At 42.8% G+C, this 141585-nt stretch overlaps 4 protein-coding genes and 1 pseudogene across 14 annotated transcripts in view; 2 read left to right on the top strand and 3 right to left on the bottom strand.

Annotated features, from left to right (window-relative positions):
* CRACD (capping protein inhibiting regulator of actin dynamics) overlaps nt 1-33880 on the top strand; it is a 227879-nt gene extending 193999 nt beyond the window's left edge. For 2 of the 5 annotated variants that reach the window (XM_080640023.1, XM_080640024.1), the window contains exons 4-10: nt 9528-9692; nt 12482-12550; nt 15628-15816; nt 16811-19643; nt 27706-27896; nt 28683-28845; nt 30812-33880. In XM_080640023.1, the coding sequence (XP_080496149.1) occupies nt 9582-9692; nt 12482-12550; nt 15628-15816; nt 16811-19643; nt 27706-27896; nt 28683-28845; nt 30812-30972 (3717 nt within the window). In that variant the 5' untranslated portion in view covers nt 9528-9581 and the 3' untranslated portion in view covers nt 30973-33880. Of the gene's footprint in view, nt 1-2057; nt 2194-4530; nt 4553-9527; nt 9693-12481; nt 12551-15627; nt 15817-16810; nt 19644-27705; nt 27897-28682; nt 28846-30811 lie in introns of all 5 variants that reach the window. The other 3 variants (XM_080640020.1, XM_080640022.1, XM_080640021.1) reach the window with 3 other exon arrangements.
* Nucleotides 33881-34501: 621 nt separating this feature from the next.
* On the bottom strand, nt 34502-69421 carry AASDH (aminoadipate-semialdehyde dehydrogenase). 4 transcript variants are annotated; one of them, XM_080640080.1, is made up of 15 exons: nt 69154-69421; nt 66497-66783; nt 65210-65330; nt 60666-60985; nt 58056-58248; nt 56058-56299; nt 55596-55702; nt 54924-55096; nt 54084-54276; nt 53191-53306; nt 51152-51947; nt 41814-41977; nt 39415-39537; nt 38787-38918; nt 34502-35921 (listed from the first exon to the last, which is right to left on the bottom strand). In XM_080640080.1, the coding sequence occupies exons 2-15, from the start codon at nt 66724-66726 to the stop codon at nt 35535-35537; spliced, it is 3297 nt and encodes a 1098-aa protein (XP_080496206.1). In that variant the 5' UTR covers nt 66727-66783; nt 69154-69421; the 3' UTR covers nt 34502-35534. The 4 variants fall into 4 exon arrangements, 3 of the variants coding, with proteins under 3 accessions (XP_080496206.1, XP_080496205.1, XP_080496204.1); XM_080640079.1 differs by having other exon boundaries at nt 68893-69401; XR_013958983.1 differs by having other exon boundaries at nt 35432-35921; nt 51156-51947; nt 68893-69401.
* A 3950-nt stretch (nt 69422-73371) lies between these two features.
* PPAT (phosphoribosyl pyrophosphate amidotransferase) lies at nt 73372-111953 on the bottom strand. 3 transcript variants are annotated; one of them, XM_080688709.1, is made up of 11 exons: nt 111670-111953; nt 91964-92030; nt 91158-91364; nt 88337-88449; nt 88061-88206; nt 87201-87273; nt 86499-86650; nt 85153-85280; nt 83577-83798; nt 80995-81115; nt 73372-73854 (listed from the first exon to the last, which is right to left on the bottom strand). In XM_080688709.1, exons 1-11 carry the CDS (start codon nt 111795-111797, stop codon nt 73808-73810), a joined length of 1404 nt encoding a protein of 467 aa, XP_080544835.1. In that variant the 5' UTR covers nt 111798-111953; the 3' UTR covers nt 73372-73807. The 3 variants fall into 3 exon arrangements, with proteins under 3 accessions (XP_080544835.1, XP_080544834.1, XP_080544836.1); XM_080688708.1 differs by lacking the exon at nt 73372-73854 and adding an exon at nt 77289-79632; XM_080688710.1 differs by lacking the exon at nt 73372-73854 and adding an exon at nt 77289-79632 and having other exon boundaries at nt 91158-91390; nt 111670-111947.
* Nucleotides 101078-103166, bottom strand: LOC308233177 (beta-1,4-galactosyltransferase 2-like; annotated as a pseudogene). The gene has a single exon. The product of its transcript is annotated as a beta-1,4-galactosyltransferase 2-like (transcript).
* Nucleotides 111954-112224: 271 nt separating the features above from the next.
* On the top strand, nt 112225-141348 carry PAICS (phosphoribosylaminoimidazole carboxylase and phosphoribosylaminoimidazolesuccinocarboxamide synthase). Its single transcript, XM_080639994.1, has 9 exons — nt 112225-112708; nt 118154-118351; nt 124820-124998; nt 126632-126811; nt 126914-127027; nt 128271-128354; nt 129888-130068; nt 131751-131909; nt 138749-141348. The coding sequence occupies exons 1-9, from the start codon at nt 112693-112695 to the stop codon at nt 138913-138915; spliced, it is 1278 nt and encodes a 425-aa protein (XP_080496120.1). The 5' UTR covers nt 112225-112692; the 3' UTR covers nt 138916-141348.
* Nucleotides 141349-141585: the final 237 nt, after the last annotated feature.

Raw genomic sequence — 141585 nt, 5'->3', positions numbered from 1 at the left:
AGGATATGGAAGTGATGTCAAATCTTTGGTGTGAAATGAGGACTTATGGAACACCTACCTATGCTTTCAGCCATATCTACACATAGTTATGCGTCATAATGCTACATTCATACATTTTTTTAAAATCTTGATTAATACATCAGTGTTCATAGCAGCATTATTCACAATAGCCAAAAGGTAGAAACAACTCAAATGTACATGCATAAACAAAATGTGATCTATATATATATATATATACATATATATATATATATATATATATATATATATATATATCCCAGAATTATTCAGCCTTAAAAAGGAATGAAATTCTGACACATGCTACAACATGGATGAACCTTGAGGGTATTATGCTAAGTGAAATAAGCCAGACAAAAGCACAAGTATTAAAATTCCACTTATATGAGGTTCATGGGAGAGTCAGATTTCATAGAGATAGAAAGGAGAATAATGGTTATCAGGCACTGGAGGAAGGGAGAATGAAGAGTTATTGTTGAATGCGTATGGGCATTTCAGTTTAGGATGATGGACGGTGGTGATAGTTGAATAACAATATGAATGTACTTAATGGTACTAAACTGTATACTTAAAAATAATTAAAATGATAAATTTTATGATTATATATATTTTATTTTACCACAGTAAAAAAAAGTCCCTGTCAGTATTATGTAAATATGAAAAAATTCATGGATGCTGGCATCCTATTTGGTATTAACAGATTTGTTGTTTAAGCAATAAAATCGGTTTACCTTTTTTTGTATAAGATTTACAGTTGTGGGTGAACTGGGACTCTCTTAACATTACTCTCTTGTCATGGTCCAGCAGCTGCTGTTCACATAGCATCTTTGCTCCCAAAGAAACCCAAACATCTATGAGCACTGTGTTCAAATGGAAGACCCTGTCAGCTGTGAGGGAGGAGCCTGAGTTGTTTCAGCTCTATCCTGATCAAGTCTCTCTTCACCTTTCTGGACCTCATCTTTGTTACATAGCCAGGAGGCTCGCATCCCTGTCTTTTGTTTCTTAGCCTCATATGCTTTCTCACCGTGCTGCCTGTGGTTTTGGCAAATAGATTTGGTGCTCAGTCTGCCCAACTAGGTCTACCCTTGGTTGGGACCCTGCCCACTGCATTTGGCACTTGGTCACTGACACCACCTCCAATGGGCCCTGTTCTGAGGAGGGGGTGGTGGGAGGGGGGGTGGCACTCTGTCACCCTGGGGGAGCTGCCCACATGCCTGGCAGCTGGAAGAGTGCCTGCCTTGCCTCATGAAGGGTATGCGATTCTGCCTGCCCTGTGAACAGCCTGGATGTGGATTCCTCAGAAATAAGTTTGTTTCCCAGATCAAGGAATAGCAGTTGGCTTTTGCTGCTTCCCGTTCCTGCAGCTCGCCCTGCCTCTACCTCCCTGTCAGGTACAAGTCCAGACTTCTTGAAGCCCAAGCCTTCACCTGAAGTGTTTATTGTTGGCTACCTGCCACCTGTAAGCTGATCAATGCAGGAGGCCCATCAGGGTTGCCCTGATCCACATTCTCTCCCTTTTCTCTGAATGTCTCTAGGCAGTTGCGAGAGAGATTTTTTTATTCCTGTAGCCCCTATCAGCAATTCTAGTCCTTGGTTTAGATGTATAGAGCTGTCTTCTAATTTTATTGTAATCTGAAAGAAAGAAACTCGTGTCTCTTACTTCTTCTAGATCTGAATGTTACTTAAAAAGTGCTGGTTGACAGGACCTGCTGGGGTAGAACCGATAGTGATGGCTCCTCGGGGGAAGGCCCCTCCAGTTAAGGTTTCTGCAGTGCCTTCTGCCGGGGCCTCTACAAATAAAGAGCTGCCTGAGTTCTCCGTGAGCGGCTCTGGAACACTGCTGTGTTGGAGGCATGCTCCCTTATTCCTGTGGGACCCTTCCGTCTGCCCAGCTACTTGGCTGACCCATAGCAGCAAAGGACACAGTGCTGGGCGAGACAGGGATGTGGGTGGAGTCCCCAGATCAGGAGGAACAGGACACTGTTGCCAAAAGAAATTTTATCATCCTAATAAAACGAAGCACATGATTTGCATTCCAGGTCCTTCAACTATTCTATGGGAGCCCGGGCGTTTTCCCATGACAGTATTTTTATCCCTGATGGGGGAGCAGAAAGTGAGCAGACAGTTCAAGCAATGTCACAGGACAACATCCTGGGCAAAGTCAAAACTCTTCAGGTAAGACAGCTTGAGATCGGAAGGTTAGAGCTGCAGGAGGGCCTGGCTGTGGAGGGAGCGGGGAGATTCCCAGCTTAGTCCTGAGTGATGGATGGGGAGGTCCAGAGGGAGCTCCTGGGGAGAATTTTTGCCTTTTTTTTTTTTTTTTTTAACTTGAGTCAGTTCTCTAAGCCTTCTGTCCCCTGTGAGGGGTACCTTGTCACCGTTGTACCCACCTTCATAACACCCCCCTCTCCTGTTCTCTCAAACTGTTCCCTCAGTGTTAAGTGGACATTACGAGGACAGGTACCCGAGAGAAGCTGCACGACTCGATGAGAGGAGTTATTAACCATGAAGTGTTGGCCATAATCCCCAAGTTAGGGCTGACTGTCTGTGGACCGTTTGCACAGCAAGTGTTCACTCCCCAAGCCTCCCTGCTTGGACAGTGAGTGCTGAGCCTCTTACTCTGTTGTGCGCATAAATCTGGCTCCCCCTGAGCCACCTGGCCTCAGAGAAATACCATGAAGCTCTTAGACCACCCCAGGCCACCCTGTTCAGCTGCAAAGCTGGGCAGTTTTCCTACATAAAATTAACTCAGGTGGTAACTCCTCAATCCTGGAGATACAGTTGACCCTTTAACAGGAAGGGTTTGAACCGTGTGGGTCCACTTATGCGCAGAGTGGACTTTTTTTTTTCAATAAATACTGTAAATGTATTTCTCTTATGATTTTCTTAATAATCTCTTTTCTCTAGATTACTTTATTGTAACAATACAGTATGTAATACATAAAACATACAAATGTGTGTTAATAATCAGTTTATGTGGCTGATAAGGCTTCTGATCAAGAGGAGGCTATAAAGTAGCTACGTTCTGGGCAAGAAGTTATGTGTGGATGTTCAGTTGCATGGGGGTTGGCACCCCTAACCTCTGTGTTGTTCACGAGTCAACTGTATAATGAAATAATTCTTCACCAAAAGTGGTTCAGCTCATGGGGACTCCGGAAAAGCAAGGGAGTGAAGACACCTGGGATCTGACTGTGTAGGTTTGCCTGATGGCTTAGAAGAATTCACTCACCTGACAGACGTGCCTAAGCAGGCACTTCTCTGAGACAGGGTGCCTGGAGGCGATCCAGATCATGAACAGGGGACTCTGGTGTGCTGGTTTCCCTCTGTCTGTAAGTCTGCAAGCGTGAGTGAGTGAGTGAGTGAGTGAGTGAGTGAGTGAGTGCGTGAGTAAAAAAAAAGAAGGGTGCAGAAACAGCTGGCTTGAGTAGCTGCTGACAGGATGAAGCATTGTACTCAAATTTTCTGTTTTCTTGAAATGTTCTTGTTTCTACTGAACGTTAGCTACGTATTTTGTGATCAGAGTTTGGTCACACATTCCCCACACACTCTCAGCAGAACACAGCATATGGCAAGCAGGGAAATAGCCCACACCCTGGCACCACGCCCAACTCGCCCAGGTCCTTATTCCTACTGCCAGAGGCCATCGTCCTGCCCAGTGCTAACCTGGGCCCTGCCTTCAGGTCCTGCCCCTTCCTAACCAGGCTACGTTCTTGGCTCTTGGTGGCTGCGCTCTCACACACGTTACAGACTCAGAAGAAAAGCAGTCTGCCCGTTCTCATCGAGGGAAGAGGGAAGGGTGATGATGGCTAAAGAAAACCTTGACACCATCCCCTCCCCCCTCTCCTTTTTACCTTTCCTTCTTGAAATATTGTGATTCCTGGAATATTATTCCTTAGAAGTTCTGAACCCCTGGCTTATCATATCTGCTTTCCAAGAGGAGTGACTTACAGATTCCAGCCCACAAAACAGCTGTGTTTTATGAGTTCTTTAAAACTTAGATAGTAGTTCATTTAGTGTCTTAAGTGATACCTGCTCTGTAACATCACAGCACATGCCACTGCCCCGCCAGGAAGTGGACTTGGAGTTGTAAATGGTATGGGAGTCTACGGTATTGAAAATGTAGAAACTCAGTAAAATATGTGACCGCCTAGTCATCCTATTAGGCACAATTTTAAAGAATCTGATCTCACAATTAATAAAATGTAAAACAACGACTGCCCCGAAGCTACAATTCTATTAACACAGGAAGAGAAAATGTAAGTAAAGTAAAATAACTAATTTGCGTGCTCTCTCTTAATGATAGCTATTCATACCAGGTTTTCCTAATTTTGCTTATGTTGTATGGAATCCTGAGCTTCCTTACAGCTCTATAGTTACATTTTTTAAAAATAAAATAAAGGGCTTTGCTCTTCGAGGAGGGAAATGGGGGACCATTGTCATAGAAAATGTAATTTTTGGAGTGACATAAGATGTAACTGTATCACCCGCAAAAGACTGTGCTTTATTTTTCAGTCGACTAAGCAGTATGTTCCTGGTAAGTCATAGAAATAGTAGTTAACTGTATTAAATTGCATGAATGCTTTGCATTTTTTCATGACAATGTTATGCTGGCATTGATGCTTAGTAAGCAGCATAAAAGACCACCCTTCATAGGCTCTAGCATGGAATGAGGGTGTTTAGTTATGTCAGAGGCATGTATGTTTTTTTTTAATGTCTGAAATTGTCTTTGTGTATCTGCGTATGTTTATTTTAAAAAGAGAGAGACGAGTAATGGATAAACCTATTTGACAGTAAATGTCTTGGCAAGCTAATTAGCCTCCATTATTAAGACATTCTTTTGAAATTAGATTTTTCCTGGAATGCCATTAAAACAAAAGAAAACACATTTTTCTCTGGCTTAAGAAACTTCCCAGCGCTTGGAAACCCCCAGAACAGTGCCTGTAATGAATGCATTTGGAAAGGTTGCCCTCTAGTGGCCACATGTAGTCATCTCAGCTAAAACTGTCCTATGTTGCACTGAATACAGCATAAACCAGCCTACACTTTTCTGAATAAAGTAAATCGGCCACCTGCAAAAACTTATGCGGTGAACGATTGAGTCACTGTTCGCCTGGTGTAGCACGGAGTGGCTTTGTAAGCTCTGCCCGTCCTTGCATTTGGACTACAATGGCCTTGTTTCCTTCCTGCCACTGCCAGAGCACAGATCAGAGAGGTACCTGCATATCTTAGATCAGACAAGGCTGTGAAGTATCTACCAACAAATGATAAAACTTCGGAACACCACAGTCGAAGCCTGCAGATAGTTTGTAGAATTATACCACCACTTTGTCAGAAATGCTTAGGCCCATTGGTCCACAAACTATTTAGCTCGGGAGGGAAAACCTCCATCCTCGGTAGCTACTATCTCCTGCTGAGCTGGATTCCATGTAAAAATGCCGAAGTGTCATACGCATGAGGATTTTGACACCCATCGAGGACGCAAGGAATAAACACCTGCCCTTAACCACTTCTTCATAGAGCAGGCGTCTTTAAATCCGTATGCTTTCTCTTTTTTTCCTTTTTTGCTTGTTTTAACTGTGGGAGTATCCGTAGTTTGCTCAAGAAGACAGCAACTTCATTTTTCCTCCGCTTTATTCTTGCAGACATGGTCTGAAGAATGAAAAATCTGGGGGACTCTAAACACTGGCAGTGTGCGATCTGCAGGATATGACATGCTTGGAATTCCCACACCATGAGAAAAGCCTCATCCATATGGATGTGCATTCCTATAGCATCATTCTCTAGCATTCCATATTACAACAAAATGGCCCAATTTGAGTGAATAAAATATAGTCCCTTTTTGCTCACATTCCAGGCTCAACAGTAACACTATTCATAGCCACAAGCAGCATGGACCCACAGGATAGGCACAGCTTTCCACTCTCCCCTCTGGCTATGATTGCAGTGTGTATAAGGGTCCATGGGTATTGGGGAGGCGGGACAGCGGGGAGAGGAGGAGGGAGTGGTAGTAGTTTGTTGCCTGTAACTTAAGGGCAGGCTCATCTTAGCAGTCCATTTTTCAGTGATTGCGGATATCAGTTTCTCTGTAACAATGCCTGAAGAGTGGGCAGAAATGGTCACCAAAAAAAGCCACACTTATCCCTCTATTCAAGTCACACCACACCTAAGATTGCCAAGTAGGTTTTAACAATCACGGTTTCAGTGTCAATAAGTCACAGAGTGTGGTGACAGCCCCGTCTCCGTCCAGTCAGCTGAAGGAAGCATTTGGAGCAGGACCGCAGAGAAGGGAGAGTGTGCAGGTGCAGGAGCCTTGATCTTGAGAGCCTGAGGATCAGCCACCACGGCCTTGGACCCCGAGTCCTGCCTGGCCTTGGTCCCTAAGTCCTGCCTGGCCGTAGGTCTCATTTCTGACAGCTGCAGGGGGTGTCTGTGAAGACACAGCCCTTGGTCTGGGCAGAGAGGTTTGCCCTATCCCTAAATGGTGGCCATTATTTCTTTGCTGACCTGCGTCCCCCTCTCCTCCAATCCCACTGCCTCCTCCTAGGCCCCCTAGCCACCGGCCTGCACTCATTTTCTCTGGAGGGAATTTGAATCAGCTGCTTTACGGAGATGCACATTGCCATTGACAAAGGCAACAGTATGTGTTTCTTCTGGCAGGATGAACATGTCGGTGACACATCAACCCTCTGATATCCGCATCTCCTCTCCCCCCTTCACCCCCCGCCTCAGCTGTGGTACCTGCAGTCAGGTGTGCAGCTCTTCCTGGGCCCTCGTCACTCCTCCTCTCCATGCATTTCCTCTGACCCTGCACCCTCCTCTCGGCTGGCCTCTTCTCTCTAACCTTCCACTGCATCTCTTAACACTGCTCTGCCCCTTGCCCAGCTGTGTCCTGTGGTCCTTGTTTCTCTGTCCTGTTCTTACTCAGTTCTGGTTTTATTTCCATTTTCTCTTTCCTTTCCCATTGGTAGCCATGATAGCCATCCCATCTTTGGGAGACTGTGATTACATTTTGCCATGTTCTTTTTTGTCTTCTAAGGATCAGGTGGACCAGCACCAGTGTTCTAAAAGGGGCCCCAAGGTAGTAAAATATCGGCACATTCCTTCCTTTTTGTGATGGTGGCAAAAATGCCTACTAAATGGCATTATACTGGTAGTGTTAGGCCAGGTTCTCCTTGCGAGCTGGTTACAGAATTATTCTTTCCATTGTAAGTAGAAGAAATCCCCTCATGTTCTCCTCCAGGAGCCCTAGTGGACGGCAGAGCCTGACAACTGGAGGTGTGTGTCTCGGGGTTTAGAACCGTTTTCAGTCTTGGCCAACACTCCTGGAGGAGGGATGACGGGTGAACCCGAGGCTGGGCCAGGAGCCCCGCACATAGGAACCATTCCCTCCTCTTCTGCCCGGGTTCCCAGCCCTTTCCCACCGGCAGCAGAGTGAGACGGCCGTGACTGTTAACTGTGTCTCTTTGTCTAACTCCATCGGCTGTTCGAATGTGCCTGCTTATTGATCTGCTCAGGGTAGATACTAACTGCCGCTTCCTGCTAAACTTGTTTTTGGAAGACACCCTTTTCAGCCTTCTCCTCCCCGAAACCCTTTCAGGCTGCTCAGGCTGCTCTTCATTGGCTGGCCTCAGGCTTTGATATGTGCGCCTTCCCTGTGGGGTCTGGGGAGCCAGGCTCAGGTCAAGTACACGTCCTGTCTTCTGTGCGCCTGACTTGGCATGCTGGGGTGTGGGGAGGGGTGCGGAGGTGAGGGAGTCTTGGGCTCATCTCGTTCATGTCTCACCACCCATCGTGCAAGACTGAGGGGGAGCTGGGCAGCGGCGGGTGGGTTTGGTACCCTGAGTTCAGAGGGAGAAGGGGCATTCCCTTTGAGGGGTTCTCAGCCAGGATACTTCAGTAAGGTATAAAAATGCTGCATCGTGTTTTTATTCTTGCCCCTGTAAGAAGGAAGCGCGATGTCAAATTTATAAGAACCAGTGGCGTGCAATGAAAATAACACCGAAAGCGGTTTTTGAAAACCTAGATTCAAATTCCTTTGGGGCCACTCATTCTTTCCATAAGCTGGGGCCAGTCACCTCTCCCTGCTGGACCTCTGATTTGTTTGCAAAGTGAGGGGTTGGACTGTATGATTGCTAAGGTTCTTTGAAGCTCTGTGGGATTAAATATTAACCCAATTAAAGATAAAAATCGGATCACATACTCTTTCTCTCTTTTTTTGAGGCCTAAAAGGACTATGAAACCCAAGTACCTAGATCTAGAGCAGCAGTTCTCAGCCAGAGGCGATTTTACCCACCAGGGGACATAGGACAGCATCTGGAGACAATGTTGGTTGTCTCTGCTGGGGAAAGAGGGGTTGCTACTGGTATCTAGTGTCCAGAGGCCATGGTGCTGCTAAACATCCCATCATGCACAGGACAGCTCCCCACAACCAAGAATTACTGGCCCAGAAGGTCAGTAGTGCCGAGGTTGAAACCCTGCTCTAGATGAAGGCAGTAAGTGGTCTGCACAGTACACTCGATTCCGTGGTCTCCCAGACTGCCATGCTTACGGCTTTTTCTTCCCGAACGTTGTTCATTTTCTCTGCCACGGCCCCTTAAATATGTTGCCCTTTCTTTAGCTATTGTGTTTATCTATTTTTCTTCAGGGAATATATTTCCCTTTCTCATCTGGCTTTTCTCTAATTCCACATGCTTACTATTTTTCTTCCTAATTTCTACCCCCCGTTTTTCCACCCCTTCTCCTTACCCTGTGAGCCACCACCCACTGGAATGCAGCCCCTCCTCCGTGCTTTCTCCTGCTGACTTCTCTGTCTCTTCCCCACGTGGTGTCTTCTGGCCCCTGGTTCACAGGGGGCAGCTACAGCGAGGGCAAAGCAGAGGTCCTGGTGGCAGGACAGGATTCTGTCCCTCCCAGGGTTTCAGCATTGGCCGTAGAAAGATGCGATGGCCCTGACGTCTCCGTCACCTTGGCAGTGGTACCCGCTGTGGCCAGAACATGGCGTTCACGCTGGTGAGGGAGGTGGCCCAAGTGTAGCTATTCAGGGGGAATGTGTCCAAAGAGGGCTGGCGGTTCCCTCACTGCAGTCACTAGGGTCTGGATTTCCCCCAGGGGTTCCTGCATTTCATGGAACCATTTTCTATACAATTTTTATATTTTTGACAAACCTTTCCTATAAATTGATTTTGAGGTCAATCAAAAAATTTTTGTCCTAACACGTGTCCCAACTTTTGGTTCAGAAATTGGGCTTTCTGCCCCCTGGAAAATTGGCATCTCCATGAAAGAGGGTGGCTGGATGCAAAAAGCTCATGGCTGGAAGGTGGGAAGGAAAAGGAACCGAGGCTGGGAACGCGCTCGCTTACTGTAGGGCTGCCTCGCGGTCCCTGGCGCCGCGTTTGGGGAGCAGCCGTGTGCAGCACGTGCCTCAGGCCACCCAGGCGCGCAGGGAACCCGGCTGCGGCTCCTGCGAGCTGTTCACTGCCTCAGCACGTCTTTCTTGTGTTTCTCTCCAGCGACAGTTGGGCAAGAACATCAAGTTTGGGCAGCCGCCCCCCAGTGCCACTCCCATGAAGAGGGCAGACAGTGGAGAGGCCAGCCTCGAAGAGGACGCGTTCCTGGCCAGTCCCATGGAACCTGGGACTCCGCAGGACATCATCCTCTCGGACGCCGAGAACAAAGTGAGGCTCCGCCGGGCAGTGACGCGACTGCTGATAACCCGGGAGGCCGTTGGGCAGTGGACAGGGGCAGCCAGTGACCCTGGGGTCTGCAGGGCAGGCGAAGGGGGAGAGGCTTTTCTGTTGAGTGGCCCAGGGAGGGGACTTGGTGGGCAGGTGCTTTCCTCCGCAGCGGGACCATCCTGGAGCAGGGTTGGGGGGGGGCGGGAGGAAGCGTGGACATGCCCTTGGCACATGCTCTTCCCAGTGTCTTCCACGTGCTCCTCGAGGCTCAGGTCTGCTCCATGCCTTCGCTGTGCACCCTTAGCACTTCCTGCACAGCCGGGGCCCTTCTGTGTCTACCTCCGCCTAACAGCTTTCTCTCCGTCTCTGAACTTGGAGTTCCTTGAGGACAAAACTGCTCTTACACACCTCTGTCTCCCCAGTAATCATTTGTTAAATTGGACTAATTTAAAGGGAAGTAAGACAAGAAAGACGTAGGTCAACAAGACAGTACATCTCAGCCAGACCAGCCTGACGTCTCCTGAGTGTGGAAAGGAAGTCCCACGGGTCCAGCACGGCCCTCTCTGAGTTTGATGGGGTTTTTGTTGTTGTTAATCCTCATCTAAGGATATTTTTTTCATCGATTTTTTTAGAGAGAGTGGAAGGAAGGGAGAGAGAGAGAGAGAAACATCGATGTGAGAGAGACACAATGATTGGTTGCCTCCCACACACGCCTCAACTGGGCTGGGGATGGAGCCTGCAACCAAGGTACAAGCTCTTAACCAGCATCGAACCCTTGACCCTTCAGTCCTCGGGCTGACACTCTAACCTGAGCCAAACCAGTGAGGGCTAAATTTGGTCTTTTGACACTGAAAAAACCACAGTGAGCATATCCCGAAATGCGAGTCCTTCCAGCAGCAGAAGGGACACCCTCAGGCCTCTTTTGGGAGAAGGAGAGAGTAAGGAGTTCTCCAGGCAAAGCTCCGAGTCTTCCTGCCTTGAAGCATCCTCGCACTCTGCCTCCAGGGTGCTGCAGTGATGTTGAGTGTTATTAAAATGGGCATCCCCCCCCCCCCGCCCCCGCCACCAAGCAGTCTTGCTTGCTGTCAGCTAATGGCCTAAGGATAGGAAGAAAGATGAGCAGTTTGCAAAGTACGGAAGGAAAGAAAAGGACTGCGCCTGCCTGTTGCTCATCTCTGCCTGGGCCTGCCCTGATGGCTCCTGGCACTCACACCTGTAGGTGGTGGTGACGCAGGATGGGCCCATTCCTCCCCCTATGGCCAGACATGCCCTCTGCAGCCTCCAGTGCAGCAGCCGTCAGCCTCCAGGCAGGGGTTTCCCCAAGACACCAAGGGTCTCACTGTCACTGACAACCTGAGACATGCAGGGTGTGGAGCCTGGGGGAGAGGGAAAGTCATTTGTTCAGCCATCTTCTGTCCCGCTGTGGTATCACAGAGGTGAACAAGATTAGACAGGGGGCTGTCCCAGGTAGTTTACGTTGTAATGAGGGTCAGATAACATACAAATTAATAAAGATAAATATAATAATTTCAGCCCTAGTTGGTTCGGCTCAGTGGATAGAGCGTTGGCCTGCAGACCGAAGTTGTCCCAGGTTCGATTCTGGTCAAGGGCATGTACCTCAGTGGCAGGCTCCTCCCTGGCCCAGGCCCTGGTCGAGGTGCGTGCAGGAGGCAACCAATGGATGTTTCTCTCACATCGATATTTCTTTCCATCTTTCCCTCTCTTCCATTCTCTCTAAAAATCAATGGAAAAATATCCTCAGGTGAGGATTTAAAAAAAACAACTTATCAATGAAATCGTTAAGCCATGTATATATATATAAAAGCCATATATATATATATATATATATATATATATATATGAATTTCAGATCAAGAAAAATGGAAATAAAACACGTGATGGAAAAGGAGTGACTTGTTGAAAGACGAGGTCAGCGCTGCCCAGAGCAAACCAGGACGTGCTCTAGGCAGAGGGAGCAGCAAGGCTGAGGCCCAGAGAAGGGGCTGAGCTTGTCCTGAGGAGGAGGCCAGGGTGGCCGCTGGGCTCTGGGGGGCGATGGCGGGGAGCGCGTGGTCCAGGGGCCGGATCCTGCAGACCGTGGGAAATGGGTGAATTATAAAATAGGAAGTCTCTGAGTAATTTGGAGCAGAGAAGTGATGTAATCTGATTTGTGTTTTCTAAATATTGACGATACCAGATAGAAGGTGTGGTGGGCCACCAGGAGGGTGCAGGTGCCGGACCTGAGGGTGTTCCCAGGGCAGGCCCACGCCACAGGTGGGAACCTCCAGCCATTTTCGCTTCCTTCCTTCTTTCCTGAGTTGTTTCTCCTCCTCTGGTCATTCACCTTCCAGGCTCAGCCCTTGGGGTGTGGCATTGGTAGGGCCTCTTTCCTTCTCATAGAGAAGGGGAGGGGGGCTTAGCAGGTGAACGGGGTGGGAGGCCAGCAAAGCCAAAGCTCTGGGGTTGGAGCCCTGCCTCCCAGGTACCATGGCTGTGGGGCAGCCCCCGGGTCCACCCAGCTGCGGGAAACACCAGGGACTGAGGTTGGAGACAGCCCAGCTGGTATCATGTTGGACTCGGAAGAGAGGAGGGCACACTGTGGGCCTCAGGAGTCCTGTGGAGTCTGGACATTAGCAAAGTGCCCACCGTGACCCCTGCCAGCTCTTTGAAGGTAGCTGCGCCCCTCTGTGGAGGAGGGGACGGCCCTTCCAAGCACAGACAGTGTCTGATTAGCTGCCCAAAACTTCCTGTTCTGGCATGTGACTTAGGCGCTCTCTTTGCCGTTTCAGTCTAGTGACACGCCAAGTTCTCCGAGTCCTCCGAATCCGCCTGGAGCCAGAAGTGAGATGGAAGAGAAGGTAATACGATTTGAACTTACATAGTTAATTTCCCCCCTTTCCCCCCACAAATCTTCTGTCTCATTTTCCCATTCATCAATGATGCCTTCATCCATTACTTTAAATTTGCAACTGCAATCAGTGGTAGATACTGGAGCGTCCTTGTTTCCATGGCAATGCACTTGCTGGAGCTGAAACCTGCTCTGAAAAACAGCCACCTGCCCAGCATGCCTGCGTTTGGATCCCTAGACGTTGGTAGTTTTCTAAATGTATGATGTACCTTAAGACTCTGCTAAGTTGTTGAAAAAGACTCCTGAAGGTACCCAAGTCTATAAGGAAAAAAGTCTCCTATTTAGAGATGTTTTTTAACTTTTCTGTGTGCCATTGAAAGCAGCATCTCCACCTGCAGGAGTCCAGGGAGCCCTGGGGAGCCTCTTCTGTAGAGGCCCGTCCACGCTCACGAGGACTGTTCACCCATGCAGGGTGCGGGTGCCCTCCCGGGCCTGGCAGCACAGTGAGAAGAGTATGTCCCGGGTTTTCTGAAGGAGACAGCCCAAGACCTCGCCACCACCCAGACGGTGAAGAGGCCCAGCTGGAATAACTACAAACAAAACTTTGCATTTAAGTCTCAGCCTCTAGCTCTAGCCAGTTTGGCTCAGTGGACAGAGTGTCAACCTGTGGACCAAAGGGTCCCGGGTTTGATTCCGGTCAAGAGCACGTACCCTGGTTGCATGCTGCTCCCCAGCCTGGGCCCTGGTTGGGGCGTGTGCAGGAGGCAGCAGGTCTATGTGTTTCTCTCACATCGGTGTTTCTGTCTTTCCCTCTCTCTAAAAGATCATTGGGAAAATATCTTTGGTGAGGATTAACAAACAAAAAACAAAACAAAAAAAATCTCAGCCTCTAGGGCTAACCTATGTCTTCAATCTGTCACATTTTATTTGAACTCCTTGCACTCATGCACCTATTAGGTTATGGAAATAAATGTTTAATTCATCTCTTTTTTAAAAAATATTTTTTTTATTGATTTCAGAGAGGAAGGGAGAGGGAGAGAGAAATAGAAACATCAGTGAGAGAGAATCACTGATTGGCTGCCTCCTGCACACCCCCCACTGGATCAAGCCCGCGGCCAGGGCATGTGCCTTGACTAGAATTGAACCATGACCTCCTGGTTTATAGTTCGATGCTCAAACACTCAGCCATGCCAGTTGGGCTAATTCATCTCTTTTCAACAGTAGTTCAGGATATGATATGTATTATAAAGATAACTATCGTATCAATAAAAGCCTATGTGGTCCTCACGCCCTCACGCCACAACAAGCAATCACCAGGAGGCTGTGTGCGCAGCGGGCGCGCATGGGTGGGCGGGGGCTTGACGCTGCATGCACAGCGCAGAGGCGGGGCCCGTGGCTCCGCGCAGCAAGGCCTGGGTGTCCCGCAGCTCCATGCGGCACAGAGGCAGGACCCCCAGCTCCAGCCTACCTCTTTGGGGCAATCCGTCGAGAAGCCTGGATGGATGGGCGGGGCCTACCTCTTTGGGGCGATTGATCACGGGGCTCCCGCACTGTGAGAGGGCACAGGCCAGGGGAAACCACCCACCCTGAGTGCACAAATTTTGTGCACCGGGCCTCTAGTAAATAAATAAAAGCTAGGGGACCCAAGGCTGGAATTATTTTTCCTTACGTCTGTGATCCTTATCATAAATTATTTACTGAGCATCCCTTTTGCTCTTGGAGCTAGCTTGGTGCTTTAGCTTTCATGTGTAAATATGGGAGGTGACTGCAAGAAGCAAAACCCTTGGCTAAACCCCACTGACATTGCACTTAAGAGCTGGGTCACAGTCAGGGGCACTGTGGCCTCCTCTTTTGCTCTGTGCCTGAGAGCTGCAGGCTCAGACAGTGGCTGTGAGCGCCCTCTGCTGCACGTTGGGGTGGTGTGTGGTGTGGCCAGGAGCCCTTCCTTGGCTGCCTACTGTGGCCTCTGGGTTCAGGCTGAGCCACAGTCTCTCTGACTAAGTCTGTGCAGTTCACCTGTGGTACTTAAGGGATGGCGTCTGCATTACAGACTGCAAGCAAGCGATGCCACAGCTCACCCTTTGAAGAATTGCCCTCTCCCTGGCGTGTTCCGAGTTTCTGCTCCTCCCTTTAGCTTCTCAGGGCCCTCAGTGCTCTGTGACTTTGGAGTGATGGTGCTAACACATTTTTGTGGGTTAGAAATTTCATGCCCTAGTCAGAGATGTTATTGTTCCTTCATTCCTTCAATTAATATTCATTGAGCCCTTGCCAAATGAGATTTGCTACTTGGGCATAAAGTGGGCTGATCCGAAGATGAAAAAGACACCTTCCCTGCTAAGGTAGGAGAGCAGGTGTGTTCATACAGGGTCAGAGGTAGTGGGGATGCTCTGAGGGTAACAGTTCTTCGTCTAGAGATGAGCTTGTCCAGGGCTCAGCAAACTACTTATTTTAGATTTTGTGGCCAGAAGGTCCAACTATGAGACTCTCCATTCTGTTCGGACAATGCTGATGGGCATGGCTGTGTGCCAGCAAGACTTTACCAAAACAGGCTGCGGGCCGGATTCAGGTTTTGTCAACCCCTCATCTAATCGACGTATTATTCAGAGTAGGAAACTTAGCCCCTGAAAGGTTAAATAACCATTACAAACTTATGCAGATAGCACTGGCAGAGCCAGTAGTTAACATCCTGTCTTTATTCCAAGAGCATTGCTCCTTTCACGGTCCCGGTGAGCCCCCTTTGCTCGCCAGCATTCCCTAGGCCAGGCTGGGCGGGGCGCAGGCACCAAAAAGTGCTTCTCTCCCCGGATTCTCTGCAGGTTGCTTTCTGATCTGGACTGAATATATATATTTTTTTAATATATATTTTTTATTGATTTCAGAGAGGGAGAGAGAGATAGAAACATCAATGATGAGAGAGAATCATTGATCGGCTGCCTCCTGCACGCCCCTCACTGGGGATCGAACCCACAACCCGGGCATGTGCCCTTGACTGGAACCGAACCCGGGACCCCTCAGTCTGCAGGCCGACGCTCTGTCCATTGAGCCGAACCAGCCAGGGCTGATTATATATTTTAATCTCCACCACAGGCAGCTCCAGCTAAACCATCTCGGCCAAAAAGGCACTTCTCTTCTGCTGGCACCATCGAAAGTGTCAACCTGGATGCCATCCCCTTGGCCATCGCTCGCTTGGACAACAGTGCCGCCAAGCACAAACTGTCCATTAAGCCAAAAAACCAGAGGGTGTCAAAGAAGCACAGGCGACTTGGACTTCCCGGGGTATGTAGAGCCCATCCTGGCTGACCAGGCAGCTGCCCTTGCTTGCTGGGCACTAATTCTGCCAACGGGGTGGTGGGTGGTGGACCTGTAGGAGGGACTGGGTCTCTCCCCAGCAGGGACAGAGTGTGGGGCAGTGCACGGCGGGAGCAGGCCCGGTTACCTTCTACCGCCCTGTCTGACATGTTGCCCCACAGAAAGGGCCCCGCTTTCCTCTGCCATGGTTTAGCCAAAGGTCCTTCGGTTTGATTAGGGTGGACTTCCAAGGCACAAGCTTCAGGGGACATAGACGAAGCATAAATCTAATTTTTTTCTCTTCTTTCTAATGCTGGACTACTGGTTTTCCTACGATTATTCACATTAAGAACAAGGAATTTGAGAATGACAAATAAAGGGAGTAAACATGAAGTTCTTCCCGCCATCCCCACCATCTACTCTTGGCCCGGCAGCCTGAGTTTACCTATCTCTATACTTAGAACTGCCCCTTCTTTTTTTCTCTTTTACTCATCAAACACATTTTTATTGAGCACCTATTGTGGACACCGACTTGGGCCCTGCCTGGTGATAATACAGCAGGATACAAAACAGACAAAAATCCCTTCCCTTACAGAGGTCCTGGAGCTTACATTCTAGTGAACTCAAGGGTAACCCCTGGAGAAATGACCAAGTTTGGAGCCCAAAAACAACCCCTCTGAGCAGTAGCAAAAGGGACTTGCTACTGTTTACGTGAGAACGAAGCAAGGAAGACCCTCAAGAGTCACCTAGAAAGGCAGGGCCCTGCTGCGTTCCCAGACCCCATGTCCGGAAAAGCAAAGGCTCCCTTTTGCCACAGTCCTAGGGTAGGAGGTCAAGGGACAGGGCTCCCAGGGGCCACGCCAGGACATTTAACAGTCCCCAAACCAGGGGAGTAAGAGGGCCACCCGCACGGTGACTAGGATGAGGAATGGTTACCTGTGTACGAGGAGAAAGCTAATTCTGTTTCCCTTGCCAACGTTAGGCTCGACCAAATGAACCAGGTGGCCTTCCGAGCCAGCTGTCCCTGGACCAGAATGGACACCCTGGAGAAGACAAGCTGATGTGGCAGGAGGAGGAGCCCGAGCCTCTGGACGCCGAGGAGGAGAAGAGGCGCCAGGAAGAATACTGGCGAGAACTGGAGGCCAAGTGCAAGCGGCAGAAGGCGGAGGCAGCCGAGAGGAGACGCCTGGAGGAGCAGAGGCTCCGGGCCCTGGAGCGGCGGCTTTGGGAAGAGAACCGCAGGCAGGAGCTCCTGGAGGAGGAAGGGGAGGAAGAGGAGGGAGAGGAGGGAGAACCACCGCCAGAGGCAGGGAGGAGGCAGTGCACAGAGGAAAGGCGGAGGCTGGACGGGCAAGGTGGCGCAGCCCCAGAGTGCTGGGAGCCGGAGGGAGGCAGGCACCAGGAAGCCGGGCAGCAGGAATGCCTGGAGGAAGAGGCTGAGCGGCTGCAGAGCCTCGAGCACCAGGAGCTGGAGGCGCGGAGCAGACAGGAGGCCGAGAAGCGGCGGCAGGAAGAAGAGGAGAGAGAGTTGAAGGAACTCCGGAGACTGGAGGAGCTGGAGACGCAGAGGCGGCAGGAAGCGGAGAAGCAGCGGTTGGAGGAAGAGGAGAGAAGGAGGCAGCTGGAGGAAGAGGAGAGAAGGAGGCGGCTGGAGGACGAGGAGAGAAGGAGGCGGGAGGAGGAGGAGCAGAGGCTGCGGGAGGAAGAGGAGAGGAAGAAGCGGGAAGTGGAGGAACAGAGGCTGCGGGAGGAAGAGGAGAGGAAGAGGCGGGAAGTGGAGGAACAGAGGCAGCAGGAGGAAGAAGAGAACCGGATGAAGGAGCTCAGAAGGCGGGAAGAGGAGGAGGCCAAGAGAAGGGAAGAGCTGAGGAAAAGGCAGGAGGAAGTGGAGGCGCAGCGGCGGCGGGAAGCGGAAAAGGAGCCTCGGGGAGCACGCAGAGTGGAGGAGAGTGGGTTGGAGACTGACTGTGCAGAGGAACCAGAGCCCCTGAAACCTGAGAAGCAAAGAGAAAACGCCGAGGAACCAAGAGTCTGCGAGAAGCAGAGTCCCGAGGCTGAGCCCTCCGGAGAGCCGCAGGGGAAGCGGGGGGATGTTCGTGGGCAGGATGGCTGTGCAGGCCCGGAAAAGAGAGACGAAACCGGCACACCCCCACCCCAGAAACAAGAGGGGTGCGTGGGAGAGAGGCCGGCCCTGGAAAGAGACCGCAGGGTGGAGGAGCTGAGGTGGCAGGAAGTGGAGGAGCGGCAGACCATGCCCAGGCCCTACACTTTCCAGGTGTCCTCCGGAGGGAAACAGATTCTCTTCCCCAAAGTCAACCTGAGCCCAATGACGCCCACGAAAGACGCAGGACTTGCCTCTGCTCCCCACCAGCCAAAGGCCCCCCGAGCCAGCCCTGCCCCCCACGCTCTGCCCTCGTCCCTGAGCATCCCGCACACGGCCATCCTGGTCACCGGAGCCCAGCTGTGCGGCCCAGCCGTCAACCTGAGCCAGATCAAGGACACGGCGTGCAAGTCTCTCCTGGGCTTGTCGGAGGAAAAGAAGCACGGGGATGCCCCCACCCTGGAGAACCCGCCCCGAGCCCCGGCCGACCCCCGGGCCGGCAGCGGGAAGGCCCGGCCCCCCCAGGAGTCTGCGAGCAGCGTGGCTGCCCTGGCCGAGTGGGCTTCCATTCGGTCCCGCATCCTGAAGAGCGCAGAGGGCGACCAGCGCAGCAAGAGGGACCAGCCTCCACCTGGGGACGAATCCGCGCCCAGGGGCCGATGTGATTCCCGGGGGAACCTCCGGAAGACCCCGCCAGTAAATGCGAAGTTCTCTATCATGCCTGCCTGGCAGAAATTCTCTGATGGGGGCACAGAGACCTCCAAACAGAACGCGGGAGCTGAAAGTATGAGAAAAAGACCCGTGCTGGGAGCCAGCGACCACACAGCGCCCCCGCCCCTGGCTACTAATAGCGAGGAGCCTCAGAAGGGCCCAGAGAATCTGGGGGTGCACCAGGAGCCAACAGACACCACCGAGGGCTGCAAATTTGCCAAAGACCTTCCATCTTTCCTTGTTCCGAGCCCCCCTTACCCTCCACAGAAAGCAGTGGCCCATGCGGAGCCCGTGACCACGTCCGGCAGTGAGACCGCCAGTGGCTCAGGAAAGCCCGACCCGGTGATGCCAGGTGGGGAGGAAAAAGCCTCCCCTTTTGGAATAAAGTTGAGAAGGACCAACTACTCCTTGCGCTTCCACTGCGACCAGCAGGCAGAACAGAAGAAGAAGAAGAGGAACAGCAGCACTGGGGACAGTGCTGAGGGGGCGCCACCGGCACCAGAGTGCAGAGATGGAGAGAAGGAGGCAGAGGGTGTGGCCCTTAAGCATGGCCCATCCCTCTCCACAGAGAGCAAGCAAGGCCCGGGCACCCGGAAGGACTCCGCTGTAAGCCCTTCCAGCCCCCCTCCCACAGCCCAGCCTGGACCCCCACCCGTCAGCAGCCAGACCCCGGCTCCAGAGCACAGCAAGGCAGCAAACAGAATGCCCATGGCGCAGAAGCCAGCCCTGGCGCCCAAGCCCTCCGGGCAGACGCCCCCGACCTCCCCACTCTGCAAACTGAGCAGGCCCTACCTGGTAGAGCTGCTGGCTTGGCGGCCGGGGAAGCCTGACCCGGAGCCCAGTGAGCTGGGCCAGGAGGGCCGTGAGCCTGGGCCCCCCTCACCACCACCTCCCAGGCGGGAAGAGAAGGAAGAGGCGGAAACCGAGAGGAAAGCTGCTTCTCCTGCTCTGTCTGCAGCCCCACAAGAGAAGCCTTCCCAAACGCCCGAGGCTGGGAGGAAAGGTACGTAGCCGTAGCCGGAACGCTGCCTCTGTCCAGCTCCTTGTCCACGGCACAGCTAAAGCCAGGCTGCCCGAGGCTGGAAGTAGCTAGTGGAGCCCAAGTGGCAGCAGTTCCCTTCATCAGAAGCCCATTTGCCATTCCTGGAGGGAGGGAATCCTAGTGAGGCTCTTTACTTCTGCGGAAAGGAAACGTTTGTGGCCCAAAGCTTTTTTGAAAGAAAGCTTACTGAGCCACATGCTGGCTGGAAAAGGGACCGGGGCCTGGGGCAAGCAGTCTGAACCACCAGCAGTGAAATATCCTAATGAATGAAGGTGCCCCGTCACTGGGAGGGGCAGTGAGGGTAAAGACGGGGCTTGCCTAGACCAGCGACTGCTCTGTCTCTGGGCAGAGCAATACCACAGGGCTAGGTGGAGAAGACAAGCATGTCCTGGAGCGTTTCATGTCATGGGTGTGGGGGAGAACAAGGTGAGTGGTTCTGGAAGGCTTTCCCTTGGCTATAGAGAAGGTGGGAAGGTGAAGCGGAGACGGTTCCGGGACAGGTGCAGGGTTCCTAAGGAAGGATTGCAGTCACACCTCATTTCTCGAACATCTCCCATCTTGAACAATTCGATTCCCAACCAAGCTATTCACAGAAAAAAATGTCGGTTGTCGTACCAAACTTCGGTTTTTGACCTGACAACCCTTTCGTGCTGATACTTCAGCATGACAAAAAGCATCTCTCAGGCAACAAACAAAGGAGAGAGTGCTTTTGTAGCTGGTGAAATCAATGATTAGCACAATCTTAAAAGATAAAGAGACCCTCAAAGGTGCAGATGTTGCTAGGGGTGTGAAAGAAGCAAGGATCACAGGCAATTGAAGAGGTAGAAAAACTGTTGATTTGGATAAAGGAAAAGCAATTAGCCTGTGACAGCATTTCCGAGGCAGTGATATATGCACAAGCAAAGATACGTTGCCTTCTGACCTGAAAGACATCCCTGGAATGAGTGCTGAAAGCAATTTCTTTAAGGCCAGTAGCAGGTGGTTCAATAAATTTAAGAAAAGAAGTGTTTGCTTATAGGTTAAACAGTACATTAGACATGTACTGTGTGTGTATATATATATATATATATATATATATATATATATATATATATATATATAAAAAACAGGGAATCATTTGGGGCAGTGGTCGGCAAACTCATTAGTCAACAGAGCCAAATATCAACAGTACAATGATTGCAATTTCTTTTGAGAGCCGAAAACCGACTTCTGCGCATGGGCCACGAAGTTTCAATAGCACTGTACATGTGCACCCGCTCGTGGTATTTTGTGGAAGAGCCACACTCAAGGGGCCAAAGAGCTGCATGTGGCTCGCGAGCCACGGTTTGCTGGCCACTGATTTGGAGGGTCTGGAATGGATTAATTCAATTTACATTACTTCTTTTTAAATGGAGGGGGGGGGGATGATTTAGTTTTTGAACAAATCGCTTCTCGAACAGCCTTCCGGAACTAGTTAAGTTTGAGAACTGAGGTTCCACTGCATTTGCTACTCTTGGATCGTCTGTGGGACACAGTCCAAAAGCTCGTGCGTAAGCGAGCTGTGCTGGCGTCTGGGCTGTGGGCCAACTCCCTCAGATAAACGCTGAAATAGCCATCTGGAAGCTGATGCGAAGTTTCAGTGTCCATTCAGGCATGGAGGCAGTCTTTTGTTTCTGCCAACAGTCATTAACTGGTGGACCGCCCTTACATCTCTCCCCCCTTTTCTGGCCCACTGTAATTTAATTTAGGACACTCCCAAATTCTTCTCATCACTTTTCCTCTCTTCTCTACCATTTTGGAAATCCGAACTGATTCTGCTATGTGTCTGGGGCTCACGCCCACTCATATTGACTTAACACAAGTTAAAGGTGCCCACGGCAATGAAATACCCTAATGAATGAAGGTGCCCCATCACTGGGAGGGGCAGTGAGGGTAAAGACGGGGCTTGCCTAGACCAGCGACAGTTCTGTCTCTGGGCAGTAGCAATACCACAGTAGGCGAGTAGGGGGCTTCCCGCTCCACCGGCCTAGGGGGCCTCTGTGTGAATAACTGGCTGGGTGTCAGGCTTATGCAAAATGCTCTACAAAGGCACCCCCACGCCACCAGCTTGCCACTGGGAAGCCCTCCAATAAAGAAATTGTACCTGTGGACGAGGACAGTGCGGGATCGCGGGGGCCTGGGGTGTGGTGGCAGCCAGGTGGAGGGGAGCTATGGGGGGAAAAAAGAGGAACATCTGTAATAATCTGAACAATGAAGATTTAAAAAAAGAAATTGTAGAGCCACCCTCACTCCTGGCTGCCCCTCCTGGCTCTTCATACCGGATGTTTGGGACCGCTCCCTGGCCACTTGCATTGGCTTTGGGACCCCTGAGAGCCTTTACCTGGTCCTTCTCACTTCTGTTTTGCAGAGCAGGCCAAGTGTGGCCATAGCCCAGCAGTCTCTCACAGCTCAGAGAAATTCTCCCTGAGGTGTGTAGGGAGGGATTGATTTTATTTCTTCTGTTCAGTTGCTGAGGGTTGGGTGGCTCTGGCAGATAAAAGAGCCTGTGTCCTGAGGGGTGTTGGTTTGGTGGCTCACCCTGCCATCCCATTTAACCTACACTGGCCCCGTTTCCTGGACCAGCAGCCTCCAGACCGTTTCTCCCTAATGGTTTCTGTCTGTTGTCTGTCCTGACTGTGAGGAGCCCAATTTCAGCCTTTGGTTTTCCTTTTAGCCTCTGCACTGGGCCCTGGGAGACAGCCACCGTGAGTCCCTGTGAGCCCATGAAGAAAGGTCCCTTAGCTGGACGCAAGCCCCCTTGGCATTCAGAGCTAGGTATTCTGGGGGCCTTGTCTCTCAGGCAGAAGTCTTAGAATTTGGGGCACCAAATGTAGGGTCCACCACCCACCCCCCACCAAATTGTGAGCTGCAATGCCTGGGGTGGGATTATTTATGGTGAGATTGTGTCTCAGCCTCTCCTATTCATTTGCCCAATGTGTAGGCGTCACTCAACTAGTTTCTGGATTTCAGTCAGAGGCAGTTGTTCTGTATGTGGCTGCAGACTCGGTATGTCTGTGGGAGGAGGGGGTTCGGGAACCTATGTCACCATCCTGAACCAGAACACCCATTTTTAGTGAGTGTTTTTTAAAATACGTTTTATTTATTTTTAGAGAAAGAGAGAAGGAGAGGGAGAGAGAGAGAAAGGTCGATGAGAGAGAATCATCCATCTGCTGCCTCCTACACACCCGCTACTGGGGACAGAGCCCCCAACCCGGGCATGTTCCCTGACCCGGCATGGAGCCTCCAGCCTCTGGGTGCCTGGGTCCACGCTCAACCACTGAGCCATACCGTCCAGGCCCCCATTTTTAGTTTTGACATTAGCTTGTGCACCGGTAACTTTTGTAGTCATCAAAGCTCCTCTCACAGCCTGGCCTCCTCCAGCACACTGTTATCTTCTCCCCCAAAAATAATGCTCCAACGCTGCATCTTTCCCTTACACTTTTCCCTTTGGTGTTAATTTTCTACCAAAAGCTATTCCTGCCCCCGTTTTCTTTATCAGATTCCAGATTCTAGGTTGTCAGACTCCACTAATTGACTTTTTCTTTACTTGGTAGAAAAGAAGCATGAAAACAAGGACCGTATGCCTTGTGAATGGTTGCTGCCTAAAGACTTCCCTGTATGACTCTAGACCAGGGCTGACCAAATTTGTTTGACTAAACCGCCCCCCTGGAATACAATGCCTGGACCTCCAATTTATTTGTTAACTGTGTCCATGCTAAAACCCCTGGAGCACCATATATACACTTAGGGTGCAGTTCACTGAAGCAGTAGCGGATGTAAATCCATATTGCTAATCGTGGCATTACCTTTTATTTCTTTGGCCAACTTCTTGTCAGATCTGATTTCTTCATAAAGTGGCAGGCAAAGAGCTTGTCAGCTCTACTGTAGCCTTATGCTTGTATTTATTGGAAGTATAGTAAATCTGTGGTCTGTTTGCAGGAATTGTCCATTTCATAAAGGATCATTTAGATCAAAGGAGATAACGACATTCATAAACTTACCTAACCGCAAACCCTCACAGTATGCTAAAAGCAAAGCCAGCGAGGACCGGATTGCTGGTTCTCATCTGAGCACTCCCAGCTTCCCTCGGAGTCTCTACACATGCCATTTGCTGTACCTGGCCTTCCAATCTGTGGGCTGAGTGAGAATGTCAGTGCCAGTCTAAGCATCAAATATTAGCAAAGCTCAATTTCGCTTTTATTTTTAGATTTTTAAATAGAAATTCTAAGCTTTTCTTCCTTTACCCCCAGTGAATGGCCTTGCACATCCCCTAGGGCACACACACCCTTTTTGTTTGAGACCACTGGTTTAGAAAGAGGTTTCTATTCCTGGGACCAAGGCCAGCGAGGACCAATACCAAGGTGAAGTCACAGGGGGGCGGCGGGGGGTCGGGCAGTGACTCTGAACCCATCCTGATGGGAATTAAAATAACAATGATCACCCCCCCCCCCCTCATGTTTCTCCTCTAACACTTTGATTACAGATAACATCTTATTCGGAAACTCCCAGCCCCTGACAGCAGGTAGAACAGATAGTAACTGGCGTTTTCTCCAAGCACTGACCCTGGGGAGCAGTGATTAGAACCCCGTAAATGCCAGGAGGTACCTGTGTGTCTCCCCGGGACCTGAAGGAGGGAACTTAAATGGACTGTGGTTCTGCTTGTCCACTGAGTTTAGAATGAGAGAAAATAGGTTTAAACATTGCAACAAAATAAAATTTTAATTAGATATTCTGAACCCAGCACCCCCCCCCCCGACCAAAAAGGTTATGTGATTAACAAAGAACATCTCTGTCTTTCAAATCCTTGAATGAAATAAGTGATTTTACTGTTTCAGAAAAATTTCAGCGGTCATCCTTTGTGCTTATCATTTACAAAGTGTTTTTATTTATACCGCCTAGCAGTCTCACGGCACATGTAGAGGTAGACAGTCTTAGCTCGATTTTGCAGATGACGACACCACATCTGAGAAGTCCGATGACTTGCCTGCTCCCCTCAGTGGAAAAGCCAGGATGGGGAGGAGTTCTCTCCCAGGCAAAATGATCTCCCCGTAACCCAGGACCGCCTCTAGAACTCTCACCTGGCATTTGTAAAATGCTCTTAGCCTTTAAAAACATTTCTCATTACGTCCTCATGTTACTTCTTGGACCTTACTCATATATTTGTTCAAAACAACATTGTTTAAAAATGCCGTAGGGCCCTATCTGGTTTGGCTCAGTGGATGGAGCGTTGGCCTGCGGACTGAAGGGTCCCAGGTTCGATTCCGGCCAGGGGCATGTGCCTTGGTTGCGGGCACATCCTCAGTGGGGAGAGTGCAGGAGGCAGCTGATCAATGTTTCTCTCTCATTGATGTTTCTAACTCTCTATCGCTCTCCCCTCCTCTCTGTAAAAAAAAAAATCAATAAAATACATTTTTTTTAAAATGCCATAGGATTTAGCAAAGCCTTCTTGTCTTGTTCCTCTTCTTGCAGTTCTTTTAAACCTGATCTATGATTCTCATTTTTCCCTGCATCTCTTGGATAATATTTTGGGCACAGTTCTTTCAGTCACTTTAGAAAACAATTTTTATTGTGGTCAAAGTGCGTAACATAAAATTGACTCTTAGTGTGCAGTTCAGGAGTCTTAAGCATATTCACATGGTGTACAGCCAATTTTTCATCTTGCAAAACTGAAACCCTATAAGCATTAAACACCTGCCCTCTGCCAGCACATCATTCAACTTCCTGTTTCTATGACTCTGACTACTCTAGATGCATCACATAAGTGGAATGATATAGTCTTGTCTTTTTTTGGTGACTGGCTTATTTCACTTACTACAGTGTCTTCAAGGTTCATCCATGTGGCACATGACAGGATTTCCTTCCTTTTTAAGGCTGAATGACTTGCCTCGGTGTGTATGTGCCACACTTGGTTTATCCGTTCATCTGTCCATGGACACTTAGGTTGCTTGCTCCTCTTGGCTTTTGACGAGTGCTGCCAGGACTGTGGGTGTGCAGATATCCCCTTGAGATCTTGCTTTCAGTACTTTGGATAAATGCCCAGAAATGGAATTGCCGGATTCTATGGTAGTTCTATTTTTAATTTTTTAAAGAACCACCTACTGTTTTCCACACCAACTGTACCATTTCACATTCCCACCAACAGGGCACAGAATTCTAATTTTCCACATCCTCGCCAACAGTTGTTATTTCCTGTTGTTTTTTACGGTAGCCATCCTAATGGGTGCGAGGTGATATGCTCATTGCTCATTGTGGTTTTGATTTGCATTTCCCTAGTAATTAGTGATGTTGAACATCTTTTCATATGCTTGTTGGTCATTTGTATGTCTTCTTAAGAGAAATGTCTATTCAAGTGCTTTGTTCACTTTCAATTGGGTATTTTGGTTTTTTGTTGTTAAGCGGTTGGAGTTCTTCCTATAGTTTCTGTCACTTTTTGAAAAGAAAAAGTCCCCTAGGCACTTTCAGTAACAACAGTGTCACGTTAGTAATTAATACGTCCCCTCCAGTGTCATAATCAAAACTCCAAACACTATTTCAAATTAAAGTGTCTCCCTTCTTAGAGGAGTTAAGTAGCTTTCCTAAAATCACAAAAGGTCAAACCCAGGTCTGCTCAGTTCCAGAGCCCAACCTCAGCTACCACCATCTGTGAAGTGTGTTTACCCCCAGTTGCACAGGCAAGACAGTCAATGTAAGAGAAGCCAGAAGCCCTCGGTTTGCAATTCAGCCTGTACACTAACTGCTGGGTGACCTTGGACATGGGACTTGGTCACTATGGACCCCATTACTCATGTCTATCAAAGGAGGGCACTGGGCCAAAATTATGGTTCCCAATGGGTTCCTCAGAGCCCTGCTGCCCTCAGCAGCCCCCAGGGCAGAGCAGTGCCCCATTTTCCTCTTTCATACTTTGGGGTTCTACATAAGATATTGTTTGTAAGGGGAAAAGGTTTTTGCAAAAATTTTGAAAAGCAATAAATAAAAAAAGAACACTGAATCAAATAACTCCCTAGGTCCCTTGTAGGTCTGAGGTTTTATGACACTGGAGATTTTTTTTTCTATTTAGAGGGAAGAGAAAGGCTCTTGTTTCTGTTGATCAAAGATATTACCTTCCTACCCAGTGGAGTCACTCAGGCATGAGCACGGAGTTTGTGTTAGGAAGGGACAGTTGAATGTTCAGTGGGCTGATTAATATGCCGCAAGTTTTAGGGGGTGAGGTACTGAGATACGAGAACAGTTCATTCACTGAAAGCTGGCTTTTGTCTTTACTAATTCTGATCACAGTTCAAAGGTGTGTGTGGCAGGGGAGGGATTCCCACACCACCAAGCAATTCTCAGGCACCAGCTGGTGTGTTACAATTCAACTCAAGATGGTGTCCTGTTCTACAGGTTAAGGGCTTAGTCCCATAAGGCTGTATCTTCAGATCCAGGTGTGTCTGACTGGTTAAAATCAGAGGTTCCCAGGAACCCCCTCCTTGGGTTTGATTAATATTCTAGAGTGGCTCATGGAACTCAGAGAAACATTTGACTTACTAGATCACTGGTTTGTTATGAAAGGATATAACTCAGGAACAGCCAGGTGGAAGAGATGCATACAAGGATACAAGGTATGGGGAAAGGGTGGGGAGGGCCCATGCTCTCTGGGTGGCCAACCTCCCAGCACTTCCACCTAGTCACCAACCCAGAAGCTCTCTAAACCCTGACCTTTGGGGTTTTATGGAGACTTCATTACACAGGCATGATTGGTTATATTCTTGGCCATTGATTCAACCTCCAGGCTTCCCCCCTCCCAGGAGGTTGGGGGGTGAGATTGCATTTCCAATCCTCTGATCACTCAGTTGGTTCACCCAGCAACCAGCCCCCCATCCTTAAGTGTGGTCCCAGAGTAGCCTCATTCACAGAACGTGAGACACCTTTACGCTCTCATCACTTAGGAGCTCTGTGCCAGAAACAGGACGAAGACCAAACGTGTATTTATTATAAATCACAATACCAGTCTTTTTTCCCCCCACAGAAAAGCCGGTGCTTCAGAGCAGACACTCTTTAGATGGCTCCAAACTTGTGGAGAAAGTTGAAACCGCGCAGCCACTGTGGATAACGTTAGCCCTGCAAAAGCAGAAGGGGTTTCGGGAGCAGCAAGCTACTCGAGAGGAGCGGAAGCAAGCGAGGGAGGCCAAACAGGCAGAAAAGCTCTCCAAAGACAACGTGAGTAGCCTGGTCTTCAGTTTGAACCTTGCCTTTCTGAGCTTGGCTCTCTTTCATGGTTGCAAGGATTTTAAAAAGGAAAAGAAAGCCCAGCCAGTGTGGCTCAGTGGTTGAATGTCCACCTATGAGCCAGGAGGTCACGGTTCGATTCCCAGTCGGGACACATGCCAGGGTTGCAGGCTCGATCCCCAGTAAGGGGCAGCTGATTCTCATCATTGATGTTTCTCTCTCTCTCTCTCCCTCTCAATTCCTCTCTGAAATCAATTTTAAAACAATTTTTTTTTTTTTTTAAAAAGGCTAACTGGGAGTGGTGTAGAATATCCAGAAAGAGTAGAGCAATAAACAGATAACCACCATTAGACAGGAAAGCATTTTCAGTCAGAAATTTTATTCAGTTCCCTTACGCTATTAAGGTAACTTGATTTGGCAGAATTCACAATGTAATTAGTAGCAACAATCCATGCACACGACAGTTACATGAGAAACATGAAAATGATTGTATTGGAGCAGGGCTTTGGGAGGAAATCAGTCTTTCTCTTGACCCTGCTTTTATAGTTAACTCGACGGGGCAGCTTTCGAGGAGAGTTGCGTTCCCTCTTTGGGACGTTTGCACTAAGCTGCTTCATGACCGGGGGCCAGGGTTGAAGACACATTGCTCCCAAGTGCACTCCAGCTGCTCCTTTGGGGATGGTGCTGACCAGCAGAAGCCCCCAGGCCCTGTGCTGTGAGTCTGTGCATGTGCTTAGGTTGAAAACATACTTTTCCTGACTTTCTCCTCCCACCCAGGTCAGTGTCAGTCCACAGCCAGGAAGCAGCAGTGTCAGCAGAGCTGGATCCCTGCTCAAGTCCACGGCTCAGCCAGAAGAGAAGAAGCCGGAGACAGCGGGGTCCAGGCTTGAGCGCAGAGAGCAGCTGAAAAAGGCCAACACCCTTCCCACGTCTGTGACAGGTAGCGAGAGCAGGACCATTTCTGTTTAACCTCAGTTACAGGTTTTTCTTCTTAGAGCATGCTTTATTTCCTCAGGTGTAGTAACAGCACAGGCTGCTTCACCACCACTCTCATAAACTTTGACGCTGATCATCAGCTCACCTGATAAAGATCACCAGAAACTCACCCACTGTCAGTGGTGTGACGTCAGTGTTTTAGCAATCAGTTAAGTTAGGGAGCAGGAATCCTCTGATTCGTAGTATTTGCCATTTACTGTGGTGAAAATATTCCCACCATGGCCAGTTTCAACCTATCAATGTGGTCTGATAAATTTCTGAAGTTAACAAGGTTTGATATGAGCCATCTCCAATGCCCCACTGCCTGTAGTCCAACAAAATTAGGTTTATTAACTTGCTGTAGTAAGGGAGACTCCATAGCATAAGGACCTCTAAACAAAGGAAGAGATACATTCTAGTAGGATTTGGGGAAAAGGGTGAAGTTCAGGTAAAATTTAAGTGGAGCACAGTTTTGAAAGGCTTAAAGCAAAGTGAGGGTGTGGGTGTACATGAAGGGGTTGATATCAAGCCTGAGATGAAAAGTGGACTCAGGGCCCTGTCTTCCTGGCACTACAGCGTTAAAATAAATGTGTGAAAGTTGTACCTGAAAACCCCCATCTGGAGCTCTGTACCTGGGATGGAAACAGAAGCTGTGTTGGAGTCAGTGGCCCAGGTGGCTGAGATGCTCCAAAGTGGGACGGTCCCTTTCATCAATGTGATTTCAAAGGGCAAGTGTTTGACCAGCTGTGACTTCAGAGAGCAAGGTTGTTTGGCTCAAAGTCCTGGATGTTAATTAACAACAGCAGTGTTCATACGTTCATGACACATAAAAGATACCTACACCTTTTTTTAAAATCCTTTATTCTAATAAAAGGTAAAATGATCCATAATGTTTCCAACTATGTGCTTATTACAAATCGCCTGGAGGAGGGATGAATCTAAACCAGTTTCCTCCAGGATTAATAGGGCATGTTGTGCACCCTGGGCAGCCCTGTTCCCAGGAGGGCATCCGACCTCCGGACCCAGGATTTTTGTACACCTTGGTTACCTGCGAGCTGAGTTCTGGAAATGTAAAGAGGTCTCATCATTAAAGCTGTATTTACTATTTGGTGAGGCGAAAACAATTTTTTTGAAAACCGCTTTGGAGCACTGTACAATTTCTCAAGAACCTCTCCATGGGTATTATTAGGCTTTTATGCCCAGGAATTAAGGGCTCTGTACGTTATATGGGTGTGTCAGAGAGAATTAGTTCAAAATAAAGTGAGAGCTCCAAAGTCAGAGATTACACCTTTCTCTGCCCTGATTTCTTGGAAGCTCCAAAGGGTTAGTGCAGTTCAGGTGGCTCCAGTTAAGATAGCTAGCCTTTGTTCTGAAGTACGGTATTTGTCTTTTCCACCAGTAGTTCCTGAGTTCTGCTATGGGTGGGACCCCTCACCTTAAGAAGCATTTATGATGTGGTAAGAAAGCAGTATGAGGCAAATGAATTGCTAGAGAAGACTGAGTCCTAAGAGCTGGCAGGATCTGTGGGCCTGAGGGGGCAGGAACCCCAGGCGTGCCTGGTGGAGGCAGGCACTTTTGACCTCACCAGCTTGATAAATTCAAACTGCTCGTGTGATCGTTTTCTTCATGACATTGATTGGCTATATGATTAGAATCATAAAATTTACCTTTTATTTTTTATTATCATGCAGGCCTAGCTTCTGTGCACAGAAAAAAAAATGCTTCTAGAAATTATCTGAAATTAGAACTGACTGCACTGTGATCACTATAATGTTGCACGTTAACAGTTACAATCACATAGTTAGCTTTCTCTAATTCTCAACGAAGATGCCCAATGTCACTGAGTTTTCCTTTCTGAATCCCATTGTATGATACATCAAAGTGTGGCTCTGACTCATACCTTTCTCCTTTTCCTTCAAAATGCACCCCAGTGGAGATCTCTGATTCGTCTCCCCCAGCGCCACTGGTGAAAGAAGTCACAAAGAGGTTTTCCACCCCAGATGCTGCTCCCGTCTCAACAGAACCAGCCTGGCTGGCTTTGGCCAAAAGGAAAGCCAAGGCCTGGAGCGACTGCCCACAGATTATTAAGTAAAGAGTGACTCTTCTCCATTCCTATTCCCAGTTATTGGCTCCTCTCTTGTCCTTTTTATTTATTTATTTTTTATATGAGGTAAAGAAACCAAGCTAGGGAAAAGAAGCATGTTTTATAGGCTCTAAAGTAACGGTTAGAAACTGAACTGGTGGTGTTCCTTGTAAGAGTGTATTTGCACAACCCTAGGTCCTGGTGCCTTGAGCTCCTCCTAGTTCTAAAGAGAAAGTTCTGTCTGAGGGACCACAGGAAGCAAGATCTCCTGACTAAGAACTCCTCAGGAGAGCCTGCCACCCCATTCCACAGCCCTTCCACACATGGACACCCACACACCACTGAACACGTACTTTTGCCAATCTTTATAATGGTTTTTTGACTCTGTGCTCCAGTTTCTTTTATCCAAAACTTTTACCCTGCCATACTTAAGGATTTCTACCTTTTTCTACAGCCATGGTGGAAGGACCATAGGGAGAGAGGTAAGAACCCTCATTCTCCCAAGTGCAGCCAGTAACTGAATTGCAAGTCTCAGTCTGGCTCCCAAGTCTATGCCCATGTCTGGTTTCATGAATTTTCCCATCATGAACTAACACAGAAAGGGAATCCATCCACGCCTCTTCCACACTGATCCACAGGCCCCATTACACCAGGACTCTCCTTCAGGACATGTTCAACATTTGGCCCATTTGGCTCCTAAGGAACATTTTTATTTAATATGGTAAGAAAAGGAAACTACAAATGCTCTTTCTGTCTGAGACTCCCCATCTAGTGCAGTTGTTCTTAAGATGTCCAGGCTCCATCAGGCCTACTGTGAGGACAGGCTAGAAACGTATATTCTGGCAAAACTCTTCAGATGAATTCTGATGTATCCAAGGTTGAGAACCTTGGAATACACTGCTTCTAATCTAGATTTTAAAACTGTGAGAGGGAGACTCATTGCACCCAAAGAAGCAAAAGTGAGATGGGGAAAATAATAAAACCACCCCTCCCTCCCCCAGCTGCTTAGTTAGCAGGAAGAAAAGATGTGGCGCCTTTGTACTAAGGGTCTCCTGCGGGAAGTTTCCTTCTTTACCATAACTAATTCATATTCAGAGTCAAATATTCAACAGCATTTGTCATGCAGAGCATTCACCTTGCTACCTTTAAAAAACATCTCAGAGTTTTAAGTGGCCTTGTTATTATACACATGTGATACAACGAAGGGACCTGGCTATTTAAAAGCCACATAGATTCACTATTTCTCTAAATTTGCTTTACATGAAACATAGACATACAGCAAACCCACAGATTGCTGCTGCTAATTTTACATTTCGTGGTGTTGGCACATTCCCATTTTCTTAGCTCCCGACTCCCAAGTATAAGTACACACTTTTTGCCCAGTGCAAGAAAAATTACATCATTTTTTCCTCTCCTACTAAAAACCGCATTTTATTATTATGCATCATTATTTTCCTTTATGCTCACTCAACAGGCATTGTGCTATTATTCTGTGCTGTTATTCTACCATTTACCTTAAAGAAAGTATGACTGGCAGTTATTTACCATATAGAAGGCATTTTCTTTCTGGAGACCATGGCTCGGCCTTATGGTAGCAGCTGGCATGTGTGGTCATAAGGATAGCTGTACTCTTGCAAGTAGGATTTAATATTATATATATACTAGTATACTGGACCTTCAGACTGTTGAGAATCAATGGAACTTTAATTTTTGTATTGCTATGGGAAGCAATATTTCACTGCACGTTTTCCAGCTGATGTTCATTTCTAAGTCAAATATGTAGACATTTGTTAGTTTCAATGACTTCCTCATTAATACAACACTTTTTAATAGTTTTTTCACCTGAGTCCTGGAATTTTAGGGCTACAGTAATTCTTCTGAATTGACCTTTTCTATCATCTTATCAGTTTTGGATGTCACAGTAATGGCAGAGAGCAAGTGAAGAAATCAGATTAACAAAGAATGGTAGATGAGTGCACTCTGTACTGGCTCACTTACCATAAAGCCCATACGAAATAGGAGAAATACCTCAATTAAAAAGTTTCCTTCAAAATCTTTAAAAGAAGAGTAGACTGAGGAAAGCACAGTCACAGCATTTACTTCCAACAACTTCTAAAGGCTATATGTTTAATATTTCATGTAAAAATTACTCCAAATTTGCACTAAATACCAATGAAGTGTTATTTTGTTTTAATTGTGTTGCAGTCTTTCAACAAACTATGGGGGAAATTCTGTAAAAACAAAAAATTCAAGACTTTTAAAAAAATCCTATTGCTATGTTAAATACGCAGGTGGTTTTTTGTTTATTTGTTTTTAATTAAAACAAACACACTTCTCTTGGCAAGGTTATAGATTAACCTCTGTTCATAGAAATATATATATAACTAGAGTTTTTTGTTTACTTTTTAAATTTTTCAAGTGCAATTGTTTCTTATACATTAATTACTATTAAATTATCATTTTAGCCAGTTATCAGCAAATTGTAGTATGTATTGTCTCTTCTTGTGACATTTAGTTTAATTGCTTATTTTAAAGCAGAAATATTAGTTACAAGTGTCTTGCAATATTTTTACCAACAATAAAATTAAGTAGAGGCTTAACCATGAAAATACCTTAGTGTGATTTTAATATTATTTTTAGATTTTGGTTGTATAAAGGTTTAATGTAAAATGTCCATTATTGAAGGAAAATGATCTTTCAATAAAAAATATCCACAAGATCTTTAGCACCAACAGAATTTCCTTTTCAAGTTCATGTTTTTACTAATTTCAAGCAAGCTCATATTTACATAACTTTTGTTGCAAAAGAAATACTTCAAGGCATTTTATATGGTACCTTATTATATTTTTTACTAGGTGTTTTTGGAGAAAACTAATGAATAGGGTCAAATAAAATGTTTATCTTAATCCTCAGTTGGAATCAAATGGTCTGTGTCTCAGACAATGTGATCCTACAACCTCCTTGTGCTCAGAGTGTGGGTGATGGAACAGCAGCATGTTTCAAAGCTGAATGCACGTGAAAAACACAGCATAGGGCCCCGGGCGAGAGCTACTGACCCACATGGCTGGACTAGGTCGAAGTGAGGGGTGTGAGTGAGGTATATGCCTTGGTGCAAAAAAACTCGCTTTGGAGGCGAGTCCAAGATGGTAGAAGAGGTTGGAGAATTGGTGAGCACCATTGTTTACATTTCCCCTGCACTTGGATGGCAGGCAGGAGTCTTATCCAGGTTCTCTGTCTGACCAGCAGGGCTGTGTTCACATGTCCCCAGCACCCTTCCAGCAGGATCAGGAGGGTGCCATAACCCGCACACATGAGGCCCCTGCACCTGCAGATTGATACTTAAACTCTAAAAAAGAACCACATAGGCACTCTCTCTCTCTCCCCCCAGAGCGGGTGCTCAAATCTTACCACGTGTACTTTCCTAAGCTCCAAGGGCCCTTCTCTTGCCTCTGTAACTTGTTTCCTTAGCCCATTTCTTCTACAGCTCACTTTTACTACCTCTATAACTTTCTAAATAAATTTCTTATAATTTTTTTTTAAAATGTGATACATATATACAATGGACTACTACTCAGCCATAAAAACGATGAAATACTGCCATTTGACCTAACGTGGATGAATCTTGAGAGAATCATGCTAAGTGAAATAAATCAGATGGAAAAAGACAAGAACCATATGATTTCACTTGTATGGGGGATATAAAACCAAAAGCAATAAATAAACTCACAGATACAGACAACAGAATGGTGGTTACCAAAGTGGAAGGGAGTGGGGGAAAGATGAAGAGGGTAAAGATGGTCAAATATATGGTGACAGAAAGAGACTAGACTTCAGGTGGTGAGCACACAACAGAGTATGCAGATGTCATAAAGTTGTACACCTGAAATTTATATAAGATTATTAACCAATGCTATCCCAATACATTTTATTTAAAAAATTTAAATTACTTGCCGAAACCGGTTTGGCTCAGTGGATAGAGCATCGGCCTGCGGACTGAAGGGTCCCGGGTTTGATTCCGGTCAAGGGCATGTACATTGGTTGCGGGCACATCCCCAGTGGGGGGTGTGCAGGAGGCAGCTGATCGATGCTTCTCTCTCATCGATGTTTCTAGCTCTCTATCCCTCTCCCTTCCTCTCTGTAAAATATCAATAAAATATATTTTTAAAAAAATTTAATAAGGAACCTAATTTGACGAATAGCTCCTACCTTTAAAAATCATGTTATGAATCTCAGTATAAATGAGTGAATGGTGTATTACCTCACAGATTAAGTCTTTAAGCCACTAAGTATATTCTGATCTTGTTTTCCAGAGGTCTTCTATAAAAAAAATAAAATACCTGTAGCCTAATTTAGAAAGTGCTACTAAATCTATTGATGTTTTGTTTTATAACTCCCTTCAAAGTATTGTTGCTCCTACAGGACATAAAATATGGTTGTTCTCCAATAAAGTGTAATAGACAAGTTTCTTAAACAAAATATAATCTTTATCATAAAATAAGACCATCCACCTGCTTTATAATGGTAAATATTTTCAAACATCTCAGATATATTCTAATAAAGACTGTACTTGATTATTTTTTATTGCTACCCAATAAGTCTAGACAATAAACATAATTATTTCTACATCCAATAATAAGCATTGATTCCCAAATCACAGGAGAAGAGAATACCTCTCCAGGAAGTTCATATATACTTTTCAATTGTCCACTCTTAGATTCCAAGATCCATAGTTTCCCATCAGTAGATGCTGCTGCCAGCAACATTTCATTGCTATACTTGTTATGGAAAGCAAATGGTGTTGAATATACCCTTGAGGTAGTTTCAAATTTCCATTGGAGATGACCTTTCATAGTACAACAGTAGATAAAGCAATCATGGGAACCAAAAAATATTTCTTGCTCTGATGTGGAAGGACATGGGGATGAAAAGATGGGTTCACTGGTAGAGAACTGCCAAACCTGAAGGGTTATAACAGAAATAATTAATTCATCTCATTTCAACAATTCTGTATATTAAATCTTTATGAAATTCTCAATTAAAATGTAAGAGATGTAGGCTATTGAATGATAACTACACACAGAAAAAAAAAATGGCTTTTTGTGAAAAGTGGAACCCTCAGAATTGACCTCTGTCCCAGTGGTAAAATCTAGCACAAAATATCAAAGTATCCTTATTACATGAGTCATTGCTATGCATAATATGAAATAAAATTAATTTGAACCCCACTCAAAAGCTATTACTAGTATGTTCTGAGACACTGAGTTCAAAAATAAAACTGCAATGAGTTTTCAATATATCTTATCAAAAACTGTATCATATTGTTAGTCTCCTAATGTAGGGAGAAGGAAGGAAGTGGAATGAAAAGAAGAGTTCATGTTCAATAATTAAAGCTTTAAACAAGAAGCTATGAGACATGTGTCTGACCTGCAGATATCTACTATTTACTTATTTCAAAGCTACTAAAACCTGTTGGCCAATATCTATATATATAAAAGCCCAAGAGACCGAATGACCGAACAACCAGAATGACCGGTTGACTGGTCGCTCTGACATGCACTGACCACCAGGGGGAAGATGCTCAATGCAGGAGCTACTCCCTGGTGGTCAGTGCACTCCCACAGCCAACCTCCCGTGCCAGCCAACCTCCCGCAGCCCCTCCCCCCAGCCGGCCAACCTCCCCCATCCCTCCCTGTGGTCGGCCAACCTCCCACAGTCCCTCCCCTTGGTTGGCCACCCGATGACCCCGATGGGGGCCAGCCGGCCAACCTCCTGCAGTCCCTCCACCTGGCCAGCTAACCTCCTGCGGTCCCTCCCCACTGCGGTCCAGCCCCGATGATCCTGATGGGGGCTGGCCGGCCAACCTCCTGCAGCTCCTCCCCCCAGCTGGCCAACCTCCCATAGCCCCTCCCTCCCTCCGCTGGCCAACCTCCAGCAGCCACCTCCCCTACCACCTCCAGCCAACCTCCCGCAGCCCCTCCCCCTAGCAGGCCAACTTCCCACAGCCCCGATCGGTCTGATCACTGGCCGGGCTGAGGGACTGCACCCGCACGAATTTGTGCACTGGGCCTCTAGTTTTGAAGAAAAGGCATGAGTCTAAGATAGTGTTTACAAATGCACAGTTAACAGCAGCATAATAATAAAAAAAGAATGGGCATATTAATGAAATCCTATATAATAAAAGCCCAGCGAACGAAACGGCAGAACGACCAGAGACTAGAACTACTGGCCCCTCGCCCCGGCTGGTCCCGCCCCAGCAGAGACCCCACCCTGATTGGGGGCATGGCCAGCCTGCAAACCCCTGGTGGCCCCTCATCCCAGCCGGCCCCACCCTCCAGTAGGGACCCCTCCCACCCCGATCGGGGTGTGGCTGGCCTTCAAACCACCCCGCAGCCCCTTGCCCCCAGCTGGCTCTGCCCCCCAGCAGGGACTCCCACCCCGATCTGGGGCCCCCATCAGGGCAAGTCAGCTGGCCCCCACCTGTGCACCAGGCCTCTATCCTATATAATAAAAGGGTAATATGCAAATTGATACTAATGGCAGAACGACCAGAACGACCACTGAACCAGTTACTATGAGGCATACTGACCACCTCTTGGTCCCTTTCCCCAGCTGGCAGGCTCTGATCACCTGATGGCAAATGGGAAACCGGGGTTGGGTGGTGGGGGACACAGGCAGCACCAGGCCAAGGCCCCCACCCCGCCGATTGCCCCACATACTGAGAGCGACCCGCGGCAGGGGCAGGGCCTGCGAGCAGGCAAGAACAGCCCATCTCTCAGTCCCTTCCCCCGGCAGCTGGGGAAGATGGCCCTGATCACAGGTCAGGCCTAGGCGCCAGGCCTCTAGTATGATTTATAATCTCAGTTCTGTGCCTGACTTGGACAAAGTCACTTTAACCTCCTAAGGTTCATCCAAACAAACGGGAATAATAGCATTTGCCTCTTCTCACTTCTTAGGAATATATTCAAACTACTTTGTAAATAAAAACATTATGTAAACAAAATAAAAGACTTTAAAAAGTGACTGTCACACAGAGCAAAAGAATCTGCTAGGCAATGAGGGGTGAGTGAAGAGCACACAGAATCAACTCTAGCCATCAATGGCCTCACTCATGCTGGAGCTAGTGCACTCTCAAACCCACAAAGCAATCCCCCAAATTAAAACCACAGCTGCAGTTTTGCCAAAATGATAGTCACTTGCAGGTACTTAAAGGAGTGGAGATACTGCTCCCAACCAAAGACCTAATATAACCCAGAAGGAGCCTACCCTGCTAGTCATGAAGTTGAATATGGGATCCCCATACAAGGCAAAGTGGGTTATACAAGAGATTTTGGTTTTCATAGAAAAAGCAGGGACTTCTTAAATTTTCGTAACCTCAATAGAAGTTATAATAAAACTGGTTTCAAGCTGCAAATTTTTAAAAACTGGGAGGAGGGGAATAGCTCAAGTATAACAACGTTTGGATAGAATCTTTGAAATCTATTGCACCAATTCACAAATTAAGAAACGTATGACCTGGCCAGAATGGCTCAGTTGGTTGAGCATCGTCCTGCGCACATACCTGGGTGTGGGTTTGATCCCCAGTCTGGCACATATGGTAAGGCAACCAATTAATGTTTCCCCTCTCACATGGATCTCTCTCTGTTTCTCTAGCATGTCCTCAGGCGAGGATTCAAAAAAATAAAGAAAGAAAGAAACCCATGCCCTCACAAAACAGAAATAGTTTTTAACATGAATTGAATAATGACATTTAAAATTTTACTTCAGTTGTCACCAACTACTTTTCCTTTGAGAAAGATACATAAAATAGAACCAGAAAAATTTACCTGTTCTCCAAAGTGAGTAAAGCAAAGTAAATTCCCATCTACACAGCCAATACAAACATACTGCAGGCAACACCTTGGAGAAGAGAAGAGTGGTTTTCCACAGCAATGTCTCCAAACTGTATTTCCAGTGGCCTGTCATGGGCAAAAAGCAATTCATAGCATTTCAATCTTCCTAATCAATTACCATGTATAAAACAAACTCATAAATCTCTAGGAGGCAAAGCTATAAAACATCAGAAAATGCTATGACATGCTGATATAAATGAGGCTAGTACACATTTACACAGCTATAAAATCTATCAGTGCTATCTATGAGAGCTAAGATAAAAACTTGCACTAAAGCCAGGAAAGAAATAGCTAGCACGTATCTATCCTTAGGCATCCTAACTTCTAATGTGAATGAGAAAATTCTGTCAATTTAAAAAATAGATAAAAGATATGCACAGATCTTAGTTGATTTCTGTCAGCTTTCTAGATTTCATGTCAGTCATTCTTAATGAGTTCTGGTTTAGTGATATCTGGGCTTTGGCTAACCAAAACTACCTCCAATTTTCATAATTCAAAATAAAAATAAAGAATATTAAATAAAAATAGGTAATAAAACCAATATAAATTATTTTATGCCTACAGGATTTACAGCCAGTAAAAGTCCTCCCAGTGTAGCAAAATACAAGTGATATGGAATCAAGTTCAAACAAGGCGAAGAAAAGATAGTTCCTCCACATTTTAACTTCCAAACACACTTCTTTTCCTGCAAATAAGAAAGCAAATTAATTGGTTTCTGCTGGTGGTTAACAAATTCACATATCCTATCTATTATATGCTATTATCTATTTAACTAAGTTTTTATTTTTATTATTTTTTAATCCTTACCGAGGATATTTTTTCCATTGATTTTTAGAGAGAGTGGAAGGGAGAGTGGGAGGCAGGGATAAAGAAACATCGATGTGAGAGAGACACATCAATTGGTGGCCCATGGGCCAGAGATCGAACCTGAAACCCAGATATGTGTCCTTGACTGGGAATTGAACCTGCAACCCTTTGGTTTGTGGGCCAAAGTTCTAATCACTCAGCAACACCATCCAGGGCAAGTTTTTATTTTTAATATAAATGTAATACATGCTTACTGTGGCAAATCAAGTTAGTATCAAGACCAAGACCACCAACTGTTAACAGTTCAGCATATTCCCTTTGATTTTTTTGACACACACACACAGTTTAAGATAGTTGAGATAATTCTGAATATACACTTGGTATCTAATTTTTTCTCTTTAAATTTACTTTCATGCACAATATTCCATATAAAAATAAAATGATTTGCCAAAACTGGTTTGGCTCAGTGGATAGAGCGTCAGCCTGCAGACTGAAGGGTCCCTGGTTCGATTCCGGTCAAGGGCACGTAACTTGGTTGCGGGCACATCCCCAGTAGGAGGCGTGCAAGAGGCAGCTGATTGATGTTTCTCTCTCATCGATGTTTCTAACTCTCTATTCCTCTTCCTTCCTCTCTGTAAAAAATCAATAAAATATATTTTTAAAAATGATTAAAAAAATAATAAAAATAAAATAAAATGATTTATCTCATTACCTTACCATTAAAAAGTGTTTGGAATTAATTTCTTGTCATTATAAATAACCTGGAAATAGACATCATGATGCACATATTTCTCCATGTTTCTGATTTTTTTTTTTTTTTTGTCTGAAGTTTTACATATGTCTCCTATTTCCCCAATTGACCTCCTCCCTCCCCCACCGCAGCCATTTCCATCCCGGGCAAGCCCCCACCGCCCCAGTGTCTGTGTCCATTGGTTATGCTAATATGCATGCATACAAGTCCTTTAGTTGCTCTCTAACACCCCCACCCCTACCATTTGTCTCTAGATTGATCTATTCTTGATCTATCAAATTATGTTGATCTTTATATACCACATGAGTGAGATCATGTGATATTTATCTTTCTCCGACTGGCTTATTTTGCTTAGCATAATGCTCTCCAGTTCCATCCATGTTGTCGCAAATGATAAAAGTTCCTTCTTTTTTATAGTGGCGTAGTATTCCATTGTGTAGATGTACCACAGTTTTTTAATCCACTCATCTGCTGATGGGCACTTAGGCTGTTTCCAGATCTTAGCTATGGTGAATTGTGCTGCTATGAACATAGGGGTCACGTTTCTGATTATTTTGCCAGGATAGATTCCCAGAAGAGTTTTACTGAATCAAAGGATATGAGATTGTTACCTATGGCCAAATTGTTTTCCTCAGAGGCTTTCACTAGTCACAACCTCAGCATTAATGCTATCATTCTAATCTAATACCACTTATTTCTCTCATCGTTTTTAATTTTCATTCCTTTGATCATTAAAGGATTTAAATATTTAAATACATTTACTAGCCATTTCTTCTTTGGAGTCCCCTATTTTCCTACCCGGATCTTTTCTTATAAACTTGTATTTGCTCTTTATTTTCATGCATACTTATAAATATAAATTACTTTTATCTGTCACATTTGTTTCCATCCCCCCCAACTTACTACTTCTAAATTGTGTAATTCTAAATTTTTAAAAATTTTTATGTAATCAGGTCTTATTGATATTTTCCTTTGTAACTCTTTTCTATTGTCAAGATGATGATTCCAAGTTCTTCATACTTCAAAACTCTTTGAGTAGCGAATGGATTTGTGAAAATTAGGTAAGAGAGTTTTAAGGTATGACTGTTATTAACTCTTACAGGGGGTCCTCAAACTTTTTAAACAGGGGGCCAGTTCACTGTCCCTCAGACCGTTGGAGGGCCAGACTATAGTTTAAAAAAAAAACTATGAACAAATTCCTATGTGCACTGCGGACCCGGGACGAGTCGGCTGCTAAGCAGGACAGGCAGCAGCACCCGGCGGGCCGGATCAATGTTTGAGGACCCCTATATCTAAGACCACAATGCTAAACTTGGAAAATAGTTAACACCTGCTCCCTTAGTCAAGAGCACCTGACAGTTTGACACTCTTCCTCATATGAAACTGATGAGGCAAATCCTTACATAAATATCCAAAGCATATGCATGCTGGTCATGAGAGCCAAAGTAAAAGAATCCTGTGGTTGGATCCATGGTTGCCGAGCTTTTGACAGCATCCTCAGTAGTAAACATCCAGTGTTTTTCTCCATTATTACTTTTCAGGACATAAACTAACCCATTATAACAGCCTGTTGGGAAACAAAATGTAAAAGATGAGATTTAGACATCCCACTGGAAAATAATTCTTTAGCCTAAATCATGGCAATTTATATTAGATACTCTTCATGTGTACTTGGGCTCTATCTGCAGCTCAGATTTAAATTTCAGCAATGTAAGGCGGAAACACCTAACAGTAATCACTTGTGTAAAATAGCATTTAGTAAGTACACCTTTTAAAAATATATATATACATTTTTATTTTAGAGAGGATAGAAGAGGGAGAGGAAGAGAAACACTGATTGGTTGCCTTTGTGCCCTCACCTGGGACTGAACCAGCAACCCAGGTATGTGCTGTGACTGGGAACCGAACTGGCAACTTTTCAGTACATGTGATGACTCTCAACTAACTGAAGCACACTGGCAGAGTGGCACCTTATTATAAAGTGCTTCACCACTAATGAAAAAATGAAGCATGCTGCAGTGGAGAGAGGCTTGACGGACCAACTCAAGTCCTGTCATGGGCATCCTTGAGCAAATTACCCAGTATTGCTGAGCCTCAGATTATTTTTCTGCTGAATGTGTATACATCTACTCCCAGGGTTATTGTGACAATTAATATAATGTGAATAAACACCCAGTGCAAAGGTGTTAAAAAAATGCTAACATTAACAATAGCCAGAGGAGAAAGCAAGATGGCGGCATAGGTAAACACCTAAACTGCTGCCTCGCACAACAATTTCTAAACTACAACTAAAAGACAAAACGGACACCATCCAGAACCACAGGAAGGCTGGCTGAGTGGAAATTCTACAACTAGAAGGAAAGAGAAAAGCACACTGAGACTCAAGAGAAACTGCAGGAGGCAGAGGTACTGAGACGCGTGTGCGGAGAGGACTGCCAAGTGCGTACGTGGCTAGCTTTCTCAAGTGGGAGGGAGACAAAAGCTCCCAACTGCACTGAACTCCAGTTGGGGGCAAGACTCTGGAGACCCAGACTCATATGGGGTGAAACTGGACTGTCAGGAAAGAGAAAAGCACACTGAGACTCAGAGGAACTGCGGAAGGCAGAGGTACCGCGGAAGGCAGAGGTAACAAGACGCACGTGCGAAGAGGGCGGGCAACTGAGTACACGGCTGGCTTTCTCAAGCAGGAGGAGACAAAAGCTCCCAACTGCACTGAACTCCAGTTCCAGGTGAGACTCTGGGGACCCAGACTCATTCGGGGAGAAACTGGACTGTCTGGCAGTGGGCGGAACTCAAGGGCGGCTTTCTCTCAGAGGTGCTTGCAAGCGATTACCACGGGACACTGAGACACAGGGGCCTCATAGGGCAGGGCTGACGGAAAACCAATGCTGTCTGCTCCGCCCTGAGACTCTGCCCCATCCAAGCTGAGCACAGAGGCTTTTGCAAGTCTTGTCTCATAAGGGTGTCTCCAGCACAGAAGTTCTGCCAGCGTAGACACAGCTGATCCTCACAGCCAATTGGCGTGGAGGTCAATTCCTCCCAGTGATACCAACAACAATCAAGGCTTAACTACAACAAGACTGCACACAGCCCACAAAGGGGTGCACCAAGAGTGTCCATCTCAGGTAACTGGGGAGGCTGAGCCACTGGGCCCTATAGGACACCTAGCACACAAAGCCACTCTATCAACTCAGGGAAGCAGCCAAAATGCGGAGACAAAGAAACAGATCACAAATGAAAGAAATGGAGGAAAGCAAACGACTGGATATAGAGTTCAAAACCACGGTTAAAAGGTTTTTCAAGAATTTTCTAGAAAAGGCCGATAAATTTAGCGAGACCCTCGAGGATATGAAAAAGGACCAGCTAGAAATTAAGCATACACTGACTGAAATAAAAAATAATATACAGAGATCCAACAGCAGACTAGAGGATCGCAAGAATCAAGTCAAAGATTTGAAATACAAAGAAGCAAAAAACACTCAACCGGAAAAGCAAAAAGAATCCAAAAATATGAAGATAGTGTAAGGAGCCTCTGGGACAACTTCAAAGTGCACCAACATCAGAATTATGGGGGTGCCAGAAGAAGAGAGAGAGCAAGATACTGAAAACCTATTTGAAGAAATACTGATGGAAAACTTCCCCCACCTGGTGAAAGAAATAGATTTACAAGTCCAGGAAGCGCAGAGAACCCCAAACAAAAGGAATCCAAAGAGGACCACACCAAGACACAACATAATTAAAATGCCAAGAGCAAAAGACAGAGAATATTAAAAGCAGCAAGAGAAAAACAGTTAGTTATCTACAAGGGAGCACCCATACGACTGTCAGCGGATTTCTCAACAGAAACTATGCAGGCCAGATGGGAGTGGCAAGAAATTTTCAAAGTGATGAATAGCAAGAACCTACAACCAAGATCACTCTACCCAGCAAAGCTACCATTCAGAATTGAAGGGCAGATAAAGAGCTTCACAGATAAGAAAAAGCTAAAGGAGTTCATCACCACCAAACCAGGATTACATGAAATGCTGAAAGGTATTCTTTAAGAAGAAGAATAAGTAGAAAAAGGTAAAGATAAAAATTATGAACAACAAATACATATCTATCAACAAGTGAATCTAAAAATCAAGTAGATAAAAAAAATCTGATGAACAGAATAAACTGGCGAATATAATAGAATCAGGGGCATACAAAAGGAGTGGACTGACAATTCTCGGGGGGAAAGGGGTGTGGGGGGTGCGGGAAGAGACTGGACAAAAATCGTACATCTATGGATGAGGACAGTGGGGGGGGGCGGTAAGGGCAGAGGGTGGGGTGGGAACTGGGTGGAGGGGAGCTATGGGGGGAAAAAGGAACAATTGTAATAATCTGAATAAATATTTATTAAATTAATATATAATTTATATACAGTAAAACTCACCCTTTTTAGTATACAGTTGTGTTTTGACAAATGTATACCTTCATGTAATCATTACCACTGTCAAGAGTTCATTACTCCAAAAAATTTGGTGTCACTTGGTAGTCCTCTTTCCTGCTACACCTAAGCCCCAGGTAACTACTGATTTATTTTCTGTCCCTCTGGTTTTGCTTTTTCCAGAAAGTTATATAAATGAAATCATACATATGTAACTTCTGAGTCTGACTTCTCTTACTGAGCACAATGTGTTGGAGATTCATCCATGTTATCTATAATAATAAAAGCATAATATGTTAATTAGACTGGACGACCTTCTGGATGAAGCCATGGTGGTGGGGGCCAAGGCAGAGGCAGCCATCACGGCTGTGGGGGCTGAGCCCCTTGCACGAATTTCGTGCATCGGGCCTCTAGTTGTATGTATAAATAGTTTCTTTTTTGTTGACTATTTCATTGTATGGATGTACCAGTTTGTGTATCCATTCACATTTGGGTTATTTCCAGTTTTTAGTAATTATGAATAATTACTATAAGCATTTGTGAACAGGATTTTGTGTGAATATAAGTTTTTGTTTCACTTGGGTCAGTACCTAGGAGGGGGAGGTTGTATGGTAAATGTAGGTTTTAATTTATAAGAAACGACCAAATTATTTTCCAAAGTGGTTGAACCACTTTGCCTTCCTACCATCAGTGTATGAGAAGTCCAGTTGCTCCACATCCTTGTCAGCACTTGGTATTGTCAGTTTAATAATATTTTTTTAAAAACATTATAGCCACCCTGATAGGTATGCGGTGATATCTCATTGTGGTTTTATTTTCATTTCTCTGATGATAGTGATGTGACCAACTTTTCATATACCTGTTAGGCATTTCTATGTCTTCTTTTGTGAAGTCTGTTCAGGTTCTTAGCCCATTTTTTATTTGGGTTATTTGCTTATTGTTCATGTATTGATTTCCTAATTTCATTGAATTATCTGTATTCTTTTGTAGCTCTCTGAGCTTTTTAAAAGCAATCGCTTTGAATTCTTTGTCAAAGATCTCACAGATTTCCATTTCTCTTGCGTCAATCACTATAAATTTATTATGTTCCTTTGGTGGTATCATGTTTCCTTGATATTTCATGTTCCTTGTAGTCTTGCATTGATGTCTTCACACTTGAAGTAGCCACGTCTTCCAGACTTTATGGACTGCCTTCTTTAGGGAAAGATCTTAACTTGTGTGTCGGTAAGAGGGCACTGGCTCAGTGAGGTGCACTGTTGTGTCGAGTCTGGTGTTGGGTCCAGGGTCATATGGGATGCCAGTCCCAGGGACACCAGCTTCAAGGATGTGCCTGTGCAGCAGTTCCAGTGCTGGAGGGAGGGCTTGATGGCGCTGGCTCCAGAGGGGTGCAGTGGCATGGCCTCTGGAAAGCTCCAGCAGCTGTAGTCCACATTGATGAAGTTTTTAAAAGTTTTTTCATTCAGATATTTATGGGGTGGTATTTTATTGTGCTTTAAATTTGCATTTCCCTTGTGACTAATAATGCTGCCACTCTTTTTAGAACTTATTTGCCATCTATATATCTTATTAAGTGCCTGTCCAGATCTTTTACCCATTTTTAAGTTGTTATATTTATTTACTTAGTAGGTTTTGAGAATTCTTTATGTATTCTGGATACATATTTATCAGATGTTTTGCATATTTTTTCCCAGTCTGTGGCTTCTTTTTCATTCTCTTAACATAGTGTCTTTTGAAGTGAAATTCTTAACTTTAATAAAGTTCAGTTTATCACTTTTTCCTTTTATGGCTCATGCTTTTGATGTCATATCTAAGAAATCTTCACCTAACCCAAGGTCATAAAATTTTCTTCTGGAATTGAACTGAACTGAAAGACATTTTTATTACCTTGCTGAGTCCTTAGGTGTCCTACTATATATTGGACATTTCTCTTCACCATCACTAAGCAGACCACTCTCTTGAGCAAGCAGTAATTGCCAGAAAAACAACAACAACAAAACCAGCACAGCAAGTGTTCTGGAAATTGGGCCTCAAGTAAGCAGCAGTCGTTAAACCCATAGGCAGAACTATCTAGAGCAGGGGTGGGCAAACTTTTTGACTCGAGGGCCACAATGGGTTCTTAAACTGGACCGGAGGGCCAGAACAAAAGCATGGATGGAGTGTTTGTGTGAACTAATATAAATTCAAAGTAAAGGAGCGGAGGGGAGAGCAAGAGAACCGGATAGAACAGCCGGATCCGGCCCGCAGGCCGTAGTTTGCCCAAGGCTGATCTAGAGAATGATGGGCCAGTGCCCAATGGAAACCTGAGTGATCTTTGCTTTGTAGATTTTGACTACCCACACTTCCACCTGGGTTATTTTGGCTACACCCATGATCAGCAAACTGCGGCTCGTGAGCCACATGCAGCTCTTTAGCCCATTGAGTGTGGCTCTTCCACAAGATACCACGGCCTGGGCAAGTCTATTTTGAAGAAGTGGCGTTAGAAGAAGTTGAAAAATTTGGCTCCCAAAAGAAATTTCAATCGTTGTACTGTTGATATTTGGCTCTGTTGACTAATGAGTTTGCCAACCACTGGGCTACACCAAGTCAGGGACACCTGCCCTATATTCTCATCCATATCAGCAGTTTGGGAAAAGCAGTCTGGTGTTGCTGTTAGGAGCACAGGCTCGGGAGATTGATTTCTTAGGTTCAAAATCTCTCCCATATATTAGCTGAGTAGTTCTACCCTGGTAACTTAATTTCTGTGCTTCAATTTTGTCATCTATAAAATGTAGATATAATAGCCCTTGCTTTATTCTGAGAATTACATGAGTTAATAGATGTAAAATTTTTAGAATAGCACCCTTCACAAGGTAAAAGCTCAGTAACCTTTGGCTATTGTCTTTTTTTTTTTTTTTTGCTTTTTTTTTAATTTAATAAATTTTTATTGTTCAGATTATTACAATTGTTCCTTTTTTCCCCCATAGCTCCCCTCCACCCAGTTCCCACCCCACCCTCTGCCCTTACCGCCCCCCCACCCCCCGTTACTGTCATCATCCATAGGTGTGCAATTTTTGTCCAGTCTCTTCCCAAAACCCCCACACCCCTTTCCCCCCGAGAATTGTCAGTTCACCCTTTCTATGCCCCTGATTCTATTATATTCGCCAGTTTATTCTGTTCATCAGATTTTTTTTATCTACTTGATTTTTAGATTCACTTGTTGATAGATATGTATTTGTTGTTCATAATTTTTATCTTTACCTTTTTCTACTTATTCTTCTTCTTAAAGAATACCTTTCAGCATTTCATGTAATCCTGGTTTGGTGGTGATGAACTCCTTTAGCTTTTTCTTATCTGTGAAGCTCTTTATCTGCCCTTCAATTCTGAATGGTAGCTTTGCTGGGTAGAGTGATCTTGGTTGTAGGTTCTTGCTATTCATCACTTTGAAAATTTCTTGCCACTCCCATCTGGCCTGCATAGTTTCTGTTGAGAAATCCGCTGACAGTCGTATGGGTGCTCCCTTGTAGATAACTGTTTTTCTCTTGCTGCTTTTAATATTCTCTGTCTTTTGCTCTTGGCATTTTAATTATGTTGTGTCTTGGTGTGGTCCTCTTTGGATTCCTTTTGTTTGGGGTTCTCTGCGCTTCCTGGACTTGTAAATCTATTTCTTTCACCAGGTGGGGGAAGTTTTCCATCAGTATTCTTCAAATAGGTTTTCAGTATCTTGCTCTCTCTCTTCTTCTGGCACCCCCATAATTCTGATGTTGGTGCACTTTGAAGTTGTCCCAGAGGCTCCTTACACTATCTTCATATTTTTGGATTCTTTTTGCTTTTCCGGTTGAGTGTTTTTTGCTTCTTTGTATTTCAAATCTTTGACTTGATTCTTGCGATCCTCTAGTCTGCTGTTGGATCTCTGTATATTATTTTTTATTTCAGTCAGTGTATGCTTAATTTCTAGCTGGTCCTTTTTCATATCCTCGAGGGTCTCGCTAAATTTATCGGCCTTTTCTAGAAAATTCTTGAAAAACCTTTTAACCGTGGTTTTGAACTCTATATCCAGTCGTTTGCTTTCCTCCATTTCTTTCATTTGTGATCTGTTTCTTTGTCTCCGCATTTTGGCTGCTTCCCTGAGTTGATAGAGTGGCTTTGTGTGCTAGGTGTCCTATAGGGCCCAGTGGCTCAGCCTCCCCAGTTACCTGAGATGGACACTCTTGGTGCACCCCTTTGTGGGCTGTGTGCAGTCTTGTTGTAGTTAAGCCTTGATTGTTGTTGGTATCACTGGGAGGAATTGACCTCCACGCCAATTGGCTGTGAGGATCAGCTGTGTCTACGCTGGCAGAACTTCTGTGCTGGAGACACCCTTATGAGACAAGACTTGCAAAAGCCTCTGTGCTCAGCTTGGATGGGGCAGAGTCTCAGGGCGGAGCAGACAGCATTGGTTTTCCGTCAGCCCTGCCCTATGAGGCCCCTGGGTCTCAATGTCCTGTGGTAATCGCTGCAAGCACCTCTGAGAGAAAGCCGCCCTTGAGTTCCGCCCACTGCCAGACAGTCCAGTTTCTCCCCGAATGAGTCTGGGTCCCCAGAGTCTCACCTGGAACTGGAGTTCAGTGCAGTTAGGAGCTTTTGTCTCCTCCTGCTTGAGAAAGCCAGCCGTGTACTCAGTTGCCCGCCCTCTTCGCACGTGCGTCTTGTTACCTCTGCCTTCCGCGGTACCTCTGCCTTCCGCAGTTCCTCTGAGTCTCAGTGTGCTTTTCTCTTTCCTGACAGTCCAGTTTCACCCCATATGAGTCTGGGTCTCCAGAGTCTTGCCCCCAACTGGAGTTCAGTGCAGTTGGGAGCTTTTGTCTCCCTCCCACTTGAGAAAGCTAGCCACATACGCACTTGGCAGTCCTCTCCGCACATGCGTCTCAGTACCTCTGCCTCCTGCAGTTTCTCTTGAGTCTCAGTGTGCTTTTCTCTTTCCTTCTAGTTGTAGAATTTCCACTCAGCCAGCCTTCCTGTGGTTCTGGATGGTGTCCGTTTTGTCTTTTAGTTGTAGTTTTGAAATTGTTGTGCGAAGCAGCAGTTTAGGTGTTTACCTATGCCGCCATTTTGGTTTCCCCTCTATATATTAATTTTAAAAATGTTTAAAGTATTAAGTGACCACCATGTGCCATAAGCTCTGAATCTATACACTTGGGATGCAAACAGTAACTTCAATGAGCTGACTTACATGCATGGGGATTACTCATGATCATTCACGTGTGTAATTCAATGTTTCCTGTAGCATAATTTTCAAAAAGTAGATGTTCAAAAGGGAAGGATGAAATGCAGATTCAAGTAGATCCCAGCTAGGAGAGCACAAGTAGGGGAGATATATTTCTAAGCACTTTGTCTGAACAGATTCCAAAACTACATAAAGTGAAACCTAATGTGGTTTGGGGAATAAAAAGGAGAGGCATTACACTTAGACCCTCATATTTCTAGTAGAGTAAAAGTCACTCATACTTTAACGAAACTGGGTAGCAGTAAACACTTAATGAGCACTTTGTCTGTGCCTACCCATGTACCCATTCATAAGCAATTATGTCATTTACTCTTATCAAAAGCTCCATAATGATGTGTTAGTTTTAAAATTTGTCCACAAATTATTTGATACTCTTCCTTTAAGAGCTTAATCTCCCACACTCTCCCACACCCCTGAGGGTAGATCAGACTTAATGATGCACTTCTAACGAACAGAATAAAGCAAAAATGATGATATGCAACTTGGATCACTCACTCTGAGGGAAGTTAGCTGCCATGTTATGGGGTATTCAAGCAGCCTATGGAAAGGACCATGTGTCAAGAAACTGAAAGCTTTCTGCCAAAATCCAACAAAGAACTAACGCCTCCTGCTAGCAGCAATGTGAGTGAGCAGATTTTCCAGCCCAAGTCAAGCCTTCAGATGGCTGCAGCCGTATGAGACCCTGAGCTGGAATTTCCAGCTAAGCCCCTCCTACACTCCTGACCCACAAAAACTGTGAGATTCAATAAATATTTGTTACTCTAAACCATTAAGTTTTGAGATAACTTGTGATACAGCAACATGTTTTATTTATTACGCCCATAAACTCAAGAGAAAACTGAAGTTCAGCAACTTATCAAAGGGCACAGAGCTGGTAACAGCTTTACAACTAGGTTCAAATCCAGGGACTCTGATCCCATGGCCCACTCTGTGAGAATCAGCACATGGTGAACTATTCTTCTTTGACAACAACTAAATCCACCATACACAAGTTTTTTTTTAATTATTTGTTAGTCCTAACTAGTAGTATCATATGGTAATTAAATTTAACTCTATAAACCTCAAATTCAGAAACTTACCCAACTTACCTACCACAATAAAGTTTCCACACTTAGATACACATGCTGAGGATTCAATTCGATCTCCCAAAAGCTGTTCCCATTTCACCTTCCCAGAGTAAAGGTCAACTGCCATCATTCTGTGAGAATGGGAGCCAATGTACACAGTTGCAGATGACTTATCAACAGCTGGTATTACGATGAGAGGCGAAGCATCTACACATTTGCCTGTGTCTGCCCTCCACCTAACACGTAATTCCATTGTCTCAGCCCTTATCACAGATGTTCCATCTTCATAAACTTTTTCAACACAGGTTGAATCTTTTGACTTCCCAAGAAGAGCTGGAGGATTTAAGCTTTTCACTTTTTTAATAGCAGTCTGTGAAATTAAATCAGAAGAACAGGCTGAAGTGCAATGTTTTAACTTAGTTAAAAACCTAGTAGCATTCATAGACAAAATCTGACTCCCTCTGCTCAGTGCAATAAAAGCATTTATCCCATTGTCTAAATTTAAAGGCATGTCTGATTTCTGATGTAAAGATTTTCCACTGGTTTCCTCTTGATTAACGTTGCTGAATTTTCTTTTAGTGGCATAATTCTCACAAAATGTCAGATCTTCATCTGGAAACACTGTTTGAAGGATGTGATTGTAAATCTCTAAAATGGATTTGCTAAGGATAATTTCCAGGAGCCCAGGTACTGATGTGCCAACAAGTTTTTCAATCTCATTGAGGAGCCGTATGGACTTCAAGGAATCTCCACCACTATTTAAGAAGAGTGACTCATCAGGAATCGTCAAAGGATCTTCTGAAAGACTCAGAATAGACTACAAATGAGAGAAGGGAGAAATATGGTGAAATAAAGGACAAAAACCAAAAGAATTCAACATTCACAGGTATATATAGATAGTATCTACATTAATGAAATGAACGTAAGACACACAAAATATTTTTAATAATTAAAATAAAATTTAAAATTTTCTTTATAGCAAAGAAGACCATCTTTATGCTACCAATTTTGTCACAAACTCACTCTAAAACTTCAAATTACACTTCCCTTTGAGCAGTTTTCCTAACCATAAAATAGGGAGTAGAATTATAAAAACATCTGATTCACTAGTCATAAAGTTACTAATATCTGATATTTCTTTTTTTTTAATTTTTTTATTGTTTAAAATACTACATATATTAGTACATATATCTCCTTTTTTCCCCATTGACCTTCCCCCAGCCTCCCCTACCCCTTGTCGCATGCCCTCATCCCACCCCTAATATCTGATATTTCTATGAGAATGTTTATCTTCATTTGCTTCATATAAATCAAAATTATTTTCTAAAATTTAAAAATAAAGTGGATTAATAATCTTATCTAGATATCCTTTATTTTCAGACAACACCATACATATAATTACACCCTCTTTTCAGAACCCCTTAGAAAAACTCCACATTTTATCTAAGAAAAATTGTATTGACTTATTATGGTTGTAATAAAAAATACATATATATTTCAAAAATTATCATAAATATGAACATTAGTCATGAAATTAAATCAAAATTTATATATATTTATATATAAATATGTAAACTTTTATATTTATATATAAATTCCTTTTAGCAGAAACACACATGTTGCAGCTGAAACATGTTACCTAAGCAGCAACACACATGTTACCTATTCCAGGTACTTCTGGAATAATGATGTAATAAGCCCTTATACAATAGATTATGGTATAGCAAAATTTAGCTATTTTCTAAACTCTTGACAAAAGTGTTACTACACTCCACTGGCCCTTTTAGGGGAAAGTTATGTCAAGATAGCTTTTGTCTACTTATGCCTTTTATGATTACCTCACTTCCAGTAAATTTCTTTATAGGGAGCTTACTCTAATCTTACGGTAGAGAACCTAACCCTTATTTTAATACAAATTGAATAAATGAAGCTATACTTCTTACCACCTGGGCAGCAATAACATTCTTAGAAATTTTTTTTCAGACTTATTACAATGTTCATTCCCTAAAGATATTAAATGAGCTCTTTACAACAGCAAGTTTGTATCTTAAAAAGTGTACCTTCCACAAATGCTGTAATTTTCCCCAAAGTTCCTCTTTTCCTTTGAGCTTATGCTCAGACTTCAAGTTTGTGTAGTTTAAATAGATCTTGTTTAACTCAGACACATCAATTTTGCCTTAATGTGAAAGAGAAATACTTTTAAGATTTATACTGAAATCTTCGTTAGTCACAAGAATACATACATTTTTCAGTGTAAAGGTTAGAAATCCTATAGAACAGTTTCTTATAGATAATCAGTTCTAAAGAAAGTAGTACCATGCTAACAAGAATGTAATGGGTAATAAATACACAGATAAGAAATAAAATTAATGTCCCTCATTTCAAGAGTTAAAGAAATGGCACTATTAACCAAACAATTATTACATTTTGAAGTAAATATTAAATAAAGATGAAATTGGGAAGGCAATATAATATGGTAATCAAGAGCAAATGTTTTGAAGTTAAGCAATGCTAAACACAACTTCAACTCTACCACTAACCAGCAATGTGATTTGGGGAAAATTACTTGTTCTCTTTAAGCCTTACTTTCCACATCTGCAAATAATACCGCCTCACAAGATTTTCTGGAAATAAAATGAGTTAATTATACAAAGCATTTAACTGAGGGTTTACCACATTATATTCTATTACTTATAAAAAGGATTTACATGGCCGAAGCCGGTTTGGCTCAATGGATAGAGCGTCAGCCTGCGGACTGAAAGGTCCCAGGTTCGATTCCGGTCAAGGGCATGTACCTTGGTTGCAGGCACATCCCCAGGAGCGGGTGTGCAGGAGGCAGCTGATCGATAAAATACATTTTTTTAAAAAAAAGGATTTGCATGGCCTTTAAACTACTTATGAATACAATTAGTATCTTTTGGCACTAAACCATATCTGCTTTAAATTATTTTACCATGAGATGTGAATGGTAGAGAATCAATCAGCACAAGGTCATCTGGGATTGCGTGGCTTGGAAGATGTGTCTCTAGTTCTTTAAAGATGTAATTCTTTACTAACTCATTTTTTGACACCATGAACAGAATTAATTTTTCCTGATTATACCATATAACTGCACATGACTCCACTTGTTGAAGTCCTTCAGCAACCTATGAGAGAGATTATCCCAATTTACCAATGAGTATTTTATTTTATTTCATTTATTAAATTGATTGGGGAACATTGGTCAACATATAGGTTGGCTTCATGTGTGGGTTTCTATATTACAAGATCTGTATACTGCACCGTGTGCCCACCACCCAAAGTCAAATCTTCTCCCTGTCACCTTATATTAGGACCCCCATCTCCCCTTTCCCCATTCCCTCTGGCATCCACCACTCAGCTATTTGTGTTCTTAAGTCCCAATGAGGACATTTAAAAACAAACTTCCTATATGCTCAAACTTATCATGTCTGAAATCAACACAGTCAAATTAAATTGTGAAATACACTAGAGATTTTTTTTTATTTTGCTATTACTATTATCAGAACACAGGGTTCTTAACATTCTTTCAAAAATAATAGCTTTTACAGCAAAATAAGCCAATTAATATTCAGTTAACAAAATCCAATTTGTCACTTCATGCTGGAAATAAAGGACATGCTGAATTATCCATACCTATTATTGTAATTCATCACTTTTACAAAAATCTTAGGCTTAAATGATACTGATAGAAAATCCTGGCATAGATAATTATTGGTGGCTGCCCCTAATATCTGCATATATTAGTAGATACTTAATATTTAAATAATTCTACCTGTTGCACAAGTTCAATGTTAAGACGTTTGCCATGACGTTTGATCTGACTGTCCTTTCGTCCCAAGAAGAATAACTCTCCGTCTTTCACAGTCACAAAGTCACCTGTGGCTCGCATTGTGCCAAGTGGTACTGTCACTTCGCCATCAAGAAAACATACTCTGTTTCTGCCACCTCCACAGATATAAACATCCATGTAATAATTTAAAAAATGCATGGAAAATATATTAAAACCATCAACTCAATAATATCCCCAAAAGTTCAGTTACTCAGTTTCAAATTTTTAATATTTATAAGAAAAGGGGGCTCACTTTTAAATATTATAAAATTAGAGATAATAACCGCAAGTAAAATTATAAAAAATTTTGTTTCTGAAATCATAGATGTAACTTAAAAAGTCTAACAACTCTGATTAAATAGAATTTTAGCTACAAATATAAAGGTCCAAGTAACAGTTTCTAAATTACTCTTATATCTTCCCTTAGACACTGTTATCTGAAATAATTATGGTAACTTATTAAATGTTTCACCACTATGAAGTGAGACTGAGATTTAAAATTATCATCACTGAAAAGAATACTAAACATAAGAAAAACTGGGGGAAATAAAAGTAACACAGATTTTTTTTTTCTTGAAAAAGAAAATCATTCCCTATCAATAAATATAAAACCACCTAAAAATACTTGGCCATTGCCTTCTTCAATTCTGAAACCACTATTATCTCTGACTTCAACCACTGTTCCAAGCAGTGGAAATCCCAGTTGTACAGGCATTTCACATCTGTGAAAACACAACCCAAACCAGATTTAAAAGTTTTCATTTAAATAGAATATTTTCTAATGTATTTAAATCACATAGTATAAAATAAAGAAACAAAAAGTTTTTATTATGCTCTAATTCAAAGACTGCCAAGAGGAAAAGGTTAGATCTGTTATTTCTTGCTGTTTAGTCATAAAAAGTTCTAGCAGGATCTATAGCACCAGTTATAATAAGAAAGGTTCTGGACTTCCAGCTTAAAATTTTAGATAACATAGTGTTCTAAAATTATTATCCCAGTGCCTATCAAAACACTATTAGCATTAAGATACTGGAAAAAGAGGTTCTTTCTACCCTGTTTAGTAATTAAAACCCTTACTTCAAAGTAGAGTTAAGAATCTCCTCTGGAATCCTGTAAAAAGTCGCCCAACTTGATACCTCTGTGATACCATAAACATTAAATATTTGTGTTCTATTGCCTACTTCTCTCCAGCCTTTGAGAATAGTCAGTGACGGAAAAGCTTCACCACCAAGGGCTAATACTCGAAGAGAAGTACTGGCTGATAAAACAGTCGACTTGATAAGCTGAGATCCAAATCTTCTAAGTAATGTCGGTGTTGCCTGTAGATACATAAAAATAATTATTTCTTCCCTTCACTTCTTTAAAAAAGTAAATAATGCAATGATCAGTTCAAAGCTTAACACTGGAAGCCCACATGGAAATTAATCCTATGTTTATTACATGGCAAATCATAGCTGGAAAACTCCTGAGGAAGCATTATCTTTTTAAAGTGGATATAAATTTTGCTTTAGCCAAACACTTAAGAAAAATACTAGTTACATTTCATTATATAGTTTGGACAAAAAGGTTTATAGATAAAAATGACAAAAATCTATAAAATCAATTTACATTCCCTTTTCCATTTTCTCTATGCAAAAAGTATATAAAATGGGTAAAAAAAATGCCTAAGAAAAACAACATGAACTTTTTAAAAACAGTTTTATTGAGGTATAACTGACATACGATAAATTGTACATATTTAAGATATACAATATAAATTTTGAGATATATAGATATATCTGTGAAACCATCACAATCCAATTAATAAACATACACCTATATGTTTATCTTAGCATATATCCTAAAATTACCTATGTACCATTATAATTCTTCCCTTCAACTAGACACCTTCCCCAGATAACTGCTGATCTATTTTCTGTCACTAATGATCAGTTAGAATTTTGTAGAATTGTATAAAAATGTAATCATACAACATGTATTCTGATTTGACCTGGCTTCTTTCACGCAACATAAATACTTTGTGATTATCCTATGTTGTGTGTATCAATAGTTCATTCCTTTCTGTTTTACTGAGTCTGTTCAGGCTGCTGTAACGAAATGCCACACACACAGAGATACATAAATGAAACTAGAGGCCAGATGCACGAAATTCGTGCAAGAGCAGGCCTTCCTTCCCCCGGCTGCTGGCACTGGCTTCCCTCTGGCACCCGGGATCCCGGCTTCCCTCGCAGCCCCGGCTTCGTCCGGAAGGACATCCGCTCTAATTAGCATATTACGCTTTTATTATTATAGATGAGTACAGCAATATATCAACGGATATAAATTCTCATCTGTTGGTGAGTCATTCTGTGAATGAATATAAATACATACATATATATATATATATATATATATATATATATATACACACACATATATATATATATATATATATGTTTTTGGTTTTATTTTTTTAGGATGAAAAACACATTGCCAAAAAAAAAGTCAATATCAAATTTTGTGTTTTGGGCAGAAATTTAACATCCTCTTGGGCAGAAATTTAACATCCTCTTGAGTCTCATTATACTAGATATAAAACTGGTAATTTTAGTTTATCTTGTTATTCATATAATTTTGTTATTTCTCTCCAGTACCTAACTACTTGCAATTACTATCTGAAGGCTTGTGTAGCAGTAACATACTTTCAGGTATATATTTTTTAAATCTTTAAAAATGTCTAACTCAATTATAATTTAACATACTTAAATTAGGTTTTAGTGAGAAATACAATAAACTTAAACTTTAAGACAGGAAAGACAGCATATCCCCACAGATCTGAGTAAAAGCCAAGTTCCTCTAGTTATAACAGCATGTATAAAATATACAATAAAATAATTTTCTAGCCAGAATTAACTGATTTGTTTTTTTTACATTCTCAAACAAAAAAAGTGAAATCATCAGGAGATAGCCTTTGATAATCTAACTAGATTATCATTAATCCATTGTAAAGAATTGCAGGAATGCAAAATATTCTCTAAAACACTTGAAATACTGAATCATGAAGGACTAAACATTTCATTTGCTCCTAAAATGTACCTGCAAAATAGTCACTCTGTGACGGGAAAAGAGAACAGCAGCTAATTTCGATGGAAGCACTTTGACAGAAGTTGGTACAATAAGCAGAGAGGCACCACTTGATAGAGCAACAAATATTTCCACAACTGAAGGATCAAAGGTCAGAGGTGAAGCTAGAAATAAAACATCTTCTTGTGTGATCTCGAAAAGTACCCTAAGGCAAAACAGAATATAACTATGAGAAATGTCTAATATTTATTTGGTAAACACATATCCTAACAAAGTATTTATGACCGTTAAGTTTTTGGGTGATGGCCAGATTTTTATTCTTTAATTTACATTAACCAATATGGTGCTATTAATTCTAGAGCTCTTCTTAAAAAATAAAATATATTTTTATTGATTTCAGAAAGGAAGAGAGAGAGAGAAACATCAATGATGATAAGCACTAATCAGCTGCCTCCTGCACACCTTCTACTGGGGATCAAGCCTGTAAACAGGGCGTGTGCCTTGACCAGGAATCAAAGTGTGACCTCCTGGTTCATAGGTGAATGCTCAACCACTGAGCAACACCGGCTGGGCTATAACTCTTCTTTATAAATGTAAGGATTAAAAGCCATTTAAAGCCATATACGCTTTTTACCATGACATATTTAATCATCTGTGATAGCTTTCTGATGTGTTAACTTGGCTGGATTGAACTACAGTCCCCAGAATTCTCTTTCTAGTATGTTTCCCATTAAGGAGAAGACAAAGGATATTTTCTCTTGGGAGTTAGAAGACAGAGGGCAGCAACTGCATTCGGTAGCACACACACGTTTGCCCAATTATTCAACATACACTATCTAGGTGCTGCTGTGAAGGGCTTTTTGTAGATATGATTAAAGTCCCTAATCAGTTGACTTCAATCAAAAGAGAGCTTATCCTGGGTTGGCTGGATTTAGTCTGGGGGAGACCATTAAAATAACGTTTAGGTCTTTTCTGAAGAAGAGACTCCAAAATAGCAGCTGAGTCTGCAATTCCTCTTCCTACCCCTGATCTTCTTTTCTGACTTGCTTGTGGACACACATATTCCCATGAGGTTCCAGCCTGCTCAAGATCACCCCTTTCTGATGGCCTATGCTATATACTTTAGTATTGCTTAACCAGCCCCAACTGCTAACCAATTCCTTGTAATAAATCTCTGATACATTCTCCTGGTTCTTTTCTGGTAGGAATCTGGACTTATTCTATCCTACTTACTCAATGATGCTTAATAGAGACCTCTGACTCCCTTTTCCCACTACAGTACTTGGAATTTTCTCTCAGTAGCTGATCAAAGAGCAGAATAGAATATACTAGTATGTGGTTAGGATATTATAGAGCATGGACAGTCTGTGTAGAGCCTATGGCACTACAGTACTTCAATTTGAACACACAAAACCCACTATCTAAAAGCAGGAATTACCTTAACTTCAAAATATCTTCAAATATGGTATTGTGGAGATCCACTCAGAACCCGAGTTGGTATAAATATTATTTTAAGCTGAAGACATCTTGGATTCAACAGATGCAAAAAAAAAAAAGCGCCTTCTTAGAGTATCCCTTATCAGACTAACAGCAGCTTCTGGGAAATGAGGCTGCCACAAACTTCTTCAGGGTGGCTTTTACTTCCAGCAAGGACAAAAGAGTAAACCTACCATATTCTCTCTGCAGGGGAATTTCATGGTCCTGAAGCAGCAAAGACTGTTCTCACCAGCACAAACTAACATTATCATAAAATTTCTTATCTCTTTCTCTTTCATAAAGAAACTTATTTGTTCTTCCCACAGAAGCCTCCCCCCCACCTTTTCCCTACCAAATTAGGTACATAAGCCTTCTAATTTTAACTTTTAATGATGGAGTTCAGAACACGACACCCCAAAATATGCTGCTCTGGCATATTGACTGGTTTGAGTTAAAGGCACTTGAAAAACAGTATATACAAACACTCTGATCTTCCTTCCCCGCCCCCATAAAAACAGGAGCTCAAATTCCCAAATGAAAGATATCCTCCCTATAGAAGGAAAGTAACATTCTTATCATTAAGAACAAGATGAGACTCAGAGAATTCTTTACAAACAGACCTTGTTAAAATAATTCTTGCCCTAGCTGGTTTGGCTCAGTGGATAGAGCGTCAGCCTGCGGACTGAAGGGTCCCAGGTTCGATTCTGGTCAAGGGCACATGCCTAGATTGTGGCCTTGATCCTCAGTGGGGGACATGCACGAGGCAGCCAATCAATGATTCTCTCTCATCATTGATGTTTCTATCTTTCCCTCTCCCTTCCTCTCTGAAATCAACAAAGATATTTTTTTTTAAAAAAAGTGTCTGTCATTTAAAAAAATATATAATTCTTATCTTCCCTTAGCCTCCCCATAGCCCTGCTGCGAGGGCTTAGGGCTGGCACCGCGTGGGAGAGGCCGGCACTTTTAGTCACTTTTCCACAATTGACTCCTGTTCAACCTAATATACTAAAAGCAAGCAGGTTTTGCCATCTCTTTGGGTCTTCATTCCTTATGAAGGGTCCTGTGTCACATAAAACTTGCATAGTTGACCCTTGAATAATGTGGGGGTTGCAAGTTCTGAAAAAGGACTCCAAGCACAGAACTTACCGAAAGTGTTGGATGTTCGGCACTATACATGCATGAGGGACTCTGACAATCTTAGGTATCCCCGTGGTGCCTGATGTATGGAGAACATAGGCTAGACAATGCTTTAGCCTCACATCCATATGCTCTTCTGGCTTTTCTTCATTGCTTTTCTCAGAACTGGTGTTGTTTACCACTTTCTCTTTTTCGTATTTCTCTTTTCTGTCATTTAGCATCAAGCTCACCTCAACATTTTTCCAATGAAGTCTGAAGAGTACTAAGTCATTATGTTCTACTGTAAGTGTATCATAGTTCAATAATACTTCATAGGAAGATTTGAATTTCTGTTAAATGGAGAAAATTTCCAATGTTAAAAAGACATTCTTTTTTGCATAGAAGTAATATAAAGTATTCATTTACTCATTCATTACAGCGTTTTATTTATTTATTTTTAAAACTAGAGGCCCAGTGCATGAAAATTGCCCCCTCTCACAGTCCAGTTCTCAGGGGATGTCCTCCTCTGAGGAAGGCAACCGAGATGAACAGCGGAAGGCACTGTCCCCATCACCCCGCTGCTGCTGCCACTGCCGGCCACCGCAGCTGCCAGCCCTCGGCCCTTGCTTATTAGCACTGGCCCCACTCCCCGCCCACTGATGGGTGGGGGGGCGATCTAGGGCCAGGCCAGCTGGGGGAGGGGCTGTGAGAGGTTGAGGCACAGCAGGTTGCACCCAGTCCAGCCTCTGCAGAGACGCGGTGCCTGGACCGGGCCCACGCTGCTGCCTCTATGGAAGGGGGTGCGGGCACTGCTCGCCACCTCTGCAAAAGGGGCCGCAGCACTGGACCGGCGGCACCGGACTGGCCCGCCTCTCCTTCATGGTGCTGGACCCGCCCACCTCTCCCACGCGGTGCCAGCCCTAAGCCCTCACAGCAGCTGTGGCTTTGTCCAGATGCATGTCCAGATGGACATACGGAAGACGTCCACCCCAATTAGTATATTACCCTTTTATTAGTATAGATACTTTTTATTGATTTTAGAGAGGAAAGGAGAGGGAGAAACATCAATGATGAGAATCACTGATGGGCTGCCTCCTGCAGGCTCCTACCGGGGATCAAGCCTGAAAGCCAGGCATGAGCCCTGACCCAGAATCGAACTGTGACTTCCTGGTTCATAGGTTGAGGCTCAACTACTGAGCCACACCAGCTGGGCTCATTATGGCTTGTAATTGTAATTGTTGTGTGTGTGTTTTTGCTTTTTTTTTTTTTGAGAACTTGCTATATATCCAGGGATAAAAATAAATTAATTAATTAAAAACTTCCAAGAGTAAAGTGCTGTCCTTACTTTCAAACTCACCTTTAAAATAAACAGACATATAAAATCACACAATTGCATGCCCTAACTGGTTTGGCTCAGTGGTTGCAGCACTGGCCCTGGGACTGAAGGGTCCTGGGTTTGATTCCAGTCAAGGGCACCTACCTTGATTGCAGGCTCGATCCCTGCCCAGTTGGGGCACACGTGGGAGACAACCAATCGATGTGTCTCTCTCACGTCAATGTTTCTCTCTCTCCGTCTCTCCCCCTTACACTCTAAAAAAAAAAAATCAATGGAAAAAATATCCTCGGGTGAGGATTAATAACAAAAAAACAAAACAAAAAACACACAACTGCAGTACAATATGGTAAGTGTGATAATCAAATATAGGAACGGAGGAGGCTAAGCATAACTGACTAGAAGGTCAGAGATTGCTTCATCATATGTAGTATTCTATACTAATAAAAGCCTAGGTGGCATCTTGCCCTCGCGTCATCACAAAATGGCCGCCCTCAAGTTGTCACAAGATGGCCGCCCTCACGTTGTCACAAGATGGCCACCCCATGTCATCACAAGATGGCCGGAAGGGGAGGACAGTTGGGGTGACCGGGCCGGCAGGAGAGGGCAGTTGGGGGCAACCGGGCCGGCAGGGGAGGGCAGTTGGGGTGACTGGGCTGGCAGGGGAGGGCCGTTGGGGGCTATTGGGCCTGCACGGGAGGGCAGTTGGGGGCGATCGAGCCGGTAGGGGAGCAGTTAGGCGTCAATCAGGCCAGCAGGGGAGCAGTTAGGGGGTGATCAGGCTGGCAGGCAGAGGCGGTTAGAGGCGATAAGGCAGGCAGGCAAGCGATTAGGAGCCAGCAGTCCCGGATTGTGAGAGGGATGTCCGACTGCCGGTTTAGTGGGATCGGGCCTAAACTGGCAGTCGGACATTCCCCAAGGGGTCCCAGATTGGAGAGGGTGCAGGCTGGGCTGAGGGACACCCCCCCCAGTGCACGAATTTCATGTACCTGGCCTCTAGTTTGTTTATAAGCAGCTATTCTCCAAATAAAGTATATGGGTACTTCAGGCAAACAGCCAATACAGAGTATAAGACCCAAGAAAACTGGCGTTGTGGAGAGCATTAAGCATTTCAACAAGCTGCAGAACTGGAGAAAAGGAAGAAGGTGGGTAGTGTTGTTAACAGGAGATGAGATGCTAATCCTTAATAACTTTGCATAACTTTTAAACTCAACCCTGAGTTTAAACCTTAACCTGTAAGCGATGGGATCCAAATGAAGGTGGCAATAGCACAGACTAGATGTTACTCTGTCAAGACTCTGTCTGATAAGTGAGAGCCATTTAATGAACCTATTGCAACAATTTATATATGCTATATGGTACCTTAATTAATATGCTGCAACCAAAGTGGACAGAAAGGGTCTTTGAGCAAAGAATCAACAGGGCTTGGTAATCTTCTGGATATAGAGTGAGCCCAAGAAGACTGAGATTCTGGGTCAGGTATTTGGTAGATAAAGATAGATTAATACAGAGCTAAGTTCAGATAAAAAGATGCTATATTCAGTTTGGCCATGACAAAAGTGACAGCAGCTTAATGAAATATAACTTGTTTCACATTAAAGAAATCAATATAAATGAGAGGAAAAAGGTCAAAACCCAGAAGCCTGTAGTGTTTTCTGTTTGTTCGGTGTGTGTATATTAGAGGTAAGGTGGGATGTGCCTATAATATTCAATTTAGGACCTACATTTTCTAAAGACTTACCTCAAAACCATCTTCTGGCCTGGCTAGTGTGGCCTGTTGGTTGAGTGCTGACCCATGAACCAGGAGGTCAGGGCTTGATCCCTAGCAGGGGTCGTGCAGGAGGCAGCCAATCAATGATTCTCTCTCATCATTGATGTTTCTCTCTCTCCTTCTCCCTTCCTCTCTCTGGAATCAATAAAAATATATTTAAACACACACACACACACACACACACACACACACACACACACACAAAACCATCTGCCATTAAAATTTTCCTATCTCTACTGGGTTATATTTACTTTACTTACAACACTATCACACTATGTAAATTTATAGGTTTAGGAGTATTAACCTTTTCTCTCCAACTAAATTATAAGCATTTGGAGGGCAAGAATCATGTATTGGGCTTCTTTCACATACCAATGCCCTCCCAGACAACCTGACTCTAGTGCAGGGTTTCTGGATCTCAACACTGACATTTTGGACCAGATAAATCTGAGGGGAGCTGTCTTGTTCCTTCTAAGATTTTTAACATCATCCCACTGTGGGCGCGCCACTCATCCCGGTCAGTCGAGCGGCTGTGGACCTGCCTTCTGAGTGGCTGCTCCCGCTATGAGAGCGCTGCCCATCCCGGTCAGCCGAGCAGCGCTTCTACTGTGGGAGCACACTGATCACCAGGGGCAGCTCCTGCATTGAGCATCTGCCCCCTGGTGGTCAGTGCGCGTGATAGCAACTGGCCAACCAGTCGTTCTGGTCATTCTGCCGTTCGTTCGCTAGGCTTTTATTATATAGGATAATAAAAGCGTAATATGCAAATTGACCAAACAGCTGAACAACAGAACGACCATCCAGGACCACGCTATGACACCCACTGGCGCCAGGCCAGCCAAGGCAGATGTGATGCAATTGGTCAGGGGCCCAGCCATTGCCCCATGAATCACAACTGCAGAGGGAGGCCCAGGCCACCGACCAGTGGGCTGTGGCAGGTGGGTGGGGCCTTCCTCTGCAAGGGAAGCCTGGGTGCCAGAGGGAAGCCGGTGCTGGCAGCTGGGGGAAGGAAGGCCTACTCCTGCATCAATTTCATGCATCAGGCCTCTTGTAGAAAATGTTTCGAGTATTATAAAATTTTCTCTTTGGAAAGAGAAAGGAAATTCAAATACATGATTATAAAGCCAGAAGATATGTTCATGCCATAGAGCAGTGTTTTTCAACAGAGTGTGGGGGGTAGAGGGCACTGCCAGCAGACATTTGGCAATATCAGGAGACAATTTTGGTTGTCAGAACTGGGAGGTTCTACTGTCATCTGGTGGCTGGAGACCAGGGATGTTGGTAAACATCCTATAATGTACAGGACACTCCTCACAGAAAAACAATTACCCAACTCAAAATGTCAACAATGCTGAAACATCCTACAGAGTTAGCAAATTTAGAAATCAAGAGGGGATAAAGGAAAGGCCTTTATCAACTGAAAGATAAATGTAACACATAAATAAAAAACATTTAACAATATACACTTACATTAATTTGCTGTTTTTCAACAAGAATGTACTTTAGATTACATTTTTTCATAAAATGAGTTGATAATGCTGGTGTTGAATCTGGATCAATGGGAGCATAAGCAGCAGGGACTTGGATAATTCTAAAGAAACAAAGTATACATTCAGCATACAATATGTTGAAAATAATCTTTAAGCATTTCTATTTCTCTGTATACTTTACTATTGACTTTATCAGAAATTCTCATATTAAATTCTCATTATCTAATTCAGAGAAGTCTAAGATTTTTTTTAAAGCTGATGTATTACAATAAAATACACTCGGTTAACAGGCTACTACTATGATACCAAACAGGTAGCAGACTCTTATTTCTTCATCTATGTAGAGTAACATAAAACAAGGTAAATATCCACATGCAACTTATTAGTATGCAGAGTCTATTAATCTGCATACTAAAAAGACGTATTTCATCAAAACCAGTATAAATTAAAAGGGGAAAGAAAACTTTAAAATAGATTTGTAAGTGGCAATACTTACATAAATAAAATCAAATATAAGTTAGTTGTATTACCTAAAAGCACGTTGGAGTACACTTTGGGGACACTAGATCTTTGCACATACTACATTCTCAATAAATTTATGTCAATGATTGAATAAAAAATTTTAAAACTTTTTTTTGTTTTGCGTTTATATAATTAATCTATTAACATACACACTATGGGATGAATATCAACATCTCTAATTCTTTACAGCTTTTATGTACTGCAGAACCCTAATAAAGAAATCATCACTATGTGAAAATAATATTCTAGAACTTAAATAATTGAACATTTTAAAATATTAGTTTGAATTAGTATCTTCTTCAATTCATGTATCAATTTTTATGGAGTATTACCCAAAACTCTCAATTATGTATTCATTCACTTACTGAATGAATACTTGAATACCTAAAGCTTGTCTTAGAGGAAAAAATATATTCACATTCACATTATTTTTAAAATACTTGTTTTCTTTTATCTAACAACAGAATTTATGATTTTTCCTTTGGCAGACAAATGAAGGCCTTATATTTTGGAGACATTTAAATGTTCTGTTACTAATGAAAACTTCTAATCACTTCTAAGTAGCTCTGGTGAATTAATTAAAAATAATCCTAGAGGAAATAGGAATTCCTTGACCCTCTAAAATTGAGCAAGCAATACAGAAAAATCCAATGGTAAACAGAATAATCTGTAATATATTCTGTGTATTAAAGAATTACAAATTAGGTTAGAGTGATATCAAATTTTTAGTTCTAAAACATATTACCCTAAAATCCAAGAGGGTACATTTATCCCAGGATGGCAGTAGAGACCAATTTCCCGAATTCCTTGGAAGTCGCAGTGTAATTGCAGAAAATTTGATAATTCTGAAGCAGCATTGACCAGATTCTTGTAGGTGTAATAAACTGGAGGCTGGTCGTTACATTCATCAAAACATACAGCTATTTTATTGGAGTAAATGGAGGCAGCCTGATGCACCAGTTCCTGAAGAGTCATTTCACTGAAGTTTATCTAAACATTACTAGTAGCAGAAGTGTTATAGGGACAGAGAGCCTGGTAGAGGGAGGAGAGAGAAACGTCTATAAATCACTCCTCACAAAAAATAACTATATCAAATACAATTAATGAATTTCTAAAGTTATGAATTGTTTATGGTAACTTCACTGAGAACAATGATATTGAAAACTAATCTGATGCAATCATCTTAATGCTGGGTCAGAGCTGAAAGAAAATTTGGGAGGTGAGTGGTATACACTGATGAGGATGAAACAGGTAGAAATGCAGAATTATCTCTTAAATGACTACAATGTAAATGTATGTGTATATGTATATGTATATATATTAAACTAACCAGTAAGACCAAATTTAAAGCACCACGTTTAATTTTTTCTTCAGTATTGTTAAAAATTGATTAAAGTGCTAAAACCTGTACAGGGACTTTGAAAAGACTAATGCAAATAAAGTCTGTGTTTAGGGACTGGACTTAAGAGGAAGCACAATCAACCTTTGATAGAAAAAAAGAAAATCCACAATCTATTCAGTTTTTGTCCACTATATATAAACTGTGCTAATTACTATTTAGTGTAATACTTTACTCAGGTCACATCAAGTCATTTTATAATTGTTAAGAAGTAAGCTCTTCATATTCTATTTGACACTTAAATTGCCAATAAATTCATTTAAATTTAGACTCTAAATGTCATTTTACAACTCAATAAAACATTGTATCAATTCAATGTTCTGAGGGCTTCTCAATGCAGAATAAAAAGATTTGAAACTATTTCATCAAAGAAATGTTAGGGATCACCATTTTTTTTTAAAAAAAAAACAAAATTGCTAGTATTTTCTTGAAGATAAAGGTGTTTTTTTTGAACTCTACATTTCAGATTTCAAAGCAAACATTAATCATTCAAGCTTTAAAAATTTGTCCACCCTTATTTGAACTGATTTCCCTGATTCAAAATACATTTTCATCCATGTCATTTAGTTAATATTAGAGAACATTGATAAAACATTCCTACAGAGAGCAAAATGAACCTATAACCTATAACCTAGACCAGTGGTCGGCAAACCGCGGCTCGCGAGCCACATGCGGCTCTTTGGCCCCTTGAGTGTGGCTTTTCCAAAAATACCATGTGCGGGCGTGCACATACAGTGCGACTGAAACTTTGTGGCCCATGCGCAGAAGTCGGTTTTCGGCTCTCAAAAGAAATTTCAATCGTTGTACTGTTGATATTTGGCTCTGTTGACTAATGAGTTTGCCGACCACTAACTTAGACCCATAAGGTTAGGAAATGCTATGATTGCTAAATACAAAGTTTAAAAATATAAGATAACGTTAGTACTTACAGTATTTCTTTTTATTAAGCATTTCTACAAATACTAGCTATTTGTGATGCACAATATAAAAATTTTAAACTTTCCTTATACATACATTGTGTAAATATAAGGAAGACTTTCCATAACATGCACTAAAATTATAAGGACCCCTTTACAAGAAAGGATTTCTTCTGCTACGCTCTGTAGAATATAAATAACAAACTGCCTACACTATAGAATGTACTATACTAAAGCATTTTTACAAAAATTTGTGGCCTATGTACAAAAAAATGCATTTTTAAAATACATACAGCAGTTAATTTTTCGCTTGAGGACAATCTACTCAACATATAATACTCCAAAATTACCTGACCTCAAAGTAAGGAGTAAGATTATAAAATGAACTAAATTCTTTTTTTAATGCCATTTTTATGACATATTGCAACCCTCACCACATGGAGATACACAATTAAGATGTTTTTCTACCTCTGAGTTTCCCAGTGGTTGCTACAGAGAATTAAGGCAAAATCTATTCTTGTTTAAGGTTTTCATTTTCGTTAACTAAACCAAATGCATTCTCCCCAACAAAGAATACTATATTTATTGGATGCCCAAACACTTCTTGAATCTTGCAAGGGAGGAAAGAAAAGCAAAATCTGGTAAGCAGATTTCATAAGTTACGGGATCATTAAGCTTAAGATACTTGTTATTTTACAACTGCAGAAGCTGCTATTTAGTCATAGCAGGAATGTCAACAAATTCTCTTGCATACTGGCTATTTTAAAAACAGGTGAGTAGTCTAGAAACTTTATTTTCCCCGTACTCACCGGCTTCTTAACTTACATTGCTAACTACGTTTAATAACGATGCACTTTTTAGCTTCCAAAACACTTTTTCATTTGCTCTTTGAAACCAAGATAGCAGGTAGGCGGGGCAGGCTTATTTCAGTGAAGGGGCCGAGGGTCCAAGGCTGGGTGACTCAGGGGAGATCACACCGGGCACGACACCAGCCCACCAGACACCACTGACTCAAATCGGAGGCCAGGCTCGCCCCGAAGTTGAGCCGACCTGTGCACAGCCAGCCCCTGAGGTCGTGGTACCTGCCTCCTGCACACAAGCCCCGCCGACACCACCGCCACTCCGAAGGCCTTGGGGGCTGGGCGGAAGGTCCGAGCCCGTCCGAGCCTTCTCCTGGCAGCCCACTCAAGACACCTAGCCACCCATAGCGAAAAAGCAGTCACCACAAAGCCTTAAAGACAGCCCATTGCGTCGCCCGCGGAGACCTAAAAGGACCCTGCCCTCGGGGAAATCTCCGGAGTCGCTGCGTTGACGTCAGCGCGAGCGACCCGAGCAGGCGGCGTCGCCCCGCCCCGCCCCTTCCGGAAACTTCGGAGCCAATCACGTGGGAGAGCTTGCGGTGGTCCTGCTGGGTTTTGGACTGTCTGCGAGGGCTTTGGAGGTGAGCGGCTTGGGAGATTTAAAAGCTGATTGGGCCGAAACCGGTTTGGCTCAGTGGATGGAGCGTCGGCCTGCGGACTGAAGGGTCCCGGGTTCGATTCCGGTCAAGGGCATGTACCTTGGTTGCCGGCACATCCCCAGTGGGAGGTGTGCAGGAGGCAGCTGATCGATGTTTCTCTCTCATGGATGTTTCTAACTCTCTATCCCTCTCCCTTCCTCTCTGTAAGAAATCAATAAAATATATTTTAAAAATAAATAAATAAAAGCTGATTGGAAGCTCCCATGAGACAAGTTTGAATATCAAATGAGAGAAAAGGACTGGAGGTGGAGAGACTCTCAGAATTAAGTATAAAAATGTTCACTAAATTCCCCTATTGTGCTCATTGTCCTCTAATACAAAGGCTCCCTGTTTTACTCTCTCTTGAACAACAAAATGGCCTTCAGAATTAGGCTGCGAGGGTGATGGGTAGTGCTATAAGGATATATCCTTTTAGTTACCCTCCTTCAACCCTCCTTCCAGAGGCCAGTTTCTGAGGTTTTTTTTAGGGGTCCTGTGATGTAAATAGGGTTGCTTATTGGCTTTGGTCACTGCTGGTCTAGAATTTAGCTTTTCCAAATTAATTGGGCCCTTTGCTTTTGATTCAAGAATTTTTCTGTTATCTTTCCCTCTATCCTTGAGGTTTTATGACTAAAAATATCTATACTGCCTTTGCTGGTTTGGCTCAGTGGATAGAGCATCAGCCTGCAGACTGAAGGGTCCGGGGTTTGATTCCAGTCAAGGGCACATGCCGGGATTGTGGGCTTGATCCCCTGTAGGGGGCGTGCAGGAGGCAGCTGATCGATGGTTCGCTCTCATCATTGATGTTTCTGTCTCTCCTCCCTTCCTCTCTGACATCAATAAAAATATTTTTTTAAAAGTATCTTTACTATCATTTTTTCAGGGGTTCTGAAAATGTAGAAGACTATGTTCAAGACACTACCCGGTAACCTAGGGTGATTATTCTAAAACATACACCAAATCAGTCACAGTATTCTCTGCTTAAGAAGATTCAGTGGTCCCTCATTGTCTGCATGACATTCAGGCTCTTTAGCAAGGTAAACAAAAGGATTCATTATCTTTCTAGCTTGTTCTCTCAGTGGACCACAGCTCTTCAACCCCCATCTTCCACATTAGCCACACCAGCTACAGCTGTAATGAGACTCTAGGAAGTCTTCTGGGCATACCAACTCCCTATCAAGTTTCCACACCTGTGCTTTGATTGGATCTCAGACTGAAATACCCTTTCTTTCCCCAGGCCTGCATGATGAACATTTACTTCTCAGAAAACACAGCTTAAACATCACCTCCTCAATGTCTTTCTTCAAGTCTTGCATGATAATTTACCCATCCTCCTCCAACCTCCATCCCATGAACCTAGCAAACTGTTGGGAGGGTCAGTCTGCCCTGGGCCAGGAGTGTCTCTGCAAATACTTGCTGGGTATGCCAAGAATGCAAGGTACTGACTGCTTTTTTTTTCCCCCCGCTCTCCCTCCCCCCCCCCCCTTTTTTTAAATGTGTTTTTATTGATTTCAGAGAGAGGAAAGGAGAGAGGGATAGAAACATCAATGATGAGAATCATTGATTGGCTGCCTCCTGCACGCCCCCTTCTGGGGATTATGCCCTGATGGGTTGATGCTCAACCATTGAGCCAGACCAGCCGGGCCTGACTTCTCTTTATCTGAGTAATTTTTCAGGGTTGTTTGGGGTGATCAACCATCAGAGCTGAAATAATGTCTTTCCCAAGGAGCAGGCGTATTTGCTTCCCCTTACTATAAAAGTAGTGAATTTCCAAAAAGTATTATTTTCCTGTAATGCAACTCACTGTGTGTACAGACATCTGTCACCCCAGTGGGACTTGGGAGGCATAGGGAACTGATATAAACATGAACTTCTGGCTACTTCTCTTGCCATGAGTAATAAAAGTTTTATTACTTTGATCCAGGAATTTCATGAAATAGCTACATTATTTTCAAGTTTGACTTCTCATACTAAATAGTAAGTATCTTGAAAGCAGGAATTCAGATTTTATGCACCTGTTTCCCTAACTCTTTTACTCTTCTCCAGTACATTTTTCCATTTCCTGGGAAGTATCATATGTCTACCTCAGTACCTTGCTGATCATTTGCATATTTATGGGTACATTCTAATTTTGCTGCTCCTCTTCACCTTTTTAATTCCCTACTCATCTCAGTTATCCATGATGCTGTTTCTTTAAAAATTATTTCAAAAATAATTTTGAGAATCCTGCTCTTGCCTTCAGTGAATGGATTTTTTCTCTCCATACCACCAAACAATTAACTCAGGAACAACCAGGTGGAAAAGATGTATAAAGCAAGGTATGCAGGAAGGGGGCATGGAGTTTCCATGCTCTGCATGCCATTCTCCAGGAGTCTCCTTGTCACCAGCCCGGAAGTTCTCTAATCCTATCCTGGGTTTTTATGGAGGCTTTATTACATAAGCAAAATTAATTAAATCCCTGGCCATTAGCTCCAGCCCTCTCCCCTCCTGGAACTTAAAGCACTGGGACTGAAAGTTCCAACCCTCTAATCACATGGTTCCCCTGGCGACCAGCCCCCATCCTTAGGTGTTTCCCACAAGTCCTCATTGACATAAACTCGGTGCAGTTAAAAGAGGTTTGTTGTGGTTTAGGAAATCCCAAGTGTTTTAGGATCTCTGTGTCAGAAATGGGACAAAGACTTAATATATATTTCTTATTATGAATCACAATATCACACTACCCCAAAGACAAGATTAGGTCTATTGTATGCTTTGTAGCACATAGCACAATTGGGATAATGGTGTGTTGTGTGATTTACTCTAACAATACTCTGTTGCCCAGTTGAAGGCAGAGAGAAAATTAGTGGATGGAAAGAATGGAGAGAGGAGGGAGGTCATGCTGTTTGCAAGCCTAGTGTGTGTGTGTGTGTGTGTGTGTGTGTGTGTGTGTGTGTGTGTACAGAGAGAGAGAGAGAGAATGAATGAATTGATTTTAAGAATTTGGCTCACGCCAAAACCGGTTTGGCTCAGTGGATAGAGCGTCGGCCTGCGGACTGAAGGGTCCCGGGTTCGATTCCGGTCAAGGGCATGTACCTTGGTTGCGGGCACATCTCCAGTAGGAGGTGTGCAGGAGGCAGCTGATCGATGTTTCTCTCTCATTGATGTTTCTAACTCTCTATCCCTCTCCCTTCCTCTCTGTAAAATATCAATAAAATATATTTAAAAAAAAAAAAAAAAAAAAAGAATTTGGCTCACGCCCTAACTGGTTTGGCTCAGTGGATGGAGCGTTGGCCTGCAGACTGAAGGGTCCCAGGTTCGATTCTGGTCAAGGGCATGTACCTTGGTTGCGGTCACATCCCCAGTGGGGAGTGTGCAGGAGGCAGCTGAATCGATGTTTCTCTCTCATTGAAGTTTCTGACTCTCTATCATTCTTCCTTCATCTCTGTAAAAAATCAATAAAATATATTTAAAAAATAAAAAAGAATTTGGCTCACAATTGTGGTGGCTGTCAAGTCTGAAATCTGTAGGGCAGGCGGGCAGGTTGGAAACTCAGGGTTTCTATGTTGCAGTTTGGAGAATTCTGTCATCTTCTTCAGGAAACCTCCATCTTTGTCCTTAAGGCCTTCAACTGACTAGATGAGGCCCAACCACTTTGTGAAGAATAATCTGTTTTACTCAAAATCTAATTTAAACCTTAATCACATCCAGAAAGTACCTTTGCAATATTTAGACTGGTGTTCGCACAAACAACTGGGCACCATAAACTAGCCAAGTTGACACATAAAATTAACCATCACATCTAACATATCCATTAGTATGTCAATAGTGAAGCAAAACAAATAATTTTTAATGAAGTAAATCCAGCGACTGAGAGAGAATACAAGGGCCCATGTGGGTCTCCTCTGTACAATTATTTTCCATTTTGTCACACTGCAGGGAGTTCAGTATTACGGTAAATCCTGTGAGTACTTTCCAAAAGGTTAAAAGCATTGGCTCCGGCCATCCAACAACTTTTCAGCTACTTAAGAGAATTTCTGCCCACAAAAACTCAAATTTACATTGCTTACTGCAGCTTACAGCTTTTTCATTTTGAACTCTTCAAGAAACATGAAGAAAATTTTCCTTAGAGTTGACAAGATTCTACAGGTATACCTCATTTTATTGTGCTTTGTTTTATTCCACCTCAGAGGTGTTGGGGTTTTTTTGCAAATTGAAGGCAAGATCCAACGATTATGTATGATTCACTTTATTGTGATGCTCGCTTTATGTGGTGGTCTGAAACCAAACCTGCAATAATCTCTGAGGTATGCCTGTGTTTAAAATCCAAAGAAAAAAGGGATTAGAGAGTCACGTGATGCTCTAGTCTAGAGCAAGATTTTCAGAGGCAATAACATTGAAATGATTGAATGCTTTAAGCCTACCTGTTAAAGCAGACTTTGCTAAATTCTAAGGCAAGAGAAAGAGATGTCTAAAATTGGTACAGTTAGAAATAGTATGAGTTAATTATTTAAAATACCTAGTATACAGGTTAAAACAAAAATATTTCAAGGTGGATGCACTAAAGAGGACTGGAGAGGCAAGTGACACCTTTGTTTTCTAACTTATAATGTATATGCATGTATTATTTTTATTACTTTGTTTTTTTAGAGGTGGGACCCTGGTATCTTTATTTTTAAATACTGGTGTGTGTTTTTCAGAGTATTTTTAGGTTCACAGAAAAATTGAATGGAAGGTACTGAGTTCCTGTGTACCCTTGCCCCCTCATATGAAGATCTTTTCCCATTATCAACATCCCCCACTATAGTGGTACATTGTTGAACCTACATGGTACATCATTATCGCCCAAAGTCTAGTTTACATTAGGGTTCACTCTTGGTGTTGTAGAGTCTATGGATTTGGACAAAAGTATAATGACATACACTCACCGTTTTAATGCTATACAAAGTACTAGAGGCCCGGTGCACGAAATTGTGCACAGAGAAGGGGGAGGGTCCCTCAGCCCAGCCTTCACCCTCTCGCAATCTAGGACCCCTTGGGGGATATCCAACTCCCAGTTTAGTCCCGACCCTGTGGGATCAGGCCTAAACTGGCAGTCGGACATCCCTCTCACAATCTGGGATTGCTGGCTCCTAACCACTCACCTGCCTGCCTGCCAGATCGCCCCTAACCACTCTGTACACCTGCCTGAATGCCCCTAACTGCTCACCTGCCTGCCTGATCACCCCTAACTGCCTCTGCCTCAGCCCCCACCATTGTGGCTTCATCCAGAATGTCCAGAAGGTTGTTCAGCTGTCCAGTCTAACTAGCATATTATGCTTTTATTATAGAGGCCCAGTGCACGAAATTCGTGCATGGGGGAGTGTCCCTCAGCACAGCCTGCACCCTCTCACAATCAAGGACCCCTCGGGGGATGTCTGACTGCCAGTTTAGGCCCAACCTTGTGGGATCAGGCCTAAACTGGCAGTTGGACATCCCTCTCACGATCTGGGACTGCTGGCTCCTAACCACTCACCTGCCTGCCTGCCTGATTGCCCCTAACTGCTTCTGCTTGCTGGCCAGATCACCCCCTAACCACTCCCCTGCTGGCCTGATCAATGCCTAACTGCTCCCCTGCTGGCCCAATCGCCCCCAACTGTCTTCCCCTGCCAGCCGGTCGCCCCCAACTGCCCTCCCCTGCCAGCCTGATTGCCCCTAATGGCCTCTGCCTCGGGCCCCACCACCATGGCTTTGTCCAGAAGGAAGTCAGACATCCAGAAGATGGCCGGTTGACCTGGTCTAATTAGCATATTATCCTTTTAGTAGTATAGATTGATTATATAGGATAGGATTGCTTAAATGGGGGGGGGGATCCTTTTTCATCAGAAGGAGATGCTCTTGGCAGACAAAAATACATAATCCCTACATCTGGATTGATAGCCAGCCATATGCACTATACTGCCAAACCAGTCATTAAAAAATTGAACTGCTTTCTTACACCTTATACCAAACAGCTGTTGCCCTTAAAACGCCTCCTCAGCCCCCACCTTAGGTTCTGCCCTCGCAGTTCACCCAGATTAGGTTCTGATTGGTTGGTTTCTATGCCAGTCAGCGTCAAAAGCTCCACCTCCAGGCAGCCATTGGCTTCTCACACTTCACCCAGATTAGCTTCTGACTGGCCTGTTTCTATGCCAGTCAGCGTCTCTGGGCCTATCAACGGGCCTGATCAGAGAGGTGGGGCTGATCAGCAGCCCCAGTGGAGGCCTGAGAGAAAGAGAGGTGCAACTGCTGACCAGGCCTGGAGCAAAAGAGAAAGGCAAGTGCTGATGAACAGCTGCCACAGAGGCTACAGATCAGACCCTGCTTCTCTCTCCAGGCCTGATCTGCAGCCTCCTCGGCAGTTAGTGCTGGGTCAGGGCAGGGCACCCACAGTGGCGGGAGTCAGTGCTGGGTCGCCACGGCAACCCAGCACTGATTTCCAGTCGGTTGAGCCTTCGGTTGTTTTGGATGTTACAGACCCTAGGTTTTTATATTTTAGGACTAGAGGCCTGGTACACAAATTCGTGCACAGGTGGAGTCCGGCCAGCCACCCCAATGGGGGCCTATTGGGGGCGGTGCTGGCTAGGGGGAGGCGGGCTGATCGGGGCCCGGATCAGGCTGGTTAGCCACTGCAGTGTGCCTCATCGCAACCGGTCATTCCAGTGGTTCCATCGTTCAGTCACTGGCTTTCTATGTATATAGATATAGATAAGCTGGAGAGAAAAAGTTGTGAAAATACTTTTACTGTATTTGTTGGGGGAAAAACTGAGTGGACCTGTGCAATTCAAACCCATGTTGCTTAAGGGCAAACTGTAGTTTCATTATCCTGACAATTTTGTGCTCCACCTGTTCATCTCTCTCTCTCCCCTAGCTCCTGACAATCACTGGTCTTTTTATTGTTTCCATCATTTTGCCTTTTCCAGAATATCATATTGTAAATGTAAGCCTCTTCTGTGAAACTCTCCCCGTTTCCACTAGTGCTTCCATAGAACCTGCCACTATAGTGCTTACTTAGCATTGCATTTCTAATTATTTGTCCCTCCACCTCAGCCGGCAGTTTCCCCTAATTCCTAAGAGATGGCCTGGATCAGAGAAATGAGATCTGACTAGCTGGTGCCAAGTACGGAACCTGGATGTGACACATCTGTCATTGTGCTATTCACTATAATACACTGAAGTCACTTTTCTTTTTTTCCAATCCTCACCTGAGGACATGTTTATTGATTTTGGAGAGACAAGAAGAGGGGTAGAGAGGAGAGAGAAACATTGATGTGATAGAGAAACATTAATCGTTAGCCTCCTTCACGGGCCCCAACCAGATAGAACCCACAACTAAGGTATGTCTCCTGATCAGGAATTCAACCTGCAACCTTTTTGTTGAACAGGATGATGCTCCAACCACCTGAACCACCCGGCCAGGGCTAAAAGTCACTATTTAAAAAAAAAAAAAAAAAGCACACACACAGCCCTAACTGGGTTGGTTCAGTGGATAGCATGTCGGCCTGTGGTCCACAGGATCCCGGGTTGGATTCTGGTCAAGGCTGCAGGCTCCTCCCCAGTGCCCAAGCCCTGGTTGGGGCTCATGCAAGAGGCAACCAATCGATGTGTTCCTCTCACATCTATGTTTCTCTCTGTCTTTCCCTCTCTAATCCGCTCTCTCTAAAAATCAATGGAAAAATATCCTCGTGTGAGGATTAACAATAAATAAATAAATAATAAAAAAGCACACACACATTTAAACATATTTAATTACATATATTTTTCACCACATCACAATGAAGTCACAAAAAAGTAGACTTAGTTCAATTCACAACAATATAGATATGTGAAAACACATTTTTCATCTTCTCTGAAGTTTACAATACTCTACTTGTATAACTTTAAAGCAGTTAAACATTTCAGATTAAATTGGTAAAAAAATGTAATTCAGACGTCAGAAACTTGTGAAATAAAAGGCCATGATGGAGAAACATTAAGAAATTGGAAGAATTACCAAACTGTCACAGTACATTATTTCTTTATAAAAGCATTTCAATAAAACAAAAACTATGGAAAACACAAAAGTCAAATAAGAGATTTTGGTTTAGCACTTTCCCTGAGACTCATTTTTAAAAACCAAATGTAAGTAAGGCTGTTCAAAACTGAACCATAAGTCTTGCCTCCTTCATACTGCTATGAGAAATACATTTAAGACAAGAGGCTATACACTCAAATGGTCCCAGGGTTTTATTTAAATGCAGCTTGCTTGTGTCACTGCCACAGGGTTACCTGACCCATTGCTGCCTGGATGCTCTTCGTCTTAAAGAGCTGTCAGGATTTTTTCTTGGCCTACCATAATACAACACATGAGACTATATACCAAATGAAGACAAAAAGATTTGTTACTAATAAATATTAAATTTCCAAATGGATTTGGAAACAATATATATCAAATTATGGTAACAATAACACAGAACACTTTTCTGTTTTAAAAATCTTACAAAAATAGGAATTGGAGGCAAGTTGTCTTAAAATTTTAAATCTCAGATGTTACAAGAAAAAAAACTTCAAAACAATCAAATTCGTTAGTCCCAATAAAACTAAGTACAAAAAGTGGTAAGTTGATGTTTGGAATTACATGAGCATGCTAATTCCAAAAAAGTAGTTGGCTTCTTGTTCCTTTAATAAAAGTGGTCCCTACAGTTCTTCTACTTGATCATTTAATTGCAATGACATGAATGTGTATATACATATAGGTATATATATGCTTGCAAGTGATCAAGTAAGAATTAAAGGTTTATTAGAACCTAAAATTTTATTTTTTACTTCAAATGCACGAGGTTCCTTGCTGGGCTTTATACTATTAGGACACTAAGTAGTATGGATCACAATTTCTAGTCAAACTTTTCCACATATTTTTACAATCATTCTTAGGGCATCTCAAAGGCAGGCGGCAAAGTACAACTAAACTGTGTACCTCCCTTCATCATAATGAAATCTCAATTGCAATCTAACAGCCAACATTTCAAAAAATAATAATCACGCAATATCTTAAATACAGGTGTGAAATGATGGCTCTACCCACCAAGAATATGACACATTCACATTCCTATTAATTATTTAATTTAGTAATGCCAGTACCCCATTGCACAGGTTGGGAAAAGTGAGGCACAAAAAAGCATTAAAAAATTGTCTAAAGTTAGACAAGGAAGCCAAGGTCATAACTATAATCAGAACTCTAGAGGCTTGACACCGTTGGGCTATAACAGATGAAAAGTTTGCATGAAATACTATATTTAACTTACTTGTCCGGTTTGTATCACACCATCTTAGTCTAACTGCTTGCAAACTCTTTGAAGCATGGATCTGGCAAATGCCTCTTACCACCTGCCCTCTCTGACCAGGTGAAAATGGCTAGCTGATGCTTGTGTTAAAAAAGAATACCAATATTGTTGTATTATCTGCAACTAGCAAGGTTCAATTATGAAAATATTTCATAATGAACTTTAGTAACTCTCAAGAAACATTCCACAAAACTCTATAAGAATTTGTGGAAAGGTATAGTACCTGGAAATCCCCTCTAAAACAAAAATTTACCCATCCTTTACATTACTGTTGACGATGTCATAACTGATAGCCTCAAAGTACTAAATAACTAAGTAAAACTGAAAGGATTATCCAAGTTCCTAGATAACACCAAAATATTTATCTAGGCTTATTAAAGAAAGCATAGCACTTTGGTACCCTTTTCAGGAAAAATAAAACAACTCAAACACTTATACGTAACCATGTGGCATTTACATTGTACCAACTGAGGAACACTAAATGGATAAGGTGTAACCACTATAACTTCTTAACCAACTTTATATCTTGAAACATTGTATCTACCCCTACAAGCTACCAATCCAGTTCCACAGGGTATTTTCCAGTGAGACAAGCTGTACAATGACCGGTCTTTTCAAAGCATTCCAGACCATTCCCATTTTCTTGAATCATAATATCTTGCTTTTCTGCTTTCTGTTTTTTAAATGTTAACCCTTCTTGTACTGATGAAACCAGTCCTTCTACTGACAGATATACAACACTGTTTGCCCCTATAGGGGGAAAGAGGGAAAAAGAAAAAGGAATGAGACTTCTTTTGGAAAGTAAGAACTGGCCCTGACTGGGTATGTCAAGTGGTTAGAGCATGGTCTTCATACACCAAGGTTGCCAGTTCAATATGTGGTCAGGGCATAAAGGAACACCAACTATAAACAAGTGTGGAGGCATGTACCAAGGCACACAGGCTGAACATCTATTAGCTGTTTAAATAGTTTATACCTCACCTGAATTAAAAAAGCAAATGTCTTATCCAGGGTAACATAGATCTCTAAGTCTCCTGACCTCATTATTAAAGACTAGTGACCCGGTGCACGAGATTCGTGCACATTAAAAGGGAATTAATTAGAGGAAATATTTTAATATTGCTATTTGCCCTTTCTCTATAATAGAAGTGTCAGAGATGAAAGGAAATTAGTAAAATGTATATGAAAATCTTCCTCTTGTCAGAGTCTGGGTGCGCCACAGGAACCAGAGTCAAGTCCCTGCTCACCCATGTGGGCCTAGAAATCGTGCAAGATTCAGATCTGGCCAGCTCCACCATTGGGCTAGATCCAGACCCAGCCGGCCCCACCCCCGTCAAACCCCGCCAGGTGGGGGGCGTGGCCTCAGGTCGTCTGGCCCAGCGCTGGGGTGGAGGGTGCCACCTGAGGTCCCTCAGCCCTGGCAGGGGCAGGGGGCGTGGCCTGAGGTCCCCCTGTCAAGCCCTGCCAGGCGGGGGGGGGGGGGGGGGGTGTGCAGCCTGAAGTCCCCTGTCAGGCCCTACCAGGCAGGGGTGCAGCCTCAGGTCCCCTGCCCCGGCCCAGCACCACACAGTCTCAGGTCCCTGCTGATTGCTCGTTAAGGCTTGTTATGGGAACCTGGCCTCTGCTGTGGGCACAGCCATATTGTGTTACAGAATCCCTGCCTCCGCTATGGGCGTAGCCATCTTGTTATGGCATGACGTTCAATTTGCATCGTCCCTCTTTATTAGATAGGATAAACCTACATAAGCTGTTCATTCTGTTTATATCCACATTCAAATTTTTCTGCTAGAATCTGTGGTGAAATCGTGTGTTTTTTCTTGGGATCTGACTTTGGGAGGCTTAACTGATATGCATGCAGTTTCCTCTACCTTGGAAGCCTTTCATCCTTTTTTTTCTCATCTCACCTTGATCTAACTCTCCTACACAGCACTCACTATGGTGTATATACACACCCAGCACCCTCACTATTCAGAATAGTGTTCAATATCTGCTCAACATACACAACCTCTACTTTTAACAAATATTTAATACTCTTTTAGTAAGATGGATAAGCTTTGGATTTTCTGTTAATAAATGAATAAATATAAAGTTTATAGAAACTTTAATACCTACCTAGATATTCAGCAAGATGTTCAAATTCTGGTTTATTAGCAATAAGCTCTTCTTTTGTTGGTATGTTTATTCCCATGAAGCATGGATATTTAATTGGTGGTGAAGCTACTCGAATGTGTACCTTGGAAAGAAATCATTTCATACATTCATTATTTTAACATTAATTGTAAAACAATATGCAAAATTCTTTCACTGACCAATGCAACATAAAATTGTTTCATAGAATATTTAATAACAACATACATGAAATGAAGCAAAATGTAAAAATTTTAATTTGTTTATTGATTTGAGAGAGAGAAAGAGAGACAGACAGAAAGAGAGAGAGAGAGAGAGACATCAATTTTTGTGTTCACTCACTTATGCATTCACTGGTTGATTCACTCTGCCCTAACTGGGAATTGAACCCACAACTTTGACATATGGGAAGGCTGCTCCATCCAACTGAACTATCCACCCAGGGCCCCGAACTACAAAATCGCTTTTATTGAATACCAGACAAAAAAGAATCCTGGAAAATCATGTGATATACATATAGAACAGTCAGAACTACTTTTAGAGTCTAACCAAAGACTCCCACTTGAACAGCCCTGATCTAGATTCCAAATTTCTTGGACAAGAATTTCAAAATGTCAGCCCCCCATAAAGGAGGATTCCTTTTATAGAGCTTCTCATTTTTTAATCTGTCACCTATTGAGGACATTCCTTTCTTCTGTTCTCCCATTTCTCATCATTTACTGACTTTATTTTTCTAGGATTGCCTCCATTTTTCTCTTGTAACACTTAAATGGCCCTTTTGCCAACCTCTTACTTTACTTTTTTAAAAAGAAAAATAACCAACTATCAGGGTTTGACAAAAAACCTACAAAGAGCTATTTTTGTTTACTGTTTTCTGCCTTTTATCATGTACATATGCATGGCTGTAATCAGTGTCCACATTAAATTTTTACCATTCTTTTTTCTTTTTTTTTAATATATTTTATTGATTTTTTTACAGTGAGGAAGGGAGAGGGAGAGAAGAGTTAGAAACACTGATGAGCGAGAAACATCAATCAGCTGCCTCCTGCACACCCCTTACTGGGGATGTGCCCGCAACCAAGGTACATGCCCTTGACTGGAATCGAACCTGGGACCCTTGAGTCCACAGGCCGATACTCTATCCACTGAGCCAAACCGGTTAGGGCTAAATTTTTACCATTCTCATAACAACAAATATTTTCCCAAGTTATGCAGTATTCATTATAGTTTTTAATGATTGTATCATATTTCATCATATGTATCAATTTACTAAACTATTTCCTACTGGTAGATATTCAGGGTGGGCAAAGGCAGGTTTACAGTTGTTAGTGTGGAAAATAACAGAGTAATTAATAATACTAAATACTACCAGAATAAACTTTGTGTTTCTTTCTTTTTTTTTTTTTTTTAAATATATTTTATTGATATTTCACAGAGAGGAAGGGAGAGGGATAGAGAGCTAGAAACATCGATCAGCTGCCTCCTGCACACCTCCCACTGGGGATGTGCCCACAACCAAGGTACATGCCCTTGACCGGAATCAAACCCAGGACCTTTCAGTCCGCAGGCCGACGCTCTATCCACTGAGCCAAACCGGTTTCGGCTAAACTTTGTGTTTCATGTATTCACAACTATAAATCTATTTTGCCATATCCTATATATATATAAGCCATTGTTACTTCTTTTGTATTGTCCATTCTTTTTTATTACTGTAATTGGTGTTGAATTTACTTTATACCTCTTTGTTTTTATTATGTAATTTTCATAGAATTCCAGATTATCATAATCATAATCAGTCATAAAAAAGGATGGAAAATCATAATTATCTTGGAAGCTCTCTAAATGTACTGTGATACTGCTTCCTATACTTGCTTTCTTCTACAACAGATTTTATTTTTAAGTCGATATCTCATTTCTGTCATTTGAATTATTGAAATATTTAGAGTTAGAATAAGCTTTGAGATTTAAAAATATAAACTGGTGTATCACTAGGGTTTGTTCTACATCTTCAAAAAAGTTTATTATACTAGGGTTTGTTCTACATCTTCAAAAAAGAAAGTAATCACTACTGTAAAAATTTAACAAGTACTCTATTGTGTGGCTTTTGTCAGTTTTTTAATTAACTAAAATATTTTTAAAAATATTTTTATTGATTTCAGAGAGGAAGGGAGAGAGATAGAAACATCAATGATGAGAGAGAATCACTGACTGGCTGCCTCCTGCACACCCCCTACTGGGGATTGAGCCTGCAACCCAGGCATGTGCTCTTGACCAGAATTGAACCCAGAACCCTTCAGTCCACGAGCTGACGCTCTATCCACTGAGCCAAACCAGCTAGGGCTATATTGATCTTTTTAATGTATTAAGGATTAAATTAGTATGTAGCTTAAGAGTGGTCATTACATATTTTCCACATTGCTACAGTTATTCCTAAACACACATAACTAGAAAAATGTCAACTTACTATAATGAACTATGCATTTCCACTCACTGTCCTGAATTGCAATTTCTATGCCAGTACCATAATATTAATTATTGGTGGTTTTGGATGTTTTAATTTTACTTACCTCTTTTGCACCAGATTCTTTCAGCAATTTGATTATGGGTGAGATGGTATTGCCTCTCACAATGGAATCATCTATAAGAACAATTCTTTTGCCTTTAAAGTTGTCCGACAATACTCCAAATTTTTTTGCAACACCAAGTTGTCTTAGCCTCATGTTTGGCTGAATGAAGGTTCTTCCTACATACCGATTTTTACATAGCACCTCCACATATGGAAGCCCACACTGATAGAGAATAAATAAAAGGATAATTAGCAGCAATATACAGGGAACTTTAGGTTTCTATTTTCTCTAGGTCATTCTTCAATATGTACATAAAAATTTAAAATGTGGTTGTTATTCTGAACTCTCCATTATGAGATTACAATTTTCCTTATTTAAACTGTAGGGGGAAAGGACAAAAAAAAAATCACTGAAAGTAATATACTTAGTGGGAAAACCAATTCACTTTATTAGAATTTGTAATGCTTCTCTCTTAAATATTATTATTTCTTTATCTTGGAAGAGAACACTAAGCATGTGAAGACATGTCAAAGAATAAATCACTGTCAGAAAAACTAACATATCTGAAAATTATAAGAAAGAAATTAAAACCAATAGGCTAAGAAAACGCTTTCGCAGCATTTATCCATCTTTCAGGCAATACTTGTCTAAAATCTGTGCACATTATTTCTTTAAAAAACATTAATAAATTAAGCTTTCCAACATAATGAATGTTGAGTATTATATCCCAGGACCACTATCTATAGTAATAAAAGCGTAATATGCTAATTAGACCGGACAACCTTCCGGACGAAGCCGGGCTACAAGGGAAGCCTGGGTCCTGGGTGCCTGCCAGCAGCCGGAGGGAAGCCCAGGTCCTGGGTACCAGAGGGAAGCTGGTGCCAGCAGCCAGGGGAAGGAAGGCCTACTCTTGCACGAATTTCATGCATCGGGCCTCTAGTAATTTTATAATCTACCTAGTTATGAAAAATATGAAATTAAGCATAGTACTAAGAACAGTATACAAAATGAACATAAATGGCTTTATTATCACCTATGCTCAATAAAAAATGAATATACCAGTGGCTTGTGATGGTACTTCAAGAAGTAGGTTTTAAAAATAAGTAAATATTACCACTAATATCTATATATATCCATGACATTATCTTTTTAAAATGAAGATCATTCTCCTAGTCTTCAGGTGAAGTTTTTTGTGGACTCCACTAAAACAGTACCATGGAATGAAAAGGCTGGGAAATAAGTAACTTGTAAAGAAGCTAACATTTTCTTTTTTACTTACAATAAACTAATGAGTTTCTCTTTTGATTTTATTATTTAAAGATGTTTTTATTGATTTGAGAGGGAGAGAAAGAGAAACATCATTGATCAGCTGCCTCCTGCAGCCCTCTATTGGGGATAGAGCCAACAACCAGGCATGTGTGCCCTGACCAGGAATTGAACCAGTGACCTTTTGGTGCATGGGATGATTGATGCTCAACCAACTGAGCCACATCGCTTGGGTAATAGTTTCTCTTTATAGGGAAGGATTTCTCATTCCAAAGCGAAAAGAACAATTCACTAAGTGTTAAGATAATACCTTTCCAGCATAACCAAGAGCAGCGGGCGTGGCAGATTCCGGGACAGTGCTAACCAAATCTGCATCCACAGGAGCTTCAATTGCCAGCTGCTGACCACAACGGTATCTTACTGTGTAAACCATTTGGTCTGGAATGTTTGAAAAGGAAATAGATTATTTTTACATAGTATACTATCTAATAAAGAGGGAATATGCTAATTGACCATCATTCCATCACAAAGATGGCTGCACCCACAGCTGAGGCCAAGTCCCCATAAGGAACCTTAACGAGCAATCAGGAGGGACCTGAGACTACGCCCTCCCTCTCCCCTGTGGGGCTTGACAGGGGACCTCAAGGTGCGTTTCCCATCCTGATGCTGGGCTAGGGGACCGCAGGCTGCTCCCCCCAGGCCAGCGCCAGGCCGGAGGACCTCAGGCTGCGCCCCCCCACCCGGCAGGGCTTGACAGGGGACTTCAGGCTGCGGCCCCCACCCGGCGGGGCTTGACGCGGGACCTCAAGTTGCACTTCCCATCCTGGTGCTGGGCTAGGGGACCTCAGGCTGCTCCCCCCGCCCCAGCGCCAGGCTGGGGGACCTCAGGCCGTGCCCCCCACCAGGTGGGGCTTGACGGGGACCTCAGGCCTCACCCCCTGCCCTGGTGCCAGGCCGGGGGACCTCAGGCCACATCCCCCGCCCCTGACGCCAGGCCAGGGGACCTGAGGCTATGTCCCCTGCCCTGCGGGGCTTGACAAGGGTGGGACTAGCTGGGTCTAGATCTAGCCCAATGAGGGGAGGGGTGCTGGCCAGGTCTGGGTCTCCCGTGATTTTGAGGTGCATGTGGGTGGGCGGGGACTTGACTCTGGGTCCCGAGATGCGCCCCAGACTCTGACAGGAGGAAGGTTTTCATATACATTTTACTAATTTTCTTTCATCTCTGACACTTCTATTATAGAGAAAGGGCAAATAGCAATATTGAATTATTTCCTCTAATTAATCTCTTTTTAATGTGCAGGCCACTAGTAACAGTATAATATCTAAGAAACTAGCTTGTTAGAACTCTACAGATTGAATATTAAAAAAAAAAAAACAAGACATACAAAAACACTAAAGTGGAAATACATAAACTGGGGAATTCACTATTTTTTAAAAGTGACTTTCATGCATATCTGAAAATCATAATCCTGACTCCTGAGAGGAAAACAACATCCAAGAGTCAGATTAAAAGACAATACTGTGATCTTATGACTTTTAGGCTTAGTGCCATATCCACAACATACAACTATGTGCCTTCAAAGAGCCAAAATACATGTATGCCTTTGTGCAATGAGATAAATACCAGATTTACATTGATAAAGATATTTTACTTACCCTCAAATATGCTATCTGGTCTTGCAAAATAAACATATTCGAAGATACAAAAAGCCATTGGGTTTCCTTCAGACCTTGATATAATATCAAGAGTTTGGACATTGTCCCTGGATATTTCCACAATTTCTCCAGGCAAGATTTCACGGTAATATCTTAGAAAATTGTGTTAAAGAAAGAAGACTTTAAATAAACTAGTCCTTAAGGCTGATCATAACATATGTAGTCTCTTCCCTTATAACGGAAAAATAATTCTATTTAATATAAAATCTAGAGATGGCTGAAAAAAAAAATAAACAATATTCCTCCAGCAGTAATATCTGTAAATCTGTTACCCCTAAATTCTAACTTAGTATTAAAAAAGAGAAAAGGCTGTAAGTTTTATTGATTTTTAAAAGAATAAAGGCTAAAAGAATATTTTTATCCTGGCTTAAATTTTTTGATCATAATTATTCCTTGTTGAGGAGAATCCTTCCTTTCTAAAATAAGTCTCACGGTGTTTTGAAAGCAGCATTGTAGTTTCAGAATTACAAAGTATTACTGGGACATTAAAGTTAAAGTCAATGTAACGGCGGAGAACTATGCACAAAAACCCCTGCATTTATAAGTATATATTATAGGTGACATCAAAAAGAAAACTTATGTGAAAATAAAAATTTTTGTTGATGTGGGAAAACCCAACATATTAAGTAAGATAAAACTTACCTTGCACCAATAGATAAAAAACTACAAGATTCTGAAGACACCACCCATCCTTCTGATTCTAAAGATTTTTTCTCTGTAAATCACAAGATAATCAATTCAGTTAATGGACTTAAGAAATGTTAAAAGAGGCTACCTATTTCAAGACAATTAAATACCAAGTAGATAAATAATTTAAAAAATCCACAGAATATCCATTTATATGACTTGAAGAACACATGGGTCTTCATTTGACTAGAACCAAAGATAAAATTTAATGATCCCAAGCCCCGGCCCTGTGGCTCAGTTGGTTGGAGCATCGTCCCGTACACAGAAAGGCTGCAGGTTTGATTCCCAGTCAGGGCATACCTAGGTTGTGGGTTCAACCACAGTCGGGGTGCATGCAGGAGGCAACTGATTGATGCTTTCCTCTCACATTGATGTCGATGTCTGTCTCTCTCTCTCTCTCTCTCCCCCTCTCTCTCTCCCTTTCTTCCTTTCCCCTCTCTCTAAAATCAATAAACATATCCTCAGGGGAGGATTTTTAAAAACATTAATGATCCCAAGATTCCTCCAAACATTATGATTTCATGGCTCAAACAAGACATCTGATAACAAAATCACTGAAATCATACTACACAAATGAAAAAGTTGGGCAAAGGATATGAATAGGCAATTCAGAAAGTTAAAAATAGGAATGTCCCTTAAATATTAAAAAGTGGCTCATCCTCAGAAATACTCAAGGAAATGCACTTTAAAAATAATTATCATTTTTTTTTCTTTTTCACCTACTCCCTCCTCACTCATAAGCTTCCTTTATATCTAATGATTTCAAGGTGTGCCAACAGAACAATGAAATTATATTCCTTCTGGAAGTTCATTACCTTTATTTTTCATATCAGATACAGGAATAAGTCGACCAATGCAGAGAGGGCGATTTCCATAAGGATCTCGTACTGCATAAATAACATCTCTGTGCATTATAAGTAGGGAGTATGCTGTGGGCGCTTCCTTCATTAAGTTTTTAATCCTAGAATTAATTAAATAATTTCATTTATAAAAACATGCTAGGCAAAAAAACCCAAAAAACAACAACAACCAAAAAAACATGCTAGGCAAAGCTTTCATTATCAGAGCAGCAAGCTTAAATTTACAGTTACCTTGCTACCCAGTCTGGAGTATCATCTTGTTCCTGAGGAGGGGTATATGCCAGTAACTGGGTAATCATCTCACTATCAGAACTTGTTGACAGACCAATACCATGGCGCAAAAGCTATTTAGAAGGCAGAAAAGAGCAATCATTAGAGAGGAAGCTCGACTGCACCCTTCAGCCATAGCCACCATAATAGGAAGAGATACGGCACTGTGTGGATGATTTGTTAGTCAAATCCTGCCTTCTACAAATGGTATGTGTATATGATAATAGAGAACAATTGCTGGATGCAATTGGAAGTCTCTGAAGGTTTTCAAGCAGAAAAAAAGTGCTTTAGGAAGTGTATATAAAAGCTTTTGAACGCTAAGTTTGAAGGGATGTAGAGCTGAAATGGGGAGAACTGGGAAGGCATAGGATTTGGGAATGTGGTTCTAACTTTCTCAGCCTCTGACACTCCTGACAAATAGGACACATTCCCATAAGAGTGGTACACTATAGCGGGGACTCTCAAGCCAAGTTTGTTGTCTCACTGATTATCACGGATAGAGTAGAAGAAAGGAATCAACTGTACTGAACAATTACATGTATAAGATGTAATAAAAATTGGCTGAGATCACGATATTCTGAGAAAGACTGACCAGGACAAGGACATCACCAATGTAATGCAAAGGCTGAGTTTATACAAATACTACAGAACGTTTTCAGCAGCCAGCTGAACGTGCAGAGACGAAGTCCAGCATCTGGGTTGCAGGATTTTAGGGTTATGTCTAGCAATAATGACCTAGGTATTGAATTGAACTGTTAGTGTTTACCTCCAAGTGGTGAGTTTTTAATTAAATATTTATACTTCCCTGATTTTCTGAATTAAAACATTATTTTCAAATTTGGGAACACAAAAGCATACATATTATTTTTATATGAAATGCCAGAGCCTGAGAAGAGGGCAGGGAGGACAATGCTCTGGGGAATAACTTAAGCTAAAATCAAAAATAGTAAGGCAGGTGGTACAGAAACGTGGGCTCTATATATTTTCCACTCACAATTCACCATCATTCAGTTGTTGTAACTATCCCATATGAATGCCTGATTCTAAGGAGATAATGGAGTGTGAGAGTGTGTGTATATATGCATGTGTGTGTGTGTGTGTAACCTATTATTAAATACCCCTTGAGGTTATTTCTGGTACTAGAGGCCCAGTGCATGAAATTCGTGCACAGGGGTGGGTGGTCCCCTCAGCCCAGCCTGCACCCTCTCCAATCTGGGACCCCTCGAGGGGACATCACTCTTACAATTGGGACCACTGGCTCCTAACTGCTCACCTGCCTGCCTGCCTGATTGTCCCTAACTGCCTCTGCCTGCAGGTCTAGTGGCACCCAACTGTCCCCCGCCCCCCCGCCAACATGGTCACCCCCAAGTCCCCTCCCCCAGCTGACATGGTTGCCCCTAACTGCCCCCCCTGCCAGCCTGGTTGCCCCCAAATGCCCCCCTCGCCAGCCTGGTCGCCCCTTACTGCCCCCCTGCTGGCCTTGTTGCCCCCCTCAGCCTGCTGTTCAGTCATTTGGTCATCCCTCACTAACCCCCCTGCTAGCCCAGTTGCCCCACGCAGCCTGCTGTTCAGTCGTTTGGTTGTCTCTCACTAAACCCCTGCCGACCTGTTCACCCCACACAGCCTGCTGTTTGGTCGTTACTGTTACTGTGATGGCGTCCTGGACAATTTGCATATTCCTCTATTATTAGTATAGACTAGAGGCCCGGTGCATGAAAATTCATGCACTGGAGTGGGGGGGGGGTTCCCTCAGCCCGGCCTGCCCCTTCTCACAGTCCAGGAGCACTCAGGGGCAGGAGGCAACCTGGCGATCAGGGGAAGGCGATGCCCCCATCACACCTTGGCTGCTGCCATTGTCGGCAGCGCAAGCCTTGGCCGGCCCTGGTTACCTGAGCCTTGGGCGGCCCTGGGCGGTTGGAGGGCTGAGGGGACTGAGGGACTCTGGAGGCAGGCGCGCACAAGGCGGTGGGGCTGAGGGGACTGGGCACCGCCATCTTGTGGCTGTGGGTGCTGCCATCTTTGAGGGCGTGGTAGTCGATTAGCATATTCCCTCCTTATTGGCTGTGGGTGCTTCCATCTTTGTGATGGTGTGAGGGTCAATTAGCATATTCCCTCTTTATTAGATAAGATTACCAAATCAAGATTATTGGAATCTAATGAACTAAAGAAATCTGACATTAATTAATGAATGTCAAGGATGGATGAATATGAAACTACCAGGAATATAAAAATACCAGGTACTTTTAGAAAAGCGGGGAGAGGGAGATGAAATGATGAATGAATAGGCACAATTAAAACAGAAAGCTTCAAAAACTGCCATATGAACAAAACAATATCATTCTCTTTGCACTTTTCTCAGGCTGTTTCCTATAATTGTTTCCAAATCTCTTTTTCTTATATTTATCATATGAAAGTTTATACTCCATCTTCTTCTTATGCTTTTAACACAGGGACAAAGCTAAAGTGATAGTAGGAGTCCATAAACCCTAATTTCTCTGTGCTTCTGATACCAGCTATAAATCAAATTTTCCAAATCTCTAAAGCAGTACATCAGAATCTCCTTAGGAGCTTTTAAATGCAGGCTCATTATCCTCACCCCAGGCTCTGGGGTGATATCTTGGATTCTGTAACTCTAGCAAGTACTCCAGGTAATTCTGATAGGTGTTCTTTGCAGTTAGGTAATGGGTGGCAACAATTAGAAAACACTCTTTACCAAGAGCCTCAATAACTTCTTTTTATTAATTTACCCCAATCATGAAAAAGCGTTTTTAAAAAAACGTACCTTTTTCCTTAATCGAGCAGCATTGACCAATTCGCCATTATGTGCCACAGCTATTTTCCCATGAAGTGTTTCAACAACAAAGGGCTGACAGTTTTCTAATTCAGCGTTTCCTGTAGTGGCATACCTCGTATGTCCAATTCCAAGATTTGAAGGATATAATTTCTTCAAATTGTCTTCAGTAAAGACATGATTTATAAGACCCATTCCCTTGCAAAGTCAAAGTAAAAGCTCATCTTAGAAAAAAACACAAAAACAAACTATTGGGCTAGTGAGTAGAGGCTTTAATAAGCCTCTCCCAAATTAGACAATGCAGTTCACTTAATTTCTCTGTGCTATGGAATTCTAATCTTAAAAATGGACTAACCTAATTATAAGAACTGTGAAGCACTAAAATTTTTTTTGTGGTGTAATTCACATAATAAACTAACCACTGTAAAGAAAACCATTCCGTGGCATTTAATACATTCACAACGTTGAAATGCTTGTTTTATGAGATACTTTTTGTTGAAACATTGAAGGACAGGTGTATTAAGTAATAAGACTTGTCAAATATAATAAACAATTATTTGCATTTTAAAAATTCAAAGCATCTTAAAGTATTTAAATATATGACCTGTTTGTGTCAGTCTAGCAAACTATCACTGGGAAAGAAATGCATCCTAAGTTTATAAATAGAAATGGCTGATATAAAGAATAATCTCTATGTGCAAATTATTTATTCAAATTTCCTTCTCCCACCCCCATATACTAGTTAACATCTAGCTACTATTATTTTTATAATCAGCTTTTTTAATGTTTAAATATACCTTGTGTGTTCTGTATGTTGGTACTGAATTCCCATCACTGCAGACAATACCAGCACTCTCCTGACCCCTGTGAATATAAAAAAGTAACAACTTAAATTTACCCCATTGATAAGGTTAATAAACTTTATGAAACATCCTTTTCACAAAAGAATTGATGAAGTCAGTCTGACAACACATTAAATGCTACGAGTACTGCCTGGTCGGCATGGCTCAGTGGTTGAGCATTGACCCATGAACCAGGAGGTCACTGTTCGATTCCCAGTCAGGGCACATGCCCAGGTTGCGAGCTCAGTCCCCCAGTATGGGATGAGCAGAAGGCAACCGATCAATGGTTCTCTCTCACCATTGATGTTTCTTATCTCTCTCTTCTTCTCCCTTCCTCTCTGAAATCAATAAAAATATATTTTTTTAAACTGCTACTAGTACTAATGTCACTTCTATTCATGACAATGTCAACGATGATTATCAGTAACATGATATTGTCTGACTTCTAACATGCCAGGCACTGTCTTAAGCATTTATATGAATGATCTAACTTATTAGACTTGCACAATAATACTATGAAGTAAGTACTGTGATTACCATTCCCTTTTTACAGATGAGGACACTAAAGAAACAGAAGTTAAATAACTTGCCCAATGCACAAAGAAAGCGGTGGCACAGCCAGGAGCAGAACACAGACAATCTGACTCCAGTGCTTGTGCTCCTAACCTCTGTCCTGTGTGACCTCTAAATAAGGTTGAGTGTGTAGATAGATACGTATATAGAAATAAATTAAAACCTCCAAATAACATAGCAGGTAAAATGCTTAGTTGTGGTACTGGGATTATAACAAATTTTATTAATTTTGATTTTGCTTTCCTGCACTTTCCAAATTTTCTCTAAGAACACTTTTATTATTAGAAAAAAATAAATGTTTTTTAAAACGGTATACTTACCAGGCAATCTGTATCTCATTTCCTGCATTAGTATTTTTGGGTGATGATACATAAAAGCCAAAACCTAGCCCTGGCCGGTTTGGCTCAGTGGATAGAGCGTCGGCCTGCGGACTCAAGGGTCCCAGGTTTGATTCGGGTCAAGGGCATCTACCTTGGTTGATGTAGGGGGTGTGCAGGAGGCAGCTGATTGATGTTTCTCTCTCATCGATGTTTCTAACTCTCTCTCCCTCTCCCTTCCTCTCTCTAAAAAATCAATAAAATATATTTTTTTTAAAAGCCAAAACCTAGCCCAGAGGTAGGGTATCACATGGTAAACATCCGGTGCCCGGGCCGCATAAGGACCAAGAAATTATTTGGTCTGACCTTGCCATGGCATAAAGGGTGAGTTAATTAAATGTCTGACCAAATACAGCACTCTAATTTTTAAGATGATAATTTTGTATAGCCCAAGAATGATATTATAAATATCCAAATGGCCCTTGGCATAAAAAAGGCTCCCCACCCCCAGTAGAGTATCTGTACCACTTTGGAGTACAAACTCAAAATGATAAAATAAAGCTTATAGCCCGGCTGGTGTGGCTCAGTGTTTGAATGTCAAACTATGAACCAGGAGGTCACCATTTGATTCCCTGTCAGGATACATGCACAGCTTGAGGGCTAATCCCCAGGGGGAGGGGACGTGCAGGGGGCAGTGGATCAATGATTCTCATCACTGAAGTTTCTATCTCTCTCTCTTCCTCTCCCTCTCCCTCTCTGAAATCAATAAAAATATATTTTTTAAAAATGTTTTTTAAAATAAAGCTTGTAATTGCTCAACAATTTTTAATGATTCTCAACAAGAGCTCTACGTACTAGATATTTATTAACAAAAATTTTTTCTAGAGAATATATGTGTAGAAATACAAAGTAAATGTCTACCATATATTTATGCATACATTAATAATACATTAATTTATTTGGTAAAAATAATCTTTTTCACAAATACATATTGTAATTGTTTAGGGCGGTATTTTAATAACAAAAACTACATTAAGTGTACTTGCAAAGTAAAAAATAATCTAAAAAATTAAAATTGAAATTATTTTACTAAATTATCAATGCATTAAATACTATGCTGAAAATAGATATGCATAAGATTATATACCCTAACATACTGAATAATTTGTGACTTAGGATTTCTTCCTTTAGTGGTCTTTAAGTTAATGATGCTAAAAGACTAAGAGATTCTTATCAGAAGAAAAATAATTAAGCTTAGCCATAAACCTTAGGGCAGAAAGAACCTCTGCCAACCACTCCCAGAACAATTTTTAAAAAATCAATAGTCATTTAGTGAACCACATTAAATTATGTAAGAAAATACATCTTTAAACAAAATGTGTTTTTTTAAAATGGTTTCCTTCCCTTTTGTCTCAAGGGTAATTTTTCCCTAATAGCTGAAATGAATGTTTGGAATCACTTAGGTCCTGGAGTCTTTTATTACAAAGCCTGTTTAATGCAGTTTCTTAAGTTACTCCCCTCAGGCAGTTTGAACCAGTTAAACTAGATCATTTCAGCTCTTTGGAGTTTATTGACAAAGGAGTTTTCTGGTTACCTTGGAAACAAAACCATGGCTAGAAATAGTGTATCATTTCCAGGTCACTTTCAACATGGAGAGAGGAGCAGGAAAGTACTGGACTGAGGAAGAGGTTAAAGCTTTGCTAAGTGTCTGGGCAGAAAAAAATATACAAAAACCATTTTATGGAATGTTTACTTCTAAATATTGCTAAAAGGCTGCAAGCCCTGGGAGTATACAGAGATTGGCAACAGTGCCGGGCAAAGTACAAAAATCCCAAATATGAATACAGAACAGTTAAATATGCTCACAACTCTGGAGACAGTTCTAAAACTATGAAATTATTCCATGATTTGGATGCAACCCTGCAGTATGAACCTGCCATTCAATTAAAAGAGGAATGAATGTAAATGGCAGGTGCCTGCCAACACTGAGCCAAAATACAACCCCAGAGACCACTGAAGGTAAAAAGGAAAAAGGACCATTCTTTTTTAAATATATATATATATATATATATATTTATTGATTTCAGAGAGGAAGGGAGAGGGAGAGAGAGAGAAACATCAATGATGCAAATCATTGATCAGCTGCCTCCTGCATGCCCCCTTCTGGGGAATCGAGCCCTCAACCCAGGCATGTGACCTTGACTGGAATTGAATCCGGGACCCTTCAGTCCCCAGGCTGACGCTCTATCCATTCAGCCAAATCAGCTAGGGCCAAGGTACCACTCTTGTTTTTACTCGACCTACTATATAAGTACAGGACTTTTGAGTCCATATGATAAATATAGACTGAAATATCAATGTTGTATAAACCAAATGATCTGTTATGCTATTTTTCACAACGTAAAAACTAATTTTAAAAAGAGATTAAATACCACTACTTTTAAAATCTGTAAAATAGAGCGGGGAAAACACACTAAAATGACACTATCTGCCAAATGATCCTTAAGTATATCTGATATGTTTTTGGAAAATAGATTGGCTTCTGAAAATATTTTAGGTTTTAATCAGTAAGAGTGGCAAAAAAAAAAAAAAGTTCAACATATTGCCCAACTATTATTTTCCCACAGCTCCAAACAAGCCAGATTTCCCCCATAGCCAAAGTCTTATAGATGCTATTTTTAAGAGCAGAATTGTTCAATTTAATTAAAAATCTGTAATACCTACTGGTATACACCATTGAGCTACATGCATTCAATCTAACCACAGAAAGGAGGGAACCATGAATAAATGTAACACTCAAAAAGGCGGTGGAGCCCTAACTGGTTTGGCTCAGTGGATAGACCGTCGGCCTGTGGACTCGAGTCCCAGGTTTGATTCCGGTCAAGGGCCTGTACCTTGGTTGCGGACAATACCCAATAGGGAGTGTGCAGGAGGCAGCTGATCGATATTTCTCTCTTATTGATGTTTCTCTCTATCCCTCTCTCTTCCTCTCTGTAAAAAAAAAAAAAAAAAAAAAAAATCAGTAAAATATATATATATTATTTTTTTTTATAAAAAAGGGCAGTGGAGTAAGTAGAAGCTACAATGACACTCTCTCAGGCCCAAACTAGAATTATAACTAAAATACAGAAAAACCAACCTGAAAAATCAACTGAAGACAAGCTGGAGAGAACCTGATAACCAAGGATGGAAAGTGGAGACTGCATAGAGACTGGTAGGAAGGGCGGAGATGCAAAAGGGCTACAGCTGAAGTTCCGGAGGGATATCTCAGCCGTGGACTCTTGGTGTCTAAATCCCAAGCTGGGCCCCCCAGCCCAGAGCACCAGAACTGACAGAGGTGCCCACATTACATCTGGCTGTGAAAAGCAGCAGGGTTGCTGTCTGCCTGGAAGAGATGGCTGGAAATGCAGGCATCCTCTTAAAGGGTCAACGCACAAAATTTCGTGTGCAGCCACTCACCTTGGGCTCTGGCAGAGGGAGGGCAGAGTGGACTAGAGCTATGTGAGGAGAGTCCAGGGTTGGGGGCTCTGGGGTTAGAGCTCGGAAGGTAGCCACCCAGGTTTCCTGTGCTGAGTCATTCCCTCCTACTGCAGAGGACATCTTTCCCCAGGAGACCTTTACCATGCAGCTTCAGAAAGATTTTCCATCTCACTTTGAGAAATAACTTTTTTCCATATTGTATCGTTACTTTCTATGAATTGATATTAAATATTGATAGATGCCTTTTAAATACAAAACAATAAATTTATCTTTCTCCTTAGCCTAAGGCCGTGGTCGGCAAACTGCAGCTCGCGAGCCACATGCAGCTCTTTGGCCCCTTGAGTGTGGCTCTTCCACAAAATACCACGGCCTGGGCAAGTCTATTTTGAAGAAGTGGCGTTAGAAGAAGTTTAAGTTTAAAAAATTTGGCTCTCAAAAGAAATTTCAGCTGAAACCGGTTTGGCTCAGTGGATAGAGCGTCGGCCTGTGGACTGAAGGGTCCCGGGTTCAATTCCGGTCAAGGGCATGTACCTTGGTTGCGGGCACATCCCCAGTGGGGGGTGTGCGGGAGGCAGCTGGTCGATGTTTCTCTCTCATCGATGTTTCTAGCTCTCTATCCCTCTCCCTTCCTCTCTGTAAAAAAATCAATAAAATATATTTAAAAAAAAAAAAAAGAAATTTCAATTGTTGTACTGTTGATATTTGGCTCTGTTGACTAATGAATTTGCCGACCACTGGCCTAAGGCATAAGCAAGAGGAGATAAAGGAACTAGAAAGTTATTAGAAGAGAAAGGACTATTTGCCTATAACCTATCTCTTCTGTTAGGAGAAACAAGGTTGATTTAATCACCTCACAATATCAGTTGCCATTTATATGAGGTAAAATACCTCAATATCTTGGTATTCTTGCAAGTCACGCTTTCTAGTATAGGACAGTCACAGATAGACCAATTTTGGCTCAGAGGGATGAAGCTGGACATAATTATGCACAGTTCTATAGGAGTAAAATATATCCTATTAGATGAGGTTTTTCTTCAACTTAAAAATCATGAGTGAAAGACTACACCGTTCTTTTAAAAGTAATCTTAAAAACTATTTTCCTTTTGGCTATAGTAAAACATATTTCCAAAATTAAAAACTTCACTCTCCCTATAATTTAACAAAATTTAGCAATGTGATGGCCAGCAGGGGGCATTAAAGTATCTATTGATAGTATACTTTCAATAGATGAAAGGTATGGCAGGCATTTTTTTTCTCTAATTCATTTATTTTTTTAATAGACCAAAAATTTGAAATAATTTTCTTTCAAATGGAATATTTAAACATGTTTGTATATTTTGAATACAATTTAGATAATTTTAGCAATAAAATTACTATAAAACTAATACACTTTAGTCCTATGAAACAATATTAAGAACTTGTAAAATTATTATTCCAGTAGAAGATCCAGGTAAGACATATTAAAATTTTAGAAAATCCAAAAATTATAAACGTAAAAAAAAGAAAGCTCAGACATACTAGTAGGTGAGCTAGCTGATAAATTCAAATACAGGCAACATTTTAAATACAAAAGTGTGATTTTCCTAATTCTTAGTGTTTTTACTTTAATAAACTTTTAGAAAGCTGTGATATAATAAAGAATACATCTTATCTTTGTCCCCAGGTTCAAAACCTTTGGAATTTCAACTGACAGAAGGATTTTTTTTATTTTTATTCTAATAAAGTGACCCAAGGTGGATTTCTAGGTAGCTTCAGGAGAGGGTTGGTCACCAGAAAGATCAACCTGTGGTTAGAGGGTTGGAGTTTTGAGCCAGCCTGACCTCCAGCAAGGGAGTGAGTTTGGAGATTGAGTTCAACCATGTGGCTAATTATTTAATTTATCATGTCATAATCAATCATGTCATAAAAACTCTGGCTCAGAGGAGCTTCTTGGTTGGTGAACACATTGATGTGCTGGAAGGATGATATGCCCTGACTCCACAGGGAGAGGGCATGGACGCTCTGCATCCAGAACCCTCCTAGATTTTGCCCTACGTGTCTCTTCTTTTGGCTGTTCCTAAATTCCTTCTTCTATACTAAAACTGTAACCTTAAGTATAGCACTTTCTTGAGATCTGTGAGTGAGAAGTTCTAGCAAATTACAGAACCTCAGTGGGTCATGGCACCCCCCCCCCCCCGCCCCCCCCTCGCTAAATGTGTAGCCAGTGTGGCTGGCATCAGAAGTAAGGGCAACCTTATGGAAGATTAAGTCCTTTAAGCTCCCTAGCGTAATCCTGTGGGTAGTTAGTGTGTTAGTGTGAGAATTAAATTACAGTGGGGCAGAAACATAACAAAAACTAAATTCTCTTTCGTTAAAAGATGTTAAATTTAGGGATTCCCCCCACACCATATGACATCTTATTTTCTACGATTAAGTATTCAAAATTTCTAGATAACACCTAACTAATCTAGAAAGGTTTATACTTCCCAGAAGTACTAGTAGGACTTGTGCCTGAGCCTAGAATGGGTGGTTTTAGTCACTCGAGCTCAAGTTTACCTTGGACCTGTGCTCTCCAAAAAGTAGCCACTGGGGCAAGGGTAGGAAGGGTTTTGGGCATGGAAGGAGATGGTAGGTGTAGTAATAAAAGGGCACTCAGAGGGATCCTTATGGTATGGGAACTGTTGACTATTATGACCTTGATGGTGGAAGCATGAATCTACACAGGTGATAAATTATAGACTGCACTCACATGCAAGTGTGTGTGTGCGCGTGCGCGCAGGCACACTGAAATGATCACACGTGAAACTGAGGAAATCTGAATCAGATTAATGGATTATATCAATGTCAAACTTTTTAAAATTTTTATTTATTGATTTGAGAGAGAAACATCATTTGTTGTTCCACTTTTTTACAAATTCATTAGTTACTTCTTGTATGTACCCTGATCAGAGATCAAATCTGCAACCTTGGCATACTGGAACAACACTCTAACCAAGCTATCTGGCCAGGTTTTATCAATGTCAAATTTCTTGATGTAATAGTACCTATAAATCTACAATTATCTTAATGAAAATTTCAATTAAAAAATAAAAGTAGCTAGGCCTGGCTGGGTAGCTCCATTGGTTAGAGCATAGTCCCCATAGATCAAGCATGTCAAACTCACAGCTCACAACCAATGTTTTTGCAGCCCAGCCAATATAATGGTATGTAAGAAACGTTTTAATAGAAGTTTCCTAACTTAATTTTTACAATATCCTGTTATAGATAATCCTATATAATAAGTATAATATGCAAATCGACCGAAGGACCAAACAGCAGAACCATCCAGACCATGCTATGATACCCCGGCACCAGGCCAGCCAAGGTGAGTGCAATGTGATTGGTCAAGGGCCCAGCCATCGCCCCATGACTGACTGCAGAGGGCGGCCCAGGCCATTGTCCAGCAGGGTCATCAATCAGGGGGCTCCACAATGGCCCCAAAGAGGGAGGCCCAGGCCACCAACCCGCAGGCTGCGGCGGGTGGGCGGGGCCACCCTCTACAAGGGAAGCCCGGGTCCTGGGTGCTGGCAGCCAGGGGAAGGAAGGCCTACTCTTGCAAGAATTTCGTGCATCGGCCTCTAGTTATTAATAACTAACTACAACGTCTGCTAATGGCTGATTACTATAATTGTGTTGCATTCATTTCCCTTACGTGCCTTACGTGCAGGTACACCATCTCTCTCCACTAATACTAGCAACAAATATTTTATTCTTTTTTTAAACTTTTTTTATTGATTTTTTACAGAAAGGAAGGGAGAGGGATAGAGAGTTAGAAACATCGATGAGAGAGAAACACGGATCAGCTGCCTCCTGCACACCCCCTACTGGGGATATGCCCGCAACCAAGGTACATGCCCCTGACTGGAATCGAACCCGGGACCCTTCAGTCCGCAGGCCGACGCTCTATCCATTGAGCCAAACCAGTCAGAGCTAGCAGCAAATATTTTAGCAGCCAATTGCCACATCATTAGTCTTGGACTGACTTGTTTGGTGTGTGCAAAAGGAAATATTTTGCTTTCGGAGAACAAGAAAAATAGGTTTATTTGAGTTATGCTTATTAATTTGTGCAGTTATTCAGTGTCTGGTGAGTTAATTATTCAAGAAAAAAATATTAATTTTTATTAAAATATTCTATTATTTTATGTTAACAATTACTCATTTATTTTAGCCCTTTGTATTCAGCATGTCTCTATTGAAATAAACCTACGTTTCTATGAAAATTGAAGCTTTTGGGGTTTTTTTTGCGGCCCACAAAAACTTAAAGCTTGTTTATTTGGCCCATGTTTGCCTTTGCGTTTAGCATGCTTGCCATAGACCAACGTTGTGGGTTCTATCCCGTCAGGGCACATACAGAAAGTAACCAGTGAACGTGTGAATAGGTGGGACTATCAATCAACCTCACTCTCTCTCAAACCAATCAATGAAAAAATAATTTTAAAACATTTTTTAATGTCCCAAAGAATAGGAAAGTGCAGCTGCATAAAAGAATACTATCATAGCATTGTTATACTTCAATGCAGCAATTTGCATCTGAGGGGGAGCTTTCCCCAAATTACAAACATCTGACTGTAAACACCCTATACATATACTGGTACTCTAGAATAAATCCAGGTACTATTTTCTGGACTAAGTACCATTAGTTTCTATTTTTATTTCTTTTTATTTTTATATTTTTGCTCCATTCACGTTTTTTACTAAAGTATCCACACAAGTTTCTCTGCAATATACAAACACAAGCTGGCCCTGGGGCTACTGCCTTTGCTCTGAGACAGAGATGGGAACCAGACTGACTGATCCAAGCCCTACCTGCCACCCATGCAAAGCCCAACCCCAAGGTCCCAGGCAGTAACACAGCACCTCCTTGGTCCCCTCCTGGGGCTGCTCCTCAGCAGGGGGCCACCAGAGTTTGCCTCCTGCAATGTTGAATGAAGAAGGTTTCCCCTCACCCTAGCTGGTTTGGCTCAGTGGATAGAGCCTCGGACTGCGGACTGAAGGGTCCTGGCTTCCATGCCTAGGTTGCAGGCTTGATCCCCAGTAGGGGGCGTGCAAGAGGCAGCCAATCCATGATTCTCTCTCATCAATGATGTCTCTATCTCTCTCCCGCTCCCTTACTCTCTGAAATCAATAAAAATATTAAAAAGTAAGGAAGGAGGGAGGGAGGGAAGAGGGAGGGAGGGAGGGAAGAAAGAAAAAAAAGAAAGAAAAAGAAAGAAAGGGGTTTCCCCTCCCCTGGGAGCAAGGGGAATCCCCAGGTCTAAGTCCCCCTGGAAGTGACACTAATCCCCTGTCATACCTCCCATTCTTCCAGGCCCTAGGGGACTCAGGGAGGGGAAACTGAGGCACGGAGAGGTGGAGTGACCTAGCCCAGGCCACTCTGTGAGGCAGTGCAGAGGCTGGCACAATCCTGACAGCAAGGGGGGCTGGGCTGGGGAGGGAGGAGTAAGGAGGAATGACCCCAGAGGCCCCCCACACTGGAGAGGCCTGTTCAGGATGGAAGACCCTCCAAAGCAGATTCTGAAATTTCCAGGTGCAGCTGGGAGGGACTATTGAAGACCCTCAGAAGACAGAGCCCACAGTTTCAGTCCTGGGAGATCCCCCACAGAGCAGCCGCCAGCCAGGCTGAAGGTCAGTCCTCTGGCCAGCAATCTTTGACACAGAAGCCTTTGTGTGTCCTTTCGTGTCAGCCCGGGGGGGCCATGAAGGGGGCCGTCCAATGTCCAGTGATGTTGGTGAAGAGCGGTTGCCTGGACACCTCCAAGACCTGAACCCGCACTGACCCAATGCCGTCCCGCTTCCTGGTCAGCTTCGTATTTTGAATCTTGGTAAACCTCTGAGGGTTGGGCTTGTTATGCTTGATCCTGCGGTAGCGGCCTAGCGGAAGTCTGGGCATGAGATCTTCATCCCAGACAGGGAGATCCGGGATGTGGTCATCCTCACCATCCCAGCCCCAGTACTCACTGCGGAAGCCATTGATTCTCAAGAGCTGGGCTTTGTTCACGCCCCACACGCCTCCAAAGTATCCAGCGAAGGGCAGCCGGAAGCCGAACTTGTCCATGGCGATGGCCAAGTGGCGGGGCTGGTCGCCGCAGCAGTACAGGTTGCGGTCATCCATGGGGATCAGGTCCACGTTACTGAAGATGAAGCAGTCATAGGTGGTGTCCTCCTTCAGCGCCTCTAGAAAGCCCACGTTGAGCAGCTTGGCCCAGTTGAAGGTGTCCTCCCCACGCTGGTTGATCACGTAGATGCCATAGTGCAGCCGCTGTCGCCTCAGGATGGGGTGCAGATGGTGGAGCCAGTAGCGTAGGTGGTGCTCCCGGCGTCGAAAGGGGATGATGACCGCCACTGTCTGGGCTGGGGTGCAGTCGGACGGTGTACAGCGACTACCCAAGAGCACACCTGGGTTCTCCCTCTGCACCCGCTCCAGTGACATGGGTGAGGGGAACTTAATCAGCAGTCGGCCCACAAGACCAGGTGGCGAGTCAGGACAGGGCGGCAGGATGGGAGCAGTGGAGCCAGGCCGGAAACGGGCGGGGGGCCTCAGGGAGTCCAGAGCTGGCGGCAGTGGGGTTTGGCCGGGAGCAGTTGGAGCTGCTGCTGGCAGCTGGGTGAAGGACATGGGCAGGGCCTTGGGCACTGAAATGGCTTTAGAAGGCCAGGTGCTGGGCATAGACTTCAAAGTAGGGGATGACGGACATGAGAAAGTGCAGCATGCAGAGAAGGAGCACAGCCTTGCAGACGCACTCCAGCGTCCCCACCAGCAGACTGCTCATCTCGCAGGCAGCCTCCAGCCTGCTAATACCTGTGACACTCATGGACTCACATTCTACCGGGTCCTGGGCAGTGATCGCGGGGCCAGGTCTGGAATCTTGGGGCCTGAAGCTGGGGGATCTGGGGGCCGACTGCGCCTCCCTCTCACCCAGTGCTTAACAGGTGACGCTGCTCCAGCTGGGGCTGCAGATGGCTCCGTTCCACATGGCCCGGCCTCGTCGCTTCCCAACACTGGGTCAGTGGCCCCCGTGGCTCCAGGACACAGGGCGGGCCAGGCAGCCAGCAGACCCACGGACCCCAGGCCAGTGGACCCCAGTGCTGCCACCTCATACCAATCAGTTTCTTAAAAGTCTGCTGTAATGCCTGAATGTGAAAATTGCTAAAACCACTTATCCTTCTCTCCTTTATAGTACTGCAATAAGGATAGATCTTATTTACAACTAGAGGCCCAGTCCACAGATTCGGGCACTGATGGGGTCCCTCAGCCTGGCCTGCGGTGATCGGCTGAAACTGGCTCTCTGACATCCCCCAGGGGTCCAGGATTGCAAGAAGCCAGTTCTCCGGTGACACACCCCAGAATCAGGCTCCCTCCTCTCTGGTTCCAGGTGTGTCACCCAAGAACCATAGCTGCCAAGTTACTGCAGCTCGGCAACTCCTGTGTTGACCGTCTGCCCCTGGTGGTCATTGTGCGTCATAGCTACCGGCCAGTTGGCTGATTGCTTAGCCATATATATATATATTAGAGGCCCAGTACACCAAATTCATGCGGGGGAAGGGGGGTGTCCCTCAGCCCGGCTGCACCCTCTCCAATCTGGGACCTCTCGGAGATGTCCAACTGCCAGTTTAGGCCCAAACCCGGGGATCGGGCCTAAACTGGCAGTTGGACATCCCTCTCACAATCTGGGACTGCTGGCTCCTAACCACTCGTCTGCCTGCCTGCCTGCCTGCCCCTATAACCGCTCCCCTGCCAGCCTAATTGACAACTAACTGTTCCCCTGCCGGCCCGATGGCCCCCAACTGCCCGCCAAATCGCCCCCAATTGCCCTCCCCTGCCAACCTGATCGCCCCCAACTGCCCTCCCCGAGGGCATCGTGTGACGCCACCTAGGCTTTTATTATATAGGACTAGAGGCCGGTGCATAGATTCGTGCACCAGTGGGGTCACTCAGCCTAGCCTGTGCCCTCTCGCAATCCAGGACCCCTCAGGGGATGTTGGACTGCCAGTTTTGGCCCTGCAGAGATCAGGCCAAAACCAGCAGTCCAACATCCCTCGAGGGATGTAGCAGTGCGCGAAGCGGCAGGTGGCCAGAGAGCCCGAGCCGGGCGCCGCTCCCACTCATCCCCACCCTGCTGTGCCTGCTGCTGCTGCCACTCAGCTCAGTAGCAATGCCGTGGAGGCAGGAGAGGCTTGTGTCGCCGCAGCTGCACCTGCCAGCACCAGCTGTGAGCCTGGCTTCTGGCTGAGCAGTGCTCCCACTGTGGGAGTGTACTGACCAACAGGGGGCAGCTCCTGTTTTGAGCATCTGCCCCCTGATGGTCAGTGCACATCATAGTGACCGATGGTTCCGCTGTTGGGTCGATTTCCATATTAGCCTTTTATTATATAGGATAGATGAGGATCAAATGAGAAAACTAATGAAAGAGCTCTTTGTCACGCATTAAAATGTAACAATGAGTTGTTACCAAATTGAATCTAAAAGTCCTATCATACTCCCAAATAGAGCTTACAGTGTACTGCATTGTGATTTTTAAGGCAGAATACTTCTAAGATTTTGAAAGTTGTTAATCCTACATGGCTATTTAAAAGTTCGGTTTTAGAGGGAAATTGTTCTTTCTCTTCGAGGTTACAGTTTTGATTATGGAACCCAGCCTTACTAGTTTTTAAACACAATCTTCAGTTGCAAAATACAAGAATTTTGTAAATAAATTGCTATTCTCTTTGTTTTCTAACAGAGGAAGATATCATAAATACTGCTTCAGAAGAGGTGAGCAGCCCAAAGATCCTGTTCAGGTACAGGATCTGAATCATTCCACTTTAAGTGTTATTTTGATATTTAAAATCTAATATGTATCAGTTTAAGTACTTTATGTATATCTCTATTACATATATTGCCTCATTATACCTGAGCTGGTAGAGAGAATATGGTAGGGAAGGAAAGAAAATGTCTCATTCCTACTTCTTAGTAAAAGAAATTAATAAACACTCAGACTCTCCATATTCATAAATATCCAGTGAAGGTTACCTATTGATGAAAAACAGCTAAATTATTCTCACTAATAATACTGGGGACTAGTCTACCTTATAATTAAAGAGATGTTTTATATGAATATGAATGCGTGAGAAAAATCTTGACCTGCATTTTGAAATTACTATAATTCTCATTACTTTATGTCAAGCCAGGTTGTTATAAATGAACTAGACCCCCGGGGCATGAAATTTGTGCACTGGGCGGGGGAGGGGGGGTTGTCCCTCAGTCCAGCCTGCACCCTCTCCAATCTGGGACCCCATAGGGATCGGGCCTAAATTGGCAGTCGGACATCCCTCTCACAACCCAGGACTGCTGGCTCCCAACTGCTCACCTGCCTGATTGCCCCTAACTGCTTCTGCCTGCCAGTCTGATCACCGCTAACCACTGCCTGCCAGCCTGATCGACGCCTAACTGCTCCCATGCTGGCCTGATCGCCCCCAACTGCCCTCCCCTGCCGACCCAGTCACCCCTAACTGCCCTCCCCTGCTGGGCCTGGTTGCCCCCAACTGCTCTCCCCTGCAGGCCTGGTCCCCCCACCTCCCCGCAACTGACCTCCCTCCCCTGCTGGCCTGATCACCCACAACTGCCCTCCCCTGCCAGCCATCTTGTGGTGGCCATCTTTGACCACATGGGGGAGGTCATCTTGTGCAAGGGTGTGAGGGTCAATTTGCATATTACCTCTTTATTATATAGGATATATAGGATGATATTCAAATACAAGATTTATCTGTAAGGTTGAATAACTGTAAATCATGTTAACTGTAAATCATGTAAACATGATTACCTATAAATCATATTCCTTTAGAAGACGCTAAAAGTCATTTACAGATTATAACAGTAAACAACACAGAAGCTGGAAAATACTGGCGTGATAATGAGTCCAGAGCACTTATACTCATATGGTATGATGAAAAAATTAAGCAAATGCTTGAAGGGGCCACAAGAAACAAAAAAATATTTGAGGAAATTGCCAGAAGACTAATGCAGTTTGGAATAGACAGAGATTGGAAACAATGTTGTACCAAATACAACAATTTAAAATATGAATATAGAGTTTTGTCAAAGAAAAATGATATTTTATGAAGCAGTTGACTGCATCCTAAGACAACCTCTCAGAACTGCTAGAGGGAAGCATGGTAACCTTGGAATTGATCTTTTTAAATAAAAAGTCTATCAACTTTTCTCTTTGCATTTTAACAAGAAGGTCTTTAAAAATAAAATCCTAACACTATTGTAGGTTCAAATGATCCAAAAAGTATAAAATACATACCTAATTTAAGTGGAGTCAATTTTTTTCCAAATCTTGAACCAAAATATTTGTAATTCTTAAACTCATTATTTCTGTTCAATTGTTTAAATGTTCTTACTCTAGTGTACTTAAATGCTTAAAGACTATATAGTACTTCTCCTTTATTCTTTTGCTTATTTTAAGAATTATTTGAAGGTCATGACAAAAAATGAGACTTTGCCACATCAAGAGAAAAGCACACGAAGAGGGTAAGGGCTTCAGAAATGCCAAATTTTTCCACATTAAGAAAAAGTTGCTTTTTTCCTGTTAACAGAGATGTTTAATCCTGCCCTTGGCAAAATAGACTAAATATATTGTTTATGAACTGTGTGGGAGCAAAAACTGCTGAAAAATTATTTTCTTCATAGCTTATTAAGAGTGAAAGTAACAGTAAATGGAAGCTTCCCCATAGTTAGAAAATTCTGCATTATACATTTATCATGAACCTTTAAATTAAGCTTTACAGTGATTGCTATAAGACTTGGATGTAAAAGGAAAAAAAAAAACCCTACAAACTAACAAATTCTGAATTTTGGTTTTCTCCAAAGGTAGTAATGGGTGTAACATTTTAGTAATTCTACAATTAAGCCAAACTATGTGAGGTGTAATTTAAAACTGACCCACTAAAGATATCAGGAAAGGCAAATAAATTTGGTATAACATATTCAGTTTACATTATTTCTAATGGTAATGAATGATTTGGTTTTCAATCACTTCTCCAACAGCATTCCGGAACGAATTACACTCTAGATCTAAGGTTCCACTGTACTAGATGAACCTATCTGGATTTAACTATCGAGTACATAACTGTCCAGTTTTGATAATCCATTTCATTTTTTAAAATTATTTTTTATTGATTTTCAGAGAGGAAGGGAAGTAGATAGAAACAATGATGAGAGAATCATTTTTCAGCTGCCTCCTGCATGCCCCATCCTGGGGATCCAGCCCGAAACCAGGGCGTATGCCCTGACTAGGAATCGAACCATGACCTCCTTCCTGGTCAATAGGTTGATGCTCAACCACTGAGCCACGCCTGCTAGGCAATCCATTGCATTTTTATGAAATAAATAACATTATAATTTTCATCTATTCTGTTATCCTGAGACTAAATGTTTTAGGTCAGATTATGCAAACAAAAACAGAACCAAAATCAATGCAAAAGTGATAGAAATTATCACCTTCTAGGTTTGTTTTAGGTAGATAATGTATAAAGGAGAAATTCCTTCATCAAAAAGGAAAACAATAAAATCTTGTTGCTGTTGTTTTAAAACTAACCATTGAGTGGAGGGGGGTGAGGAAGTAGGCAACAGACCATCACTTATTAGTGTACAGTGTATATAACTAACCATTATATATTCATTACGCTATGATAACCTATCTAGGCTTGCAGCTTTGACATTCCTTAACTCAATGCCATATAAAAACATTAGTTCTTAATCTTTATCCCCTTACTTACCAGTTTAGAGTAACAAAAGATTTGTATCATCCAGACCTAAGGGAGTTTCATTTTTCTTCCAATCCCTTAAATCAAGCATATCAAACTCAAAGGCTAACCCAGGCCAAATAAACAAGGTTTAAGTTTATGTGGGCCGCAAAAAAAAAAAGCTTCAATTTTCATAGAAATGTAGATTTATTTCGATAGAGACATGCTGAATACAAAGGGCTGAAATAAATGGGTAATCGTTAACATAAAATAATAGAACATTTTAATAAAAATTAATTTTTTCTTGAACATTAACTTACCAGACACTGAATAACTGCACAAATTAATAAGCGTAACACAAATAAACCTATTTTTCTTGTTCTCTGAAAGCGAAATATTTCCTGTTGTGCACACCAAATAAGTCAGTCAAAGACTAATGATATGGCAATCAGCTGCTAAAATATTAGCTGCTAGTATTAGTGGAGAGAAATAGTGCGCCTGCCCGTAAGGCGAGTAAAGGAAATGAATGTGACACCATTATAGTAATCATTCATTAGCGAATGTTGTCGTTTAGTTATTAATAATTATGTATTAACAGGATACTATAAAAATTAAGTTACAAAATTCTTATTAAAACATTTCTTACATACCATTATATTGCTGGGCTGCAAAAATATTCGTGGTGGGCTGCATGCGGCTCATAGGCCTCAAGATTGACATGCTTGCCCTAACCGTTTGGCTCAGTGGATAGAGCGTCGGCCTGCAGACTGAAGGGTCCTGGGTTCGATTCCAGTCAAGGGCATGTACCCTGGTTGCGGGCACATCCCCAGTAGGGGGGTGTGCAAGAGGCAGCTGACCGATGTTTCTAACTCTCTATCCTTCTCCCTTCCTCTCTGTAAAAAATCAATAAAATATTAAATAAAAATAAAAAAGATTGACATGCTTGCCCTAAATTCCCCTAAAGCAGGGGTGGGGAACCATTTGTCTGCCAAGGGCCATTTGGATATTTATAACATCATTCACAGCCTTACAAAATTATCAACTTCAAAATTAGCCTGCTATATTTGGTCAAACATTTAATTAACTCACCCCTAATGCCTAGGCAGGGCCACACCAAATTATTTCTTGGGCCTAATCTGCCCTCAGGCCGGACATCCCCCACCCCTGCCCTAAAGGGTGAATACTTCACTAATTTACAATTTTGACTTGGCCCTAGCTGGTTCGACTCAGTGGATATAGCATGGGCCTGCGGACTGAAGGGTCCCAGGTTCCACTCCCGTCAAGAACACTTGTCCAGGTGGCAGCTCGATCCCCAGTAGGGGGCGTGCAGGGGGCAGCGGATCAATGAGTCTCATCATTGATGTTCTATCTCTCCTTCTCCCTTCCTCTTTAAAATCAATAAAAATATATTTTAAAAAAATAAAAATTTTACTTGAATAGAATTATGGGTGAGAACCAACCCTCCCAGAGCACCCTAATGATTTTATGTGTACACAAGAAAAATCTTATGTAATCACATTTTTATTGTCAGTATCTTGTATTATCTTATCTCATAATTCTTTCACATAAAAGGACCTGTAGAAAAGTACAGGTAACTAGGAATCAAGCTGTGATCATAAAAAAAAAAATCAGCCCTTTCTCATCAGGGACATATTTAATGAAGAGATAATGGGGATGAACTTTCTGGTTTATTTTAGCTAAAATGTAAATATTTTTTAAAAATTCAAGGTCAGCCAAAACCGGTTTGGCTCAGTGGATAGAGCGTCAGCCTGCGGACTGGAGGGTCCCGGGTTCGATTCCGGTCAAGGGCATGTAACTTGGTTGCGGGCACATCCCCAGTGGGAGGTGTGCAGGAGGCAGCTGATCGATGTTTCTCTCTCATCGATGTTTCTGACTATCTATCACTCTTCCTTCCTCTCTGTAAAAAATCAATAAAAATATATATATATAAAAAAAAAATTCAAGGTCAGTTCATATTAAAATGATCAAGCAACTCTACAGATCCCTAGATTTTACACACCTCTTCCCATGACAGAATACCCAAAATTACTACTAAGAATGTTAAAAACTAATGAGGCTCTGTACTACCATACAGATTTTACTTTTTGCTTGGATTATATATCTAATCCTCTCCATAAATGTATTTTAAAACAAGATCTTTATTAGTCAATCCATAATTGGCAAAGATTAGCGTCATTCAAGTTAAAATATTCTTTTCAATTCACCCCAGATTCTAAGTGACTCTTAGTAAACAAGGAATGCAAGATGTGAAACTCAAAGTGAAATATGTGGGACCCTGAGAAGAGGTAAAAGTAGTTCTAATTTAAGCTTGTTGAGGGAAAGCTAATCATTTGAAATGCCTTTATACATGTTGCGACCATATTGCTGATAAGTGTTATTGCCAAGATCCTTAACTGTTCGAGAAGTTGTTGCTATGGCATTACCGTATGAAAACTTTGGAATACTTTCGGTGATAATGTCAAACCTGGGTTTGTATTTCTTAACCCAACAGAATTGTTTATATCAACAAGTCAGAGTGATAGTAAGATTTATAAAGGTCATGGAAGCAAAATTACTAAACTCAAAGGGATCTACCAATTTTTCTTTTTTTAAAAATATATTTTATTGATTTTTTACAGAGAAGAAGGGAGAGAGATAGAGAGTCAGAAACATTGATGAGAGAGAAACATCGATCAGCTGCCTCCTGCACACCCCCTACTGGGGATATGCCCGCAACCAAGGTACATGCCCTTGACCGGAATCGAACCCGGGACCCTTCAGTCCGCAGGTCAACGATCTATCCACTGAGCCAAACCGGTTAGGGCTCTACCAATTTTTCAAAATCAATGTGTATCTTGTCACACAGAAACTACCCCACTCCCCCTTTGTTAGAGAAGGCAGTTACTACTCTTTGGCATCTTCTTACTACCGATCTTTTCATTCCTTATCTAAAACGTAATCTAATGAATTTTTTGTAGATGGACTATTCCCTGTAATTGGTTTACTTTCAGTTAATTTATATGAAGTCTACATTCCTTTTGAACACCAACAAAGTCCTGTTTCCCGGGTTTGCACTCCAGGATCCCTAAGTTCCCATAGCTATGACACATTCAAATCAACAACTGGCTCAAAAGCTCTGCCCTCGCAAACAAAAGCTTGCGGTGGTTGGAGGCTCCGCGCGAACACGTCAAGGTGTCTCGGTAGGTCCTGGACTAGCAGCCACCCCACACTAGCCTATCACTAGTGCAGCTCCAGGCTCTGCGAAATTAAAACGGGCACACACCGGAGGGAGGCGAGAGATCCCGAAGATCATTAAGGGTTGGGGGTGGGGAGACAGGCTAAAGTCCAGGGAGGCAAGGTAGCCCCCGCGAACGCCTCGGTAACCTCGTGGATGCCACGGGCAGGTACTGGTTCAGGTAAGAGGGGTCCGGCATTCCGGACCTCAGGCGCCCACAAGATCGCCTACTCGGGCCGCAGAAAGCAGCCTGGACTGGTGGAGAAAGAAGCACGCGCCCCACCACCCGCACCCTTCCCTGGGTAGCTCACCGGTGCTGCAGCCCCACGAGTCCCAGAGCGATCACATGCGGCACATCTAACTGCGTGGGCCACTCTCCTGAGCTGATGCACCCGAACACGCCACATTCCTCTCGGATCCCCAATTCCTCCAGCTCCATGTCGCCAGAGAACACACGTGGAGGAAGCCGCCGCCACCGCCGCCGCCGCCGGGTCTAAGCACCAACCAGCTGCCCGCTGGGCTCGTACGCCACAGAAGCTCGCGCCGGGGACAGCAGCTTCCTTACCAGAGCTTCAACCCTCGCTACTGCGGCGGCGCGTGCTTTCCAAGAAAGGGAGTAAGCGAGACTAGCTTGCCCCCGCCCCCTTCCCCGACTCCTCCAGGCCCACCAATGAGCGAGGACGGAGGGAGGGGCTCCGCGGCTGAGGGGCGGAGTCACGGACTCTGGGGAGGTGGAGCTAGTTCTCCACTGGAGCCCTGCTGAAAGCCAATTTTTCGACATGTGGAGATCTCCGTTATTTTCCAGCTTCTAAAACTGGAGTGATGAAACTAAGCGGGGTTAACGTCACTTCTCTCGCAGAGGATGTAACCTTCGAATGACCCTACCCACATGCCTTCCCCCGTCGTCACTACTTGGTACACTCCAACCTCTGAACCGCTCTCGCAGCAGAGAAGGGAGCCCCATCAGCGAGCCCTGTGGAACGGGGAGGGGCCGCCGTTGCGCGCCACTTTTCGCCTCTTCTGGAACCGCGCCGGCGCCGCGCGAGAAGGGGGCGAGGCGAGGGCGGGAGGGGGCGGCGGGCGTCGCTGCGCCTGCGCGTCGGGAACCCTCGGGGAGAGCGCTCACTCCCGGAGTCCCAATCAGCCCGGGTGGGCAGACACGCCGGGTTCCGCTGCAGTTCTGGAACAGCGCCGCTCTGGGTTACGTCGCGCTGCCGGGGGAGTGTCTGTGGTCCGCGCCTCCCTCCCTCGCCCCGTGAGCCTCTCTGACCACTCCTTTCCAGAGTCCTGCATCTCTGCCTAGCGCGGCCGCTGCTCCCAACCCACCCAGGATAATGGCGACAGCTGAGGGTGAGTAACGGGCATCCCAGGAGTCTGCCGGGGACTCCTGCTCTCCATGGCCTGCCCGGCCCCTGGCCACCTGGTCTCGGCGCGGACACGTGCGCGCCCAGTGGCCCTGACCCCAGCCTCCCTCTGGCAATGCCCGATCTCCCGGTATCCGCCCCTCCGGGCCGACGCGCGGGCGGACACGTGGCCCAGGCGCCGCCGTACTGTGCGTTGTAAATAAAGCGCCCCCAGGCCACCCCGAACTTTCTGAAACACCCAGAACTACGTCTGGGATGGGGTGAGGAAGAAAGTGAAGGAAAGGGATAATTAGAACGAGAAACGGCCAGCGGGTGAAGAGGTGCCTGGAAATCAATTTTGTAATCAATAGTTACTGAAAAACAAACACAGGAACATCTTGTGTTGACTCTTCTTGTTAGGTTAATAATAACCTTCTATTCCAGAAAGTTAGTAATTGGGAACCTGCTGAAAAATTTTCTATTTTCTGTCCAGATTTTGGGTGCGTTTTTAAAGTAGACTTGTGATGCCATGATGGCTTTGGAGAGCTCTGAAACCACCGGGCAAAAAGTTTCCTTACTTCACCTTGCATTTATCATATTTACATCATCAGTTTGTTCACACATCCAATTTCTAAATTTATATTGAACCAAAATCCTTGTATTGGCGGGTCAGTACATTCTCTTCCACATAGAAAAACTGAATTTAGGTTAAGAATTTTAGACTAAACAAAAAGGTTCAGATGATAATAACTCCATGAAATCAAGGTACTAGATCAGAATTTTCCTACCATATCTCTAAGCTGGTAGAATCTCAAAAATCTTTACTCTCATTTCCTTCCACCTGTGAAGTGTGGTAGCAATCAACTCAGGTAGAAACTGCTGTTTGGCTTCTGTACTTATTTGTTTGCTAAAACAATAGGAAGTTATTTTGATTTTCTGAACTTATGCATGCTATCCCAATACTCCATTGATGATGGTTTGAATATCCCATTGATTGTGATCTCACTGGTTACTGAAGCACATTCTTCTGGGAACCAGGACAGCTCAGTTATCCTAAAATTGTCTCAGTAGCTACAGATAACGAGTTTCGGTTGACTCAGTGGTCCCGGAATCAGAACAGACCCTAAATTGCCTCAGTAGCTACAGATAATGCATTCTGGTTGACTCAGTGGTCCCAGAATCTGGACAGCACAATTATGCCCTGGTGGTCCCAGATAATGTGTTTATGTTGATTCAGTGATTCGTAGATACTTTAGATACCTCACTTGCTCAATTTCGCTTCTGTAACTGCTTTTCGTGAACCAGGTTCCTCATTCCAGACCCAAAGATGTAATTGATACCTTTGTGATATTCTGCCAATATAAGCCAGATGTGGCGAGCCTGTGAGAGCTGCGAGATTTGGAGTGCTGAATTGCTCCCTCGTATGCTGCCGGCTTTTAATAAATGACTCCATAATTGGACTTCTTGATGTGTCCTTTGTAAGATGGGGGTACACTACAACACTTGCATATTCTTGGCAAGTTAATCCTGCCAAAATGTCACTCTTATGGTTTCTAAAAAGGACTTCCTTGCTCAAAAATGTTCAGTGCGCCAAAACCGGTTTGGCTCAGTGGATAGAGCGTCGGCCTGTGGACTGAAGGGTCCCGGGTTCGATTCCGGTCAAGGGCATGTACCTTGGTTGTGGGCACATCCCCAGTGGGGGGTGTGCAGGAGGCAGCTGATCGATGTCTCTCTCTCATCGATGTTTCTAGCTCTCTATCCCTCTCCCTTCCTATCTGTGAAATATCAATAAAATATATTAAAAAAAAATGTTCAGTGCAATCCAAGAGCTATTAAAATCCAGTGAGAAGACCCTTTCATTCACATCGGGCAAGTTACTGCTTCCTTCCTACCTCTTCAAGTTTAACTTTGATTTTTCACTATTGTGATCCTAAGCCTACATTCCAGTAAGGTTAATTCACCAAGTTCACTGCTCTCTCTGTGTGTTTATTTAGGCTGTATCTTCCAGAACAGTGCTATCTAGTGAAACCTTATGTAACTTTGTTTTCTAGTTGCCATGTTTTAAAAAGTAAGAAGAAACCAGTGAAATGAATTTTAATATATTTTATTTAACCCAATATACCCAAAATAGTATAATCTCAATATATAATCAATATTAAAATTGTGATATTTTGCATCCTTTTTTTTTTATATTGAAATCCATAGTGTATTTTATAGTTGACTTACATCTCAGTTCTGAGTAGCCACATTTCAAGTTTTTCATCGCCACATGTGGCTAGTGGCTACTTTTATCCGTCAGCAGACTCCTAGGTGTTCTTACCGCTTCTCTGTGCAAGTTCTATACTTTGCAAGACTTACCAGTAAGTTTCAGTTTCATTAAGTAGTCTCAGTCCTCATTAGTCTTTTCTGAATACATCCACTAATTTGTAGCAGGCATTTTTTTAAAATATATTTTATTGATTTTTTACAGAGGAAGGAAGAGGGAGAGAGTTAGAAACATCGAAGAGAAACATCAATCAGCTGCCTCCTGCACACCCCCCACTGGGGATGTGCCCGCAACCAAGGTACATGCCCTTGACCGGAATCGAACCTGGGACCCTTGAGTCCACAGGCCCACACTCTACCCACTGAGCCAAACCGGCTAGGGCTGTAGCAGACATTTTGATACTTGTAACATGTTTCCCAGGATTAAGATATTTCTACCTATAATTGAAATTCCTACCCTATTTAATGACTAGGTTAAAAAGTATTGATTCAACTAAATTGGGAAGGAGGGGCAGTAGGTACAAACTTTGTTTTGCCTCTTACCTAACCTAGGCAACATCTTCACTTTTTCCTGTCTCTGTTATCTCCCAAAGTGAATCAATTGTTCTTAAAATTTTTACCTTTTAGCCCAGCTGGCGTGGCTCAGTGGTTGAGCATCGACCTACGAACCAGGAGGTCACACTTTGATTCCCGGTCGGGGCACATGCCTGGGTTGCATGCTTAATCCCCAGTGTGGGACATGCAGGAGGCAGCCCGTCAGTGATTCTCTCTCATCATCGATGTTTCTCTCCCTTCCTCTCTGAAATCAATAAAATATATTTTTTTTAAAAAAATTTTTTACCATTTAAATATCTCAAGTCTTTTTCCCATTACTTTTTCCTTAAACCAGGATGTTTCTTACCTGTATTGCTGCGACATAATCCTACCTATTCTCTCATCTCTCTCCCCTTCTTCATTTCATTCTTCATACAGCAGCCATAATGATCTTTCTAATACAGAAATCTGTCATTTTACTAGATGCTGAAAAGCCACGTTTATTCTTAGGATAAAGTCTAAACTCAGTCACCATGGCTTATCAGACCTAAAGGATGAGCAGTGAAGGAAATGGTATTCTAGGCGTAGGGAAGAGCATGTCCACAGCCTGGGAGGGGGTATAGAAATTCAGTTACAGAAGTTGGAGACCTAGGAAAGGAATGAGACATTGAATTTGGACCACTAAGCTGGGGCTGTCTTGAAGTGTTACAGAAGACGAGAAAAACCAAGCCACGCTTAGAGAAAGGGAGTTACATTTTATTATGTGCAGGCCCAGAGAAAAATGTGTCTTTCAAATTCTGGGCCCCTTAACATGGAGGAAACCTTTTCTATTTATACTTTTTCTAGCTCTTTTGTCTCCCAAATTTGGAAGGAGACTTCCCGGCCTTCTGAGAAAGAAGGCCTGCGTGCTGGGAAGGGGCCTTGAGACCATATCTTAAGGCCTGGCCTGGTGTCAGCACTGACAACTCTGTCTGGGGCATAGTTTATGGCCCCTCTGAAATGGGGGTAGTCTTGTTTTTCTTATTATTTAAGCAAGCAAGCGTTTACAGAAGCCAAAATAGCAGGGTTAAAATTTCAAACAGCAGTTTTTATATAAGATGGATGCTTCAGAAGGGCCTTGTTTTAAACCTTGTCCATGAATCATCAATACATTATAGTAGGAGATGGGGATTCATCCTCTAAATTAGGTACCCTGCAGTGGCATGCCACTTTAGTTAAACTAAACTGTAATTGGTTTGTTCAGTGGTTCCCTTCACTAGCTGGACATTACCTACTTCCCCAACTCTTGTGGAGGTCTTATTTCCTGCCATTTGTTTCTACCCTTAGCTGCTGCCACCCTCCCTGCCCTGCAGCAATGTACACACAAAGTGCTCCAGATTACTGACCGTTCTGCCACGTACCTTTCACCCCATGGTCTTTTTTTCATTACCACTACCTACCCCTTTCCCTCTTCTGGTTAAATTTTGATCATTCCTCAGATCCTCGCATTGTTCTTCTCTGAGGTCTAGACTAGGTTAGGTGGCCCCACTATGAACCTGTGATCCCATAGTCTGTATATTTCTTACACTCTACTTACTAGATGTCTTATTTAATTTCAGCTTCCCTTAGACTCAGATCACTTGACAGCATGAACTTTGTCTCCTTTACTGGTATATCCCTAGTACCTGGCACATGGACATTAAAAAATGCCGATATTGAGAATGAGTGATTTCTCCCCTTGGAAATCTTAAGTCCTTGAATTTCTGTTATCTCTGATCGTCATCTATGTCTTAACAACGTGCATCAACATTGGGTTCTCTTTTTGTTGTATATCCTCACCTGAGGATATTTTTTCCATTGTTTTTTAAACTGATTGGAAGGGAGGGGGAGAGACAGAGAGAAACTTTGATGGGTGGGGGATCGAGCCTGCAACAGGTACATGCCCTTGACAGGAATCAAAACTGGGACCCTTCAGTTTGCAGGCCGGCAGTCTACCCACTGAGCCAAACTGGCTAGGGCAAAATTGGGTTCTCTTGTCTTACTTCCTCATAGTTTTCTGCAACTGTTAATTAAGGGTGGGAGATTGGGAAGCAGGATTGAGAAAGAGAGAAAGGTGCTTCCAAGTGGGCTAACTGATGGTGGAGGTGCCTTCCCTTGCACATTAACTTGAAGTCGGGAACCAATTTGGCTGAACTTGCCTATCTCGCCTGCCATGGAAAGCAGAAGTCAGGAAAAATAAAGCATTCCCTCTCCCCCAACCCTGGTCCCCTGCAAGCTACGTTAGTTATTGTATATATGTGATAATAATAGTATGTTTACGTTAATTTTAATGGATCTTAATTCTACTTCAGTTCTGCTCTGAGAGTCAGGTTGATAGTGGAAAGACTACAGAATTTGATAGAAGATTCAGAATTTTGTCTTGCTCTGCCATTTCCTAATTTGTGACCTCTACCTTTTTGATACTTGTTTCCTAATCTCTATAATTATTTACATAATAATTCTTCACAAAATTGTGTGAATCAAATATGATGATGCATATGGAAATACTTTAGAGTATATGGTAAGCTCCTATGCAGATGAGTTTATTATTATTGTTCATTGATTCATCATTCTAAGTAGTCTTCACTATTTAGCAAAATTCTTCCTGAAATATGTTTCCATTCTATTTCCACAGTACTGAACATTGGTAAAAAGCTCTATGAGGGTAAAACAAAAGAAGTCTATGAATTGTTAGACAGTCCAGGAAAAGTGCTCCTGCAGTCCAAGGACCAGATTACAGCAGGAAATGCAGCCAGAAAGAATCACCTGGAAGGAAAAGCTGCAATCTCAAATAAAATTACTAGTTGTATTTTTCAGTTGTTACAGGAAGCAGGTAAGTGGCTCTCCCAGTAGCTTCCTCCTTCATGTTCTCTCTCACATACACATATTGGTCCTTTTCGGGGAGAAATGACACATTGTTTGTATTAACAACATGTTGATTCCTAGTTATATATTTTTTTAGTTATTATAGGAAGCAGGTAAGTGGCTTCCCTCACAGCTTCCCTTCATCAGGGAGGTATATACACAACACACTCTAATCTCTTTCTTGGGTAGATGACACTATTTGTATTAACATTTTGTTTGGAGATGCCTCACAAGTAAGCTTATTTAAATCAAACCGGGAACTCAGATTTCACTATAACACCTTTCTTGGTTTGGAATTAGTAAGTAAGTAGTAGTATTTAGTTAAGAAGAATCTTCCCTGCAACTTCTAGGACATCTTCCTAAGAGAGACTTACCTATGAAGGACCTTAAGGAATGTACCTATGAAGGAAGCAAATTCTGGTGTTAGGCAGCTCTAATTGATGAGTTGAAATTTAGTCCCTTTAATTCTGTGTTCCATCCTTGGAGATAATACAGAATTAAAAATTTTTCTCCCACTTGAAAGCTCTGAAAAGTGTTTGAAGACTAACCACATTTCATCCTGCTATTTCCCAAGTGAGGGATTTGGACTAGATCAAAGATCTTCAGGATTATCTCCTATTCCAAAACTGAAGACTTTCCAATAGAGAAGTCTATTAGAAAGGTAAAAACAAGATCAGAACATTCTATGGAGTGAAGGAAGGAGAATTAGGATAATGTATTTTTCTTCAGGGAGTCATTCAACAGCTGATTGGTCTGTAGTGTATGAAATCTTAACGTGTAAAAGAGTTGCACTCTTTCCCTTTAGTAGTCTCATTGTCTTGGATCATTCAACCTTTGAAGCCTCTGGTTCCTTACCTATAAAATAAAAGCTTTGTTCTTTATCTCAGTTCTAATTTTATAATTTAACTAGAGGCCCGTTGCAGGAAGATTCCTGCAAGAACAGGGCTTCCTGCGGCCTTCCCTCCCGCCACCGCCACTCAGCACTTTTCCTCCCGCTGCCTCCCCCGCTGCCTTGTGCTTTCCCTCCCACTGCAACTGCCGCCTTGCTTTCCGCTTCCCTCCTCCTTCCTTCTATGCTGTCTTAAGTCTTCATTATGTGTCTGCGTATGCAAATTAACCTCCATCTTTATTGGGTTAATTTGTATACTCGCTCTGATTGGCTGGTGGGTGTAGCAGAGTGATGGTCAATTTGCATGTTTCTCTTTAATTAGTGTAGATAACTGTCTCCTTTTATTTGCACTTTTCCCAGTTTCCCTTTCATTACTAATGCTTCCAGTAAGCATTAGTCTTCCTTAAATCAAAAGGGGAATTTAATACGTTTGTTTCCAGTCAAGGTAAACATGCCTGCCTTATACAAAATAACGTAATTTATGCAGCCTTGTCAAATTCGGTGCCTGCCCGATCCATGACAAGCACTGGCCCAGAAGGCTGCCACAGAAACACTGTGGCGCATGGGCCCTGATCCCCTCTGCTGGGCCTCAGGGATAAATTTGGCTACAGACATCAAGGAAAACAAAAAATAAGGTAATTTAAGTTAAATACATTCTGTCAGTACAGAATGGGTTCTAGATAGTTTTGTCTCTTCCAAAATACCATTTCACTGTTTGTTAATATTCACCCAAGGATACTTTTTCCACTGATTTTTAGAGAGGAAGGGAGGGGGAGAAAGAAACATCGATGTGGAAGAGATACATCTATTGGCTGCTTCCCGCATGCACCCCAACCAGTGCTGGGGATCGAGCCTGCAACCCAGGCATGCACCCCTGACTAGGAGTTGAACCCAAGTTACTTAACACTGTAAATTGTTAATAAATTAGTTTCTATGTACCCACAGTAATTGCACATAGCTGTGGGAATGTGTGTGCGTGTGCACGCGCACATACTAGTATATACACTTTAAAGTAATGGAAGGTAAGTACAACCCAAGCTTTTATTTGCTTATTTAATAAGGCACTATCAGTACACTTTCTAGGGTTTAAGAACAAGTGAATTAGAGTGATTCAAGTTGTTTAGGGTTCTCCTAGTTTGACTTTGGAAGTCTTGCATCTCATGTAACTAGGAAAGTTGATTATCTTAATTGAAGTACTCTTAATAATTCTCTTTAAACTATTGTATTTGACACATTTAACATAACTGAAACTTATTGGCTCACAGGAAATGTTGAAAGGTATTTTCCAAGCTTATATGTTGTAAAATTAAAGAAAACCTAGGTTTTTTAAAATTCTTTTTTTTTTTTTTTAAATATATTTTATTGATATTTCACAGAGAGGAAGGGAGAGGGACAGAGAGTCAGAAACATCGATGAGAGAGAAACATCGACCAGCCGCCTCCCGCACACCTCCCACTGGGGATGTGCCCGCAACCAAGGCACATGCCCTTGACCGGAATCGAACCCGGGACCCCCCAGTCCGCAGGCTGACGCTCCATCCACTGAGCCAAACCGGTTTCGGCGGTTTTTTAAAATTCTTGAATAAATTGGTTTGAGGACAGTTTAAGAGTTCTGTTAAGCTTTATGTAATTTTTACTTGCTTACCCTATATAATAAAAAGGTAATATGCAAATGGTCGTTACGTTGTGATGCATAACGACTGATCAGCAGGAGGGCGGGGCAGTGAGCTACGAGCCAGGCGGCCAGCTGAGGCAAGTGGCAGTGACCCTAGAGCCATGGTCAGCAATAGCTAACCAGTGGTCTATTTAAAATTGCTTTCTTTACAGCCAGGGTTATGTTCCAAATTAAGGTATTTCTAGAAATTAGAATGGGAAAAGCACTAGAATGAGAACCAATAAATCATGATTCTAGTTTTCTCGTCACCCATGAACAAACTATAAAATACTGAGCAAATAATAGGTATAAGTAATACTGTTTTTCCCTGGAAATTATATTACGTGCTGTACCTGAGTGATAAGATTTGTGGATTTGGTCTCAGTGTTTAAAAATCAAAATTTAACGTTTAAGTTTCAGCTCTCCCACAAAAATGCACTGAAATTACGTTTAGCTGTGAGAGTAGTGATATGAATAACAATCCTACAGTTTCCAAACCACGGATGGGAAGCTGGGCAGCCTTAATACATGGATGGCCCCAGGAATATGTGGGCTGTTTAGCTGTCATACATGGCCATTGTAATTCAGAGTATGAAGTAACATATTTACATTTTCTTAGTACTCTTGATGGCTTTGAAATTTGTAGACAACAGACAAATGGGGGGAGTTCTTTTTCTCATCGTATGTAGTCATGAAATTTGCTTTAATGGTTAGCATGTGTATTAAAAGGAATCATATCATTTAACTGGATCAGTCTTTTTTAGAAGGTGTTTTTTTTTCTCTGTACAAGGATATTACCATAATTTGATTCTGTGCTTTTGGTTCCCTTAGATGTGTTCATGTCGCAGGGTGGGGGCTGGGAGGAGTTTCTCGGGGTAAAAGTAACTTGTTTGTTTAAGCAATAGATTTGGACAAATGAGCAAATATGACTAATGATTAACAGGTCTGAAAAAGAAGAGCTCTTGAAGCCAGGGAGTGAGGCACATAGTTAATCACCTTGAGTTAAGGATTGATGTCAATCACCTACCCATGAGCCCAGTCATTTCCTGTTTATGCAGCATACCACAATTTATTTACCCTGTTTCCATTGAATTTTACTGGTCAAATCCAGAGGAAATGCAGAGAAATCAGCATAGGTTTTGAAACTGGACAGTGCACTTCCAAGTCCAGGCACCATTACTCACTGGCAGCATACCCTAGAGCTATGGTCAGGAAACTGGCTCGCGAGCCACATGCGGCTCTTTGGCCCCTTGAGTGTGACTCTTCCACAAAATACCACGGCCTGGGCGAGTCTATTTTGAAGAAGTGGCGTTAGAATAAGTTTAAGTTTTAAAAATTTGGCTCGCAAAAGAAATTTCTATCGTACTGTTGATATTTGGCTCTGTTGACTAATGAGTTTGCCGACCACTTCCCTAGAGTTTTCACTTCATTTCTTTGAGTCTCTGCTTCTTTCCCTGTAAAATGTAAATTATAATACCTACCTCAAAAATTTTATGTTTGGTTAAATAAGATAATGCATAAAACACTCAGAACAGTGCAGAGTTTTTCATAAATGTAGATTCCTTTCATGTATGGATACATACATATGATCAAAGATCTCCAATCCTTTCCTAAGAAAACTTTTGTCTTAGAGGATTAGGTTGGCAATGGAGGTACTAACATTGCAGCCTTGAGATGAATATTATTATATTAAGCCCATGTGGGTTCGTTCATTCACATTAATGCTCTGGTATTACTTTGTATTGGGATATAATAACACTTTGGGGACAGGCAGTATAGTATAGTATAGTATAGTACAGTACAGTATAGTATAGTATAGTGTTTAAGTGGGCAGCCCACAGAGTTCAGTATGGGTTGTTAACCCTGCTATACCTACTACTAGCTGACGTAACTACTGTGCCTCAGTGTCCTTATCGGTTTTGTTGGATAATCATACTATCTACCTTATCAGATGTTATTAGTGTTAAACAAAAAGAAAATAAATTAGCAATGCCTGACAAATTAGATCTTGATGCTTTTAAAAGTTACTTTGTGGCAAAATATACATACATAAAATTTACCGTTTTAACCATGTTTTGTTTTTTTTAATATATTTTATTGATTTTTTTACAGAGAGTAAGGGAGAGGGATAGAGAGTTAGAAACATCGATGAGAGAGAAACATCGATCAGCCGCCTCCTGCACAGCCCCTACTGGGGATGTGCCTGCAAACAAGATACATGCCTCTGACCAGAATCGAACCTGGGACCCTTCAGTCCACAGGCTGACGCTCTATCCACTGAGCCAAACCGGTTCGGCTAACCATGTTTAAATGTACAGTTCTTGGCTATGCTATGCAACCATCACCTCTATCCATTTCCATAACTTTCATTGTCCCAGACAGAAACCCTGACCCATTCAATAGTAGTTCTCTATTCCCCCTTCTCCCTTGCTTCTGGTATCCTCTGTTTTACATTTATCTATGAATTTGCCTATTTTAGGTACCTTATATATGTGGAATGAATTATATTCATTTTTTATTTCACTTAGCATGTTTTCAAGTTTAATACATGTTAGCATGTATTAGAATTTCATTCCTTTTTAGGATTGAATGTATATACTACATTTGTCTACCCATTCATCTGTTGATGGACACTTGGGCTGTTTCTCCCTTTTGGCTATTAGGAATTACTAGTATGCTGTTGTGAACATTGGTGTATGAGTACCTGTTTGAGTACCTGCTTTCAGTTCTTTTCAGTATAGCCTTTCATAGAAGTGTTATTACATCACTCTATAAAGTAATACTGTAGCATTAATGGGAATTAAAATATCTCCTACATGAGTTTAACATAACATTCATGTTCAGGCTATAATGTTAGTACCTAGAAATCCTACAAATAGAATGCTGATATGGTTTGTGATAAACATTGTAACTGTTTTTAAAGAGGTTATTTTCCAAGGCTACCACATAAAATAGTTCCCATTTCAAACATCACAAGTCAGCTCTTTAATTTCCCAATAATAGTTTGAATAAGAGAGAGGGGAGAGAAAGGACAAGTATTTTATTTGCTCTTGGCCAAATTGGCCATTATGTCCCTGCTGCTACTTGTTGGGTGGTTTTTTAAGGATAATTTGCTTCTATTATTAAGAGAAAAAAGCTATCCAAAATTTAAGATTATAGCTGATTGTGCTAAGTAGATCTATATTTTACAAGGCCTGTATAATAATGGATGATAGAACATGAGAATCCTGCAACCAAATCTAATGATTTAGTGCCACTTAGATAACTTATGTGCCTTGTGCAAAGTCAAGTACTCATTGGCAGAAGATGTTCTCAATAAGTATTTTTTGAATGAAAAAATTGAGAGATAAAGACACTGGGACTCAGATCTTCTGATCCAGTGTATATTTTGCCATGTGACATGAAAATGAAATAGACCTGCCAAAACCGGTTTGGCTCAGTGGATAGAGCGTCAGCCTGCGGACTGAAGGGTCCCGGGTTCGATTCCGGTCAAGGGCATGTAACTTGGTTGCGGGCACATCCCCAGTAGGAGGTGTGCAAGAGGCAGCTGATCGATGTTTCTCTCTCATCGATGTTTCTGACTATCTATCCTTCTTCCTTCCTCTCTGTAAAAAATCAATAAAATATATTTAAAAAAAAAAGAAAATGAAATAGACCTGAGCATTTTGATAAATAGTAGTAAGACATATTAAATTTTCCTATTTCTACTTTTTAAAAATTACATTTATTGTTGATAGTGTCATTTAAGGGGAATGTAATTGGCTAGATAGGATTTTGTTTTTTGTAAGGATAGAGTTTTATTATGCCTCAAATCTACTTTCTAAAATGCAATTTTAATGGTGTTTTGTTTGTTTTTGTTTTTTGTTTTTTTTACTTTTTGTTATTCATATATAGGTATCAAAACTGCTTTCACTAGAAAATGTGGGGAGACCGCTTTCATTGCACCTAAGTGTGAAATGATTCCAATTGAATGGGTTTGTAGAAGAATAGCAACTGGTTCTTTTCTCAAAAGAAATCCTGGTGTCAAAGAAGGGTACAAATTTTACCCTCCTAAAGTGGAGATGTTTTTTAAGGTATTTATGCATCTGTCTTACTATAACATAACTACAAACTTAAAACCAAGTCAAACATTTAAACATTAAATCGATGATGTTTCTCTCTCATTGATGTTTTCATCTCTCTATTCCATTCCCTATATAAAAAAAATTTTTGCATTACAGTTGTCACTCCAAAAACATGTCAATAATGTATACTTCCATTAGCAATCATAATTCAGCTTTGAAAAGGAAACACCTTTGAAAATCTATCTTACTTTCTAACAAGGTGACTAACAAAAATAACATTAACAATTACTAGGAAGAAAAGTAACAATTCAAAAAAAAATTAATTTACTGTTGAAGCATTTGAAGTAAAGGCTACTATGAGGGGTCTTTTATATTCTAACTAGAGGCCTGATGCACAAAATTTGTGCAAGGGGCTCGGTCCTCGCTTTGTCCAGTCTAATTAGCATATTACGCTTTTATTATTATAGATACAGAAAAACTATTATCAATGTCTCTTATAAGCAAGAACATACAATAAAGGAAGAAGGAGTCAGTGGTTATGAATTTGTATTGGTTTTCTGTATTAAAACTGCTTTTCTCTTTCCATACTTGTGTTTAAATTAGTTTCTAGAGATAGGCCAAATTCTTTCAATACTTTATAATTAGAATGTTACCCAAATATTTTAAGTTTTTAAGTAACTATTGAAAGTAGACCAATTGAATATATTTGCTGTGAATTGAAGAGTATTTTAAATAAAATTTAATCTTTAGAGGAAATTTTTTAGAGAAATATTTCTGAGGATTCATGCTCAAGGAAAAAAGGTCTTCAGGTTATTATTAGAAAAGTTCAAACATCTTATATTTAAACTAGAGGCCTGATGCACAAAAATTCATTCAAGAGTAGGCCTTCCTTCCCCGGCTACCGGCACCAGCTTCCCTCCGGAACCTGGGCTGGCTTCCCTTGGGCCACCCGCAGGCACCCAGGACCCAGTTTTGTCAGGAATGACGTTTGGAATGGTGTCTGGTCTAATTAGCATATTATCCTTTTATTATAGACTAGAGGCCCGGTGCACGAAATTCGTGCATGGCAGGGGAGGGGAGGTCCCTCAGCCCAGCCTGCACCCTCTCCAATCTGGGACCCCTCGAGGGATGTCCGACTGCCCGTTTAGGCCCGATCCTACCAGAATCGGGCCTAAACGGGCAGTCGGACATCCCTCTCACAATCCAGGACTGCTGGCTCCCGACTGCTCACCTGCCTGCCTTCCTGATTGCCCCTAACCGCTTCTGCCTGCCAGCCTGATCAGCCCCTAACCACTCCCCTGCCAGCCTGATTGATGCCTAACTGGTCCCCTGCCAGCTTGTTTTCCCCTAACTGCCCTCCTCTGCCAGCTTGGTCACCCCTACCTGCCCTCCCCTGCAGGCTTGATCGCCCCCAACTGCCCTCCCCTGCTGGCCTGATCGCCCACAACTGCCCTCCCTTGCAGGCTTGGTTCCTCCAAACTGCCTCCCCTGCTGGCCATCTTGTGGTGGCCATCTTGTGTCCACATGGGGCAGGATCTTTGACCACATGGGGGCAGCCATCTTGTGTGTTGGAGTGATGGTCAATCTGCATATTGCTCTTTTATTAGATAGGATTAATTGTAACCCTATACTTTATTTTCAGGATGACGCCAATAATGATCCACAGTGGTCTGAGGAACAACTCATTGCTGCAAAATTTTGCTTTGCTGGACTTCTAATAGGCCAGACTGAAGTGGATATCATGAATCATGCTACACAGGCTATTTTTGAAATATTGGAGAAATCCTGGTTGCCCCAGGACTGTACACTGGTTGATATGAAGGTACAAATAAAATGGAGATTTGAAAGTAAAAAATTACAACCGAGAAATGACTTTAGTGGTATAGTTTTGAAAAACTTTTCTGTGGTGATCTGCTGTTTCTAGATTGAATTTGGTGTTGATGTCACCACCAAAGAAATTGTTCTTGCTGATGTTATTGATAATGATTCCTGGAGACTCTGGCCATCAGGAGATCGAAGCCAACAGAAAGACAAACAGGTAAGTGATACTTCAGGGTTGTTGTTATTTTTTATTCATTGCAAGATCAGGCTCCGATAGAGGAGAAAGGAAAAGTGGGAGGAAAGAAAGGCAATTATTATTTATTAGAGACACAGTGAGCAGGGGGGGGTGTGTCCCTCAGCCCAGCCTGCATCCTCTTGTAATCCGGGACTGCTCAGGGGATGTCTGACTGCCGGTTTAGGCCCAATCCTGCAGGGATCCCTCTTGCAATCCAGGACCGCTGGCTCCTAACCGCTGGTCTGCCTGATCACCCCTAACCACTCTGCCTGCCTGCCTCATTGCCCCTAACCACTCACCTGCCTGCCTCATTGCCCCTATCCACTCTGCCTGCCTGCCTCATCGCCCCTAACCACTGTGCATGCCTGCCTCATCGTCCCTAACCACTTGCCTGCCTGCCTCATTGCTCCAACCACTCACCTACCTGCCTGATTGTCCCTAACTGCTCGCCTGCTTGCCCCTAACTGCTCGCCTGCTTGCTTGATTGCCCCTAACTGCCTCTGCTTCAGCCACCACCACCACGGCTTCGTCAGGAAGGATGTCCAGAATGACGTCCGGGAGGTTGTTTGGCTGTCCGGTCTAATTAGCATATTACACTTTTATTATTATAGACTAGTGGCCCAGTGCACGAAATTCATGCACATTAAAAGGGAATTAATTAGAGGTAATATTTTAATATTGTTATTTGCCCTTTCTCTATAATAGAAGTGTCAGAGATGAAAAAAAAATAGTAAAATGTATATGAAAATCTCCCTCCTGTCAGAGTTTGGGGCGCTCCTTGGGACCCAGAGTCAAGTCCCCGCCCACCCACACGCGTGCCTCGAAATCGTGCAAGACCCAGACCCAGCTAGCCCCACCCCCGTCAAGCCCCGCCAGGCGGGGGGTGCAGCCTCAGGTCACTTGGCGCAACCGTAGATCCTCCAGCCTGGCACCAGGGCGGGTGGCTCGGCTTCAGGTCCCCTGGCCCCAGTGCGAGGGTGCGATGACCATTTGCATATTAGCTCTTTATTATATAGGATTATGATTTGAACCTTTGTTGTTGATTGCATTTTTAGTCTAATTCAGGAAATGAATTCATAAACTCAGATACATTTTCAGATATACCCTTTGCTAGGCAAACTCTTCATAATCTGTACCCAAAACTCAGAAACCAAATAATTTCAGATAGCAAGAATATTACTAATTAGAATACTTGCAGCCTCAACATTCCATCTTTATTTTCTAGTCATATCGTGACCTCAAGGAAGTAACTCCTGAAGGGCTCCAGATGGTAAAGAAAAATTTTGAGTGGGTTGCTGAAAGAGTAGAGGTAAACCTTTTGTTGTAAATCCACACTAGATTAGGTTTTTTTCTCTAACAACTTCTTACTTCAAAAAGGAAAATAGCCTTGGCTGATGTGGCTCAGTTGATTGAAATGTCATCCTGTGCACTGAAGGGTCTCAGGTTCCATTCCTGATGCGGGTGTGCATGGGAGGCAACTGATTGATGTTTCTTTCTCTCCCTGCCTCCCTTCCTCCTTTCCTCCTTCCGTCTTTCTTTCTCTCTCTCTCTCTCTCTCTATCTCTAAAATCAATTAAATAAAAATATTTTTTTAAAAAAAGGAAAAGAAAAAGAGAGAGTGCGGTGCTTTTCTTTTTCCAGTAATTTTAAATAAAGGAGCACCTTTAGGAAATGTACCAGCTGAACTATCCTCTTTAGCTGGATCCCTGGATCCCCTGCTATTAAGCTTCCATTACACTTCTCCCAAATCCAGTTGAGGAAACCGAGAATCCTTGTTTCCTCCAGCCCCTGCAAGTCTTGCATTTCTTACCAACCTTTCCACTTCTACTCAGAGTTCCATTAGCCTGGGTTCCATTATCAGCGTTCAGAATTGGAGTTCCATGTGACATTAAAATGTCACTTTAACAGTTATGGTATTATGGTTACTGTGATTCCATGGGAATTGAATAGGCTTGTGGTTATACAATGGTCATAGCTATCTTTCAGATCATCATTTCCATGGGAATATGCATTTGGATTCCATGCAACTAACTTAAAGATTTATAAAACCTCTGTATTTTGGCTGATTATGCCTTAAAACCTCCATTAAGCAGAATGTACTGCCCTAGCGGGTTTGCCTCAGTGGATAGAGCGTTGGCCTGTGGACTGAATGGGTCCCAGGTTCGATTCCGGTCAAGGGCACATGCCTGGGTTGCAGGCTCGGTCCCCAGAAGGGGGCATGCAGGAGGCAGACGATCAGTGATTCTCTCTCATCATTGATGTTTCGATCTCTTCCTCTCCCTTCCTCTCTGAAATCAATAAAAAAGTTAAAAACAACAACAATGTACTAAAAATCTTAGGATAAAATATATTTATAGTTTCCTGATTATCTGGTTAAAAAATCATACTCGCCCTAACCAGTTTAGCTCAGTGGATAGAGCGTCAGCCTGTGGACTGAAGGGTCCCAGGTTCAATTCCAGTCAAGGGCATGTACCTTGATTGCGGGCACATCCCCAGTAGGAGGTGTGCAGGAGGCAGCTGATCAATGTTTCTCTCTCATCGATGTTTCTAACTCTCTATCCCTCTCCCTTCCTCTCTGTAAAAAAATCAATAAAATATATTTTTTTTAAAAAGTCATACTCTTTTGGTTTTAATTATGAAGAACTCTTTCTATATAGAGGTTATTTTGAAAAATAAATTCTCTTACATTTTGTTCTGTTTATCTTAAATCTGGTCTATTAAAAAAGAAAATATTCTGTCCATATGTAATTTTAGTATAAACTGTAGCTCTGTAAATTAACTCATTCCAATATTTATCCATTTTTGTCTTTATCTTTTGCATATGCATGTTTTTCTCTTCCAGTTGCTTCTGAAATCAGAAAGTCAGTGCAGGGTCGTAGTATTAATGGGCTCAACTTCTGATCTTAATCACTGTGAAAAAATCAAGAAGGCTTGTGGATATTTTGGCATTCCATGTGAACTTCGGGTAACCTCTGCCCATAAAGGCCCAGATGAAACGCTGAGGATTAAAGCTGAGTACGAAGGTAAACATCAGATAACAAGCATTTCAGGACGTTCTCCAGATTTTGCCAGAGAATTTTATGTTTAGACTAGTAATGCTTATAAAAGAGTGGATTAAAGAGAATGATTTGACAATTCAAGCAGGGAAGGAAGATAAAAACTACAATTAGTCTTTATTTTCTTTTAAAATATATTTCATTGATTTTTTAGAGCGAGAGGAAGGGAGAAGGATAGAGAGATAGAAACATCCATGATGAGAGAAGAACATCATCGATTGCCTCCTGTATACCCCCCTCAGGGAATTGAGTCCGCAACCTGGGCATGTGCTATGACCGGGGATTGAACCAGTGGCCTCTTGGTTCCTTGCTCAATGCTCAACAGCTACACAGGCCAGACTGTCTTTACCTAATAAGAAGCCCCTCAAACACTATTTTTTAAATGCTCCAACAGAAAATAGGGCCCATGTCAATTATGGAAAGCCTGACGTTGAAGCAGCAGATCCTCTCAAGTGTCTTTAATGACCAGCTTTTCCTGGGAGGCAAACATGAAATTAAATAATTTCAGAATTGAGTATATAAAAGAAATCTCTTAATGAAATAGCAGGGATCTAAAATAATGAAGCCTGCCCTAACCGGTTTGGCTCAGTGGATAAAGCATCGGCCTGCGGACTGAAGGGTCCCAGGTTCGATTCCGGTCAAGGGCATATACCTTGGTTGCGGGCACATCCCCAGTAGGGGGTGTGCAGGAGGCAGCTGACATCGATCTTTCTAACTCTATCTCCCTCCCTTCCTCTCTGTAAAAGATCAATAAAAGATATTTAAAAAAATAAAATAATGGAGCCCTAGAGACACAACCCAATGTTTTTCAACTGGAAAAAAATGTTTTTGAATATTCTTTTCAAAGGTCATTGCTATAGGAGTGAAATTAAGTTTTTTTAGAGAGGAGGGAAAGGTCTCAGAATCCTTTGATATAGTAATAAAAGCCAGACCTCTTTTTCCAGAATAATGCAAAGGAGCAATTTATAAATTTATCAAAGAATGAAATGTTTTAGAGATATGTTAGAAAATATATTGAAGGGTTTTAAATATTTGAGTACTATATTTAATTTGCCTTCAACTCTTTTTTAAACCTAAAGCTCTAGCCCAGCCTTGGGCAAACTACGGCCCGTGGGCCGGATCCGGCTATTCTATCTGGTTCTCTTGCTCTCCCCTCCACTCCTCTACTTTGAATTTATATTAGTTCACACAAGTACTCCATCCATGCTTTTGTTCCGGCCCTCCGGTCCAGTTTAAGAACCCATTGTGGCCCTCGAGTCAAAAAGTTTGCCCACCCCTGCTCTAGCCTCTGTTACTCTGTTGAAGGACAGGTGGTCTGGTGGTGGTGCTCTGTTTCCTTGAGTCTAAGCAGCAATAATAGAAGTGGCTTTGAGCCATTCCCTTTAAACGTTGGTACCCGCTCCTTTCCTTTAACCTATAGTTCTCAAAGATGGCCAAACCTATTCTTGCTACTTCACTGCTTGATGTATAATAAGTGGCAGAGTGAGCCTTATATTTAGAATATAATAATATATGAATATGTAATATCTTATTTATGCTTTTTCTGAAGACTGATGAAGGAACTGAAGGAGTTAAGACACATGGGCCCTTATTTTCAACCTATCTTTAAATATCTTTTTAGCATAATAATAAACTTGTGATTTCCCTAGGGGATGGCATTCCTACAGTCTTTGTGGCAGTGGCAGGCAGAAGCAATGGTTTGGGACCAGTAATGTCTGGTAACACTGCATACCCAGTTATCAGCTGTCCTCCCCTCACTGCAGACTGGGGCGCTCAGGATGTGTGGTCTTCTCTTCGACTACCCAGTGGTAAGATACATTGAATTTTTTTAATTCTTTATTAAAAAATTTAAACATGCACAATAGTATAGAGAATCCTAATACATAAAAACCCAGGGTCCGTAACATGCAAAACGACTGAAGGCTCTGCCAACCGGAAGTCAGTGCTGGGTTGCTGTGGTGACCCAGCACTGACTGCTGAGGGGGCTGTGGATCAGGCCGGAAGAGAGGCCTGGACAGAGAAGTAGGGTCTGATCCGTAGCTCCATGGCAGCTGTTGATCAGCACTTGCCTCTCTCTTTCGCTGTGGGCCTGGTCAGCAGTCACGCCTTTTTCTCTCGGACTCTGCTGGGCCTGCTGATCAGCCCCGCCTCTCTAATCAGGCCTGTTGATATGCCCAGAGATGCTGACTGGCATAGAAACCGACCAATCAGGACTTAATCTGGGTGAACTGCGAAGGCAAAACCTAAGGTGGGGGCTGAGGAGGGGTTTTAAGAGCAACAGCTCTTTGCTGTAAGGTGTAAGAAAGTGGTTCAATTTTTTAAGGACCAGTTTGGCAGTATAGTGCATATGGCTGGCTATCAGTCCAGATATAGGGATTATGTACTTTTGTCTGCAAGAGCATCTCCTTCTGATGAAAAGGCTCCCCCTCCTCCGCCATTTAAGCAATCCTATCATATATAATCTATCTATACTACTAAAAGGGTATGGGGCAAGATTAGGCCGGCAGGGGAGGGCAGTTGGTGGGTGAGATCAGGCTGGCAGGGGAGGGCCATTGGGGGTGAGATCAGGCTGGCAGGGGAGGACAGTTAGGGGCAATCAGGCAGGCAGGCAGGCAGGTAGGAGCCAGCAGTCCCAGATTGTGAGAGGGATGTCCGACCGCCGGTTTAGGCCCGATTCCACGGGGATTGGGGCTAAACCGGCAGTCGGACATCCCCCAAGGGGTCCCTGATTGGAGAGGGTATAGGCTAGGCTGAGGCAAACACCCCCCCCCCCAATGCATGAATTTCCTGCACCGGGCCACTAGTAATGTAATAAAATATCATGTACCCCCTTACCCAGTTTCAGCAATTAACATCTTATTGCATCTGTAGCCCTCTTCTGGATTATTTTAAATACGATCTTAGACATTATAGCATTTATACTTAAAACTAGAGGCCCAGTGCATGAATTCCTGCACATTGAAAGGAAATTAATATCGCTATTCGCCCTTTCTCTGTAATAGAAGTGTCAACCAAATTCACAATCAAAAAAGACAGATGGAAACACACATGTGTGATTGGCGCCAGCGAGAGCTTTATATGTATCACACATGCCTGAGTCAAATTAGCCTTTTATAGATTTAGAATAAACTTGCTTAATTAGACCTGCTTTCTGATGTAGCTAAACTTTTTCCAGCCCAGTGAAGCACCCCAACTTCTCTTTCAGGTAATTGTCAGCAACACAGCAATAAATATTAACATGAAGCAGATTGTTATTGTAGATCATGCAAGGAAACAAAGGGTAAAATGTTTTAACTGTAGCAGTGTTTAACTATATTCTGCGCAATGAGAAAACCTTAAGTCATTTTCAAGTTCCACCATTTCTTCTTTTCAGTCGGGTCAAGTTTCTAAACTTTCTAAATCTCAGTTTTCTGGGTAATGAAAAGAAAACAGGCCCTAACTCGTTTGGCTCAGTGGATAGAGCACTGGCCTGCGGACTAAAGGGTCTCAGGTTCAATTCGGTCAAGGGCATGTACTTTGGTTGCAGGCCCATACCCAGTAGGGAGTGTGCAGGAGGCAGCTGATCGATGTGTCTCTTTTCATCAATGTTTCTGACTCTCTACCCCTCTCCCTTCCTCTCTGTAAAAAATCAATAAAAAAAAAAAAAAAAATATATATATATATATATATATATATATATATATATATATATATATATATATATAAAGAAAAGAAAACAGGATTCTACTGAGTCTCCTATCTACCTACTCCAGGACTTCTGTGAAAATCAAATGAGATAAGGCACGGGAAAATGCTTCACACACATTGGGTTAAAGTGTAAAATGTTTGCACCTGGCTATAAAGTGTAAAATATTTGCACCTGGCTATAAATTGTGTTCCTGGGCTGAAGAAACTCCAAAGAGGTTAGTCATTAGGGAGAGGAAGCTGGGTGTTGCTACGTGACATCATTACCCGGTGCCCATAGCGACCGTTGCTGAGTTCCACATTTTGGGGTCTCAGCAGCGTTGGCTCCAGTTTGGTGGTGTGTCGCTCTGGGGTGGGTGCTGGGCCTGTGTCTCACTTCGGGGAAGCCGAGTGTTGCTTTGTGGGCACCAGGTCCACGGTGGTATTTCTTTGTAAATGGCCAGAGCACGTCACAGCAGCTCCTGCATTGAGCATCTGCCCCCTGGTGGTCAGTGCGCGTCATAGTGACCAGCCGGACAGTCAGAGGGACACTTAGCATATTAGCCTTTTATATAGATAGATACTTAAATATACCTCTCTAAGTGATAACAACTCTAGTTTTTAAATCATAAGCATGACACCCTATATACACCTAAGAAAAATTAATGGTCATTTCTTAAAATCATCTATTTAGTGTTCAAGTTTTTCCAGTCTTCTCATTTGTTTATGAATTTTCTTTCAGGAAACTTTTGGATCTTTTGTCTGTCCATTCTTAAATTTCACAAAGATGTGTCTTGATGAGTCTGTTTTCATTCTGGGCTTTTAGTGAGGGCTTTTACTCTGGAATTCTGATTCTTTTAGTCCTAGGAAGCTTTTTTGATTTACTCAATAATTTCCTTCCCCTTCCATTTTCTTTCGTTTTTTGATTTATTGTTCAAATTTGGACCTTTTTGATACCTAATTTCTTTCTCTTGTTGCTATACTTTCTGGAATATTTATAGTAACATCTTTTATTTGAGATTATTGTGTCTTTCACATTGGTTCCTTTCCTCAGCTATGTAGAAGACTGGGGCACTGCAACAAGCCAGTCAGAAGCCCTGTGCAGATGGGTGGGGCTTGTCAAAAGTGGGCTCCACTGCGGGGTGATCTGGTAAGGCTGGTCTGTGAATACCCTCTCACATCAATGTCTTTCAATCTTTTCTCATATGTTCCCCAGAATAACCCAGAGTACCTTTCTAGTCTCAGTCTCTTACCTGGTGGAATAAGCCTGGCTGCTAGCATTTGGGAACAAATCTTAATATTTGAAAACTTAATCCCATTTTCACTATGGCATTTCTTGTCTCAGCTGTGCCTGGTGTCCTCCAGTCCACAGAAGTCTGGACAAGTCTGTTTTGCCTTCATAAAAAATTAAAATTGCCATGGCCCGGAAGGTGCTTGCTTAGTTACATAAGATAGGGAAGGGAATTTGAGGGGCCAAACTGCTTCTTGATTTCATTCTTCTTCTTTGCCCTATTTTCACCCCCACTCCTCCCTTCAAATGGGTCTGGTGCCCCTAATTCCTCAACCTTTCAGTGGGTTCAGTCAGGCTGCTTCTCATCTTTCCCTGTTTCCAGTTTAGGATTACATTTTCTTGGTATACTAAGTAGTGACCACTCCCTTTGCCTTTCAGCTGTGTTTATGTCTATTTTCTTTTTTCCCTTTACTGCTTTTTATACAACTTCTGAGAGACATCTTGTAATTAATCCATCTTTAACTAGGTCTTCAACTAGATATCTATCAACTTCTCAAGTTAAAAATCTATAACTATAAATAAAGCTGTAACCAAATCTATACTAGAGGAATCGTATAGGTATTATCCATGTAACTTAAAATAAGCTATCCATGGGAATGTGGTAAGCAAAAATTAGATTTTTTTTAAACATTTTTTTAAATATATTTTTATTGATTTCAGAGAGTAAGGGAAATGGAGATAGAGATAGAATAATCAATGATGAGAGAACCATTGATCAGCTGCCTCCTGCTCACCCCCCACTGGAGATTGAGCCCACAACCTGGGCATGTGCCCTTGACTGGAATCGAACCTGAGACCCTTCAGTTCGCAGTTCAACACTCTATCCACTGAGCCAAACCAGCTAGGGCGCAAAAATTAGATTTTATTTAGTATTGTTCAAAACAGGGAATTGAAGATTTGTACATTCTGATCACTAGGATTGTGGAATTACCTTTTGATGAATAGTATTTCAGTGGCCTTGGTAAAATCCCGAAAACTCCCACTTCTCTTTCTCTTATAACATGCTCACTAGTTAACCTAATTTTTTTTTTCCCGCTTCACATATTTGCCTGTCCTCCTTAAGCAGGGGTCATGCTAATCTTCTCTTTAGTGTCTTCTTTGGGGTGACACTAAAAGTAAAGTGACTGCCCTAACCGGTTTGGCTCAGTGGATAGAGCGTCGGCCTGCGGACTCAAGGGTCCCAGGTTCTATTCCAGTCAAGGGCATGTACCTTGGTTGCGGGCACATACCCAGTAGGGAGTGTGCAGGAGGCAGCTGATTGATGTTTCTCTCTCATCGATGTTTCTAACTCTATCCATCTCCCTTCCTCCCGGTAAAAAATCAATAAAATATATTAAAAAAAATAAAAGTAAAGTGACTGATGTCACATATATTACCACAAATTAATAAATTAAACTTGTGATTTATATTATAATCTGTTCTTTTTTGTTGTTCTTAATCCTTACCCAAGGATATTTTTCCATTGATTTTTTTTTTTTTTTATTAGAGAGAGAGAGAAAGGGTTGGGGAGAGACAGAGAGAGATAAACATGAATGTGAGAGAGAGACATCGATTGGTCGCCTCCCACACGCACCCCGAAAAAGGGACCATATACTAGTCAGGTGTATATAGGGATTGAACCTGCAACCGAGGTATATGCCCTTGACGGGACCCTTCAGTCCGCAGGTCAATGCTCTATTCACTGTGCCAAACCAGCTAGGTCTGTAATTTGTTCTTATTGGGGATAGTATAGCTAGAGTCAAAGAGCCTGGTGAATTCCAAGAATATTGGCAAAGGGGAGCTTTTGGATTGATCGGATAGCTACTCCTTGACTTTAGTGATGGTCATAATAGTACCACCTCAAGAAACCAAAGCTGGGCAAACATGTGCCCCCCCCCCCCAAGGAAGTTAATTTTTTTTTTACTCTACGGTCATTTCTTTTCTTTTTTTATTACAATTTTTTTATTGATTGATTTTTTTTAGAGAGAGACATTGATGTTTTGTTCCATTCACTTATACACTCATTGGTTGATTCTCGTATGTGCCCTCACTAGGGATTGAACCTACAACATTGGTGTATTTGAGACAACACTCTAACCAACTGAGCTATCCAGCCAGGGCTACTCTTCAGTCTTTTAGATCTTATTTCTATTAAATTTACTTATAACCTGATACTTATTAAGGTTATGCTTTGGATTTGACTCTTTTACTGCTTAAAAATGTTAGACTAGTTAGAATGTAAAAACAGAAGGAATAGCTAAGATATTATTAAAACAATTAGCATACCTCAAGTTTGTCTAAGAACAGCTGTTTCTACCCTTTTATCTTGTCCCTCGTTTTATTTTTATTGTTCTTCACCAGGATTTAAAGGGATTGTGTATGTGAAAAGAACTTTGAAAATGGTAAATACCTTTGCCAGTGAATTCAGAGAGAAGAGTCATAGATAATGCATATAAAATACCTGCTCGTAGCAGATATATATTACTTTCCTCTTATAATCACTTCACTTCCCCAACATTAAGGATAGTTACTCCTTCTACAGAAATACTTGAGATAACAATAATATAGTAGTTTTTATTATCTACTAGAGGCCCAGTGCACAAAATTCGTGCACGGGAGGGGGGCCCTCAGCCCAGCCTGCACCCTCTCCATTCCCGGAGCCCTCAGGGGATGTCCTACTGACGGCTTAAGCCTTGGCGGGCCTAAGCCGCAGTCTGGCCTCCCTCTGCAGGAGGTGACCGGGCTGATCAGGGGAAGGTGCCGCCCCCATTATCCCGCTGCTGCTGCCACTGCCAGCCGCTGTAGCCACCAAGGTGTTTTCATCAACACAGACTCCAGTCCCTTCACCACAAAAAAATGACAACTTTAGGCATTTTCAAGATGTCTCCTTCATAGGATATGACATTTCTTTTTTTTTTATCCTCACCTGAGGACATTTTTCCATTGATTTTTTAGAGAGCATGGAAGAGAGACAGAAAGATGGAGAGAAACATCAATGTGAGAGGGACACTTCGATTGGTTGCCTCCTGCATGAGCCCTGACCTGGGCCCCAGCCAGGGAGGAGCCTGTAACCTAGGTACATGCCCTTGACCAGAATCAAACCCGGACCCTGCAATCGACAGGCCAAGGCTCTATCCACTGAGCCAAACCGGCTAGGGCATGATATAACATTTCTTAGCCCCTCCAAGAGTGAGGTGGAAAAACCCTAGATCACCGTCTTGGATTCTTATTACCCAAGTTACCAAGAACACTGTAAGTGGTGTAAGGGGAGCTTAGCCAATGAGCGGTCAGAAAAGGTGTTTCCTCTGCAGCTCATGCACAGAGGTGGGACTGCCAGCACGCTGAAGCTGGCAGGCCCTGCTGTCTGCGGGCCCCGGCGCCTGGCAACCAGTCCCTGCTTTCTATCTGTGGGCCTGCACGCTCACTTGCTTGCCCCAGCGCCTGGCAGCCAGGCCCTGCTCTCTGCGCCTGCCTCGCCCCGCCCACTGGGCCGCCAGCCTTGCTGTGATAGGAGCCTTTGGGCTGCGGGGGCAGGACCCAGAGGTGTTCCATGCACTTCCTGGTGACCAGTCATCTGTCTGGTCGTGACAGCCCTAGGCTATTATTAGTATACATGGTTAACAGGACTTCTCTGAGTATAAAATAGTTTGCTTAAGTAGTATTTTCAGTATTAATTGACAGCTCAATTTTCTCTTTTCCTTTCTGAACCAATAGGTCTTGGCTGTTCAACCATACTTTCTCCAGAAGGATCAGCTCAGTCTGCTGCTCAGATATTTGGATTAAACAACCATTTGGTGTGGGCCAAACTGCGAGCAAGTATATTGAATACGTGGATTTCCTTGAAGCAGGCTGACAAGAAAATACGAGAGGGCAATTTATAAGAAAAGAACATTGCATTTTTTTTTTAGGAGAAAAACTATAATTTTCTAGTTTAGCTATAGGAAAAAAATCAGTCAAGATGAAAAGATTTTAAATCAATCAGAGAAAACAAAACTTATTAGTGAATAATTGCTTCTCTAGATTCATGGATTAGTAGAATATATGTACATATTTAAGAACATTTTAAAACTAACCTTTCCCACTATGTGGTCATTGCTAGGTGGGTAACAATCAAATATATTTCTTAAATGCTAATCATGTCCTATTAAAGAGCTCTGAAGTTACTACTTATATCTCAACCCATGAGTTCTAGAAAGTTAAAATGGTTTTGTCTAAGAACAGCTGATAAAGAGCAATATAGTTCTCGTCCTCAATTTGATCTTTACAAAATTCTAAGGACATGGTTTTTTATTTGCAGTCAATATCTCAGAAAATGGTGTGTATCTTTAGCTATTGATAGACATGTTTTGTTTTCATTTTGATTTTTCTTTTTTTCTCAAGAAATGTTGAGATTGGTGGGGAGGGGAGGGAAGACACAAAATAAGATGAAGAGGCAATGTGAAAGCCATGGAAAGGAGACTTTTCTGAGAACTTCTGATGGGTGTCAGAGCAATTTGCCATGGAAAAAAAGTAGAGCCACCTTTGCCTTCTAAATGAAAGACTTAGTGAATCTTACTTGGCTACGGTGGGAATCTATGTGGGTCATAAAATTCTTTTAATTCTGATAATACATATTTTAGCCACACTAATAATCCCCAGTGTACTGTCATTTTCAGAAATTGGAATCTCCCAGATAATAACCATAACTGGTTTATTTCTTATCTATACTAATAAAAGAGTAATATGCAAATTGGTCACGACATCCTCACAGTAACAACCGAACAGCAGGCTGCATGGGGCGACCAGGCCAGCAGGAGGGTTAGGGAGGGACGACCAAACAACTGACCAGGTTTCGTGGGGCGACCAAGCCGGAAGGGGGTTTAGGGAGGGGCGACCAAATGACTGACCTACAGGCTGCGTGGGGCGACCAGGACAGCGGGGGGGCAGTGAGCAATGACCAGGCCAGCGGGCGGGCAGTGAGGGGTGACCAGGCCCGCAGAGGTGGGCAGTGAGGGTCAACCAGGCTGGCGGGGGGGGAGGGGGCAGTGAGGAGTGACCAGGCCAGCAGAGGGGTGCAGTTGGAGGCGACCAGACTGGCAAGGGGGGCACTAAGGGGCAACCAGGCTGGCGGGGGGCGGGGGCAGTTAGGGGCGATTAGGCAGGCAGGCAGGCAGTTGAGCAGTAAGGAGCCCGTGATCCCGGATTGTGAGAGGTTAAGGATCGGGCCGAAACCAGCCGTCTGACATCCCCCAAAGGGTCCCGGATTGGAGAGGGTGCAGGCTGTGCTGAGGGGACATGTCCCCACCCCACCCCACCCCCTTGCATGAATTTCATGCACTGGGCCTCTAGTAACAATATAAATCTGAGCGGTGTACCCAGTAAGTTGTTACTGAGAGGTATTATAGTTCACCATCAGTCTATAAACCATATAGATTGGGAGTCTTATGTAGCCATGAGGATTTTATAGGTCACTAACTTTTATCTGAGTGTCCATGAAACCCCTTAAACTTGGTATGACTCTTACCAATGACCTACACAGTCTACACTTTTTTTACCTCTCAAACATTAACAAGCTGGCATTTCTTACCCTACTTTCACCTAATCTCTGCTGGAGTGTGTTTGACTTACCCACTCCTTTCCTGGGGTAGACAACAATATATTCTAGCATCTCTTGATCATTTCTCTATTACTCTTTCCTCTTAAATATTGATGTTTCCTACTATTGAGACTTTCCATTGTTTACAAATAATGGTCGAATCATTTTAACTGCTTCAGCTAAAACCAGCATTATTGACTTCCAGCTATGTCTGTAAACTTGTATGTTCAACTGTCCATCTCTCTCTGTCTGAATGCTCCAAACTTAATTCATCTTCCACCAACCCTGTAACTGGCTACACTCATTCTCCCAAATGAGAAGCTTGATTTCATCCTCATTGTTTTTCTTGACTTTTCACATCTAACTCATCACCAAATATTGGATTTACCCTGTTTACCCATTCTCTGTACAAAAGCCTCAAGAACGGGTCAAATTCTACACATAGTGTCAATTCTCAACCCAACCTTTTTGAAGTTTGTCCAAGGACTTAAAACATACCTTAAGAAATCTCTTTTGCAACATTAACTCTTCTGAAAATATGAATGCTTTTTACCCTCTCTCCAGAAAAGTATACACACTGAAGTTACCAACCGATCCCACTGATTGTGCAGTTCTCTTGAAGCCTACACAACGACTGTAGGTTAAGTAGGGAACTTGCTCTCAATTATTGTACTATCTCTTTTTGGTACCTTTACTTCTTAGAATGTTCTCATTTGTCATTAAAGCTATTCATTAATTAATAGAACTTTATTTTTACTATCTCTACAAAACGTTCCTTAATGACCGCTAGCTCCAATAGCTACAAGTAGTTCTTTCTCTGTTGGATTGTAAAATTCAAAGGAGAAAATACAATTTTACACTTCATTTCCCTCAAACTGCCTCATAATCTGATATGCTATGCCTAGCTACCTGAGATGGGGGAATTATGTACTCTTAATATTCTATGTTCAGGAACAATTAAAAAGATTGTAGTTTG

The sequence above is a fragment of the Plecotus auritus genome (genome assembly GCF_963455305.1).
Source record: "Plecotus auritus genome assembly, chromosome: 1".
In the NCBI taxonomy this organism is placed as follows: Eukaryota; Metazoa; Chordata; class Mammalia; order Chiroptera; family Vespertilionidae; genus Plecotus; species Plecotus auritus.
Note: the sequence above shows the minus strand (reverse complement) of the source record. Positions and strands in the feature narration are given on the sequence as shown.

Coding starts and splice junctions, on each gene's coding strand:
- AASDH (XM_080640078.1), bottom strand. CDS start 66,726: ATGACTCTTCAGGAACTGGTGCATCAGGCTGCCTCCATTTACTCCAAT. Junction 54,277..54,923: donor ACATTGAACTTGTGCAACAG/GTAGAATTATTT, acceptor TCTCTCTCATAG/GTTGCTGAAGGACTTCAACA. Junction 38,919..39,414: donor TTTTACTGGCTGTAAATCCT/GTAGGCATAAAA, acceptor TGCCCATGACAG/GCCACTGGAAATACAGTTTG.
- PAICS (XM_080639994.1), top strand. Junction 127,028..128,270: donor GCCAACAGAAAGACAAACAG/GTAAGTGATACT, acceptor TTTATTTTCTAG/TCATATCGTGACCTCAAGGA. Junction 131,910..138,748: donor TTCTCTTCGACTACCCAGTG/GTAAGATACATT, acceptor CTGAACCAATAG/GTCTTGGCTGTTCAACCATA.
- PPAT (XM_080688708.1), bottom strand. CDS start 111,797: ATGGAGCTGGAGGAATTGGGGATCCGAGAGGAATGTGGCGTGTTCGGG. Junction 88,207..88,336: donor ACTCCAGACTGGGTAGCAAG/GTAACTGTAAAT, acceptor AATTAATTCTAG/GATTAAAAACTTAATGAAGG. Junction 79,633..80,994: donor ACATCTTGCTGAATATCTAG/GTAGGTATTAAA, acceptor TTCCCCCTATAG/GGGCAAACAGTGTTGTATAT.